Genomic DNA, 143,216 nt, shown 5'->3' with positions numbered 1-143,216 from the left:
ACTTGTCAGCCACCTTCAACAACAAACATTTCTCTCCACTAAAGTGAGTTTGAGCGTGCACATTCATTCACAATCTCCTGCCATGTGATTTTTTTATTTTATTTTTTTTTATTTTCATTGTGCGCATTTGTATGCACAGACTTCACAAACTGCCCTTTTCATGGGGTCACCCTCAAAATGTTCCAACTTCCTCGCCGGCCCTCTGATTGTTTTTGGTTTGCAACGGGTGAGCTGCCAGAGAAAAGTGTGTGTGTGTGCGTGCGTCTGTGCATATCAAGGAAAGACAGTGGAAAAATGAAAATAGATCATTCATCGCTAAAAGCTGAGAAGAGCAAATCAGTCCTCTTGCCAGTTTCCCAGCATGCATGTCTCTGGCTGATGAAGAAGGAAGTGCATGCCAACATATAGCAGAGCCAATCCTCCACTAATTCCCATTCCCACATTCAGACATTGAACTATTGTCTGTCGTGTTCCCCATTATGAGTTTGCAGTGTCGCGCTGGTTAATACTGTCTTTGAAGCCCACTGTACTGGTACATATGGAGAGATACCAGACGAATGGAAACTTTCCCATTGTTCAGCTGCTCTCCTATAAGAGCTCTGCGCAAGTTCACCTTCTCATTTCCCTAAATGAATTGACATATCTGCTTGTGACCATGCTGTGGCGCAGTTCATTGTATCTGCAGTCAAACAATGCCAGTATTCAGGCACACAATGCCCACCGCCTTGGAGCATCAGCCCATTTCAACCACAAGCCAAGGCTGTAGTTGTCTTGTCCAAATCATGGTCTGCTGTCTTCTCCTGTTGGGGTACTTATCGACTGGCAACAGAACATTTGGGACGACAGAAACAATTTAAAGTCCTTATTGTTGAGATTTTTTTCATAACTACATATGAAAATCTCATGTTTGCATATCAAATCAGAAGTACACTTTACAGTGAAAAAAAATACATTTTTAATAGATGCTAGGATTTTATTCATTCATTTTCTGTATACCTTTAACTTTACTAGATATATATGATATAATTGCCTATTTTCAAGTTGGGGTTTCCTTGTAATTCGTGCAATATGGGCTGGATTTTGTATTACTGGTGTTTTTAACTTCAGGAAATGCTTGACATTAGATTTTTTTGGAAACAGCACAGTCGGACTATTGTTGTTAAATGTCCTGTCGAGCCAAAGGCTGAATATGAGAATCCCAAGTTTGCCTTTAAAACCTAAACTCTTGGTAGACAACAGCTTACTCAGCTTTGCACTTGGCATTTAAAGGAGTGTATAAGTGGGATGTTATTATATATTGATATCCAAATTAGCAACACAGTCAGTAAGGTGAGTCAAGGCAAGGCAGATATGAGTGATAGCTGTCTTTTTATCTAAAATATGTTTTTTTATATTCAAGTTTTATCTGATTTACACAATATGGGATACACTCAGTGTTTTTTATAAAGTAGATTCAATAGATTCTTGACATTATTTTAAGAACTTTGTGTAGCAGGTTCTTTATTTAAATGCATGTTCCTCAATTTTTTATATTCTTTGCACGCTTCTCTACAGTGTGGATCTGAGCTTGTTTATCATGTGTCTTCAAACCTGTATTATCCTGATACAACAAATTATCACTGATCCCGATGCGCTCATGTGAACGCCATTTGCTCCAGCACTTCAACCTCACATGTGTATTTTAGCACTGTAAAATAAAAAAAAAGACATGTAATATTCTTATATGTGTTTGTGTCAGTCCCTAAAACTCTCCAGATGAACCAGAACCATATGAGGTGCCTGAAGGCTTCTGCAGTTCAGAGAAAGTTTAATAACAAATACTGAAATAGGAAAGAGAGAGCAGAGCCGAACTATGTGATGCTCACTATGATTAGAGTATTTTTTCCCCCCATAATGATGGAATCTGATTAGCTTTTTGGACAAGAGTAATTCAATTGTGGAATGGGTTAATTTACCAGCATTCCCATAAAAAAAAAAAAATCCTAATTTACTACTTGTTGTTTTAATAGGTTTCTGCTTCATAAAAGAAAGAGAAGTGCATGGTATTTTATTATGGCTTCATGGATCGAACCAAATTCCAAAAAGCATTTATCATTTTGGGATTTTTTTTCAGGTGGTACATTTACAAGGACATTGGTGATTCGAAACACCCTTTTGACCCGCGACTCTCAGAGACGGCAGCGAGGGGACGGACTCAGCTGTTAGCAAAGTGGGTCAGAGCAGCTGGCGTGAACGAATGAATATTTCAAAGGAAACTGCTCCAGACTGAAGCTGCTGCAACGATCACGTCAATGCCATGCAGCGTTAAACAATGACAGCCCCAAACTGAGTAGCTACTAAATATTTCCTCCCACACAGAGAAATCAGGACGGGGTCCTAAGAGGAATAGACAAGATTAGGTTCAAATCTGCGATTTATTTCACATTAATTCTTTAGATTTGAAAAAGATTCATAGCCGTGCACCCGCCGGGCCTCTCGGTGGCTTTATATCTAAGGTCGGTAATACTTTGGACGGACCGACGTGTAAATCGAGGGTTTTGTTTGTAATCCGAAGAGATACCTGAAAACGTAGAGGGGGTGGAACAGAGCAAGAGAGAACAAAAGAAGCACGCGAAAAGCTTCTGTGTGTTATTTGGCGAGCAAAATCTGTGTGTACATAATACACCAAAACTGTCCAGAGAGAAACGCATAAGAGAGAAGGCTGACGGATGACAGATCGATCACGAGAGGCCCGCAGACGAAAAATGGAAACAAACTTTGTAATTAACTCAACACAGAGTGCTGACAGGCAGAGAGCCAGACGGACTGACAGGTTAGAGGGAGGGGGGGGGACAAAAGAAAGAATGAAAGCTGGGGAGGGAGAGACGTGACTGCAGGATGGATAGAAGTAGGTCAGGAGGAGAGATTGAGACTAGAGGCAGAAGTATGGGAAGATGGGTAAAACGGAGGATGGAAAGGAAAGCGACAGCTTTGCTGCTGTTTTGTACCATACTCTCTTCTTTTTTCCTGTGTGCACGTGTCCCTCTTTCCAAACGTGTGCGTGACGTGGTGATTGGCAGCTCCTCGCCAACAGCGTGCTCCAAAGCCAAAGACTTCATAATAAACACAACATGGTTTAATTTACTCCTTGAGGCAGAGTCGTGCTGCTCGCTTTGCCGTCTATTCATAAACGGGGACACGCACGCTAGTGCAACACACTGCAAAAAATATCAGCCTTAACAAGCTGTCTGATATGGAATTCGGACTTAGAATTTAATTATTGTCAAAGCTTGGAATCACATAATGTAGAACTTGTTTTGTTCTCAAGAATTCAATTAAAATAATTGATTTTTCTTTCTTCCTTTCTTTTTCAGCCATTTGTACCACAGCACATAATTAGTCTCATGCTAAGTACCCATTTTCAGTTGATTTAGGATTTAATCAGGATTTTGTTGTCAATACATGTCGGGCTCCTTAAGCATTAAAAAGCAAAATAGGTTTACTAGTTAAAGGCTTTCACTGTGAGTAAACGTACAAAACAAGTGGGTACTTTTTATATATAGATGCATTATTCCATGATTTTAATTTGTTCTTTGTTTACACAATATTCAATTCTGAAAATATGACCCAAATACACACACTCAATCATTTTTTACCACGAAATGGAGGCAGTTTATCTCCGCTGCGTAAAGATTGATGATACTTCAGAGCAAACTGGAAAATACACAACAAACAAATGCACTTTAAGATCAAAGTGCAGCAGAGCTGTTACTTCTTATATGTAGGGAGTGAAACACGTGATTAACTCTAAAGTTATGTCAAACACCATTTACTTCACACCAGGTAGTAAAATTCGGTTGAATTCCTATCATTTCCAAATAAAAAAGGTTGTAAACAACAGATCTATAGGGACACAAATTCCATTTTTTGTCAGATGCTTTTTAGAAGCTTTCACTTCAAATCACATCCAGTCTTCGCCCCACTTTGGTATTTTGGTTTTTCATCTTGTGCCGGGGTTTCATACATACCCACCTGAAGGTCCAGTGTGGCCCATGGGATGACCTAGAATGATATGAAAATTATAAAGACAACAATAACTTGGTCTGAACACCCAGTCCGGTTGATCATTCATGCTCGATGTTAGAAACTCGTTCATTTCATTACTCACATTGCCTGTATTGCTGTCAATCAACTCGAAACGACGGACCAAAATTTAACAATACTATCAGAAACCGCAGTGTTGAGATTTTAATAACAAATAGTGGAAGTGTTCAAAGAGTGGCGGTGTGATGCTTTGAGCTGTTTAATGGCCTCATAGCCATTTTTCAAAATGATCATTGCTACTTCCTGTCATTGCCATCATATTTATTTTTGACTTCCTTTCTTTTCTTGGTGTTTGGCCACTGTTTTGATCTAGAGCGGCGGCTTCTGGCAGACTGAAAGGAAATGCAATGATGTGTGTGCAGCTTGAAGTGTCCATTTCTTTTGTGTGTAGCTAGTGTAGAGCGTACCTTACCCTTGAAGGTGCGTTTGTGAAATCTTACACATTGAAGGCTACAGAAATAGTATGATCAAGGAGGGGCTTTTGTCAAGATTAGTCAGGAGAGAAATACTGCCGCAAACCTGATGTCAGCTTTTGTAAGAAAGAGTTAATCACCTTGAATATATACTTATTCCACAAGATAGTAATAGGTTATTAATAAGTTATTATGCTTCTTATTGCAGGTGGAGCTTAAGCTCAAACTTGGTTTGATGTAAAGTGCCTGCCTTGTGGGTTTCTGGCTCTATTTCTTGTCATATTTATTCTGCTACAACAACAGCGGCTCCTTCATCAGTGCTCTTTGGGTGTTTTGATTGTTTTCTCTCAGCTGATGCTGTCTGATTATTGAAATCTCTCTTTGGCTTGGCCCCAAGTTGTGTTTCAGCCATCAAATGAGCACACACCCGCGGAGTTAATGTGAGGCGGCCCAGTCCACTCAGGTGCCACGTCGGTCTGAAATCTGTCCACGGTGGGACGCTGACTCGAGGAGGCCCGTCGTCACGGCTACACCAATGCCACGGCTTAGATGTGGGCGAGCTTTCTGGGTGGCGGCTCTCATTCAGCCAATCAAGGCAAACAGGCCACGCTCTATTTAATAATTATCCCAGCATCTGTCCCCTATCTCTCATCTCTGTGTGAAAGCCGGCAAAATGCAAGCTCAAATACACTCGCAGGAGCTTGGCGAATCCCCGTCTAGCCTCGCAGCTCCATTCTGGCTCTCCCATCACCGTCGCCTCATCTCAATTTAATCAAATCTGGAATTGTTGGGAGAATGCCTGTGTGCATTATGAACGGCTTGTGTGCCTGTGAAGCATTATGTAGTTAACGAAGAAGTGGCTAATAGAGGACGTGATTACTACAGCTGCAATTAATGCCAGTCCAATAAAATACATGATTACAGCATTTGGAAAAGTAATCTCAGCTGTTATCTCCATGCTGAAGAGAGAGGCAGTCTAAATATAGCTTTTATCTTGTTTCCATTTTGTTTAACTACACTTACAACATCCGCAGTGTTTGGATTGGCTTTTACAATGAGCTGCTCTCTTGCTGCAGCTTGGCAAGGTGCGTTGTATATAGGATCCCTTATTTATTTACTTCTCTATCCTTTCAACGCGGCAGCTGCAGTGTTTGTCAGCAGGATGCTGCTATTGTTGAATCTTTTAAAACACTATTTAACAGATCTCACAGACAGTTATGCTAGGGTGTTTGCAGGCGCTCTCCATCCTCTCTGCATTAGAATGCAGTTGATCGATAAACACGCTGTTTGTTTTTTTTCTTCGGCTGTAAATCACGTGAATGCTGAGAGACTCCCCGCGGGCCCCTGAGTGGAGGGTGAAAGGCAAACAATGCGAAGCTTCTGGGCTGATGAATAAAACGATAAACGGCAGAGAGTGGAGCACGACGTGCAAAATAGGGAGGCTGAAGCTGAAGAGGCACGTTAAGAGAAAAGAAAGGCTAATATTGCTGATTTATCAGTCCGCCGGCCTCTGAGATGAATGAGAAGAAAAAGAGCCGTCTGTGGTCACCTATTGCAGCCCGTGTGAGCTGAATGCTCCACTATTGTCTTGTTTGTCTTTGATTTGGCAGAAAGAAAATAACAAAAGAAATGAAGTACCCCATCAATATAAGTGATAATCAGAAAAAAGAAAGGGGGGAAAAAAAGGAATCATGGTTTTTACTTTCAATTTGACAGAAGAGTGAAAACAATATGGACATCCATCAACAGAATCTATTTCTTTCTTGTTGCGATTCATTTGTAAGTCAAACTATGAATTTCAATTCGCTCAACCTCCCAGATTCAAACGAAAGTGTGCAGGTTTTTCTGTTTCTGTTTTGGTACCATGCGGCCCTTTGTGTGAACTCTCCGACTCAGATGCAGAAAGCTGGAAATTTTTGTTGTTGCCAAGTGATTGGCAGGAAGAAGCAAACACTTCCTCATCATCTCAGTTACTCTGTGTAATGAGACAGTAAAACATCACTGATTGCAAGAGTGAGCACGAGATTCAATTATTTGATAGTATGAATATTGTAATTCACCCAATGTTTACAAGACCTTGTTCGTTGCTCCTCTCTTTTGGCTCCAGGTGAGACCGGCGCAACCCTGTCGCGACCACAGCGCCCCCTTTCGGCCCGGACGGCTCACCACGCCCCGGCGCCTATGAAAGGGTACCATGTCAGCCGTAGCATGTCTCAGCATTCCTCCGGCGGTCCCTGCCACTGCGCGCCGGACAACTGTGACGGTCCGGGCAGGGACTACTACCAAGGGCACAGCGATGGACACTATTACCCTCCGGGTGGTCCAGCGGAGGCTCTGGCACTAGAGAGGCACCATTCCCACTCCCACTCACACTCCCACAGCCACTCCGGAGGGGGCACCTTCCCCCGGTCCCACCCCAGCCAGCACCCACCACTCCAGTCGTTCGACTCCTGTGAGGAGTGCCTGCCGGGCCACGGGGGGAATAGGCAACGCATCCCCCCGAACTTGATGGACCAGTTTGAGAAGCAGGTGCCCTTCCACCCTGACGGCTTCCACACGCTGCAGTACCAACGCACGGCCAGTGGGGGGGCTGAACCACGTAGCGAGAGCCCCTCGCGCATCCGGCACCTGGTCAACTCGGTGCAGCGGCTGTTCGCCAAGTCGCATTCCCTGGAGGCCCCTTCCAAACGGGAGTACAATGGCACAAGGGGAGGAGGGGAGTACCGGGGTGAGAGAGGGGGAGGCCACCGCAGTGGAGGAGAGGACGGGCACTACTCGGGCCACCAGTCTCGCTCCACCAGGAGGAGCAAGTCTCGAGAACGCAGCAAGAGCGGAGACTCCCGGCACGAGTCGGGTCGGCGCCACCGCAGCAGGACGGCGGGTTGGTGGAGCTCCGACGACAACCTGGACAGCGATAGCAGCTTCATGGTCAGCGGCGGGAGACGCGGGTATCCCAGCGGGCACGAGAGCCTGGATGCCGCCATTCAGGAGCTCACCATGAAAAAGCCCAAGGAGCGAGGCGGAGGGCCAGGATCCGGGGAGTGCGTGGCCTGTACCACAATGGCTCTGGCGTCGACTGATGGGGGAGGACACCACGGTCACCACGGTCACTCGCTGAAGAGGAGTACCTGGTCAGCCATGACAGTCAGTCAGGCCAGAGAAGTGTATCCTTCCACCAGGGGAGGAGGAGGTTACGACAAAGCACTGGTGCCAATTGAGAGCAAGCTCAAGGAGAGGACCTTCCACTACCTCCAGGTGTGTGTCTGCATACATATGAATCTGTGCGATCTGAATGAAAGCATAGTCTGCTCTCTGGTGATGAACAATCCCAAATTAGCAACCAAAGAAAACCAACATTATGCCTACAGTTTCTCAATACGAGGACAATAAATATTTATAGTTGAAGAAATCCCACATTGCCATTTTTCATACAGTGTTTAACTCACACATTTGGGATCAAGGATTTCGCAGCTTTTCTCTCAAGTTATATCTCAGTGAATCTTTTGCCTAAACTTTTCGGTCTTAGTGCTTCTGCTTTGTCCTCGAGGCAATCAAAAGACCACATTTATAATCTGTGGAAAAGGATTTTTTTTTCTTTAAAAATTCAATCAAACCACATAATTTTTCATTCATGATTACTGAGTGAATAGAAGCTATTGGCAGGAAATTACTTATAAAAATATAAATAAATAATTCAAACAAACATAAATGGAGAAGTTTAACCACCAGAAAAGGCACCCATCTTAGCTCCTCCATTGGTCATCAATGAGATTCCATTTCAAAGAACTGTAGTTTGTTTTTTTTGTTTTTTTTCAAGATTTGTTAGAACTTCAGGCGACACTTCCACTTTAATCAAAAATGGAGAAAAGATTAAATCAATTCACATTTGTCGCAGCACAAAATGTTGAAGCCTGATGAACATGTTTTTATTGTGGTTTGCCATCTTAAAAAGGCCAAAGAAGTCAAAATCATTAGCTTCATGCTCTCAACACAAATGAAATGGGGTTGTTTGAATTGCAGTTTTTAATGATGTTACATTGTGGTCAAAGAGGTTTTCTTTGCCTTAAATAAATTATGACGCTGTTCAGTGTGATAATGTATATCCATCTGTACTTCAGAAAAGCACCACTTTGGTGTTGTTGGGTGTAACAACCAGAGAAAACATGTGGTTGGAAGCTTATTTAAAGAGAAAAGTAAGCATTGCAAGGTGTAGGTGTAGTCTTTATATGTTTATAAAATCATTGTTGGATTTATAACAGAAGAAAGCCTTTCCCACATTTAAACACAAAAGGCAACAAAAATAAAAGATAGACTGAAGCATGAGGCTTATTCTTGCCTATCCTGTAGAATCCATTAAAATGAGATAACCCAGTGAGGTTATCTTATCTGCCTGGGGCAAGGGTGGGCAATTAATTTTCATCAGGGTGCCACAAGAAAAAACTGAGCCATTGGATTTATTCAATTTTACGCAATATAATCATCTTTAATAATAAGATGTTACATGGTTTTGAAAAGCTGCTATTCCAACTCTGCATTAGTGTTTTTTGTCATTTATTTGTGTGTTTTATCTGATAATGGTGATCTCATAATGAATAATAATTGATATTCATGCATCAGTAACATTCATAGGAATGGCCCAGAGGTTAGTATTGCACGTCGGTAGCTCAAACCCCAGATCAACTGGGTTTTGCTCAAAAACCACAACTTGTTTGCACCTTACTTGCCACCAAAATAGAGTAGGTGCTTGACCAAACCCCCTAAACCCTCAATGCCCGTCAGATGCACTGTTGATGTCCAATACTCCTCAGGGTTAAAAGCAGATCACACATCTCAATTCAAGTGTGTATGTCACAAATAAAAACGTTTTTTTTTTTTAAAATAATCTCAGTATTTAAAGTAGAAATATTTTATGACTACTGTGTCATGAGTCACCTTCTGAAACTGTCTTTATTTTAAGTTAGTTTGCACTATATATCTTCCTAACACCCACAAGCCTTTCAAAATAATGTAAAAAAATAAATAACTATAGTCAATTATACATTGCTGTGGACATTTCGGAGCAAGTTTATTTTGGGGTGAAATGCTGGGAGTATGCAGTGCAATAAACACATAAAAGGATGCATTTATACACTTTTACAAAGTATTCCGCCCCCATGTTACCCCTGCCCTAGCCACACATATGCAGGAGTTTGTTGCATCCTCATGCAATTAAACCCCAAAACAGCATTTCTGAATAGTGTGACATTCAATAGTGTGACGTTTTTTTTTCTTGTTAGAAATATAAAGAAAAGTGAGACGTGAGCAGCTCAATAATCAAAAGTGTTAAAGTATGCAACTAATTACTAATTGCAAGTATTTGCAAGCCACTTTTAACTTAATGTCTTTCACTTGTGCCCAAGAAATTTAGACTTAAGTCAAAGATGCATGAGCATCAATGGAGTACATGTTCAGAATAGGTTTTCTTTCACTAAAACTAAAGGTAAAACTTTGATGTTATCGGTGTGTATAAGTCACTGTGCCATTATTTTACTGGTCCATTGGAGATCTAACTGGGCATGAGAGAATCTAAAATAAGTTTGACACACCTCTCTTGAATATATCATTCGTAGTTATCCCAGTGCGCATTAGCTCATTTTGCGTGCAGAAATCCTCCTAACTCGTGAAGCTAGTACTTGTCCTGCAGTGAGCCTTAAAAGTCAGTTTAGAGAGACAAAACAGACAAACCCAAACCTTCGCTGGGTTGAGGGGAAGCTGTCATGTGGTCTGTGCTTCTGCCGAAACAGCAGGCAGCCACAGGAGTCCCTGGTGTTTTTCCAACTCTCGTCCTTTAGACACAGCTGACGTCTGCTGATAGAAGAGGCAGAAAGAGCAGGGGAGTGTTTTCAAAGGACAAACCCCACTTTTTTTTTTTTTTTTGCCTCTGTGGCTGCATTACATCCACACCTCAGGACACAGAATGGACTCTGCCGCCACAGCTTTTCTGTCGTCTAATGGCATCACTTGCAGTTCTGGGATGAGCAAGGGGACTGTGTTGAGTAAATTTGATTTTGGTGCTTCAGCGAGCTGAAGAGAAGCCAGATTGATCCATGGGAGCAGGTAGCTTCCTGTAGCTGCAGATATGGAGCTTTGAAAGTCTCCTCCACACGACAAGACCCACGACAAAAAGCAGCACAAAAGCAATGTGGTAACAGTAGCTTCACACACTGAAGTAGACACACTTTCAACAGCTGTTTTTTTTAACTTCTCACATGGTTGCTGATTGTGCCACTATAAAAACCAAGCTTTACCTGCCAAACACTGACTGCAGAAACACGAAAATACCCTGCAAACCTATTTAAGAAGTGACTGGCTTGAAGCTAGTAGCTAAAGGGCCAAATATTTTCAACAACACTCAAAGAAAACCTGAAAAGTGAAGAAATACTGGAGTGACACTGCACTACTTGGTTCTGTTGGGTGGATTTGTAAAATGATTTGATAATCAACCACTTTGATTTTAAAGCTCTTGGCTCATGGTGATAATAACACTTCTTGTGTTCCACTCACGTGGCCAAAAATGTGAACTTTTCAGTTAAATTACATTGAAAAAAAATAATCAAAAACATTGCTTTTTGCATTTTAAAATTCAAAAACCAACAGGATGGATGGATGGATGGATGGATGGATGGATGGATGGATGGATGGATGGATGGTCCGTTCATTGGCTCCACATAACAAACAGTGTACGTTTAGCAAGTCCGCAAATTTAAGAAAAGAAAAAGAAAATAATTTTATCTCAAAACAATCAGAAAACATGACAGCGTGAAAGATACACCCTATCTAAAGTGGATATACACTTTGCTCGATCAGCCATCTATGAACTTATCTGGATCAGATCTAGACCTAGATCTAAACACTACAACATGTACAAGCCTGTACACGGTGTTTGTTCACAAACTCTGAACAAAAAGAGGAACAGCCCAAACAAAACAGGAGTGAATCTTCACAGGTCTGAATTGCAGCGAGGTGGCGAAAGGATGTGCAAGATCTTCTCCCATGACGTCGACACCAATCACGATGTGCACAATCGGAACCGAGCGGGCGCTCTATGTTCCCTAAGCTTCTCCCATCCCCTCAGTCTGTGTGTGATAGATAAGAAATGATAATAAAAAAAAAAAAATAAGAGAGAGAAGAGAAAGAATATGGAGCAAGACTCAAATGAAGATGGAAACAGCGAGGGAGGGAGAGGGAGACAGATAGAGAGGATGGGGAAAGAGCAAGGTAGGGATGCAGAGATAGCAAAGCCAGCACAGGGATAGAAAAGAGATAAAGGAGGTGATGGCAGCCAGGGGCCAAACTGAGAAGAGGAGAGAGAAACGCCGGATGAGGAAATGAGAGAGATAGTGAAAGGCCAGGGGGATCGGGAGATTAGGCTGAATCATCTTTTAAGTGATGACCTTAAAAACACACACTCAGCTGGATGCCAAACCCTGGGGCCCCAAAACTGTGTGTGTGTGTGTGTGTGTGTGTGTGTGTGTGTGTGTGTGTGTGTGTGTGTGTGTGTGTGTGTGTGTGTGTGTGTGTGTGTGTGTGTGTGTCACCGCGTGGAGGTGTTTTCATTCAGTTTAATTCGGTCCCATGCTCATGCGAGGCTGCACACCCGGCAACATTCGCAACAACGGAAAGATTGAAGGGTCCTTCAGCGTAAGCAGCTGCTTTTACTCACCAAAGGATGGTGCGAAGCTTTTATCATGCTGGGAACGAAGTGGGATCAGATGGTACACAAACACTTTTACTTGTCTTCCTGAGTGGTCCTCCACAATAATCGAAACCCATGCACAAGGTTGAAAGGTGCACTCGTCTGCTATGATATTAATTAAAGTTTTGATTGTCCCTAATGGAACAGGGTTCACACCAGGTGATTGGCAACACCCCCCCCCCCCCCCCCTTCCGCCACCCCCCCCATCAAATCATCACATAACCTCACATCTCAACAGCTTGACACAGCTTTTAGCTTCTTTTAGTTTGTTGTCTCAGCTTTTTGTCATCTCAAAACAAAATGCATTTCCAGCACTTCATGAATCATCAATCCATACAAATAATTTTTTTCTACTATATTTGAAACATGTTTAGTTACAGCCAATTATAGGGAGATAACACTGACAATGAAAAGAGCACGTGGTTTTCAGATGTTTCACTGTATTTTACATAATTAAAAATGCCATTGCAAATGTACTTATGTGTACTGTTGAACTTTTTTCAGGTTTTGCAAAATGATATTTAAATAAATTCCCAGAATGTATTCATACTCTGTTACAGCAAGACAACACTTTATTAGTAGTTATTTATCGATGATGTGCTCTTATTTCATTTATATCATCTTATTAAATTCAGCTACAATTACTTTGACAATGACATTAGCTCAAATATGTTTATTACTTTATATATTGTGACTTATTTTTATTATTCAGCGAGAACATTACACATTTGCCTACACTTAATAGTGTTCTAATCCATCACATACAGTACATTTCATGCATTAGCATATATAAATTGTTGTTTGAATGGGTTCCCTCATCAGCTTCAGATATTGTATGAATTGTACAGTTTCTCATGATCTTTTTTTTGTTTGTTTGTTTTTTTCTTGCTGCTTAAGTCTCTGGCGTGTTGTTTAATTCAATTGTTGAATCATCGTAGGCCTGCTAAGTCCGGGTATTTGGTCAAATCTGAAAGTAAATCACGGAATACATCATCCCCACATTGAATATGCCAGGAAGCAGAACACACTGCCTAATGTTTTGTCTCATTATTGTCTTGTGAAAAATGGCATCCTGACTCAGGTCTTGACGGCTCATACATTTCACATGAGGGACACAGTTGGAATCTCTCAGTGTGATTCTTCGCTTTGGTTTCATCAATTCTCTATATGTTGTTTACCCCCTTGGTTTTCTTGTCTTGATTGTCCTCCTGTTTGTGTGTGAGTGTTTGCGTTTTCCATCGCTCATCCCCGTGTGCCGGCCCCTCCGCCCGTCCACCTGCCTCTCTGTGCGCTTGTAAAGTCGCTCTAAGTCTGCCGGCTTCTCGCTTATACGCTGCTTCTCCTTCTCCGTGTCAGTGTCTCTCCAGCTGTCAGAGTTTCTCTCTCTCTGTAAGTCCTTTCATCCCATTTCTCTCTCACTCTCTGTCGCTCTCTCTTTCTCTGACATCATCTCCCATGTTCGCATATATAAGCGCATGTGCGTGTGCTTTAACGTGTGCATGAGCATGGCTGAGCGCTCTCTTACGTGCACGTGTGCTGCCAGGATGGTGTGCCTGTGTGTCGCCGCTCTCCTTCTGTTTGAGGTGCGAAATATTTTTCGATGATGAAATATATTTCCCTTTTTGAGAAATGTTTTTGGCCCATTTGAACAGATATTGGGAAGAAGCTGCCACTTGAGCAGTCAAAACGCTTCCAATATCTCAACACTAATGAAGTCATGGTGGTGATATGACTCCTCCTTTAACAGTTGTAGGTGTAGAAGACGAATGCCTGTGACACATATGAACTGTTTAACCCATTAATGCATAACTCAAAGTTTGACCATGTGGCTGTGTTGGTGTTTACAACCTGATCCATAAACATTATCACACGCAGTAGAAAATAGTAATCAACAATTTTTTTTAAAGCAGGGATTAAAAACTGGTTTTCAAAGTGTCGGACACCAGAGAGCTTGAGATTACGGGTCGATTTTGTACCTTGTTTCCATTTTGGAGAATAATTCAGGATTAAATAAACAAAGTGGATGTTGTAAAACTGCTTTGTAGAACAATATTTAAGAGTGATGGAAACAACGTTTTTAAAACTTCAATATAAAGCCAGACGTTTGTCAGTTACAGCAGTTACCAACTGTATGGAAAGATTTTCTTCTCATAAAATCATCTAGCGAACTTGGAACAAGAGCTTAATATTGCCTGTGGATTCCATTAGATGTTGGACATACTGTATTATGCTGTGTAGTATAAGTATTTAGACAAAACTGTACTTGAAATGGGACAAAACATGAAAATCAGGGCCCACAACACAGTACAAGCACTGTTTAATGGGCTCACCCTCCCACACTTTGAAAGCCCCTGATCTAAAACATGCAGAGAAGCCACACTCCGGAACCAGGACTGAGAAACACCAGCCCGAGCCACATGAATGTTTCTCACTCACCACACGTTCAGTTCTCGGTGGTTGCTCCTTGTGGTCATTTCTGTGGACTTGTGGGTCTCAGGTCCCATCGGAAGACTGGGGAGGGGGATACGGCGGCAGTGCGTCCGACAGCGGCGGGGAGATCCCGTGCCGCCGAATGCGGAGTGGCAGCTACATCAAGGCCATGGGTGACGACGACAGCGCCGACTCGGACACGAGCCCGAAAGCCTCGCCCAAGTCCACCCTGATCGCCCAGAGGGACGCCTTCAGACGATCCATCAGCATGGATCAAAGGTTGTATGCCTCAAATGAAGCGTGTCACGTTGAAATGGGGAACTGCGGCTCTCTGGCTTTTGAAAAACCAGACTGTGGGAGTTGCAATAAGGACACGATGTTAAAGAGATTACACAGATGTGGCAAATGGACTCAGCGGTACAATATACTGTACAACGACAGCCAACAAGGACAAGACATAAAACCTAATTGGAACAAGAAAAAGGTTGTTGTTTTTTTTATTTCATGGGGGGAAAAGGTCACTCTATTAGTAAGCTGACATTTCACCATAGAACTGTTTTTGCACAATGCTAATTTGTGTTTCTTGAATATATCAATCCCCCTGTTTTTGATTGCCGCCCAAAGCAGCGCCGCAGTGTTTGATTACGACGTTCAGATCCCAGGCTTCAAACACGGGACGAAAATAGTTTCACAGCATGGAACAATACATCATAACTTCATACGAGTTCATGTTTCGACCATATGCTGACGTAGAAGATGTGTGCACAAATACTGGACCAACTTGTGAATTCCCTGTTTACATCCCGTCTGAATTTGACCGGCTTGTCAGTGTCTTTCGACTATTTTTACTCGCATCATCAAACAAAGGCATAAGCAAACAAAAGCTCTTTATTTAACGTTTAATGAGGAGCGAGTGTGTCAGGGAGCCTGGTGGTGCACTGTGTGGGAGGTCCTACCCAGAAATTTTGACTTTGCAGCAGACATCTCATATTTAATGTCTAAGATCTGTTCGACACCTCTGATGACATAATGAGATTGTGCTTTCAGACTTTAAAGAGGCTCCCTTCATAGCTGCGGATGTGTCCCTGCTCTCACAGTCTTTTGTGGCCCTTTAGGATATCCAGTGACATATATCTGTCGAATTGTAGTCATTTTCTGAAAGATGATAAGTGTTTTGCATTTGTTTGTTGGCGTAAAAACAAGAAAACCTCAGTGTGAGTCCAGGATAGGCCCTTTTTGCCATAAATTTGCACATTTCCCCTGGTTGTTGGTAGGTTTTCTCCAGGTACTTTGGCTTCATTCCATTCATTTGAGGTTAAATAATGAGCTTGAATTGTGTGAATGTGTACCTGACCTAACCCTAACCTTTTATTGTCCAAAGTATTACAGTGAAGTCAAACACTGGGGGTCACAACTACTCTCAACAACAGATTCTTGTTTTGGCCATAACACCAGGGAATGTTGGGACCATAACTAGTCACACTCATTATCACCCAATTCAACTGCAAGCAGATGGAATAAAGGCATTTTCAACAACATTTACAACTCTGTTTCTACCATTTGGAAGGGAAAAAAAGCATACAAGTCACTTTTTTTTGTCATTTTTATAAAAGAGACATCTTCATACACATGTGGTAATTTTCACATTTAGATGTAATTTATTATCACCGGCATGATCAACACTCAAAAATTACTAGTGTAATTTGTTATGCATTTTGCCCCCGTTGGCATAGAAATGCGGCATCCCAACACTGGAAATGACTCCATCTGGCATATTCATCAAGCATGACTCAGTCAATTTTATTTGATAATTGTGGCGAGCCAAATGGCGTACTGAGTGCATTACAAATATGAGTCTTTTGCTAAAAATAGCCACACAAATGGCTGAAGGTTTTACCACAAGAATGTGACATCAAATTAGTGTGAAAAATCTGAAGTTGGGTGCAGTTAATCAGCAATGTTGTCTGTTTTTGTGTTCATTCCAGGTATTCGTGTAAGCAGTGCACAGACTCTTACCCCAACAGCCGCACCACGCCCAAAACCCACACCCGCTCCCGCAGTTACACTCGCTCTTTGACCAGCTCGCAGGTAACGACGGGTTGTGAAATTAACAATCTGGTCATTATGAGAGCTCCTCCTCCCAGCTCTCGTTCAACGTTCCCCATCGCTTTCCGTATCGCCCCTTCAGCTGGGCGACACCCTGAACCGTCAGTTTGAGGCCGTGTGTGAGACCATGTTCGGGGAGGTGGAGTCTCAAGCCGTGGACGCCCTGGACCTCCCCGGCGTGTTTCGCACTCGCAGCCACAGCTACGTCCGCGCCATCCAGGCCGGCTGCTCCCAGGACGACGACTGCCTCTCCGTCTTCTCCATGTCCGGCCCCCAGGGAAGCATCAAGGGCGGGGCCGGTGAGTACGCAAACACCTTGTTGAGCGACGGCGGGATTCCTGCTCGTCTCCTTATGTGGCAGCCACCTGGTGGGAAACTCAGTGGGAGAAGGAGTTTTGTGACAGGCTGTGTCTGTTCACCTTGACAAGACCAAATTTATGCACACAAACCCTGCGCTCTCACTGAAAGCACAGCTGCCACCAAAGTGCGCATCCATTTTTAATCTCTCGCCTTCTTTTTCCACTCATTTCCTTCCATTTCTAACAATCACACTCTGTGTATGCCTGTGTGCGAGCGACAGACACCGACTTGTTGTGCGTTATTGTTCATGCTCTTTGTTCTCTGTCATCTCCCTCTCGCCTTTGGATCTCATCTCTTCCTTCACACTCCCTTGTGTGATCGCAGGTTTCTCAGGCTCAGTAATAGGTAGAGGAACACTCGTGATTATGATGATAGCTCAGTGTCTCCAGCTGCTTCTCTGTCTTCCTGTCGGCGTCTCTTCCTGGTGCCGTCTCATTTCTTTGCCTTCTCCCTCCCCATCACTCTGGCTGATGTTTGTCTCACTCGGAGAATTCTTCCCGAGGATGCACAAGCCTAATATACAGTACATCTGTAGATGACTTGTGTATCTGTGTGTGCACAGAGCCAATTTAGTCCCAGGCAGGACTCCGATTTCTTAGCTTCCAGCAAATCCCCCATCGAGATTTATTAAAGCCTCCATGAAGTGTCATTGACGTCAACCAAGAGGCACCTACACACATGTATAGGCACACACGGGAGGCTGGAGCTTCATAGATAGCATCTCTGCACTCTGAAAATAAACTGCATCTATGCATATGCATTTGAAGAGACTGCCAGGACGGAGGAGACAGGAGCTGTGTGTTTAATATTTCTCTCAGGAAATTGTTTCATCTATTTAAGAAGCCGAGTTAAATTACCTCGAGAGATGAGGTTTTCTTTTGTCACTTCTGTTGTGTCGGTCTTTTTCAACTTTTCAGGCTGCTGTCTCACTGAAACTCATTGCCAATTTTTCATTTATTTATTTATTTATTTTTTTTACAAAAGTTAACAAAGCGTCACATGTTGTCTCATCTTGCATTATTTCTTAATGATTTTGTTGTTTTTCTCTCCCTCCCTCTGTATTGGCGCTCCTCATTTTCCACCAATGTTTTTTTTTTCATTTCTTTCCACTTTCATTCTCTCCTGTCGTATTTTCTCCAGTCTGTCCCCTTTGTAAGTATCCACCTCCCCTGTTCCCTGTTGAAAAATTACCGTTATTCTCGTAACAGCCCGCTATGCCTCTGTCTTCCTTCTCTCCTGCTCCTCTGACACTTCAGTCTTTCCTTATCGTAAAGGTGCTCCTCCCCCACTCCCACCTCGCATGTCTAAGTCTTCGCTCTCGGTGCGAGCCCAGAGCAGCACCGAGTCCACCCAGGACGCGTATTTCCAGAGCAGTGGGCAGATGGCCTCGGGCGCCGGTTCCGGGCGCCCAAAGCAGCACAGCAACTCAGTGGACCTGGGCAGCGCCGACGGACCCTCGGGCCGCTCCTCCAGAGGGGGCTACTACACGGCCAGCGGACCCGGGCGTTCCCGACAGCACAGCAACTCCGCAGAGAGCCTGGATGGGGTCAGGGGGTCAAGGGAGCTGGTGCCCTACAGCGGGGGTCCGGGCATCGGGGTAAGGGCCAAACATAGCAGCTCAGCCGACAGCTTGCTGGAGGGACCTCCGAGACCGGCCAGGGAGAGGGACGGCCGGGTCGGAGGCAGCCTGGGGAAGTCTGCTTCTCTGCCTCAGAACAGCATAATGCTGAGTAAAGCAGGAGGGCAGGACGAGGGCCGCGGGGGCAGGAAGTGGAGGCCATCCATCGCTGTGCAGGTGATAAAAAAAAGACCCACCTCGTATTAATTTTCCACCACTGGACTCCGTTTATTGTTTGTGTGAATGTTTTGTTTGTTGCCAGTTATTACACTTAACCACATTTTGGTCCCAGATTTCACAGTATAGTCCCTGAATGTGTACATTTCACTCACAACACCATGCGAAAACCTCCTAGGGGTGTGTTTAGATATTAAATCAGTTTTGTGCAATTCATAATTCAGATCTGGTACTTGAGGTGTCAGCAACAAAATTCAGGTGAAGGATTAAACAAAAAAAACTGGTTAAGTACCTCTTACCTATAGGTAAATATGTCTGACTTCAGTAGTTTATATCACTGTGTGATCACAGCTTAAGATTCAGTGAACTGTTTTAAAACACTTCTTAATTAAGATGCTTTATTTTATTATTTCATTCAGTTTAGTCTACTATTTTTTTCATTTGGTATTCTCTTTTTACTTTGCTCTTCTCCATTCCTCCTCATGTATTAATTCATTCCGTTTCTCTATTACATTTTCCAGTCTGGTTGCTTCTCGATGTTGCAGCTTTTTGTGAAATTTCTTTTAAAAAGATTTAATTACTACCATGACCCAAAAGGAAATAGGAGAAGAGGAAACTGTAATAGACATGCCTTTAGTCTTACTTTATTGTGACATTTTCAGCTGTAATGAGAACAAACCATTTCAGGAGTTAAAAGAATGAAAAGAATGTGGAGCCGTTAACAATTCCCTAACATGTCTGCTCACTGCTTTTTATTAGATTATTGAAGATCACATGGTTGAAACTGGTCTAAACTTTAACAGCCCATTGTATTTTTAAAGTACTTTGTTATATTGTAAACTCTCCATATTATAGGTCACTGAACAATGTGATTGAATGATTGAATGTATCTGTTAATTCCAACCACGAAAAATGTAAAGTTTTTCCTTTTTCTCAATGAAATAGACTAATCATAAAAATAACCCACTCCACAGTCGAAAATGGAAAAAGGTACCTGCAGCAAAAGCAAGGTAAAGAAATAACAACTTGAACTGAATAAACTTTGTGTATCCATGTAGTCTAAATATTAGTAACGTGGTACCCCCTTCTGCTATAGTCTTTGATTTCAAGAAAAGAAATAGTTACATAAATGTCATAAAGGATGTGATTTCCTAATAAAAAGCAGCCACACAGACACTACTACTGCAGAGGTGCACCAATCTTTTAACTTCAGCAAGAAACCAGACCTTTTTTTTCAAAGATGTCTCAATAATCCCTTGTTTTTCCAGTTGCGTGTGTTAGCTTTAGAGCATGTGGTCCAACTAATACTTGCTTTTTGGTTCTTCTGCTGCAGGTGGACAGCTCAGAGACTCTGTCAGATTCAGACGCAGAGGGCAAAGCTCTCACCGAGGTTCACTCTATAGGAGTCCAAGTGGAAGATGACAAAAGGTAAAGACAGTACAATGCAATGCAACAAACAAATAAAAGAAAAGTAATTACCTCTGAAATCTCTTCCAGACTTGAGCTGTTTACTTTGCCTGGCATTTAAGTTACTTTCATTACAGGCACAAATTTGCAAACTCAGATGTGTATTTGTTTATTTGCTAATTTGTCTTTTCCCCCAAAATATGTGGCTTCATCAAGAACTTTTGATCTTTCCTCTGTGATTTATGTGAATAATTTTGATTCATAATTTGAGAAAGCCTTCATCTTCAGGGCGCCCAGCAGTGCGGCCACCTATTGTTGATTTCTAGCCTAGATCCTATTATTTCATTTAACATTTCATCAGACATCACAGCTTGAACTCAGTCGCACTTTGTTCCAAAAATGTCTTGTTTTTGCACCAGTTGTGTGTGTAACCATGACTACTGCAAATCATACACTCAACATGACTTTCACATGTGACTCAGACCCCTCTCCTAATTATATCCAGCCTTGCTTGCAGGTCAGATATGCACGCAAGCCCTCGGAGCAAAACAAAAACGCTCCTACAAAAGATGCAAACAATCGCACACCAGGTGAAAATGCCCTTCCACCCCTTTGCAGTCATTAAGAATGATAGTGTGAAGAAAACCGGGGTCCAACAATGAAAGGCTGAGTCACAGCTCACACCTCATCAGACAGCAAAGACGGATGAGGGGAGGTGGGGGTAAACTTGTAATAGAGTAAACACTCATCATTGAGTCCACTGACATGACATTTGCACACACTGGTGCGTCATATGCCAAAGGATTTAGCTGGACTTATCGCAACCCATGTGAGCTACAGTGAGTGCATGGACAACACAGGCTCCAAAATGAGTGTGCAATTATTAGGGATGGAAAAAAAAAAGTTAAAAAAATGAGAGAAGCTTTTGCATGCCATTGCCTACGTGACTGATTTGCTCGGGGCCCGCTATGACTCCCTGTCTTGCAGGCGTGCGCGCTTCAAACGCTCAAACAGCGTGACAGCAAGCGTGCAGGCTGACCTGGACCCCGAGGGCTTCCCAGGGCTCAGCATCGCAGTGCCAACGCAGGACAAGAGTCTCCAGTTCGGCTGCTCCTTTCAAAGGCACTCGTCTGAGCCGGAGTCTGCCAGTCAGTACACAGAATGCCACCGCACCGTCCACACACAGGGACAGTGGGCCTATAGAGAGGTAGGTGTGCAAGGACTGTGTGCAATTCATCTGGACCTTGTTGCCTCCTGGAGTTCTTTCCAGCGATTTATCGTTTTCATCAGCAGACCAAATATTTTTGTCAAACCTCAAACATTTATGTTTCAATGAACACCCCAAACCATGTGAGGATAATAACCACAACCATTATAATAATCATAATAATCCTAGGTTATTCGATCCTAATAGACCCTGTTTAGACAACTTTTTCAAGTCAAAATAAAAAACCTTTGGTGGTCGGAGAGGTGAAGTTAGAACAGTGGTTAGTGTGTCTGACTCTGACCCTGTGTCGTGTCCTTGAGCTCGGCTCTTTGCTCCAAACTACTCAGCTATATAGATGGGGACCAACCTGCTATGGACCAGTGTCCCATCCAGGGGGAATTACAAACTTTCACCTTCCCATTGTTAATATTTCTATTCTCTCTGCATGCGTGGGTGTGGTTCAATTACAAACACCACCAATACTACCCACTAGTAGTCCTACATGAAAAGTACATCATTTTCAAAATGCTTCCGTGTAAACGTGAAACATTTCTGAAACAAAACACAAAAATCATGTGTTTTCCTTCGAAACGCTGCCATGTAAACAGGGTCTTGCCCGGTGGTATTTGCTAAAATCGAAATTAATTTGTTTGAGACAAATGTTCCAATAATCAATGATGCTATGTCAGAAATCTTTATCGCATATGCGTTTACGTGTTTATGTGTGCGTGTATTACAAAGAAGCTGTGAAAAGCAGTCATTATTAATCAATTGGCTGGATGGACGGTTAATTAATGAATGAACAGATGACTGATGGATCGACTCGAGATGTGTGAGATGTAAATTAATGGTAGTGTGGACTAATATTCTCATTGGTCATGCCCACCTCGCCTATAGTGGTTCATAGGGAGTCAGACATGTGCAACCTATTCAGTAGTACTGTGTCCTTGACATTACAGGCACATTTCTTGCCACGTTACGGTCACCTACAGTAAATCATTGACATGCCATGCCAACTGTGACGGGAATGCAAATTTCTGTTCATACCCTTTAAGCATCTGCACAAAAGGTCAAAATAGCCAAATATTTAAACCCTTGCTTAGTAGCAGGAAGAGCTTCCACAGGCTTAAAACTCATTTTGGAATAAAACAGAATGTACTTCAATACCGCCTGTTTCATATCCGCATACTTATTCCCTACTACATACTGTGTAATGTACTGTAAAAAAAAAAAAGATTTTGTGTTGTTTGGATTATAATTCTCACTTCATTTGGATGCATTATATCACTTGACATAATGCATCTGTTATAATCAAAGTTTTGGACTACGCAAGTGGGAGATCCCGATGCCAATGAGCAGAACGTTTACAAGACCACAGACCATTTGATGGACTGAAAAAAAATCATGAAAATGTTTTTATTTTTATCATATGTTATCCCAGGACTTTATCCAGAGCGGTTACGCCACTGAGGCCTGCCAAGCGGACCCACGGTCCCACCAGCACCCACACTTGCCTCCACGTTCCCACTCCCCCTTGCCCATTACGTCTGAGCGAGCCTGGGCCGGAACACCGTCCCTGGAGGGCCCCCGTAGCCTGCCCGACTCGGGTCGCGCCTCGCCCTGCATGAGAGACGGAGAGTTCTTCTTACGCCTCCTGCAGACGGAGGTGGAGAGGATGGAGGGATGGTGTCAGAACATGGAAAGAGAGGCAGAAGAGAACGAACTTCCAGAGGAAAGTGAGTTCCATAAGAGTAAACAGTGATGAAGAGTAACAGCGGGGAGTTCTTGTGGGTTTTTTTTTTTTTAAAGGTACTTCTGTGCTGTTTCCTCCCCAGTTCTCGAGCCAATTCGAAATGCTGTTGGCAGTGCGCAGATGCTCATGTCTCAGAAAGTCCAGCAGTTCTTCCGTCTCTGCCAACAAAGCGTGGTGCGTATGCATGACGTCGTGCCAAATTACGACACGACATGTTAGATATGGTGCGTGGTGAATGCGGAGATCCACTGTCGTTGAAAGCACGTCTCTCTCCCCCCACGTAGGACCCGTCAGCCTACCCTCAGCCCACGTCTCAGGACCTGGCAGCCTTCTGGGACCTGCTGCAGCTCAACATAGAGGACGTCAGGGTCAAGTTTCAGGACCTTCAGAGGCTCAAGGACTCTGGCTGGAGGCTCCCGCCTGAAAAGAAGGTGAGAGACCCGGGGATCCAGAGGACCCTGGTTTCCCTGCAGCACTCTCCCCGAGCTAAAATGGCCCTGTGCAGATGACTTGCACAGATTATTGTGCCCTCCAAGCATTTGCAAGCTGTGAGAATACTAAACAAGAGGAACTGAGCTGAGTGGCTCACAGGAACTGTTAAACTTATCTGTTGCCTTTTCCTTTGCAGAAACTAAGCTTTTCACTCATCATTCTCTGAAACTAATAGTTATCTCTCTTTTCTTCCTTTCCTTTGTATGTTACTTCTTCCTTTCTCATTTCATGTTCTCTTCACCAATGCATGCGGATATACTGTTTTGCTGATTTTTTGTTTGTTTGTTTCTGACCTTGATTTTGCCTCATATGAATTGTGCCCTTTCTTTTGGTGGTTTTACCCATTGATTTTACATTATTTTTGTATGTTTCAATATATTTCCTTTCGTATTGCATGCCATCCCTTGTTTCTCCACCATACAAAAACTGCATTCTTTTCAATCACCCAACTCGATCAATCCACTGTCCGCTGAACCATCACCTTGCCAGGAGGACAAGAAGCTTCCTCCCCCGTTACCAAAGAAGCCAGCAGGTGGGGTGAGCGGCAGCCTGCGCGCCGATAGCGTTGGGGATGGGGGTGCTGGAGGTGGAGGAGGAGGAGGAGCAGGTGGGGGTGTGTTGGGGAGCCTGGTGGTGCCCCGTGTGGGAGGTCACACCCTACCCATCAGGGAGAAGTCCCTGGATCTCGGGGACCGTCAGAGGACAGAAGCGAGGAGGAGGCTGCTGCAAACCAAACGCACTGCCTCTTTCAGGCAGAACTCAGCCACCGAGAGCGCCGACAGTATCGAGATTTACATCCCCGAAGCCCAAACTCGACTCTGAACGCAGGATGCTCGAGGGAGTGTCCCTCCCACCTTCTTACTCTCACTCGCCCCCGGCATAGCTGACCCATGCACCAATCTCAGTCTGTGGATCTTATTGCGCGACGCCCCTCAGTATTTCCACTCACTTCAGTGATCATTCTCACTCAACAAGCAATGACAGCCATTTCAGTGTCTTGAAAATTTGGAGATTTTACTGAAACAGAGCCGTAGATCTGATATGGTAGCTAAAAGACGAGATACAGTGGGTTTTTTTTTAAGGTCTCTGAGTGTTTCTTTTTTATTGATATTTTTTGGCTGACAAAAACAAGAACCAGTCCACTTTTCTAACAATAGTCAGCAGAGGTTCACGCAGTAGTAGCATGCCTGTGCGTGTTCATCTTGCACATCACCATCACTGAAATTAAAGGGCTTAACAGGCACAAGACCTCTGACAGAAGCTCCCTTTGTGGAGCCCCGATGCCATTTGCAGCAAAAACATCTCTGTAATATTTATGGGGTTCCCGAATCACAACTTCTTTTCACTGATGCTGGTGTGAATGAGTAGTGACGGATGATTTTCCACAGCATCGGTTTAAATGCCCTTAAAGTCAGATGGTTGGCAAAACCCCCAAAGAGCACCCACCCCACACCCCCCAGCATTATCAGCAGCCAGGGTCCACCTGTCCATAGAAAGAGCGTACTCACACAGTTCGAACCAATTTCTATCCCTGTTCTCGCACTTTTCATTCTTCACCAAACACGTCTCCATCCACTCCCATCAGCATTCAGCTGAGAGGCTGTTTGAATGTGCAAGTGCTATTTGTATATAGAGTGCACAGCCATGTTTGCCAAAAGGAGCTTTTGCAGTGTAGCATCACAGCCTTGACTGCTCGAGCGCATCACAGACAAACACAGAATAAGACAAAACAACAACAACACAAACAAAAAGGAAAAGCCGTTTGCTTCTCACGTAGTCTTTTTGAAGTTTCAAGTGTTCAGGGGTGGGGTTTTTCTGGGAGTTTTTAGGGTTTTTCAGGACTTTACTGAGGAAGCCACTTTTTCACTGTGAGACTATAGCACCACCAAGTGGTTTACAGCCACCGAAACTGACAACAGTGGTATGTAGAGTGTTTCTGTCCCACTTCTGTCAGGAATTAACAGACACCCTGAAACAGCCATGAAAGCTCACTTCCTTTATCACTGTTTTCAGTTCCCTCCTTCTGTCACACAGTGAGTTTTCTCCTCTTTCCATTATGGTTCAAAAGGAGTTTTCCCTGTGATGGTTTTTATTTTTGCTTAAAATAAGAGGGCAGTAGCTCACAAAGTACAAACACAGAGAGCTGACAGGGTCTTCAGCTGAATCCGCGACTCTAAGATGAAGCATTGCCTATTTAATTGCACATGGCACTAACGAAAGCAGGGAGGATTTTTATTTGATCAGTATAAAAGAACAGTAGCTCCCTCCAAAACCTTTCCAAAGACAGAAAAACATCCGTTGTGGAAATTCACAAACAACTTGTTTGAGTTGAGTAACAATGAATTATGTATGTGTCTTACACTTTGATTTCCCTCTTCCCTTAGTTATGAAATCACATTATCTGGTGTTTCTACAAAGTGTAGCATGATTTTAAACATTTTTAAAGGAGAATCGTTCAGATCAAATATTTCTAGATTTTTGTATGGGTGTCACATGAAGGCTTGGATTTACTGGACTACGAAATGCTTTGTCGTAAGGGACATGTGAAGCTTGGCGAATACTAAAAAGTCCCACAAAATCTGCCATTTTGAAGAAGAAAGAAAGAAAGAAAGAGAAAATATGAGAATCTTTTAGCATGACACATTTTTTTAATCCCTTAACATTTAGATGGTGTTGGCAAAATGGGATATTTTATTGGGAGATGTATATTTTATAGTATAATCTACATTTCTAGATTAGTATAGATTATTGAAAAACAATATATGTACAAAAAAAGGCATATATCAAATGTGAACTACTCAGTATTATTATGATAGATTATAGTATTGTGTGATACTACAGCTGTGTGGCATATCCAGACTCAGTACATGTGAAAAAGAATTTCAAATGATTATGAATATCTTCAGTTTGTGAGTCAGGTTCACAGGGTATAACTGGCAAAAGTGTTAATTGCCAAGTATGATCCTCCTTAGGCCTACTATATATCTGTCCGTGGTTCTGACAACATATACTGCTGTATCCCCTTCCTGTATTTCCTCTTTAGAACCAACTACATGTGCCTAACCAGCTATATGTGGAGGTTTCCTTTGAACACAGTTTACAGTATAAATATATATAAATATATAAATATATAGAGAGAAATGTAAATAGAAACGTATGAGATCTGCAGAGAATATTGTTAAGAAAATGTTTTTATTGTATTGACACGCCATCTTTTATCTCCCTCACTTTCACTTGCAATACACACACACACACACACACACACACACACACACACACACACACACACGACTGGTGATTTTTTTGTTGATGTTAATACTGCATGTTTATTGACAACCTCCTTTGAGAAGAGAAAAAAAAAGCCAAAATGTCACTTTTGACGATAAAACGTCATCAAATTTGATAGCCTATCAACTTTTTTTTCTGTTTGTTTTTTTTTTTGTGATTGAGATTTCAAAAAAGAAATGCTAGGATTTTACAACACAGCTATGACAGTGAGTCACTTCTTTGAACAAAGATTACATCTGTGGAGGACAATGATTCTGGCTTCGTCTGGAGCAGCAATCAATGCTTTGATTTAAATCTTAGCAGATAAATTCTCTCAGCCTCCGTGTAAAACGTGCTGCCTTGGCGACTGAAAGAGTGATGGACATCATGTTTAATTCATCCACAGTTGAGTGGGACGCAAAGCAACTTTTTTTTTTTTTTTTAAATCCATCATCCTCTTTTTCCTCTGTTACCCTAAAAACTTGACAACATCTCTGCGGCAGTTTGACACAGCCCTCATCGAACAAAGCACAAAGACCTGCTTTAATACTGTTACTCCACTGTGAAGGACTCTTGACTCCACCCTCACGATCCTCAAACCTTACTTGCGGAGGGATGGCAAGGTCTTTCCATTATGACTTGGCCTTGAAGGACACCAGGAATCAAAGACGCTTTGTTGGATATTTATCCACAGTAGCATCTTCTTCTTCTTCTTCTTCTTCTACTTCTACTTCAACTCTTGCTGACTTTCTCCTCTGTACTTTTTATCACAAGTTGAGGTGTGAGCCAGCCACCTTGCCTTGAAACAGGTCCATTGCAAACACACTCTTTGGTGGTAGAGATTTCCATTTTCTTTCCTTTTTTTTTTTGTTTGTTTTGTTTGTGTTTTACCTAACCATTGTCCTGTATCTGCACAGTGTAAACACACCCAGCACTATGGGAGTGTATTTGTAAAAACATGATGTGAGCACTCACCAACACACACACACACACACACACACACACACACGGACGTCTCTACGAACCCTTTCACCTCTTTCTAGAAGTGCAAAAACCCCTCGTGGACATCCAGACGGACAAGTCAACTCCGAGTACCTCAGTTTCTAGCAGCAGCGTCTCCACCTGACCCAGGCCTCTGTCCTCAGGGGATTCTCCAACACCACACAACCAACAGACCCGGAAATTACCGGGGCCAACATCAATCCTACAGGAATGTTTCTGAATGGAGAGGAAAGTCCCTCGTCACTTAAGCCCAGATTCTCTTTTTGCCATTATTTTCAACTCTGGAGAGCATCGGCATGCAAGAGGCGGTGGCTGAACTCAACTGTAGCCTGTGTGTATGTGTGTGTGTGTGTGTGTGTGTGTGTGTGCGTGCGTGCGTGCGTGCGTGCGTGCGTGCGTGCGTGCGTGCGTGCGTGCGTGCGTGCGTGCGTGCTGTATGCTGTGCATCTGCAACTTACCGGAGCCGGAGGGATGTCATAGCAGCAGATTTGAGTTTTAATTTGACATTTGTGTGAGGCAGAGCTGCTCTGGGGTTGGGTGTGTAAAGAAATGCAAAGTCACTGAATTGAAACTCATTAGAAGAAGTTAAGAAATGTGGGGGGGTTTTTCCCCCCAGGCTGAGTAAAATGAAGCCTTCGCTGCTCCCGCTCTAGGATTCCCAGCAATATTATGAAAACACATCCTTAAGTCAAATAGGAGCTGATTTTTAGTGCGCAATCACACACTCAAGCCAGCTTTAGACATCAATATTATCCCACAAGGATAACACATCGATTAAAAACAATTTTTGATGACAACAATTACAGGTGGTGTTTTCAAAATATTTTCAATGTGGTTTGTTGCATATCCATTTGTCAAGTTGGAGTCGCATCAGCAGCAACTCTATATGGTGATATTAGTAGAGTTTTAGGTGGGCGGATGATAAACACGCAGAAATCTGCAAGAAGTCCTTGCTTGAATATTTTAAACATAAATTGCATATTTCTATTCCTTCTTCGACATTGCTCTCCATAATTTGAAGTATGACTCAAATTCAGAGTCAGACCCCCTTCTCCCCCAGTTTAATGGCCCCCAACTGTATAATTATGGCCAGAAATCCATTTAGCATTTGCATTATACACTCACCAACCACCTCATTAGGTACACTTGTGCAGTCTAATGCATTTCAGCGCAACAACGGCTGTACTCTGTTTTGGCCATTTACATGCATAAGAGGGACTGAAGACTGGAAGCATCTCTCATTATATTTCAGTCCAAGTAGCATGTGGAGAATAACACTGTATAAAGTAGGATTTTTACTTTTACAACACTTTCTCTGGCAGAAATGCACAAGTATCTGATCGCCAGTTGTCACTCTTGTGTTCATGAAATTACAATCAGTTGGGTTAGCTTTGTAATAATACATGTTTCTTGTTTATTTAAGCCGTTTCATTGCTGCTTCTATGTCATTGATACGATGAGAGACTAACTCCACATTTCTTTCCAGTAATCGGTAAATTAACTACTTTTTGAAGCAACTGTGCACAATAGATGACGACAATCCGTAGACACACTTAAAGGCCTATTGCTCAAAGCATTTTCAGCCATGTAATTACTTTGAAACTTAAAGGATTGCCTCTTTAAGACTTTGATTCAGACTTAAACCCCCCCTCCCAGGACCTGTTAGCCCGCCCCTTCTGCCTTCCAGAGCAGCTCAAACCCGAGCAGATGTTTAACTGAAACTCCAATGTGCCTTTTTAGCACTGAGGTGTGACCCTGTGTGTGTGTGTGCATGTGTGTGTGCATGCGTGCCCGCGCTGAGACACACACATACACACACAACCGTGTGGATCAGAGACAACAGAGCAATTACTGTGTAATTAATGAGGAAACAATTCTACCCTGCCACCAACACGTTTACAAAAACTGTAAATACCTGTCACCCGTGGACATTGCTCTTCTCAATATTACCTATATTGTTATTACAATATGATTATTATTAGTATGATTAATTATTGCCATCACTTTCATAAATGGTGTTGTCGATTATAGCGATGGGTGAACATTGTCCTGCTTTCCATGGCGAGTCTTGTGTACGATGACTGGAGAGGGTATAGAGAAGTGAAACACATTGCTGCTACTATACAGTCATGGAAGGAAACTGACAATAACTCTGGGAAGATATTTTGCTCTGGGATCAAGGATGAACACTCCTGCGAGGAATGAGAGATCAACAAGAGAGTAATGAAGAGATGGAGTGAATGGGAGATCCAAACACAAGACTTTTCTCTCTCTCTCTCTCGTGCTTTTATTCCTTTTTCTGAACTCTTATGCTGCCAGAGGAGGAAACCATGGACCATACTGTCAGACGCTCAATCCTCTGTATTCTACTCTCTAAATGTAGCAAAAACAGTTCTGTATCCTCTCCTCCTCGTTCGCCTCTCGTACTTCAACATGATTTCTAATCAGACGGGTTTTGATGCAGCAAGCTTTTCTGTCTTGAAGCTCAGCTTTACTCTTCAGTTCACTTGTTTTCTACAGTGCCAAGACAGCATACTGTACATACAGACATTAAAAAGCATTTGTTCTATTCTTTTCTTTTTCTCCCTCCGATTTAAAAAAAAAAAGAAAGAAAAAAGATTTGACTTGATCATATAGCAATAGAGATGCCATAATATATGAACTGTCATAATGCCACCACTGGATACACAAGATGCATGAGGACACACAGCAGAGGCCGCGAGAACGCAGTCCGAGTGTGATTCACTCTCCGGACGGCGGCGGAGAGACGTTGCACAGTGTAAATCATGGTTTCCGTTCGTTGTGTTGTGGTTCTTATTTTGTACATGCAAATTTATTTATCGACCGCGTACGTTTCACGGATCTAGAGGTGTGGAAAGGAGCACGTCCGATAGCGCTGAAGCCCAGAGAGATGGCACACTGTGACGTGGTTTTACCCCCCCCCCCCCGCCCCCAACACAGAATGTAACACTGTCGACGTTGTCTAAACATTTTCTAATGGCTAATATTATTACTATTATTATGATTATTATAAAGCTATTTTAGCGAGTTAAATGAGGGAGTGTGGTGTCTCTTGTCTCTCTTTTGTGTTGATTCTTTGACTCCACTGAAAAGCACTGAAGCCCTTTAGCCGCACTCAATTAGACACTAAACTGAAGCACAGTTAAAATGCTTTCTTGTAACTATAACATTTAATCTGCAGTCGTAATACAAGCAAACCACACTGAGTCGCTTCACTCAGTGTAAACCAGCTGGAAAAGACGTCACATATAATCCAAAAATGCTTTATTATGATTGTCCAGTGTATCCTGCCTTCACTGATAAACTAGTGTAACAACCAATAATATAATAATTTGGGCCTTTTTCAGTTTACAAAGCCACTTATGTAATAATATACCAATAATCTTAGTTATTATATGATTGAAGTCACATTAAAATTATTTAAAATGTAATAAAGGATTTATGTATTCTCTGCCCATGTTGTTAGAATACATAAATAATGCTGCGTTCCATCAAAATAAGTTTTCTGCAGAGCTTTTGCAATTTTCTTATGGAAAATATGTACAGTGGATGGGATATACGGTGCAGCACTCTCCCAGAGTAGTGTTTGCAAAAATAACTTCATTATTGCACAGATATTACATGATTGGCTTTATTAAATAAAGAATGGCCAAAGTATTTATGTTTTTGGCCAGTTATTATGCGCATAACTGATACTTTTAATCCTCCCGTGTCTATTCTTTTCTTCACATGCTTATTTAATCATATAGTGAATTTGCATTGGCCATACATTTAAAAGTCTAATTTTAAGTCCACAGTTTGACCTGTCTTTTGTCCAGAATCAGAAGGGTTCGTTTCTCTAAGCTTTAAGCAACTTGGGATCACAGTGTTCAATCTAATAGCGAGGCTTTAGCCGTTATATTCTACGTTCAAAAATACACAGAAATCAATGGTGCAGAGGTATGAGGCCAGTGTTTCAAGCCAAACAAGCCAAAATACTTTTTCACAGCTGTTGGAGCATGTGCTAATCTCATTAAACTATTTTCAGCTTCTGCCAATTCCTTTTTTATTTTTTTATTTTTTGCAATGCGCCTTTGAATGAGGCAACAAATTAGGCCACAGACAATAAAAGCTAAACTCTCGGGTAAAATCACCTCATGGAGGGATTTAATTTTTTCGCGGTGCACATGCATTAACCCTGATAGCACAGCAGCACAAATGCAGAGTAGAGGTCAGGGAATAATATTTTCCAAAGAGAATTTCCATTTCCTTTTTTGTGCCTCTCTCTGCCTGTCGGAATTTACAATGCAAATTCTAAGCAGATCACATAAACCTATTAAGAGAGGTTAAAAGAGAGGACAGAGAACAATTTAGCGCAGGCATTCTGAGCCAAATGCACAATTCCCGGGGGTGTTTTTCCAGCCCGGTTTAAACTCTTGACACAGTGAGAGGATATTTTCATCCATTAACAACGGAAACGGCTCGGGAAAGGCTTCGGAATATGCAGCATGAAGAGTGAGAGACGCAGGCTGCAAAGGTCAGCTTTTACTAAAGATGGGGGATAAGAAATGACCTCCTCGAGTACTCCAGGGAACCCCTGACAATACATGAGTGCAAACATTAGAGTCTATATTATACTTGTGTGCAGTAAAGGCTCTCCAGGTAGATGTTAACTGAGACTTTCAACTTTGTTTCAGTTGTCAAGAGACGTGTAACTGCACTAAACTGCAGCAGGGAACTTTTGAAGGAGGCTTAAAGATCCACCAAATAAATGTGATTGTTAACCTTGTTTTGTAGCTTCACAAATTTTTCACACTCAGGACTCTGCTGCCGAGAGTCAAGTGTGCTTTTCCTTTCGACAGTGGCGGCAGTTGCTTATTATGACTTTATTTAGTCATTCCAGTAGAAAAATACATATGTGAATGGTCTTCTTAACAATTAATAAAAACATTTCCGTGACTGTGAATACAAACGGTTTTCACCAGCAGAAGGGCACAATACACTTTTCATTCAAAAGAAGGTGAACGAATAATAATTATAACAATGGAAAATTCTGGGGCAGAGAAATGTCAAACCTGCATTTCCATTTTTGTCAAATTAAGACATCAGATCGCTTCATCTACATGGAACACTGAACCAAATGATTGGCGTGCAAGTCTAATTGCACCAAGCATATCGTCCTATTCGGGAAGTCGAACATTCCCATAACGCTTTTCACTGAGACGTTGACCATGCCTGACACATTTTCCTTGTTACAGTAAGGCAAGGAAGCAACAATAATGTTCATTATACGTGAGTTGGTACGTTTCCAGGATGCTTATGGATGCGTATCATTTGCGTAATACCACTGATGACATGTGGGGGCAGTGTTGAGCGATATAACTTGTGCACGACCAGTGAAAGTAACAAAGACAAGACGAGACTGTGTGTGATGATACAAACATACATCTGATGTTCCCTCGGTTGGGCACCGAGACTAGAAAGTCATACAAAATCTTTCCGGGGACCTTCAAGATAAAACTACTGTAAATTGCACTGGCCTCTACTGGATATATTAGAGAATAGCTAATCCTTCACCAACTCTTCCAATCTCATCATCATTTTATTCAGAATTGGGTCAATCTAATCAGAAGTGTTCACATGACGTGTTTACATCTGATCTACAGCTCCTGAGTTCCACAAGGAAATAAAGGAGTCATTGATGACTGTCTTGTTCTTTCCCTTTGGCAAAATTATGAAGTTATAACACAAAGCTGTGTCCCTTCTGTCGATAGTGCAAACATTACTCCTTTCATTGAGAACCTGAGTTTATGAACTCATGTCGAGGTTAAAGGCTCACTGGACACCTTCCAGTTTCAGTGTCCAGGCTTGACCGGGAATAAAAGGTAGATTGGGCAGGAGGATAGCGAGGCCACCGCTGGGCTGGAGCGGAGACCAGGACAGGGGCAGAGAAAACCCCAATAATGTCACCTGCACAAGAGGCAAAAGGAGAAATACAACATGATGTCCATTAGGTAAATATATTATCAGGACTTTACACACCAGGGGTGTTTTATGCTAAATCACTTTTACACAAACAACAACAAACAGAAGATAATCATTTCAATCTCTATAATAAACATCTGTGACAAATTCCTATTAGCTCACACCGACAGCATTGTCCGAGTCACTTTACCTTAGTGCCTGCTGATGTTTTCGGCTCCAACAGCTGTAGAGAGGGCCTTGGGGGATCAGTGGTCAAGATTGCATAGACACTGCTCCCTTTTGAAGTATACCTGCAAAGATTTGAAATTTAAAAAAAATGATTCTACATTTAACTAATTAAGCTTTCACCTGAAGTGAAGTGCTCTCCCCTCCATCTTACCAGACTGGTATGGTGCTGTTTTCTGTCTGGATCCTCCAGGGTTTGGAGGCGTAGATGGCCTCCCCATTGACCTGTAGCCAGGCTCCGAGACCTCGCAGTCTCTCCTCAAACACAGCAGGGATCGTCCCATCAGGTGTGGGTCCCACATTCAGCAGGTAGTTACCCCCGAGGGCCACGGTGGAGACCAGATCCTGTCACACAGACACAGTCAAACACTTAATATCGCTCACAGTCCTAAAGCCTGGTGAGCAAAAATAACTGGCTCGCATACTGAGTTCCGTTTTGGACGGTATTCCCAAGTCTTTACCTTGACAATGGTGGTCAAGTCCATGAGTTCGTGGAGCTTCATGTTGCGACGGTAACCCCAGGACCGAGTGTCCACGGAGGTGCATTTCTCCCACTTGTGGTCCGGCAGCTGGCCTGGTGTGTACTTGTCTTCGCAGTTGTAGTATCCGCCATGTTTACATGCGCAGCCGGCTCCCCAGCGGTCGTTGGTCACGATGACATCCTGAAACAGGGAAGATGAAGTCGGCACAGAAACGACTGAAACAACAAAGCTTTAATAAAACAGGCTGCATTTGTTCTTGTGTAGATTTTATGGCAATAGAAATGTTAAATTAAAAAAATTTATAATAAATGAGTAGTAGTAAAAAGTAACAGCAACTTTCAATATGTGGTAGTTACTCATGGTTATAGGAAGTGTTTGGTGGTGCAGTTTTCTGAAAAGCTGAATTATTTTACTTTCACGTTTTTGCCTCAAAGGTCAAACTTTCCCCTCATAATTAAGACTTTTTTTCTTAAAACTCAGTTTTTTCCCCTCACAATTCTCTAAGGTACCCTAACCCTCAATACACGGGCAAAACATTATTTTTCTTTATATTTTCTGGTGATTTTTTCTTCTTTTTTTTTAATCTTATAGACATCGTGAAGGATCAAGCAGTCACTAGTAGGCATTTTAAATCCTGTTAACTGCAACATAACACATAGTTACAAAGGTTCAAGATAATTACTTTAACAGGGCTGTCATTGTAGAGCCAGGACAGGAACTCGGTGGAGTGCCAATAGGTGTCGGGTGCTTCCCAGTCCCCATCAGACCAAAGAAGCTCAGGTCGGTACCTGCAGAGCAGCAAGTAGGTCAAAGTGTAAAGATGGCAAGCTTTCGTAACATTAAAAAAGTGCCGTCACAATAATATAACACAATAACTTATATTTTACACACCTTACAACCATGTTGTATAGCTCTGGGAGGAGTTTATTTGTCACAAATTCCTGGGTTTTGAATCCGTTCTTCTTGTCAGTCAAGTACAACGGGTTGAACCACTCATATAAAGAATTGTAGAGCCCATAGTGCAATGACCTAATTCAAGAAATCCCAAAAGACATATCACAATTGAAGCCATCAAGCAAGAAATGTGAAGAAGCAAACAAATGGACAGCTGAAAATAATGAAAGCACTTCACAGGGCACCAGTAACCATCCCGGCTTCCTCTCTGAGTCCTATCGTTTTGAGGGCTCACCTGTTGCGCACGGCTTCGCCAAGTTCTCCCACCAAGTCCCTGTGAGGACCAACATTCATTGAATTCCAGTTCCAGGAGTTTGGAGATCCCCAGTTGGTAAATCCTTCATGGTGTTTAGCCGTCAGGACAACATATCTATTGAAAAAAAATGTATGAATAATAGCCTACTTAAACAATTATCCAATCGATACTATGAGCTGTACGAATCAAGGTTATCACAATTCACGTAAAAGCCTTGAGTGAGATTTGTGTAATATTCCCACATTATAAAAAAATATATATTTCTCACATGGAATATGATTAATGAAACCTGCAACGTTGACAAGTTGTTGTCCCACCCCAATGCACTGTGTATTTAAAGAGTAAATCAGTTTATTATTCATGATTTACATGAAGTCCTTTGCGCACCCCGCAATGCATTCTATATTAATTCTGTTGCACATTAAAACGCAACCATTAAAGCATTCTACTTTGATGTTTGAACATATTGGTGGTAAATAAACAATACGAGAGCTCACGTAAGCGTACGGTTGATTAGACTGCTCTATGAATCAATATTATGATGGTTTTTACTCGCTCTCGGATCAGAAACGCGATCACTGCGCGCTTCCTGTCCGCGTCTGTGGATCGGACTCACTTTGCCCCAGATGCTTGGAAGATCTCTGCCCACTCTTCTGGATTGAAGAACTGTGCGTGAAACTCCGGGGCGAACTCCGGGTAGCTGAACCCCGGGCGGTAGTTCTCAGACATGAACTTTACGCAGACGGGGTCCGGGGGGTCCTCGCCCTGCCAGTGCCACCAGAACCACTCGCTCTGGAACCCGGGGACGGAAAACACGCCCCAGTGGATGAAGATGCCCACTTTTGCCTCATCGTACCATGCAGGTAGCGGCCTGGCGTCCAGACTGGTCCAGTCCGGGGTGTACCGAGCCGCAGCTTCGGAAAGTAAAGCGGCGAACAGAAGGGAAGCAGCGCGCATGGTGAGCGCGCCCCGTCCGTCCGATCGAGCTCCGCTGGGCTCAAACTGCGGATCAACCGCGGTCTGCACTCAGAAATCCTCCCGCAATCAAGCGTACATTAAATAAACAACCCCAGTTCAACACGTATTATTAACACACAACTGTGCCCACACAGAGAGTCACATGAGCGCAGTCACGTGAACGATCACGTGGTCGTGGTCAGGTTTTTTTTTTTTTTTTTTTTTTAATACAACTTTATCCAACTCAGAAACAAAAAAGGGCTGGGGAACTTTCTCACATTGAGTTTTTATCACTGTAGTCTAGTGAAAACATTAAACATGTAAAACTACACGTTTCAAAACATCTGTCAATATTTTTTTTAAAAGAGTATGAAATAACAATCGACATCATACATTTGAAAGCAGTAGGTAATAACGTTTGAAGATTACAACTCAAGGCCTCCATACAATCGAGAATCAGTTGAGAAGCATAGACTCCCAGGTTTCTTCATAAAACGGACCTTCGCTTGTTTGCAATGTCATTAAAAATAAATAATAATAACATGATATATGATCTGCATTTCAAAAGTACTGGAAGCAAGCTGACTTCAGTCTCCTCAGTAGGAGGCACAGTTGGATTACAAATTGGTTGTTGCTTTTTTTAAATTTATCAATTCATGTATATATCATCATATTTATGTATATGCATAAATTATCATAAATCATGCAAAGCACCATTCCCTTTCCTCACTAATTAGTTTTGGCTCCGTGGAAAGAAAAGAAAAAGGGCTATGACTCATAAAAGAGCTGATTGCAGCAAAAGTTAAGCTATAGATTTGAAAAATGTTGATTCAGGTGTCCTTAAATGGAGAAGAGTTTGTACTTCTTAACCAAGCAGACTCCAAAGGCACAATTAAGTTGGCTCCTCCAACCACTCACTCTCACACTGCATTCACCCAGGGACTTTGGAGTTCAGCTTTTTGCCTATGGACACTTTGGCATATGGTAGAGATGGGAATTGAACCTGCAACCTTTTGATTGGGAGACGACCGCTCTACCAACCAATACAATACATACACGGAGACAAATACATCACCTTCTCATCCAAACTTTCAATACTTGTATCCATGTTGCAGTACAGTGGAGGCAGCATGATGTTAAGTCAACTACAATTTGTTTTGCTTTTTTACTCCTAAATTATTATATTTTAGCCGGTATATTTTTTACGTGCGTAATTTCTATTTTTAAAATGTTGCGTGAGAAGGAAACGTTAGTTCGGTTCTCTATTTGTAAAAAAATGTTCAGTAAAACTAACATATAAAGCGACTTTGACATTATTTTGTTGCATATGCAATTTTTCAGGTTTGTTCCTTGAAAAGGTAAACTTTTGAGGTTCACTGCTTAGAATTGAACTTTTATTCACTATCAGAGTTAGTCATTAGTCGACTGGTTGGTACAAATAGTCATCTATTAGTCGTTGCACACTAACTCCAAGGCGCAACTCAATAAAATCCACAATGCAACTTCCATTTCTAATTTATCAAGGCAACTAAATTGGCAAAGACTTCCTTGTCCTGTTACAAAAATAAACAAACGAGATTGTCCCACTCTGAAACGCTTGTCAGGCTAATAGATTAAAACAACAGTGGGATGCCATAATGGAGTAGTTTTTTTTGTTGAATACAGTCACGTGTGAGGTTTTTCCTCCTGACTGCACACAGGCTGTGTGGAGCACTGGCTCTTTGGCTCGGTCTCATGATGCTGTCCTGGACGGGGCGTGTAGGCGGCCAGAGCCTCCAGTCCGGCCGCGATGAGCGCGTCCTGCTGCGGCGTGGTGCGGCTGTAGCCCAGCCTCTTCAGCGTCCTCCTGGTGGTGGTCAGGGAGATCGGCCTCTCCGGCTTGCTGCTGTTGTACAGCGCCTGGATCTGCGTGCACGTCGCCTGGTTGTTCTCCTCCACCATCCTCTCCAGACGCTTCTCGCCGCTCTCGTCCACCAGCCGCTTCCTCCCGCAGCCCCTCCTCTGGCTGGAGGTCTTCTGCTTGTCGCACCACTCCCGGTACACCCGCGACACGGCGGTGCGGGAGAACTCCAGCAGGTTCACCGTCTGCGTGATGCTGCAGCCGGCGCGGCGCGCTCCCACGATCGTACCCCGCTCGAACTCGCTGAGGTCCCGCGACTTCCCCATGTGTCACCGCGGGAGGGCCGGATCTCTCTTTCTCTCACCTCCTCCTGGTGAAAACATCCAAGGCTGCCATAGATCGTCACTCTTCTTCTTTGTGCTGCACACACACACACACACACGAGATAGGGCTTATTGTCGCCCTCCTCAGTTGGTTCCAGTGACTTCCTGGACATCTTTCTTACAGAAAATCTCAATGCATCAATAACATCCGACTGTTCAAACATGCACTGAATAATAGTGGGAAGCAGGGGTGTTTCTTCATAATCTAGGGACCCCAGTCAAGAGCCTTGAGGGGGAACCCGAAAACCCCAACCCTATAATCTTCTCAGTATGATTGTATAAACATATGACTAAATGCAATATTTTGAATGAAAGTATGTCTTTATGTGATGCAATTCAACATATTTTCCCAGGTCAATTAAAAAAAACTAAAACATTTTGTACTTTGTAAAAAAGAATAATCCTAAGATTGTGGCGAATGACAACAGTTTATCATAAAACACATTGAGCGACTTATTAACAATCCAGATTTTAATGACAGTATTAATAATAAAAGATGTGATTAATTTTATTGTAGTTTACGTGAGGTTGTTTCACAAATCTGCATATTGCAAACAGTAAACAGGACTTTAAAAGTCACCGACTCACAGAGAACCTGGGGCAGTGTGAACCCTTTACATGCCACAACATATGCCTTTAACAACACCCACATGTGCAGGACAATGACACAAACACAGACTATAAGTGTTTTTATCATTGTATTTCATACACAATAGACATAAAAACATGATTTGACAGGATAAGAGAAGAACACAAACAAATGGCACACATTAAACAATAATCTGACAGAGAAAGCACGGCTAAGAAACTCTCAGCACCAGTGGTGGGACAAAATTCACTATTCATTAAAGGAAAGTGTTGGAAGTTGATTGCAAGAAAAGTTGGGTTTTTTTGACCCCACACCCAGATCTTAGCAAAGAAAGTAAACATTTTTCCCTCGTTGTTGATTTTAAGCAACAGACAAATGGAAAAACAGAGGGGTGGTCATGATGTTGTACAGAACAAATGTGCAAATGTGGACTTCAGGTTGGGAAAAATAAATATTCTTTGGAAGACTAAAGCCACGATTCACCTGCATTCCCATTAGACTCTATGGAGCTTGAAGAATACCTATTCCCAGTTCGGAGGAGTGTTTTCATATTTGCTGTCATCATACAGGCAAGTTTGCGGCCAGATTCTTAAACCTTTCAGCAACATGAATATACACCTGATTTAAATCCAGATTATTAAGAAGCTGCCACTTTCATTTCACTAAAAACATGACTCTAAATCCTAATTGATCACAGAAAATCTGCATGTCATTTCAGAGGCTGTTGTCTCAAATCTGAAGTGAATAAAAAGTGCCAGAAGCTGCTTCTGTAACCAATGTGGATCTACTTCATGCTGCATACAAATTAATTCATATCCAGATGAAGAAATACATGATATAGACAAGAAGGCATGTTGAAGCACGGGTCAGTTTATCTAGTTACATTTATTGCAACGATGACCTCAATGGTACTGTCACAACCACAAAGCTTTTTTTTTTTTTTTAGTTTACAAACAGTTCTTTCTGGAGAAACCAAAATAGAAACACAAGCTACCACCAAGCTCAGGTCGCATTTACACGTACCCAGGTTATTACAAACACTGATATTTCCCCCCTCGACATTCACTAAAAAGATCTTCATTTACACAGACTGCACATACACCTGGTTCCGAGCCACTATGATATATAGAGAAGCACGAAGCCATGATCGCAAATCAGAATCCTATAAAAAGCAGAACATCACAGTAAATATCCACCAACCCCTCTTTAAAATCAAACAGACACAGATGAATTTAGAAATCTGGCCGGAGTTTTCAGGGATCATCATTTGTGGGTGTTGGTGACTCGGAGCTGCTGTTACGTGTTTTTTTATTTGCAAGGCCAAAACGCAAAGAAATATCACTGTTTTGTCAATACCCCGGTACGTGTAAACATGGCCTCAGATAGACACGATTCTCTTTATGTACAAACAAGTCATACAGAGACATTTGGTTTTCATTAGCTGTGCAAAAACATTGTTTAAAAAAAAAAAGAAAAGAAAATAAAGCCAAGTACTTGGTCCTCTTTTCTGAAAAAAATCAATGGAGAAATCTGTGACAATCAGACTAAATAAATTTTTTTTTAAAACGTCAATAAATTAGAATTACAATAATCAGTTCATAACAGTGTGGCAGCAGCTTATCAAACAGTGGAACAACTGTTTCAGGAAAGGGTTTTATTCTCCCGAGGATGACGGGCAAGAAATTCACAGTGTGTGACTCACATCAGGACAGCCAGCCAGCTGTCTGTCCAGCATCTGTTTCTCCACCAAGTCCTCCACTCTGCCCACCTCCACCTCGTCCACGTCGTCCATAAAACTGGACCAATCGGTGCCCCCGTCCGTGCGCTCCATGGCCTCTGGCTGGCTGGACGGGTGCCCGGGGGCGGAGTCGTCGTGAGTCGTGGTTACGCAGTTGCAGCTGTCGCAGATGCCGAAGCGCCTGAGGCCGGGCGAAACGCTCGACCCGGTGAAGGTTCGCCTGCAGCTCTTGCACGACACTGGCCAGAAGTGCCTGTGGACCTGCAGATGGTTAATACAAGAAGAATGTCAGTCATTTAGGGTAGGACAATACACGTATATACTGTACACTTTTAACATTTTTCTGCAAGAATCTGTCCTAAAGTGTGATTCAAATCCTATAAAACTCTCGTATCTGCAAATAAAATGTACTTTATTATGCTATAGTATATACTATACTTATTTTGAGCAAACAGCCTTTTTTCCCCCACCGACATGCACTGGTATGAGTAAACACTGGAGCAGGAATTTATCACAAAGCATCTCAAAACAAATCTTTCCAGACAGAAGTACTGAGATGGTGTAATATACTATTCATCCATCATGTAATACCAACAGCAAAGTATCTTGTTTGTCTCCCAACCCCTTCTCCAACAGAAAACAACCCTAAACTTCTGCAGATTCTTACCAAGAACTAAGTTCAGTTTAATGATCAATGCACTTAAAAGTTAGTCAGTTACAGTCATATTGTCAAAAGTGCAACGTTAATGCTGTAATTGTTCTCAGAGTTAAAATGCATATAAACAATCCCAAAATAAAAAGTAAATGAGGCTCTGTCAATAAATAAACTCAAGCTTTAACCCAGGGTTAAGCAAAAGTGTAACAAAAACTACAGAAACCCACGTGGGGAGAAAACAAAAACTTGAATATGCAAAATAAATATCTGTTTCAGCTAAAAACTTGATTCGTGGATTAAATAGATTTTTTTTGCCCAGCAAGTAGGGGTCCTGGAAGTGATGGTGTGACCCCCACAAAGCCCTACACTAGCAAGGAACTGGTTCAAAACAACTAATGCAAATATTTTACTCATAAAGTGTTCACAAAATCCTGAGATAATATTATTTTACATCCTCAGCCAATCAATGCTGAGGTTACAACCACAGAGGTCTTACACTGAGCGCGTGACTGCGCAGGTGCTCCTGTCGGGTGAACCTCTTGCCACACATGGGGCAGGGGAAGGGCCTTTCTCCTGTGTGGCAGCGTATGTGTCTCTTCATGATTCCCTTCTGTTTGGCTGTATACGGGCAAAAAGGACACTTGTGGAGTTTCACCGGCACTACCAAGCCATCACCTGCAGGGGGAGAGAGAGGCCATCAATTCTCATCTACCTCAGCCCAACAAAGCCAGAATCGATTTGAATGTTGGATTTGCATGATATTTGACTACCTGTTTCCTCTCCAAGCCAATCAGTCTGGATCTCCATGATAGAAGAACCCCCAAACCCCAGACCCTCATCCATTCTGCTTCCTCCAGCGCTGTTACCTAGTCCTTGGGTAAACCGCTGACCCGCTCTGTCCCCCAGGGGACTGGGACCGTCACCTCTGGACAGCATCTCCATCAGCTGCCTGGCATTAAAGGAAGGACTGTATCCCAAAGGAGAGCGCTCACGGGAAGGAGATGGACTTGGGGGGAGTAGTCTGCTGTGATGGCTATTATGCAGCGATGTCCCAGAATACGATGTAAGGTCTTTATTGTCAGGGGACTCCATAAGTTCCTCATCAGGGTCATATTCTATCTTAGGGTTCACTAACTCTGGTGTCAGAGCAGAAGGTGAGGAGGATGACAGATTATTCTGCTCTATATGTCCCTTCTGTTCTTCACTCCCAGATGTAAACTCCTCCCTGGAATTGTAAGTGCGGTCCATGTCCCTGCTGGAGCCCGGTGCCGAGGTCTCCGACTCCGTACCTCCGGCAGAGCCTCTGTCAGCCTCTGTGACCTCTGAACAGGGCTCGGCATCTTCTTCCCCACCAGAGATCGCTGCGGCGGGAGTGCCACTGTCTGCAGGGCCCATCGCTCTTTCCTCAGGCTGGTTTTCCTTCTCTGTGTACCTCTCCTTCTCCTTACTGCAAATCTCCAAAGACGAGCGAATGTACGATTTACAGAAATTCACCAAGTCGGTCATCTGCAGGTAGCTGGCGGCGGACATCACTTCAATGACGTTACTCCTGTTCAGGGCCAACCGGCCGGAGTAGAGGAAGTCCAGGATAATAGAAAAGGCATCTGCAGTTACAATGTCCAATGATGCTGTGCTGTACCGCTGCCCATTGTCCTGAAAGACATGCATTTAAACTTTCAATATAATCTGATAACCACTTCATCTCAGCCAAATTTAAAACGGGAAAGAAAAAGTGATGTGCTGACCTGCAGATAATGAACCAGAAGGGCCCTAAAGTATCCACTCCCAGCAAACAGCACATTGCGGTGAGCTTTGAAGACACGACCCTCGACCAGGATGCTGCAGTCACAGAAGAAGTCACGTTTCCTCTGCTCGTTGAGCTCAAACAGCAGTTTGGGCAGGTAACAAGGCACTTCCATGTTTGTACCTCAGGTGACTCTGATGAAGTAAAACAAAGTTCACGTTAGAGCTTCTATAGATGGAGGGAATCTCACTGCATTCCAAATGGAGATTAGAAAGGAGGAAACTGCCTCATAAAAGTAGATTTCTAATTGATCACTACTAAAGTACACCAAATGAGGTTAGACAACCTGTAAGTCTTCGCATGTGTCGGTGTTGATCGACTAAACAAATACAAAAGCAAACAGGTTTAATAAATGGGAATTGTAAACAGCTTTGCTTTGTTTTCTTGCTGACGAGCGTGTGTTGCTAGCGTTGACAAGCTAACTGGGCTCGCTGTATTCCACCGGGAAAGGGGACCAGAACGACTTCGTTTGACTAAACAAACCAACGCTGTGACATTTTAAGATACACAACAAAGCCTCTATACCTGTATTATTATGCTGGGGGTTATAAATCCTTCAAATTTGCAGGAAAGTCGCGTTTAGCGCTGCTCATTGTCCCACAGTGTCCACAAGAAGCCAACCAGTTCCGCATTCGGCGATTAGTGACGTACTACTCTCATCCAATCATAGATCGGGAGGCGTGGTCTGACGATTCCATAGAATGTCATGGAGCAGCCACTCACACAGGCAGGTTTATTAAATCATACACAAATAGCTGGATTATATAACAACACCAACAGATTTTCACAGCACACTAAAAAAAAACAAATAATTTCACACCTGGAACTCGACACCAGTTTGGACTTTTTAGAAAGCAGTGATACTGGGGCTTTTAGGGGTTTGCACCACTGCTTTAGTTCAATTGCACAATATACAACCAGGGCTTATAATTATCGGAATTATATTTTTACAAGAACTTATTTTCTGGGGCTGTTTGTTTCACATCTCCTGCTGGTTCCTCTACTGTGTTCAATTTGTGGTTCAGGGTTTTCCATGCTTGCTCGGTGCAGCTTGGATCATCCCCCTGGGTGGCTTTATTTAGTTGCATTTTATTTTGTTTTGTCGCTTTTGGTCTGTTTGGTTTACTGTTGTTATCGTGACTGAGCGATAGTCACAATACTGTACCTCCTTCTTGCCCAATGTCAGCAAAAATTCAGCTCCATCACTCTGCTCAGAATGAAGTCGGCACAAATAATGACTTGTTGGACGAATACAAGTCTCATTTGCATTGATTTAATCATTTGAAATCACAATAATTTCTTTGCTTTAAAAACTGCAAATTAAGTTGATAATTTATTAATTATGCAAAGAAAACATACCCCCCCACCTCTCCCTTCCCTAACCAGGGTCTGTTTGTTTCCCCCTACCTAAACCAAGATCTACATCCCTACCCCAATCTATCTGTCTATCTGTCCTATTCTTTCCTCTCCTCTATTCCCTCACCCAAACCATCCAGCATAAAGCCATCACTTCTGAGTCTGGTTTCTGCAAATGTTTCTTCCTGTTAGAGGGAATTTTTCCTTTCCACAATCGCAAAAAAAAAAAAAAAAAAATCTGTTGCTCATGTGACTGTTTGTTGGGTTTTTCCTCTGTTAAAAGCACCTAGAAATGATTGTGTTGTATTTGGTGCGATATAAATAAAGTTGAATTGAATTGAATATCTATTGGGACTTTGTTAGGCAATAGGCAGACACAATCTACAGTATATTCAAATGGGTTTCATGACTTGGAGAATAGATCTTAAAATCTTTGCATCAATTGTTTCAACTGAAACAATTAAGGAAATTAGATTTTATTTTATGTTTTTTTTTTTTTTTTTGGGGGGGGGGGGTTAATCACAAAAAGGGACACTTATAAATTCCAGTTCGCAAAATCAAATCTGGCACATGAAGCAAACAAGCACAACAACCTTTGTGTAGCCACAGTCTGTAACAACTGACAAGTCTGACTGTCATCACTTTTCACCTCAGACTCAAACATGTTTTGTTAGTTTGCAGTTAAACAGTCCGACGTTACTCACCCTCTGAGAAGAATCTTTTTTTTTTAAACAAACACGTCTCCATTTTAGTAACTAAGAAAGCCACACGACTGAGTGGAGGTTTTGACTCTTGCTTCACACCAAGGAGACTCTGGTTCAGATTGAGTCTCAAGGGGTTTCTGTGCAGAACTGCATGTTATTCCTGTGCGTGTTCAGCTCTGGCTTCTTCCCACAATCCAAATACATGTCCACCATTCTGTGATTGACTTACAACCTGTCCAAATATTTGTCCAGTTAAGTAGGATTAGCTAAAGCTTCCCTTATCCTTAGGTTGGATAAAGAGAAAAGATGTCCCTATTTATTTTTAAGGGATTCTTCCCAACATTTAACCACAGTTATAATGACTTTTTTACTCCTTGTCTTTGCTTCTTCATTGTATTATATATTGATGTCTTAACATCAATCAAAATGAGAAAGATCTCTTAGATGAGACACTCTATTTGTGTGTTTCATGCATAGCAGATAAAGTACGACATTACAACGATGCAACTGAAACAAACGAGAGAGGGAGTCTTGACGGCAGAATAAAAAGGCTGACTTGTCAGACAGAGAGAATTCAAATGCACGTGACTGAAAATGACCAGATTTCAGTGAGGGATTCATCTGCCTTTATGTCCCAGAGAAGTTGAGTGACACTGACGTTGGCAAGGATCATGATGGCAATCATGTTTAAGTGGTCAAAACCTTCAAGCGTCGCCCTCCTCCTCAAACTGAGTCCAGCATGCCAACGCATGACCACAGGCCGCTCGCGTCTGCCCACATTGTCTGCTCAAAAATACGTGTTTATTTGCCTTTCATTTCAGAGAGAAAATAGTTCCTTTTTTTTATTTTTGGACACAGAAAGAGTAAACAAGTAGTTCCTTTTGCACGGAGCCACACCCTCTCAGCGCAATCCACAGCTCTTAGAAGTGTATGTGTTTTTTGTTTTTTTACATTGATGGGTGCCGACCAGGCAACTTATTTGTTTCAGATATTTTCCCATGGCAAACAGGGCGCATACAAAGGCTTCGTGGTGGCCTCGGGGAAACCACAGGGTAGGCGTCCATGATCTTCCACACTCGCCGCCTTTTTTTTTTTTTTTTGCGACCGAAATTTATGGCACCTCATAAAAACTCTATTCATCCTTATAAGCACTAAATATAAAGTAGTATAAACTGGCAGGGTTTCAATGAGCCCCCGTAAACTTGACCTGAGGGAGTGTAGTGTCCAGCTCAAGGCCAGACCAACTGTCCGTTGACCCAGCTGGCCCGGCCCTCGCACGAGCCTGCCCCCCAACACAGAGCTGAATTAATTTGAACTGGGAGGCTGCTTGCTGACCTTCCTCAGGGTGTGACTCCAGGAAACTCAAAACCTTTGTTTTGGACATTTGTTGACTCCAAGACAGGAAACCCCCCCCCCCCACTTTTTAGGCTGTCACACTGGAGTTTCGACAAATCTGTGGCAGTCTCTCTCCGATTTATACCCAGCAACTTCTGCGGAGTGTAAATCGCTGATTTATGATTGGGTTTTGGCTCATGCCTGTGAATATGATTGGGTATGATTTACTCATCGACACTCAGACGGGGAAAACCAGATAGATGTAGTGATGGTTGTGTGCGTGCGTGTGTGAGTGTGTTAGCCACTCTGAGACCCACGGCTGGCACAGCGGGCTCCAGCAGCACCCCTCTGGGTCCCTGTGGTCTGCGCCTCAGCACATAACAGCCACTTAGGCCGGCATTTTCCCAGGCTGAGACAACACACCACGGTGGCAGCGCGAGCCACAGAGAGGGCCTGATTAAAGAGTAGGGACAATGGAGGGAGAGAGAGCCGGGGACCGTGGTGGCATTTTCCATCTCCGCCGCTGTCTCCTGGGGGGGACCAAGTATGTGCCGTGAAACGTTTGAATTATCCCAGAATCTCTGGAATTCAGACAGAGGCACCGCGGAGAGGACCCTCGACCGGGGATCAAAGAGCTTTGAAAGGAGTGCGGTGGACTGGTGGTGAAGTTGAGCACATAGGGGAGTATGAGAGAGAGAGAGAGAGAGAGAGAGAGTGTGTGTGTATGTGTGTGTGTGTGTGTGTGTGTGTGTGTGTGTGTGTGTGTGCGTGCGTGCGTGCGTGCGTGCGTGCGTGCGTGCGTGCGTGCGTGCGTGCGTGCGTGCGTGTGTGTGTTTTGAGAGAAACTAACATGAAAAAGATAAAGACAATGTTTGAATCATTCCTTCTCTTTCATGGCTGCATGTCTAACAAAGGGAGTTAAAAAAAAAAAAGAAGTCATGTTTGACTTCTGAGGAGGCAGCGATCGTTGAGCAATGAGATACAGGCATGTGGCGGTTGTGTGTGTGTGTGTCGCCGTCCTTTTATCCCTCATGGGATCAGATAATGCAATCATAGCCAATCATTGAGAGTCTAATACAGTGGGCGCCTCTCTTTAGTTTAGAGACGCCACTCTCTGCGGTGACAGAGGAAGAGGAAAAGAAAAGGGGGAAACCTCATCTCTCTCTTTCTGTCTATCTCTCTCTGTAATTATCACTTAATGTTCTTTGGTAATCTGCAGACGTCTGTCTCTCGCTCAGTCCTTTTATTCCCTGAGAGGAAATGTATGTGTCTGAAATAAATCTGCCAGCCTTTTTATTATTGTATATTTAGCACCAGAACAGAGGAGTGAATGGAGCCGTCCCAGACCACGAGCTTCCGGTAACGTTGGGGCCTCAACGCTGGCTGGCTGACTTTGCCACAGCCAAGTCCGAACATCAAAGCCTCCCGCACTATATACAGTTCGCCTGCCGTCCCCAAGCGTTGACCTCAAGCAAGTTTCCCTGTCTGACAAAGACACAGGGTGTTTGTGCACAAGCCACACGTAGAGCGGAGTAGAATTAGTTCACTGCGCAAAAATGCCTTTCAGCAAACAAGTTTTGCATCTGCAAGTGTCTGCGTCCGTAGATCTCTGCGGTGACATTGCCTTGTCTTGTGTTTGTTTGATGTAACAGAAAGTTCCAATTAAGCTAGAACAATATCTAACCCTAATGATACACGGAAACTACCTCATGACATTTGAAGAGCACAGATAGCATCATATTAGACTTTTACACTCCATTAACAGCTGGAACTTCTACTCTCAGGGGTACATATTGAGTTGACACTATAAGGAAAATCCATCCCCATTTAATAGATATATGCATTAAAAAAAGGTGCAAAGAAAAGTGAAATATAAACGGGAGCTTTGGAAATATTTTGGAAATTGTCAGCTATGAGTGAGCTATCCCTTAAAACTTGTTAAAAGTTAAATACATGTTGGCATTGTGTTTGCCACGATTACTTGTAGATCAGCCCAAAATTGACCAAACCTGAGGTTAACAATTATCAAGCTTTATTTTCTGTTTATGATTTTCAGCTTTTATTGGGCACTCATTGAAACCCTTTTCAAATTAATGCTTTGGATCATTTCTCTGACTGTTTTTTGCTTTTTGTAACACTTTAAATAACCAATCAATGTCATTTTTAGAAATTATTTTAAAAAGTGACATCATACTTCACAATTTACAGTTAAGAAAAAGCCTAAATGGGATATGAGTCTTATTGGATGTCTTCGCAAACTTTCACCATCCCATTGTCTCATTGTATATACATAGATGGTACTAATATCATGGAAAATATTGTGTTAAATATAATAAATATTGTGTAACCTGAAATGTAAGATGTGTTGTATCTGTTCTTCCAAACTTTAATGAACTATAATGGTTGCTTTTGTATCACAAACAGTGTAAACAAATATTGACTTTGTGATTATCATGATGTGGAGGTACTTATTGTGCCGAATGTGTCTGATAAGAAAGGTGAGGAACAATTGTGACATCTGTTCAAGAAAAGGTCAGTTTACAACAAAAAAAATTTTCTCTTTCAAGCAACCATCTGATCTAATTTTTTTGGTTTTATTGAATGACTTAATGTGGCGTCAGTGATTTAAAAAAAAAAAAGCAGAGACAGAAATCTAGCGTCACTATTCAATGCATCCTTTATTTCAATCCTTAATAATAAAAGCTTCTAGTAAGACCAATAAAACTGGTACTTGCTCCCTCAAGAGATGAAATTGATGCTCGTCATTACCCACATCCTTCCTCCATCAAAGCCTCCCTTTCTTTCCCTGCACACTCACCGTAATCCCCTTCCAGGAACGCTAAAAATTGCCCTAGCAGCACAGTGGCGGCAAGTTTTTATGCCAGTTTTTAAGGGCTTACGGCTGCTCTTCCGAGCTGCCGTCGGAGCGAGGTGTCGGCAGGATGCCTCCCTGATAAGGCCGTAATCTGAGGTGTAAAGTTATAGGAGGGATTTGGAGAAGTGAGAGGCTGTCAGGGAGCAGCAGCCACGGGTGTCTGGGGCAGAATCAAGCAGGGATGGAGCACCATCTCCTGGGTTTATGACCTGTGGGACTTTTGCTCAATCAAACTCGAGTGCAAATTTCTCCCAGACTTCTGAATTTGAAGCAGCTTTGGAGCAACTGCACACATTTTATTCTCCAAACCATATCGTGCTGTTTGGAACTTTGGAGAAACAAAAAAAACAGGAATCACATGAGTCCGCGCAATAAAAATTAGTCTCCTCCATAAACTTGAATGATAGTCAGCGTCTAAGTCAAAAATGCTTGGGTGAAACTAGTTTTACAGTGGCTAATATTAGCTGAGCCCAGTCATCAAATCAGGCGCAGTCGCATGCATGGTTGAGGGGGCAGAGCGGCTTAGCCCTGAACGCTTTCATTTTTCACTTTCCCCCTTTTTCTTCTCCTCCTCTTTCCCCGCGGCTCATAAAATATTGCCTCCCGAGTGTGATGTGGCTGGGGGAGCGCAGTCAGAATGAACTGATTACGGACGAGGGCCAACATGCCTTTGAGTCATGGCACCAAACGGCATTCTTGGAACGCTTAAAAATAGTAACAGTCGGCTTTTTTTTTTTTTTTTCCAGGTTTGTTTTTCTCATCGTAGGACTTTGGGGCATCCTCTTTCAACTTTTTTCAGAGAGTCAAAATCATAACCAGATTCCCATTTTCTTCACCCGGCCCCCAACCCCTCCAATTTTCTTTCATTTTGTTGTTGGTTAGTTTGTTTAATCTTGTGAAGATAATTGGCTTAGCGTGGGAAAGGGGAAATTCTTTTGGGGATAGGTTTTGTTGTTTTAGAGTTGTGCATGTTTGTTTGTTTGTTTTTTTGTTTTGTTTTTTATTATTATTTAGCACAGAAAGAAAAAGTGCCAGCTTGTGCCAAAACCTCATGAAGTACAGATAAAAAGGAGCTGAGTGAGAGGGAGGCCACAACACCACGACAAAGATATGGGCCGTCTAAGCAAAGAGCTTTACAAATGACGATCTCCAGGGGGAAACGGGAGGGGGGCACTACACGGGGGGAGGAAGGGAGGCGAAGAGGAGAAACAAATGTGGATGAATTGGTGGGAGGAGAAGGATGATGGGTATTGAGTGGGGGGGGGGGAGGGGTGAAGAGGAGGGGTGAGATGAGAGGGGGGAAACATTCCCCCTTGCCCACATTAGAGACATAAAAAAGAAAACAAACAGAAAAACATGTCTGACATAAAGAGGCTGGTTTCCGCGGCGACAGCACAATAGCTGCCTGTGGCTCTCGGGGCCCTCGCCGTCCCGTCTGGGGCCCGGCACCAGCGAAAGTCACCACAGTCACAGGGGCCATTAGTGTGTGTGTGTGTGTGTGTGTGTGTGTGTGTGTGTGTGTGTGTGTGTGTGTGTGTGTGTGTGTGTGTGTGTGTGTGTGTGTGTGTGTGTGTGTGTGTGTGTGTGTGTGTGTGTGTGTGTGTGAAACACGGTGAATGTCATCACAGGACCAATGCTGTGGGAACCGCCATGAAAGGGACCCCACTTGGACGCCACAAAAGCTCCTTTCTGCTTCTTCTCCTCGGCTTTTGGCCTCCTTATTTATCTTTGCAGAGGGGGAGCCGGATGAGGAGGGAGGACTCACACTCTCTCTCTCTCTCCCTGTTGTCTCTCTATGTCTCTTACTCTCCGACAGACAGTGTGACCCATCGCTACATCCTCCCGGCGCTCTCAGCACCACACATCACCAGTCATGAGAATAAGGTGTTATAATGTGATGCTTTACTGTCCGACCACTTCAGGCAGTCACAAGCTTGCAACTGATTATTGCCAGGAAAAAAAATGACATAGTCATAGTTGCAGCTATTGATGTTTCTGTGAGCTTGTTACCGTTTTTATTATCATCCATTAAAACTGTTGAAGAGCTGTAGAGCCGCTGTCTCTCTGGCCTACTCACTGTATGAACTCTGATCTCCCAACTAACTCAAAGTCACACTCTAAATTGCAGTTTTTAACTCACTTCCTGTTGACTAAGGCGAATAAACATGTACTCATTCTGTTTATCATTGTTTTTATTTGGTCTATTTTAATCTCCTTGTAACATGTATAATATTATATTACTTACAACATCCAGATCACATGAGTTGCAGTGCAATCCTTGGTTGTGAGCAGGCAAAATATAATTTCACACACACACTACATCTACCTTATTTACCATGATTTCTTTCTTTCTTTCTTTCCAAAAAAAAAACAAAAAATCAAAGGAAAAAGCAAGCAGGGTATCGCTTGTTTGTCTTTTCGACAATCACTCACTCCTTTCTAGCACCAAATCCTCCACACACCCAAAATTAATGTTTCCTCCTCTATAGATCATTCCAGTAGGAAGTTTTCTTATTGATAAACTAGAACTCTTTAAGCACACAGTTCACTGATCTGGATTGAGATAATCACAATATATGTGTACATGCTCAGAGAAATGGTAGTAGCTTTAACATTTTTTTTTTTTTTAATATGAGGGACCCTTCATATGTGAAACCTATCTGACCTGTTTGAAGCTCCTTAACCTCAATCTTCCTGGTGCTTTTTTGACTGTTTAACAAGGAATTAATACACAATCAGCTCAATCTGAACCCAGTACAACTGTTCGGAGCATTTATGAGTAAATTCCTGTGATTCTCTCAAAATAACCCTCATATAATAACTCGGAATTACCCTCTGGTTATTCCGAGCGAATCATGAAGAACGACCAGGCGGCCAGTGCTGCAGGTCCCAGGCATTCCTTAAGTGTCTGAAAAGCAGACAAATCCCTCATGGCTTCAGTCAGAACAGTGCCAAAGGAGTTCAGTGCCAGTTCCCATGCCAATCCAGTCTAGATCCCAGTGACTGAGCAACCAGCTACAGGCTGCATGGTACAATGGCCTCATACCAAAAAGGAATCAACCCATTTTGAGGGAGTGTGTCAGTAGCACTTGCATGCAGCAGGGCACCATGCAGGGGCTGTATTGACCACATTTGGCCGTTCATAAATTCTCCACAGGGTCTCCAGACGGAGAGCAAACATTATTATACACTCAAATGCATTCAATGGCAATTCCTTGGATATTGAAAATTCTTCCTTTCCAGCAAGATTACAGTGTGAGCCCATATATATCAGTGAGTTTTAACTGTTAATCGGATGTGTCCATTTTTGGATCTACTCCAATATCTAATTCTCATTCCAAATATTCAACATTATTGAAATACATTTATTTTGAATGCTTTAATTGTTGTTAAATATGCAATGTCTTATGTGAATAATTTCCAGTCATCTTGTACATTATTGTTTAAAATAAAACGCATCAAGTAAAAATGCACGGGAACGTTTTTCCAAGCTTTAATTGTATTGATGTTTTTTATACTTCTCTTTCAAAGAGTTTAAAACTTTTAGAGTCTCTTCATAATTGAGTATTGATGTTTTAGGGAGTAGGAGAAAATAAAAGCTGTTTTTCTGTTGTAGAAACCCAAGAACACATAATCAAAGTAAAACCGCGCAGTGAGACATAGCTGATCAGTTATTCCATTTGACATCAACGCAGAGAGAAAAGGGGGGGGGGTCACAAACAAACTATCCCGCTGAGCTGGTTCCATCTCACAGAATTTTAAACAATAGCAATAGTCATGCATCAGAAACAATAATTGCCGCTGAGTGTTTGTGTCCACATTCGTGTGAGGGAGCTGCGTGTGTGTGTGTGTGTGTGTGTGTGTGTGTGTGTGTGTGTGTGTGTGTGTGTGTGTGTGTGTGTGTGTGTGTGTGTGTGTGTGTGTGTGTGTGTGTGTGTGTGTGTGTGTGTGTGTGTGTGTGTGTGTGTCCGTGGAGCAGTTCATGGCCCTGCGTGTGTATGCATGTGTGTGTAAATTGTAAAAGTATGAGCTTGTTAATTTCAATAAGGGACTTTGCCTTGTTGTGGTTTGGTGGGATGGGAGGGAGAAGACTTGAAGTGGCCGACCAAGATTGCCAGAAATCTCCCAGAATTCCACCCCACCATCAAGTGCCAGCTCTCTCTCTTTCTCTCTCTCTCTCTCTCTCTCTCGCTCTCTCTCTCTCTCTCTCTCTCTCTCTCTCTCTCTCTCTCTCTCTCTGTCACTCCACCCTCATGAAACCATTCTGATAATTAATGTATTTATTTATTCATTCGTGTACTTAATGACGTTCCACTTCGTGCATGTTTTTCATGCAACTTGCCTCATCCTGCAGCATCTGGGAGGTGTGGCCAGGCGACTGAGTACAACCCAAAACCCAGTGATTTCATTAAATAAGAAGAAGAAGAAGAAGAAAAAAAAAAGAAGAAAATGGCACTGAGAAGAAAGTTCATCTTTAAAGAAAAGGATGATAAAAATAACAACAGAGAGGACTGAGGCCTTACTTCATAGATGTCTCTTTTCTTCTCCTTCCCCTTAGTGTTTCTGATGCTGAAATGAGATCCAGATCTGAATTAAGGAATGATTGGTAATGAAAGGATTTGTGGATGGGGAGCGGGGTGGGGGTTGTTTGGAGGGAGAGAAAGGGGGATTTCTCTCTTCTCTTTGTCCTGACTCATTTTTGCCTTACTGTTAGCCCCCCTGGCGATGGCCGTATTGATTACTGACACTTGGGTATTACAAACACACACACATGCACATGCTTTAAATTAGTTTCCTACTTTACATGGGCATCCAGCGCACGACAAAAAAACAAACAAAAAAAAACAAACAAGAGAAGCATCTATCGGATTAGACGTATAGCAAAAGAATGAAGTACACCTGCTTTTTAGGGGTTCATTAAAGCCTACATGGAAGAATTGCGTTAAGAAGAAGACAGTCGGTCAACAAGTACACACCGAGATCTTGCATTCAAGCATTGTAGTGTGTTTAAACTAACACACCCTTCCAGTCTGCCAGGCAGGAAGAGCCACACTCTGCTGGGCATTGTGTGGAATGGGGCATGCCATTTGGCCTCTTGCCGTCTTTCACATACAAACACACACACCCACACACACACACACACATATGTGCACACACTGCCGGGCCGGTCAGGCATCGCTCCTAACAGCCGGCGCCTGGGTCTCATGTTTCCATGGCAATCTGCACCAGCAATCTTCCCACGGTGGCAGCGGAAAGTGTTGTGAGGACTCGTGTGTGTGTGTGTGTGTGTGTGTGTGTGTGTGTGTGTGTGTGTGTGTGTGTGTGTGTGTGTGTGTGTGTGTGTGTGTGTGTGTGTGTGTGTGTGTGTGTGTGTCTCGTCTTAGAAGAAGATTGCGCTATCTTGTCTCGTGAAGAGCTCAGATGTTCAGACACTCACTGGGATGATTCTACTCTTGACCCCTTGGTTCCTGCACTCGCCTCTGCACACACTGGCAAAAATTTTAGGAAACAAAAATACAAAACAAAACAGAGAGCGAGAGAGAGAGTTATGTTAATGTATGAATGCCAATCAGGCTTTCTCAAGAATTTCGTGATGTCATGATTGTAAAAAAAACAAAAATGATATTAAAACTCAATATTTACAATAAGATGTCCAATAGAGTGATCAGAATGTCAAAAGACATTTTTAGAAAGGGGAAAAAACTGTATTTCTATAATATTTTAGCTATATAAGTTAATATAACCATTGTCGCTTCAAGAAGTTAGGATTCGTGTGATTTGAACATTTGTCACCAGTTACATGCATCATCAGTGTCGTATGCTGGTTCGACTGACTGCACAATGAGTACCAATATAAATATACAATATAATACAAATATAAGGGAATTCTACATTTGTTGAGTAAATTTCAGGCTATCTGATAAGATGATATTAAAGTTATTTGAATGCCAGGCCTCTAAAAGTGCTCAAGATACAGCTTAACTTTTCTTAAGAATAAATTCCATGTAAAAATAAGTTATACAAAAACTCTTAAAATCTTGTTTAAAATCTTTTAACCTGTTCTCTTTGTGATTGAGCGATGACCCTGTCTTAACCCACTGTTAACTAGCTTGAGAAATGGACCTACACTATAGACACTCAAATAAGTTTAAGTGGCATTTTTGCACACTACCTTCCTCCAAAGCTGAAGCTGCAAAACATTTACTCTGCATTCACTAAAACTACTATTTCTCTCTTTAAGTAACTCACCAATAGTGGTGCTTTTTAAAGTTAATAATTGCATGCAGTGAAAAGAAATTATCAGGAAAAGCATGTCCTAGTTGAAGAATGATTGTGCAACAAAATGAAAATAGCATTTGTTTTGAAAGCAATAGTGGGGCCACTAGAAAAAGGCTGCACACATCTAAATGGCCGGGGAAGCGATAATTTCAGACACTACCCAGAGCTGTCGGTGGTTTTATCACTCCAGCAGCTTATTCCCTCTCACCTGTTTCTGTCTCACACTCAAAAAGGAGCTCAGCGCCTCAGAGTGACCGGTGTGAGTGTGTGATGCTCCCGCACTGAAACTGCTGAAAGTGACAGAGTCTATAATTCCTACATTCTTCACCTCCCTCTCTCCTCCTCCCACTGCCACTGTTCTACAGAGCAGGGTGATTAAATGGAGCAGAGAAAGAGAAAGACAGAAGGAAGGAAGGAAGGAGAGTGGGATGAGACTGAAGGCTAATTGACTGAGGATGGCTGAGCAAAGGGCTGCAGAGATGAGGCTGGTGGAGGGAAGGAGGGAGGGATGGTGAGGGGTAGATTAAAGAGAGGGAGGAGGGACATGAAGAGGAGGCGGGGGAGCCAAAACTGGCAACCCTGCCCCAACTGCCAAAGTCCTATTTTGTCATTGGGTGGCTGTGACAGAGAGAGCAAGCCAAGAGAGAAATAACAGAGAGAGAGAAACTATGATTGGATGCCAGTGATAGAGTAAAAGACTCAGGCAGCCTGTGAATTTTCTTAGTTGTCATGGGCCCTTGGGGGTTGAGCAAGTGGCACCACTGACTCACAGAGGAGAGGATAGATGAAGAAACAACAACAGCAAACAAACACAAGTGACAAGAAGTAACTAAGGACAACACGGCTCTTATAAGTAAGAGCTCGAAAAGCAGCAGAGACCAAGGGAGCGAGCCTGTTCGCCTGGGAGACAGAGAGAGAGAAAGAGAGAGAGAGAGAGAGAGAGAGAGAGGGAGAGAGAGGGAGAGAGAGGGAGAGAGCGACCAACGGGATTCATCATCAAACTACCCATCCATCCATCTACCCATCATCCATCCATCGTCAACCATCCAGCAAACGAGGACGGGGCAGAGAAATGAAGCGACCGCACGACTACAGCTCCCCGGACTCGGACACAGATGAGTTTATTGACGTGGGACAAGAAGACGGCTACTGGTGAGCGTCCGTCACCTGGCTTTGTAAGCCATGTCCTCAAATCACACTTCAAAAAGGGGAATGATGGGTGAGTGTAGTGGCCAGAGATGGATTAGCTCCAAACATAATTGGCGTGCACAGAAATTCCCCTAAAAGTCCACAGACTTTGGGAAAATGTCAGTTTTACAATTCCCAGAGGCCGGTGTATTTATACAGCATTAGTGATAAATTAGTGAGTCAAATTCCTTAAAGGCTTTTTGGTTGTAGGTCAAAGTTGATCTTGGATAGTTGTATTTTCTCCTTAAACAGAAATCATTTTGGCAAATATAAAATGGATTCAATGAAACCAAACTGTCAGTTTTGAAGTTCAATTTTATTATTTATCAATCTCTCTTAGTTTTGTATTGAAAAATATTTAGTTATCGTGCTGATTGCACACAAACCCGTCAGTCAGCGTAGAAGCTGACTGCTAAAATTCAGAATATGACATGCATTATAATCCACACAGCTCAGACATGATCTTATTCCTGTCACAGCTGATGCATGGAGGCAAGGGCAGAATCCTTCTCACTCTGTATTGTGTCGAGGACGTATCTTTAGATGAGGTTTTGTGAGTCAAAACGATTTATTAGAGTCTTTTGAGAAATGTTTTTGGTTAATTTCAGATGCTATTATTGCCATGAAGCAATATCCTGTTTTTAAGCCGCTGCTGTCTTTGATGTCACATCTGATGGAGAACAAAAAGGAAGCTGTCAGTTTAACTAAAGCAACAGAAAGTGACGATTCCCACATCAAATATGTTTTGTAGGAAAATCTGACACATGGAATGTGAGTCGATTCAGAGAGATGATTTATTACATGCCCTCGCTTCGATGTATGTTACAAACATTTCTACACTGTTCAACAGTCAGAAATACTTACAACTTAAGAAATCTTTTTTTTTTTTTTTTTTTTTTTTTCAAGGACTACCATTTTCAGATTAGGATCCTTTGGATTTTGTGTTTTTTTAAATTAATCATATATTTAAACGAAAATATAACGGGAAATGCATACATCAAGGTTTTGGTCAATTCAAACAGATTTTAATCCTCATATATAAAAGTTTGCAAGGTTACTTCACTTCACTTACTTCTGTGTGAGTTGTTTCACTAGTATAGAAAATGTCAGTAAAATGATTGTTAACAGGCAGGACTCTTAATGCCATTTTCAGTTTTGAGATATATTAGTCCCTGGCTGACATTGCAAACATCTGGATTAAAGGGAGTATTCATGAGAAAATATTTGTAACAGCACACAAAAACTCATTCGCACAAGCCCCGGTTACGTCACACAACACTGAGCGAGCCAGTGACACTAAAGACAATTTGGATAAATCAAATTGCCATGTGACATGCAAGCAGGAGACAGCCCTGTTTTTTTCAAGGCAGCCCCATCAAACGTAAACCTAAACAAAAAACACACAGCTGAACTGGCAGCGTTCATGTTAAAATCTAATAGAGGCTGCCTCAGTCTCTGGTGGGGCATTTTGAAGGGATCTCCGAGCTGTCAGCCCTCTCTCGGGCCCTGTAAGACGAGAGTTCACAAACAAACACAATCCACATTGAGAGCGACTCGACTCGGAGGAGCTGGGATCCTCGTGCCGCACGCTGGAGCCCCATGCGAGCGAAAGCATCGCCCCGAGGCTATATAATCATCTTTCTAAAAGTGCTTTCGCTCAGATGGAAAGGAGAACAGCATGTCATTTCACTGAGACTAATGTCCAGAAACGCATTAAACCAAAAACAATCTCATCTTCCCTCCTCTCCCGGGAACTTCTCTGCCTTTCCATGCCCCCAAAAAAACCCAAATTCGATTGAAGGGGCCTGATGTGCCATCCTGCTTCTGTGTCATATTAAGGAGGGTAACAATAACAATATGCAAGAGAATCAAAGTTACCATATTTGCTCTCTGTGCCAGTGCAGTCTTCTCATCTCCCTCATCTCTGTTTCCTCTCATCTCCACGCTGCAGTCCAGTCACCGGGTCCATGTCTCCGGGCAGCGCCTCGCAGATTCTGGCCAGGAAGAAGAGAAGAGGGGTGAGTGGATCATAGCCGTGCATCTTAATCTTTTTAGTGCCGTCGCTGGGCTTGGTTCTTGGTGTCTCTTTGCTCGTTTTATTTATGCATTTATTTATTTATTTATTTTTTGCTACTTGCAGATCATAGAGAAGAGGCGCAGAGACCGGATCAACCACAGCTTGTCAGAGCTCCGGCGACTGGTGCCCAGCGCCTTTGAGAAGCAGGTAACTGCTTATGAGTGCAGAAATACGTCTGCATGGACACGAAGTGTTACAATGGCACCACAAACCAAGACAATCTCCCCTGCAGGGTTCGTCTAAGCTGGAGAAAGCAGAGATTCTGCAGATGACAGTGGATCATCTCAAATTGTTGCATGCCATGGGAGGAAAAGGTATTGCTTCTGGCTAAATGTTTAAATTGTTTTATAATTGTCTTCTGCTTTCATGTTACTGATGCAAATCTATGTTTGATTACGACAAATAATTTACTGACGTTTATTTTTGAGAATTATCAAGACAAAAAACATTGACTGTACACTTATAAGTTCATGATTAAATGCTTCTTTTCTCTCTCAGGATACTTTGACGCCCGGGCCCTGGCAGTAGACTACAGGACCCTGGGCTTCAGGGAGTGTGTTGGAGAGGTGGTACGGTACCTCAGCTCACTGGAGGGCGAGTCCCCGGACCCCATCGGAGCCCGTCTGGTCTCCCACCTCTCCCACTGTGCCAGCGAGCTCGACCCTCTTCTCCTGCAATCCCCACCAGCCTCCTCATTGCCCTTTGCTCCTTGGCCGTGGGCGTCCTTTCCCCAGATCTCGCCCGCCTCGCAGGCCTCCTCCTCACCTCCATTCCCCAGCGGGCGAAGGGATCTGGCCCTGCTGGGGAGCTATCCTTCGCCCGCCTCTCTCCGCCTGGCGCCCCTGGCCGGGTGCCAGCAGGGTGTGCCGCAACTCCTTGCACCCACAGCTCTGGCCACCGTTCACAGGCTATCCTCCCTCACTGCCCCTTCGGCCCTGGGCCCCTCCAGACTGACCCAGCCTTCACCTCACAGCACCACCCGGGCCTCACCTCTACCTCTCCCCACCCCTTCCTCTTCCTCCTCTCCTAACACCTCTTCTTCCTCTTCTACTTCGTCATCTTCTACCCCTCCTCAAGTCTCTTTCAGGCCTTTTGCACCTCTGGTGTCTCCTGCAGCTCAGCGCAGGGGCCTGAGCGGGTCAGCCAAGGCAGGCCAGGGATGGGGGACTGAGATCGGAGCTTTCTGATTGTTTGATTTCCAAAAGAACTCTGTGGACATGGACCTCCAATGTGCACCATGTAGCGAATCTGATACCTACGGAGAGAGAAATATTGAACCTTTGATGACTGTCTCTGCTTTTGAAGGATTCTAAAAGCCATATCAGACTGCTGTTCAATGCAATCATATGTAATGGGATGATGAAGGAATGTGAAGGTGTAGAATTCCATAAACCTGCGTTTACTATCTTTCCTGACAATAACAGAGCCATATATGCGGTATAATGCTCAACAGAGTGAGGTTGGGTTTTTACTGATCTGTGAACTGTGATATTTTATCTTTTTTTTTTCCCAAAACATTTATACGTTTGATGACATTTTCCATTTTCTGAAGAATGTTTGACAAAATCTCTATAAAAAAACTAAGTGCCTTCACCTCGCTTTTTGTTTCTTTTGTGTGACGTATCTTCCTGTAAACAAACGCCAACATGTAATTGCAGCAATATCACATGTTGTCAATGCAGACGGCGACAGAATGACACAAAACAAAACCCCCCCAAAAAAGTTATGACTTGTTCACCAAGTCTACAAACACTGCTGGCATGTTTTCCAACCATTACCCCCCTGCACACATCCAAACTGTCGCCGATGGCTGATGGGAGCTGTGGTCTTGTGGCTGCAGAGGATAAACATGGTGGGAGATGGTGATGTTTTTGGGATGCCGCGGCGAGGCAAACAGACCCATCACTTTGCCCTCTAATTGCCAGTCCCCTGTAATTAACTTTACCCTCATATCACTCCATGTATCTTCCTCTCCTTTACGTCCCTCCGCCATTCCTTCTCTCCAATCTTGCGGTACACCAGCGGATATCTTCTCTCCCCGTTCGTCTGCACCACTGTCTCCTCAACAATGGACAGACGGTGAAGAGGAGGCCAAGAGGGAGGGATGGAGCGAGAACGAGTGGGGAGAAAACAAAGGGAAAGATCTGAGCGGCTGCGGTCGAGTGACTGATTCAGTGTAGACGTTCAATAACAGGATGGGAGGGAGGTAGGAGACAGGGGTTACGGGGAAGATGAGAGAGGCCGTGGAAGTTTAAAAGGACAGCGAGTGAAACCGTGTGAATCACCAAGAGTCTGCCAGCATGTTCGGCGTACACCACAAACGCCGTCTGAAAGAATGATGAATGACAGTTGCAACGGGTTGTTTCTCGAAAAGATCAACAGAATTGTGCCATGCATCACCAAAAACTGCGCCGTGGGGATGGGAGAGCAGCGAAGGCTCTTGTGTTTACTGCCGGGGAAACACTTTGATCTACTTCAGGATGCAATGTCTGTGGTCTGCGGCCTGAAAATGTGTGTGTTCCGCAAAGTGCATATTGTTTATTTGAGTGAGTGTGCTGGTGTCTGCTTGAGCCGGTTTCATGTACTTTTCCCTCTGTGTACGTGCATGCATGCGCGCTCTGGCCAGTGTTTTTGTTTACGTGGTGTGCACACTTGTGTGTGTGTGTGTCTGTGTGTAGTGTGAGTATTCGGGGCTGGCGTCAGGACTGAACCGCGGTGACGGCGTGGCTCTCGTGCGAGGCCGGACGGCGGTCGGACGGACGGTATGGTGGAGGAATGTTTGTGGAGGGTATACACACACACACACACACACACACACATACACACACTGATACACACTGAGATGACACACAAACATAGACACACACAGGCCGCATTGGCTGGCTGGCACTATTCTAGCCTCGGAGCGGAGGAGCCAGAGCCTCCACCACAACATCCAGGAAGGACGACCACAGTCACACTGCACTGGGTTTCCCACGGGGGAGGGGAGCGCTGGAGGAGCACCAAGGAAAGAGGGAAGGGAACATCGGAGGAGGAAGGACGGAAGTGTTGTGGGCTAGGCTGTGTGTGTGTGTGTGTGTGTGTGTGTGTGTGTGTGTGTGTGTGTGTGTGTGTGTGTGTGTGTGTGTGTGTGTGTGTGTGTGTGTGTGTGTGTGTGTGTGTGTGTGTGTGTGTGTGTGTGTGTGTGTGTGTGTGTGTGTGTGTGTGTGTGTAAGAGGAAAGATCGCCACGTCAGGAAACGAGAAGGGCTTCGTGAGGAGCAATAACATGCGAATTGAGTGAAAATCCTCCATCTTGCATCATTAATAAACTGCCTTTAGTATATATGAAGACAAACCTCTGGTCAGGATTAGATAAGTGTGACACAGCATGACAGTGTACAGTGCTGTTACTCCACAGGTCTGCTGTGCGTGCGTGCGTGTGTGATTGTCTGTCTCTTTGTGTTAGCCCTGTGATGGACCAGTGGTCTGTTGAGGGTTCCTCCTGGTTAACATCAGCTGAGATTGGCTCCAGCCTGCAACATTAAAGCATGTATTAAAGACAGATAGCTAAATGAAAATAACATAGTTGCATGATGAGAAAGCAACTATACCAGAGACTTCTGCTTTATTTCAACCAAGTGTATTTCCACTTCATGTGTAAATTGTTGCTCGAATGAAAGGGATTCAAACTCGCCGAAGTGGCCCCCACCCATCATCCTCCTTGCCCTGAATGTGATACCAAAATATTTAATGCACATTTGTTACTATCTACACATGCATGCATGCATGTTGAATAAGAATGACGCACATAATTTCATAGATTTGAAATAATATTTATATTAAGTGCCCTCCATTAAGTACAGTACATTGATATATTTGAGTTTTGGGAATTTGAGTCCATGGAGCAGGACAGGTGTGAACATGACACTCTGTTGTGCATCAGAACAACTTCTTGAGATGGACTTAATGAGGTTTTGTGTGTATTCTTGTTTAAGAGGCATCACGAAGCAACTGTATCAAGTCAATTGGACTTGGCTATTTGGAGGGAACAGCATGAACTGCTGAAGCCCTTTGAACAACAAATGGATCATTTTGTAGTAACAAGTCCAGGTGACCTGATTCATTTTACTGGTGTATTTTCATATAAAACACTTGTTTTTGGACTCTGGGAGAAAAAACCCATGCATGCAGGCAGAACATGCAAACTCCACATAGAAACATTTCATACTGCAGGAAAATACCATCAACTACTAAAATATCACACTCAAACTGCACTAACTTGTGTCACTTTTACATTATGGTGGACAACAAACGCAGCCCCTCTGCACCCCACAAACAAGGTGAGAAAGCAGTTTACCTGTTGCTTATTAATTAACACATTAAGCTTCAATGTAATGAATCAGTATTGGAGAACTTGCTGCAATTTTTACACACCGACTGGAGAGAAGTAAACATTAAACACTAAATAGTTGATTTGGTGGAGGAGGATATCAGAGATATTGCCAGAGGGGCTCCCATCATATGTCAACAAATAGATTTGCTCACATCTTGCAAATATGTGTGGTCAGTTTTTTATCGAATCAATTATCAACAAAGCATTAAGGACGGACACTGCACAGATCTACTGTGCCACTTGAGACTTTCAATTCTCCCTCTGTCTCTGTACTTCTTCATTTGTCAATTAATTCAACATCCTTTCCTGAAATTACTTCCAATTGCCTTCTTGGGGGTCCACCAGCGAATCGACCCTAATACTTAGCTGGTTAGAGAGAAATCTTAAACATTTAGCTGACTGGGCCTTCAAATCACTTAGCATTAGCTTTCCTCCAATGTTTTTTTTTCTTTTTTCCCATACATTTTCCCACACACACGGAACATTTTCAAGTACGTACTATTATTAACAATAGCAGAGCCACAATAGCCTTTCTTTATGAAGTCAACATGTTCTTCTTTGTGCTTTTTCCTGGTATTACGTTTCCTCCCATAATCCCCCCAAAAAAGCTCTTACTACATCGAGATGTCTGCTGATTCCAGGTTGTTTTTACTTTCCTTGTCATCATTAGTTTGACATGATATACATAAGAGAATTGAAAGTACTTCACTTGAAACATAAAGCATCAAGGGTAATGTGAGCAGCTCTGAGGGTTTAGCGACCTCTGCAGTCTGAAGGACAGAGATGCAGGACTTAAGGAAGAACTCCAGGAAACAGCCGCTTCACTTCTACTAAAATCATGTGACTGAGGATTGGCAACATTGTGAATAATAGTAGTCTGAGGGAGAGGCTACTTTAAAAAATAGCTATATGAGAGAGTATTACAATAGGAAGTAATTCAAAAGGATTCAAATATACAACAAATATGAGCAAAACCATTCCAAACTTTAATGAAGGTGCAAAAAAGTGTGTTTCTCATAAGTATTCTATTCATAATTTTATGTCAGTGTGAAGATTTAAATGGCAACTTTGTGTTTTGTTTATATTGGATGTAAGAGACCACCAAAGGTCATTGGTCCAAAATGTTTCAAAGCTTTTTGCAGATATCAAATCATCAAAATGTCACCAATAAAGAAGAAAATCTTCTGAAGAGAGAAAGTGTGTAATTTTGGGAGGAAGAAAAAAGAAAGAGGGGGGAAACAAGATGACAGTGAAGGTAAAGACATGTTTTGCTCCTGATCTCAGTGGCTTCATCAACATGAAGTGGAAAATTTGAAAAGGGGTGAAAGTCCAAAACATGTCACCTAGACCAGTTGACCTTATTATGGACTGATAAAAAAAAAAAAAGGAAAACTCAACAACACAAAGTCTATATTTATCTTTTACTCAGTTCTGGTTCTCCTTTTCGACCTTGCAGAAAATGTTTCTTTTTTTTTGTTTGTTTATTTGTGAGAGTGGATCACACCACACCATAATCCTTCTGGGAGAAGCCGGACACAACGTTTTGCAGCTTGGTGACTTTAGGAGGAGCCGGCATGGTGATGTCACGCTTCAGGTAGCAGCGGCGCCTAAAGCACAACAGCATTTAGAAAAATCGATCAAATCACAAACACAATCTGATTGCTGAATGTTAAATATGACGTCACTTGAATCGCTGTGACAATCTTGAAAACTAAAAAGAAATACTGCACCAGTGATTGCTGCCCCGGAAGTTTTGTGTTACGTAGGTGTAGAACTGGCAGTGTGGGTCTGCATTGCAGGTCCGTTGACATGTGTCGGCGTCGTCCATCATCTCGAAACGGATGTCAAGACCTCGGAAATCCATACCTTCAAACGGCACCTTAACCCAGCCTGTTAGGAATACATTTCCACTTTAGAAAACACATGTTTTATTCCCGTAAAAGGGGAATCACAGTTCATGATATCAATCATAGTTTATCGTCACAGTATTTGGTCATAGTGATACCTACTATAGTCAGGCTGACAAAAGCGCGTGGGTAATCCTGAAGAGACTCCATTTTTCGCCACAGTTGTCAAGTCATCGCCATTCTTCTTCAGATGACACTTGAAAGTTTGGCTGCAAAAAATAAGTTATTCAGTGTTTGACAAACAAAAACAACATCAGGCTCATTTTTGTGAAACTATTTTCTTTTCAGCATACCATCGTGAGTTATTGTATCACTGTGTGCAAATCCTGGTTAAATAGACATTCATGTAGAAGTGTATGGATGTTGGACAAAGTAGCCAAAAAATTTATTGATTAACTAAAGAGCTTTGTTTTGTTTAACAATTGTAATGTAGCTTTAACTAAAGTAATGTCTGAGTAATTAGCACCAGTGGTTAGAATCCTTAAGTCTTTGTAATGATCTTGCATATGTATTTCATAAGTATCCCCCCCATACCTCCACACAATGTGAGGAATCAATAAAGCAAATAAAACAAAGAACTGAAACTCTAGGGCATCTGAATTGCAAAATAATTCAAAGAAGGTGATTGACATTGGGGATACACCGTGTTTCCCTTTCTGAATTCAAGATAAGTGTCCACACACAAATTCCTGTGAGTCAAACCCCACAGTGTGCAGGGAGATAGAAAACAAACACTTTACCTGACAAATGTGAAGGAGGTGCAGGATGGATGTGCAGAGCACAGAGCCAGACAATGTTCTGTTGAGACGGCGTCCACCTGCCCGATGTCAGATCCTGGGATGTCAGCATTCGGAAAGATCTTGGTCTGACAGCCTGTACGAAACAAATAACATAAAACAAAATATGCTCATCCGCCCGCCGGGACCCTGGTATGGAGACGTGATGGGCGCCTGTGAGAGCCGGTGTACCTGGGGTTGCTGGTGGGGTCACGTGTGAGAATCCAGACACTAAACCATTTTGTCTTTCTAGATTTGAAGGCCTTGGTATAGTCCAGCTGAATTTAAGGTGGCACTTATACCTTGAGCAAAACAAGAAGAGAATCACTGTTTGATTGAGCAGCTTTCAACATCACAGGGTTGCTACTGTAGATAATACCGGTAGATATACTGTCGACATTTCACCTGTTAACCTGTATTTCCTCCAATTTGGCAGGAAAACAGGGCATGAGGTTAAGGACATGTTCTATAACTCGTCAAATGTGGTCCAATTAACAAACCAAAGCTGCTGAAGTATGAACACAGCAGTCTGAACCCTGGTGCCAACTAAACAAATACGCCGTTTCAAAATCACTTTTCCATTGATCTTTAAACAAACTCTGGTGCAATTTAGGTTTGAATGAGTGCATAGTATAATCTCTGGGTGGAACAAGCAAACTCAGAAGTGGCTGCAACATTTTTGAAGCTGCCATCAGGATACATGAGCGTAGTGAAAGATCATGTTGCACAGAAAGCTTGCATTTTCATTTATTTTCAATAACTTAGTTCTGTCATTTAAATGTCAACATATGTCGTGGCGTGTTTGTTTGGTTCTGTTATGATCTTATAGTTGCTACTTAATGATGTACCTGATATTATGTCATTGTGTTGTATCATATATCTCATATAAACTTTAAATGGCTGAGCGCTTCATGCTTTTTAATTCTCGGCACCCTTATTGCTGTTTGTTTTCCACTGAATACATGACGTTGTTTCTCTGCAGCACCTTTGTCTTCTTTACCTGGACTAACATCCATATTGTCTCTAAATATTTTTACCTTATATTTGCTGGTGTTGTGAATGAATCATTCACAAAAGTGAAGAAGTGACAGCCGGGATCATGAGTGCATGCTCTCTGACACTCCTCATAGTCGGCTGTGAAAAGAGATTTGTAATCCGCCCCTGGGAAGTCGACGTTCTGATACACCTTTGGCAGATAAGAAGCTGATCCAGACGTTGGAAACAGACAGAGAGCATGTGAGGAAAAAAATATGTGCAGTCATGGTCGACTTAAAGGTGTTTGAGATGGTTTGGGTGGAAGAGCCTACGCTGGTGTATGCTACAGGATTTGAGGGCGTAGCCGGAGGTGACACCCATCAGTTGGGTCTGCTTGTTGGGTGTTCCTGTGGGGGTGGACTTCAGGTAGCAGTAGAAATGCCTGCAGAAAGGGCCAAACAGTTTGGTTCCCAGTTTAAATGATGTAATTCTCTATTTGCAGTCAAAAGGAGTGAGCGTCGTCATAGTTACAGTAAAATCAGACAGACACGGCAAAAGGTTAGTCATTTCATAACCCACAAATATGGTTTGGTAAAGTGTCCCATATACAGTATGCTATGATTTCTTTTTTTTTTTTTCTTCCTGAAAGCACTCTGAATTGAAGCCATGTACAGGAACATCTCAAGAAATTAGAATATCAATTGGTAGAGGGGCTGCAATCTGTCTAGATAAATCCTCACTGTTTGTCTTATTTAGGCTGAGAATAAAACAACATTGACATGAATTAAGATAAGAAATATATAGATATATATATTCTGTGTGATTGGCAATGATAAATATGTAAAGGGGTAGGATTAAAAAAGTTATACTGCTTCCTAACCACTTTTCGAGCATGTAATGCACATATTGTGAAATTGAAGTGCGTGTCAAGTAATCTCGGGATTACTCATTTGGATGAGTGTCTCTTTTTTTCTCGTTTGTATATAATAACTATATAAATAAATACTCAATATTTTTTGTCATTTCAGAAAGTGAAACAAACTCCTATATTATAATATATTTGTATTATATAAAATAGGAGTTCCAAGCTTTTATTTCTTGTGATTTTGATGATTATGGCTTACAGATCATGAAAATTAGAACATCACATATGTGATGTTCTAATTTTCTGCTGTTCTAATTCTTATATAAGACCTATCAAAAAAAAAGTGTTTTAAACTGAAATGTCAGGCTTTTTTTCTGAGATATTGAATTTTAGGTTTTCATTATCTTTACGCTATAATCATCAAAATTACAAGAAATATAGGTTTGCAATATTTCTATCTATGTGTAGTGATTCTATATAATATATGAGTTTCACTTTCTGAAATGAGAGACAAAAAATATTAAACTTTTTCACGATATTCAATTTTTTTGAGATGTACCCATATATCCACATGCACTAGGTCAGTATTTGCCTCTCGCCTACCGGTTGTCTCTGATCCAATCAGCTCGAACGAAAGTAAAAAACAGGCAGGCAGAGTGTTGTGTGCACATCATCTGACAGTGGTCCACGTCGGGCGAGTAGACAAATTTAATGTCTGTTCCCGGGAAATCAATGTTCTCCAGAAGCTGTTGATTACATTCTGCAGAGGTGGGGGAGACAGAAATGGGTTTCGGGGTGTTTTGAAAGTAGATGTTCATGTCACATGATGATATATCTTATATATATCTTTATATATCTTTATATATATATATATATATATATATATAAATTGCAGAATCCTACCTTGACTGGAGGAAAGGCTGCAGAGGGAGAGCAGACCCAACAAAACCCAGTGGCTGATCATCTTCGGTGTTGTGCTGAAGGTCCACAGAGAACTCCAGAGTCCTGAAGCACAATTTCAGTTTAAGTAGAGCCTCTGCAAATGCACTTTGATCAATGGATTGAACGTCTGCTCTATTTGTACAATTCATTGTTGATTCAACGACAGTCTTCTAATCTAATCTAATCTAACCTTAAAAAAATGCAGTTTATTTTGCACTTCTTTTTTTTTTAGGTTTCTATCAAAGAATTTTAAGATGCTTTGAAAGATGCATTGACGTGAGATTTGAAAATATACCTGATGTAACTTCTGTTTTCACAAAACTCAGACTAACTGTTATTTCAAGTAAACCAGCATCTGCTTGTGTTTGTTTACAAGTTGATAAATAAAAGAGTAACCCTAACAGTTTGTGTCCGGTTTCAACTGCACGAGCTGACAGCTGTCTGCGCAGACAGGGGGCGCAGTCACGAGGCGTGTCTGAGTCGGTGCACGGCTGTGCAGTCTGCGCCCTGGGCAGCTGCCCACTTAGCCCATAGTAAAATCCTCCACTGTGCTGTAATGTCAGTCCAGTAATCTGAATTTTTAAACTTGTATACAAGAATGTATTCTGCTTTTTATATCTGTTGAGGTTTTGAGTTTGTGCTTTTTGTGGCATGGTGCAATGAGAAAAAATAGAACATGTGTGGTGGTTATGACGTTTGAAGATCCAAATAGAACTTCACCAGGCAGCCGGATCTGAGGACACTTTCTTTAGCCTTTCGGTTAGGAGGCTTACCCGTTGCGGAAGAGGTAAGAAATCATGGGAAAGATGGTCACATCAGACAGTGAGAAGGTCTTTCCTGTCAGAAAACCTGAACTTGGCTAAAAGAACGGAGAAGAAAATAGTGAAACCTCATCTTGTTTGACACTATAGATTTATAGACACATTTTAAATGCGTGCAACCTCCTGAACTCGCATTCCTATTTATATTAGTTCCTGAGAATATTCTCATGCAACTTCTCACAACCAACCATAAACTTTGACCTATTTTACAGTTCTTTCATGTTTGCATCAGTTTGGTGTTAATAAAAAAAAAAAAAAAAAGTCATCCAGTCTTTTAGTCTTACCATGTATCCCTCCCAAAACTTGAGCTCAGTGGTCAGAGCCTCTTCGTTTCTCTTCACAGCAGAGTCGTGTCTCTCGTCCTCTGGGACCTTCCAGGTGTAGTAGAGGACATCACCTGGAGAACAACAACAACAATGCAGCTTTCAATGTTCATGTATGAAACAGTGTGTAAATTACATTACATCCACTTTTTTAGGTTGAAGGCTTTCCTTTTCCTGTATAGTAGAGCTGATAAGTGGAAAAATACTTCAGTTTGTGATATAAACATGAAAATTGGCACAAGTGCTCACTATAACCCACTCTTTTGAAAAGTTTGGGTGTCCACGCAAAATTTCAAGATGGCCGCCATTTTTCAAGATGGCCCCCAATTGCACCGATTTCTGACCATTTTAGACACTTTCAGTGCCCATTTTTTTATGATATGTGGTTACGATGTTGACACTGACATTAAAAACTAACTAAATAATAAACAAATAATACATAATAAATAATAAAATAAAGAAAAAGCTCCAGAAGCTACTTACACCTCACATTTGCAGCTGCATAAAGCTGTACATGCCACCCAAGCCTGTAGCATGATGTTGACACTGACATTAAAAACTAAAAACTAAATAAATAATAAATTAAAAAAAAATAATAATAATAACAAGCGGCCATTCCAGAGGCTACTTACACCTCACATTTGCAGCTGCATAAAGCTGTACATGCCAGCCCAAGCCTGTAGCATTTGCATCTGCCGTGGCAGGCAGACTTGCAGCCACATTTAGTGAGTTGTTCACAACTCTTTGCAATGGGAGAGATTGCTGTCCAGAAGACTTTCCATTCCTCACCAACTTTTTCCCAACCCCAGTCAGCAGGACTCTCTGGTTCTGGCTGGCGCAGAATTGCCTGAGCCCACACGCCTGCCTGATATGCTGAGCGTTAGGTGTGTTAGAGCAGAGCTGCTCTGGTTGGAGGAATGGCTTCATAAGGTCTCTGCTTTCTGGCAAATAGGTCAAGTCTGGCCTCATCGACACTGTCTAGAGTGCTTGACCTGTCATACATGAGTACCACAAACCTCTCCAGAATCTTCATGTCACCATCCTCGATGGTTGCTGGGTACTTGCTCAGTTTAGAAAAGACTGAGGTGGCTTCAGGAAATATGTTCCATGTTTGCCAGGCTGTTTTCTTTCCTTTGTTTCTGAAGGCTGAGACAACATCACAACCTGTAAATGCATGGAAGAATAGCATGCCTTTAGCCATCTCTGCACCAACACTGTTGTACAGGTTGTGAATACCGATCCACCGAAGGCTCTGACTTTGGCCAAATGCGAGCCACAGCTTCTCCAGACCTATGGCTTGCAGAATTGGGAACATACTTAGGCCAATTACAAGGACATCTGTGTCATTGGCTTTGACCATGATAGATTTGCTCTCCTGTGATGCAGCATATCTGGCATGGACAAAGATGTGGCTGTCTGCCTCCTCGTGAGAACAGTTGTTAAGTTCAAGCAGACTCACTTTGTGATTGCTGAGCGCTTTGGTTCCTTTGGTCACAATAGCCAAATTTGGCACAGACATCTCAGCAATCTTGTCTGCCAGGAAGTCAAACAGCTCTAACTTGTTGCTGTTGTATCAGAGGAAGTTGTGCCAGTTCGAAGGAATGGAGTTATTTTCTGTCACCTTGCGTCTTCCACCTAGTCCTCTTTTGGACCTGGTTTCTTGCTTTAGGCTTGATGCATTATACACATCAAAGACACAGATACACATCAAAGACCAATTTCCTTGAACAATGGCACGTTGATTGCAATCATTACGTACCCATCATGTTCTGGATTATGATGTACTGGGGCTGAGGGAGAAGTTAGACCTTAATTTCTCTTGTCTTCCTGGCAAAGACAACATTTGTTCCAGTCAGTCTTCCTCCTGCTTGTGATTGTACTTGCCATTATGAGTTCTTAAATAAGGCCGAGGGGTTATCCTTTTACCACCTTAGTCTGATACGCACATTGATGTATGGGATACAACTAGGTTCGGTCACCCTACACCTAGCCCGATCATTCATCCAGTGCCATTTAAGTCCTGTGTGATCTGTACACCATCCGGGTAAGTACATGAAAAAGCCATGTATAGCCCCACTTACCCTTGGCTCGGCTCTCCCGCGCTGGCACACCCTGTCAATTCAGGCACGGCTGTCTAACAAATCTACCAATTACTTCCTAAGAGCTAATTGATATGGGGCTATTAGACAGCATTTGGGACACTAAACTAAACTAAACTACACTACACTACAACTAGTCCTAGTCTACCATTTTCGAGTTAGTAAAGCTAGGTACAGCATTAGTAAAGCAAGATTAGCTGACACTGAACCCCATGCTGAGTTACACAGCAGTGAAGTCACCAGTGTGCCCTGGTTGTGCACTGACATTCACTCTTTTAAACTAAAACTAACTAAAGCACCACCACCTAAATTGAACTTAGACATGCAAAACTGAACTTAGGCATGCAGATTTATTGTAAAAATATTTGTGGTGTGGTGTGATAAAAGAGCATTTTTCTATGCCAAACATATTTTTGGACAATATAATTTCATGATTTTAGCTGCCATATTGGACGCCATCTTTGTTTTTACATGTGAGAAACCCTCAAACATGCGTTGGTACATCTTGGCCAGCTCATCGGGGCAGTCAGGGGTCAGATTGTTCCCCTGGGACTTGTACTGGCTCTGTTGTCACAGGCATGAAAAGAACATGGGTTATGAAGAGCAGCGTCAGGTCTCTCTTTTCTTTTTTACCCACCCTCCTCTATGGTGTCATGTTTCTCGGCATTGTTAACAAGAGAAGTTGACTTATTAACGCCTTGGTGCAGACTGGCTGCACAAGTTCCTCACCTCCAGGAACAGGCAGGCAGCGTAGGACTCATTCAGGACCTTTTGTCCAACCTTGAAGGTAGGAAGCTTCAAGAAAAGGTTGAGAATCAATAATAATGTCAACAAACGTTTAAATTTTTGTACTTGTAAAAATGCATTTCAGGAAAAGGTTTGGAGGCAATGCACACGGGCTGCGCGGTGATTTTAAGTGTATGCATGGAACCTACCTGACCCCTGGGGTTGATGGCCATGACCTTCAGGGATTTGTGCTCCATTTTATCAAAGGCGAGCAATTCCTGCTTGTACCCCTGCAGGTTCTTCTCCTCCAGGGTGATCTGCACCCTCCAGCAGGGCGGCCATGGCTTTTGTTTGGTTGTTAGTTGGTGAAGAGCGGAGGTGTAACGCCAGAGACGCCTGCTCTTATATAACCAGTCCCCACCCACCACATCCGGGTTTGGTGGAGGGAAGTCTCATCCTACTTTTTTTTTTTAATCAACAAAAATGCACGACATAAGAAACTTGAGACTTAACTCTTTTATTACCTACCTGTGAAATGAAACGATACTGAAAGCTTATAAAATTCAATAAACGTAAAACGTGAATTTATTGTTTGTTTGGGGGTTTTTTTGTGTGCAGATTATGCATCAAACCCGAAGTCATGCATGTGGGAGAGTGATTCATCTCGCTGTGTTGAAAATCTTTGGTTATAGTTCGTGATGCAACTATGTGCAATAATCAAAAAGGGAAACACTAAGAAAACAGACGATTTTATGCAGGAAAGGAAACCAAATACACTACTGTCTACACATTTGAATTGCTATTCATGCACAGATTTACTAAATTCAAGCTTTTGCATGTTTTAAAAAAAACGTGCGTAAAAAGCGTGCAGCAAACTGGAAAAAGTCGTATTAGTGTTAAAGTGTAGTTTTCCTGTGCTTCTGGAAAAAATGATTGTTACTACATAGTTTACACAGGTAACCTCATTTATTCGGTTATTTCATGCAAACGTCAATATTTGTTTTGCGATATTTTGAGAAACAGCATACGAATTAAAAAAAAACAAACAAACAAACAACAATAACTTTAATCCAGCAATTGCAATACGTGCCACCAGTCGTTAACTTGCTCCCACTGCATCTGCATCTGGAAAATCATCATGACTCAGCACTTCTCGTTCACCTCTGAACACACACAGGAGACGATAGGAGTTGAGGCGCAGGAGTTGTTCAAGAACAATCAGAATGTCAGTTGAGTGTAACTGACACCGCCTGTTAATTTGTTTTATCACATTGGATCTGCACAGTTAAAGAAAAAGAAGTTGTCATTCCTGAACTGGAAGCTTTTCTTTTTTTTTTATTATCAGTGAGCCTCTCCCTGATTTCTGGGCAATGTGTCCCAGAGCAGCAGCCAGTATCAACAGGATACTGAAGAAAACTGCACGTGGAAATAAAATGCAGCTCTGGCTAATGTGTAATGCTTCTTTTTTTCTATCTTTGCCTCTCTCTCTTGTTGTTGCATTTAAAGAGAACCTTGGTGAGTGTAAGAATAAAAGAGATATATGAAAACCCCATGTCTTTCTTTCTTTTTCTTTTTTTATGAAGCCCAGTCTTTATTCCAACACTATCACACCACACCACAATTCTTCCGGGAGAAGCCGGACACAACGTTTTGCAGCTTGGTGACTTTAGGAGGAGCCGGCATGGTGATGTCACGCTTCACGTAGCAGCGGCGCCTAGAGCACAACAGCATTTAGAAAAATCGATCAAATTAAACAAAATCTGATTACTGAATGTTAAATATGACGTCACTTGAATCGCTGTGACAATCTTGAAAACTAAAAAGAAATACTGCACCAGTGATCGCTGCCCCGGAAGTTTTGTGTTACGTAGGTGTAGAACTGGCAGTGTGGGTCTGCAGTGCAGGTCCGTTGACATGTGTCGGCGTCGTCCATCATCTCGAAACGGATGTCAAGACCTCGGAAATCCATACCTTCAAACGGCACCTTAACCCAGCCTGTTAGGAATACATTTCCACTTTAGAAAACACATGTTTTATTCCCGTAAAAGGGGAATCATAGTTCATGATATCAATCATAGTTTATCGTCACAGTATTTGGTCATAGTGATACCTACTATAGTCAGGCTGACAAAAGCGCGTGGGTAATCCTGAAGAGACTCCATTTTTCGACACAGTTGACAAGTCATCGCCATTCTTCTTCAGCTGACACTTGAAAGTTTGGCTGCAAAAAATAAGTTATTCAGTGTTTGACAAACAAAAGCAACGTCAGGCTCATTTTTATGAAGCTGTTTTCTTTTCAGCATACCATCGTGAGTTATTGTATCACTGTGTGCAAATCCTGGTTAAATAGACGTTCATGTAGAAGTGAACGGATGTTGGACAAAGTAGCCGAAAAAGTATTAATTAACTAAAGAGCTTTGTTTTGTTTAACAATTGTAATGTAGCTTTAACTAAAGTAATGTCTGAGTAATTAGCACCAGTGGTTAGAATCCTTAATGAATGTACATTTCAACATGTGGAGACGAAAGAGAATAAGTCAAATTGGGGATAAAATAGTGTGTTTTTTTTCTTAATTTGGGGGAGAAGAATCTGTTTTCACTCTTCAATTCTGTTTTCAAGTGTAAATTAGGATTTTGTTGAGCTATACTTTTTTTTTGTATTATGAATCAATTATAGTAAAAATGGAGTCAAATAATTTCATCAACAAAATTCATATAGTTTGCAAAGGTTTCCTTTTAGGTATTTTGTAAGTTCTGTTTGTGAAATCTGTCAACTTGAGCAAGAAAAGTCAACATTGCCGGTGTTAATCAACAACTAGCCTGTATTTAAATGGTTCAATAATGGACGTTTTCCATGGGGATTTGATCTACTTCAGGTCAGTGGAGGGCAAGAGGCTCAAGAGATGGACTTTGGATCTCAAATCTATAGGTGAAGTTTGACCTTTGACCCTCTCCACCTCTCCTGTGTGTGTTTAAATAATAAAGGAGCAGGAAGACATAAAACCTCATTTACTCCTGGAGTACTTTTTTTTTAAATCTTTCTCAATAACTTCATTTATTAATGAAACAATAACATTTTCTTTTATTTACTATACATAATGATGAAATGATTGAATTATGCCCAACAGTGTTTTCATGTCAGTACATTCATAGAAACAGACATAAAAGGTTCTACAATTTTCTACAACAGTTACAGTATTTTTATCAATTCAACTTTATCCACAAAACAAAACAAAATCCTCATAGTAAGTATTAAATACTTTACCTAGCAAGAATAAATTCTTTATATGTCTTTATAAACTTTATTATGTTCGATATTTGTTTCAACTCCGCACACAATTTGTTCCACAGATTTACTCTGAGCAACACAAAAACTTTATAAAGTTAATGGCACTTTATGAATCTTTAAATGCAACTTTCTCCTTTAATCATAACCTTCCTCTCTTTCACAAAACATTTTCTGAATATTACCCATATAGCCAGGACTTAATTTCTGGCGATATATGTTATTTGAATAGTTTTGAACAATATAATTTAAAAGTTTTAGATTGTAAAAATAGTGGATTGGTGTGTTTACTAAAACCAACCAAGTGAATGACTCTCATTGCTCTTGTTTCACAGAATAAAATTTTGTAATGATCTTGCATATGTATTGCATAAGTATCCCCCCCATACCTCCACACAATGTGAGGTATCAATAAAGCATATTAAACAAAGAACTGAAACTTTAGGGCATCTGAATTGCAAAATAATTCAAAGAAGGTGATTGACATTGGGGATACACCGTGTTTCCCTTTCTGAATTCAAGATAAGTGTCCACACACAAATTCCTGTGAGTCAAACCCCACAGTGTGCAGGGAGATCGAAAACAAACACTTTACCTGACAAATGTGAAGGAGGTGCAGGATGGATGTGCAGAGCACAGAGCCAGACAATGTTCTGTTGAGACGGCGTCCACCTGCCCGATGTCAGATCCTGGGATGTCAGTATTCGGAAAGATCTTGGTCTGACAGTCTGTACAAAGCAAATAACATAAAATTAAATATGCTCATCCGCCCGCCGGGACCCTTGTATGGAGATGTGATGGGCGCCTGTGAGAGCCGGTGTACCTGGGGTTGCTGGTGGGGTCACGTGTGAGAATCCAGACACTAAACCATTTTGCCTTTCTAGATTTGAAGGCCTTGGTATAGTCCAGCTGAATTTAAGGTGGCACTTATACCTTGAGCAAAACAAGAAGAGAATCACTGTTTGATTGAGCAGCTTTCAACATCATAGGGTTGCTACTGTAGATAATAGATATACTGTCGACATTTCACCTGTTAACCTGTATTTCCTCCAATTTGGCAGGAAAACAGGGCATGAGGTTAAGGACATGTTCTATAACTCGTCAAATGTGGTCCAATTAACAAACCAAAGCTGCTGAAGTATGAACACAGCAGTCTGAACCCTGGTGCCAACTAAACAAATGCGCCGTTTCAAAATCACTTTTCCATTGATCTTTAAACAAACTCTGGTGCAATTTAGGTTTGAATGAGTGCATAGTATAATCTCTGGGTGGAACAAGCAAACTCAGAAGTGGCTGCAACATTTTTGAAGCTGCCATCAGGATACATGAGCGTAGTGAAAGATCATGTTGCACAGAAAGCTTGCACTTTCATTTATTTTCAATAACTTAGTTCTGTCATTTAAATGTCAACATATGTCGTGGCATGTTTGTTTGGTTCTGTTATGGTCTTATAGTAGCTACTTAATGATGTACCTGATATTATGTCATTGTGTTGTATCATATATCTTATATAAACTAATGTTAAATGGTTGACAGCTTCATGCTTTTTAATTCTCGGCACCCTTATTGCTGTTTGTTTTCCACTGAATACATGACGTTGTTTCTCTGCAGCACCCTTGTCTTCTTAACCTGGACTAACAGTGTGACATCCATATTGTCTCTAAATATTTTTACCTTATATTTGCTGGTGTTGTGAATAAATCATTCACAAAAGTGAAGAAGTGACAGCCGGGATCATGAGTGCATGCTCTCTGACACTCCTCATAGTCGGCTGTGAAAAAAGATTTGTAATCTGCCCCTGGGAAGTCGACGTTCTGATACACCTTTGGCAGACAAGGCCCTGATCCAGACGTTGGAAACAGACAGAGAGCATGTGAGGAAAAAAATATGTGCAGTCATGGTCGACTTAAAGGTGTTTGAGATGGTTTGGGTGGAAGAGCCTACGCTGGGTTATGTCACAGGATTTGAGGGCGTAGCCGGAGGTGACACCCATCAGTTGGGTCTGCTTGTTGGGTGTTCCTGTGGGGGTGGACTTCAGGTAGCAGTAGAAATGCCTGCAGAAAGGGCCAAACAGTTTGGTTCCCAGTTTAAATGACGTAATTCTCTATTTGCAGTCAAAAGGAGTGAGCGTCGTCATAGTTACAGTAAAATCAGACAGACACGGCAAAAGGTTAGTCATTTCATAACCCACAAACATGGTTTGGTAAAGTGTCCCATATACAGTATGCTGTGATTTCTTTTTTTTTTTTTCTTCCTGAAAGCACTCTGAATTGAAGCCATGTACAGGAACATCTCAAGAAATTAGAATATCAATTGGTAGAGGGGCTGCAATCTGTCTAGATAAATCCTCACTGTTTGTCTTATTTAGGCTGAGAATAAAACAACATTGACATGAATTAAGATAAGAAATATATATATATATATATATTCTGTGTGATTGGCAACGATAAATATGTAAAGGGGTAGGATTAAAAAAGTTATACTGCTTCCTAACCACTTTTCGAGCATGTAATGCACATATTGTGAAATTGAAGTGCATGTCCAGTAATCTCGGGATTACTCATTTGGATGAGTGTCTCTTTTTTTCTCGTTTGTATATAATAACTATATAAATAAATACTCAATATTTTTTGTCATTTCAGAAAGTGAAACAAACTCCTATATTATAATATATTTGTATTATATAAAATAGGAGTTCCAAGCTTTTATTTCTTGTGATTTTGATGATTATGGCTTACAGATCATGAAAATTAGAACATCACAGATGTGATGTTCTAATTCTTATATAAGACCTATCAAAAAAAAGTGTTTTAAACTGAAATGTCAGGCTTTTTTTCTGAGACATTGAATTTTAGGTTTTCATTATCTTTACGCTATAATCATCAAAATTACAAGAAATATAGGTTTGCAATATTTCTATCTATGTGTAGTGATTCTATATAATATATGAGTTTCACTTTCTGAAATGAGAGACAAAAAATATTAAACTTTTTCACGATATTCAATTTTTTTGAGATGTACCCGTATATCCACATGCACTTGGTCAGTATTTGCCTCTCGCCTACCGGTTGTCTCTGATCCAATCAGCTCGAACGAAAGTAAAAAACAGGCAGGCAGAGTGTTGTGTGCACATCATCTGACAGTGGTCCACGTCGGGCGAGTAGACAAATTTAATGTCTGTTCCCGGGAAATCAATGTTCTCCAGAAGCTGTTGATTACATTCTGCAGAGGTGGGGGAGACAGAAATGGGTTTCAGGGTGTTTTGAAAGTAGATGTTCATGTCACATGATGATATATCTTATATATATATATATTGCAGAATCCTACCTTGACTGGAGGAAAGGCTGCAGAGGGAGAGCAGACCCAACAAAACCCAGTGGCTGATCATCTTCGGTGTTGTGCTGAAGGTCCACAGAGAACTCCAGAGTCCTGAAGCACAATTTCAGTTTAAGTAGAGCCTCTGCAAATGCACTTTGATCAATGGATTGAACGTCTGCTCTAGTTGTACATTCATTGTTGATTCAACGACAGTCTTCTAATCTAATCTAATCTAACCTTGAAAAATAGCAGTTTATTTTGCACTTCTTTTTTTTTTTTAGGTTTCTATCAAAGAATTTTAAGATGCTTTGAAAGATGCATTGACGTGAGATTTGAAAATATACCTGATATAACTTCTGTTTTCACTAAACTCAGACTAACTGTTATTTCAAGTAAACCAGCATCTGCTTGTGTTTGTTTACAAGTCGATAAATAAAAGAGTAACCCTAACAGTTTGTGTCCGGTTTCAACTGCATGAGCTGACAGCTGTCTGCGCAGACAGGGGGCGCAGTCACGAGGCGTGTCTGAGTCGGTGCACGGCTGTGCAGTCTGCGCCCTGGGCAGCTGCCCACTTAGCCCATAGTAAAATCCTCCACTGTGCTGTAATGTCAGTCCAGTAATCTGAATTTTTTAAATTGTATACAAGAATGTATGCAGCTTTTTATATCTGTTTGAGGTTTTGAGTTTGTGCTTTTTGTGGCATGGTGCAATGAGAAAAAAATAGAACATGTGTGGTGGTTATGACGTTTGAAGATCCAAATAGAACTTCACCAGGCAGCCGGATCTGAGGACACTTTCTTTAGCCTTTCGGTTAGGAGGCTGTGAGGAGCAAGTAGGAGTTCACTTGTTTGATTCCCCCTGCTCTGGGCCCAGAAGCAAAGCCCTTCACTCCCCATTTGTCCACGTTGCACCAGAAAGGTCGAGTGTAAAACGTCACACGTGCATTTGTTATTTTCACTGAATTGTAGCATATTCACATAGCTGATCTTGTACATTTTCAGGAGTTGAATCATGTTACTGAAATCAGAGCAAGTGTAGAGGCTACCGAGTCTCGTGACATCTGCTGTTCAAACTGTGAAGGTGCAGGGAGGACAACAATAACGGGAATGCTGATGGATATGATTTTAGGCTCGAATGTTTTATTTTAACCACCTCTGATATCTAGTTTGTTATATTCAAATCATATTTCTCATGAGGCTTGAATAAACATTTGAAAAAGTTTTCCAAAAACATTTGATTAATTTATAAAGAGAATAATCATCAGAATGGTCATTTTATTAAATTAATTGCATGGTAAATTATCCTTACTGAAATAGAACCAGATAACCATTCAAGCCCATCAAGAGTCTGAACTATTAAAAAAAAAGGCCAGTACTTTGTAGAAATGCATGCAATGATTAAACATTATACTTATGGTGTAATGTAATGGAATATACTCAAAAGTTTGTGTGCACTCCATTTATTGGCCTGTAGTCTCTGCACTGTGCTTTTAAACTGACCGGAGACTCATGATGCATCACTAAAATAAGAGAACGGATATATATCCTAAAGAAACGCCGTCTGGGCATCGACCCATAAATCAACACAGTAAAACACCAGTGAAATTCACCGCTTTATTGTATTTTATGCCGTAGAAAATTAGTCATCTTTGGTTGAGTAACAAATGTTTCCATCACAGCAGAGACTTCAGCTTTGTAAATGGGAGGGGGGGAATCACCGATGAGTCTTTGCACATCTCAGATGTGTTTCAGCCCCGTCTGACAATCGCAGTTCTCCAGCCAGGTCGGAGGCCAGGAGGCTTTGATGCTGGGTCTGTCCTTCAGGTCATTGTGGTACTTGGCCATTTTAGGGTAGCGCATCGGGCATAACCTGCAAAAAAACCAAACAAACACACACAAGATAATGAGACGCATTTGTCAAATAATCTTTGAGTCTTTTCAAGCCACAGGAATCATTCAAATCGACTTACCCGTTGCGGAAGAGGTAAGCAATCATGGGAAAGATGGTCACATCAGACAGTGAGAAGGTCTTTCCTGTCAGGAAACCTGAACTTGGCTAAAAGAACGGAGAAGAAAATAGTGAAACCTCATCTTGTTTGACACTATAGATTTATAGACACATTTTAAATGCGTGCAACCTCCTGAACTCGCATTCCTATTTATATTAGTTCCTGAGAATATTCTCATGCAACTTCTCACAACCAACCATAAACTTTGACCTATTTTACAGTTCTTTCATGTTTGCATCAGTTTGGTGTTAATAAAAAAAAAAAAAAAAAGTCATCCAGTCTTTTAGTCTTACCATGTATCCCTCCCAAAACTTGAGCTCAGTGGTCAGAGCCTCTTCGTTTCTCTTCACAGCAGAGTCGTGTCTCTCGTCCTCTGGGACCTTCCAGGTGTAGTAGAGGACATCACCTGGAGAACAACAACAACAATGCAGCTTTCAATGTTCATGTATGAAACTGTGTAAATTACATTACATCCACTTTTTTAGGTTGAAGGCTCTCCTTTTCCTGTAAATCAGTGTGTTGTCTCAATCAGGATGAGGTTATGTAATCAGTTTTAACAGGAATTTGGCTTTGTTTTGGGTTTTTCCCCCGCCCCACCTCAAACAAATGAAGGGCCATACATCGTACGACTTTCAACTTCTTCGGCTGGAGCATGTGACCCTTTGTGGGATTAACACACGGCCCCTCGACGCCGAGGCCTGTACCGCAGTGAGTCATTGTATGAATGCACTGCTCATTAGTGCACCGTTGTGTGTTTTCAACCGATAAGGTCTCACAGGAAGAGATCACATGGTGGCACGAAGGAGGACGATTAAAGACGATATCAGGCTGTTGCCATATGCAATTCCCCAAACGGGCTGCAAATGATGCAACATAAAAAGGGTGTTTATTGAGGAAAAAGCAGCTCCTGCGTGGACTTCAAACAGTTCCCTAAAGTTAAAAGTGCCATTACAGAAAAGAAAAAAAGAAAAAGGAAAGTCCCATCATCTGATAAAGATACAGGATGAACAGGTTTTGCAAATCTGAATAAATCATCTGGGCATGTCAGAGGTGAATTACCCAATTTCTGGCCGAGTGAGAAACCCTCAAACATGCGTTGGTACATCTTGGCCAGCTCATCGGGGCAGTCAGGGGTCAGATTGTTCCCCTGGGACTTGTACTGGCTCTGTTGTCACAGGCATGAAAAGAACATGGGTTATGAAGAGCAGCATCAGGTCTCTCTTTTCTTTTTTTTCCCCACCCTCCTCTATGGTGTCATGTTTCTCGGCATTGTTAACAAGAGAAGTTGACTTATTAACGCCTTGGTGCAGACTGGCTGCACAAGTTTCTCACCTCCAGGAACAGGCAGGCAGCGTAGGACTCATTCAGGACCTTTTGTCCAACCTTGAAGGTAGGAAGCTTCAAGAAAAGGTTGAGAATCAATAATAATGTCAACAAACAAACGTTTAAATTCTTGTACTTGTAAAAGTGCATTCCAGGAGCGGGTTTGGAGGCAATGCACACGGGCTGCGCGGTGATTTTAAGTGTGTGCATGGAACCTACCTGACCCCTGGGATTGATGGCCATGACCTTCGGGGATTTGTGCTCCATTTTATCAAAGGCGAGCAATTCCTGCTTGTACCCCTGCAGGTTCTTCTCCTCCAGGGTGATCTGCACCCTCCAGCAGGGCGGGGAGCCGGAGCCCCACAGCAGAGTCATATCCTTGGCGGCCATGGCTTTTGTTTGGTTTGGTTTCCTTGCGCGCGTTGCCTACCTGCTGAGCCTGGGAGAGGAGTTGGTGAAGAGCGGAGGTGTAACGCCAGAGACGCCTGCTCTTATATAACCAGTCCCCACCCACCACATCCGGGTTTGGTGGAGGGAAGTCTCATCCTACTTTTTTTTTTTAATCAACAAAAATGCACGACATAAGAAACTTGTGACTTAACTCTTTTATTACCTACCTGTGAAAATGAAACGATACTGTATGCTTATAAAATTCAATAAACGTAAAACGTGAATTTATTGTTTGTTTGGGGGGTTTTTGTGTGCAGATTATGCATCAAACCTGAAGTCATGCATGTGGGAGAGTGATTCATCTCGCTGTGTTGAAAATCTTTGGTTATAGTTCGTTACGCAACTATGTGCGACAATCAAAAAGGGAAACACTAAAAAACAGACAATTTTATGCAGGAAAGGAAACCAAATACACTACTGTCTACACATTTGAATTGCTATTCATGCACAGATTTACTAAATTCAAGCTTTTGCATGTTTAAAAAAAAACGTGCGTAAAAAGCGTGCAGCAAACTGGAAAAAGTCGTATTAGTGTTAAAGTGTACTTTTCCTGTGCTTCTGGAAAAAATGATTACACAGGTAACCTCATTTATTCGGTTATTTCATGAAAACGTCAATTATTTATTTTTTTTGCGATATTTTGAGAAACAGCATACAAATTTAAAAAACAAACAAACAAACAACAATAAGTTTAATCCAGCAATTGCAATACGTGCCACCAGTCGTTAACTTGCTCCCACTGCATCTGCATCTGGAAAATCATCATGACTCAGCACTTCTCGTTCACCTCTGAACACACACAGGAGACGATAGGAGTTGAGGCGCAGGAGTTGTTCAAGAACAATCACAATGTCAGTTGAGTGTAACTGACACCGCCTGTTAATTTGTTTTATCACATTGGATCTGTACAGTTAAAGAAAAAGAAGTTGTCATTCCTGAACTGGAAGCTTTTTTATTATTATCAGTGAGCCTCTCCCTGATTTCTGGGCAATGTGTCCCTGAGCAGCAGCCAGTATCAACAGGATACTGAAAATAACTGCACGTGGAAATAAAATGCAGCTCTGGCTAATGTGTAATGCTTCTTTTTTTCTATCTTTGCCTCTCTCCCTTGTTGTTGCATTTAAAGAGAACCTTGGTGAGTGTAAGAATAAAAGAGATATATGAAAACCCCATGTCTTTCTTTCTTTTTCTTTTTTATGAGGCCCAGTCTTTATTCCAACACTCCCACCTCCTTGCCAGAGGGTGTGTCTGTGTAAAAGAGGTCATTTCAATTTTGCCTCATGAGCATGACTTGAACATGTTTTCATTGATGCAATGAAGACCAAATAAAATGCTGTTTACACTCTCAACCTTCTGGTTGGTGCCCGACATACATCCCTTGAAGCGTTTCGATAAATATTTGATGTCCTCCTCCCTTTTCTTTTCATTTGTTTCATCATGATTCAGCACATTTTGTATAGATGCTCGCTCATTTTAGGATTCCTGGCCTCATTCTTTTGTTTAGCAGAAACTGGACACCCTTTAAAACCTTTTTAACTATGCAATATCAATACAACTACAATTAACAGGCGACAACTGAGCACAAAAAGCACGGCCGGGTAAAGAGAAGGATTTGTAGGTTCAATATATTAGACACTAAGCAAACATTTTTGTTTGCCCTTATAGTAGATGGCTCAAGAGGCAGGAGAAATGGACCAGTGTTAAGATCTGATGCAGTTTGACAAGAGCTCATTGTGTTGGTTGGAAAACTGGGTCATATTTCCAAAACTGCAGCTCTTGCGAGGTGTCGCCGGTCTCTAAGCATTCAAGCGAGGAGCTGTGACCTGGTGGTGGTGGTGGCTTCACAACAAAGGCAAACTGATGTACATACGTAGTTAGTGAGGGCTCATGTAATCCAATCCAACAGATGAGCCGTATAAATTATTGACGAGACTGACAAAGAGGTGTCCGTGCAACACAGCTTACTGTACACGAACCCTGCCCATCTGCCTAAACGCACCATGTAATCATCAGAACCATTTCCTGCTATGATCGTTAATCTTTTTATTGGCATCACTCCGATGTGTGTGTTGCTTTACCGGTGGAACAAGCCTCAAAGCAAAGAGAATGGTGCTTTGGACGATGCTATACTGCAAAAACCAGTGGTCCTGCCATTAATGTCGCCTTTGAAACATGCCTTCTACCCAACAATTCAGACATTGTAAAACTTTGTAATTAAAAGCAGTGGCCTCTGTTCATAGGTCAATATTCCCTGCCACGATGTAAAAATGGTTTGAGGAATGCAAGTTTGACCTGACCTCCACGTTCCACCAAATGCCAATGGAGAACGGTTGTTTTGCTTTTGTTTGCAAACTGTCACAGCAGGAATTACCTGTTTAGTTTAAAGTCTCAGTCCTGTTTTATGTCTGCTAATTCACTAAAACAGGACATCGAATAGAAAAGAGCAGCTTTTTTTATTCAGGGAAAAAAAAAAAAAAAAGATATTGGTCTGTTGGACAAGATGTTTGTCACCATTGCTACTGAACATTTGTGGGATGTGCTTGACAAACGAGTCCAGTACCTCAAGGCCACACCTTGTCACTTGCAGGACCTGAAGAATGTGTTGATAACGTCTTGGTGTCGGAAACAACAGCAGCCCTCCAAGAGATAGACGCTACATCTTGATCCCTCAAAAGAGCTAACAAATATTAGGCAGGAGGTCATAATGTCATGGCTGATGTAGGTACGGTAAGTTGCCGTTTTAGCTCACATGGAGGGAAAAGTCTGAAATCTACTTTATTATTCATCATATAACACTATTGAAGGGGTGGGCAGGGAAGGTTCAAAGCATGCAATTGTCTTTATCCGACACGTAAATGCCAATCACATGACCATTTGTGCATAATCAAGACAATACCATTCGTTCTGGATGCGATTTGGATTTAACCGACGTCTACTGAGTGAATCGGCAAATTTCTCCTTCAAAACTGACTGAAGTTGGGTGAGTAATGACGAAAATGCATGAGGTTAAAAAGAAACCACACGCATGAATCTGCTACACGCGTTTTGTTTAATTGAAGTGACATGGATGAACACAGCGCCATGAAATGCAAAGGAGACGATATTGAACACTCTGATTTATGCAGTGTCATTTGAAAACATTTCAAATGACAAACCAGGGGGGTCGCCAGGGCCAGGCCGACTTCCTCCTCCACCACGACAAAGGAGACACGAGTTATTAGTCTTGAGCAGCAGGGAAGGGTTACTGTGACAACGTAGTGATAATATTAATTGAGGAATGAAATGTAGAGACGGACGTGTCCTGCTACGAGTCAGCAGGTCGCTGTGGGATAAACAAAGGAGACACGTGGTGTTTCGCCTCCTGTCAAAGCCTGTAACTACAACTACAACTGAACAAAGCTGGTCGATCGCCTACTTTTGACAGATTTGGCAGTGAGCAACGATGAACTGCAAGAAATCCAGCTACTGCACTTGTGTCATTAGCAAAGCTGCATTTCAGACGAACAGACGTCGAGAGACGCATCAGATGTCTTTGAGCGTGTCGTGGCCCTGCGGGTCCTCGTGCCACAGTGGAGGCCAGCTGGCCTTGACGCTGGGCCTCTCCTTCACCAGGGCGTGATACTCCCCCAGTTTGGGATACCGTTTTGCACACATCCTACAACACAGAGAATTGCACAAACTTAAACCGCAAACAAACTTCCTCTCTGTGCGGGTTTTGCCATCGGCCTCGCGTCTCCTCACCCATATCTGAACAGATAAGCCACCGTCGGGAAAACGGTCACGTCGGCCAGCGAGAAAGACGGTCCAGCCAGGTGGGAGTTTGGAGGGAGCTTGAAAAGAGAAAGGGGGGGGGGGGGGGGGGGGTGAGTATGCATTCCAAAACAGTGTGTTTGTAAGTTTCACGCAGGCACCTTGCTCAGGTAACCCTCCCAAAGCGCGATCTCAGTCGTCAGAGCCTCTTTGTTCCTCTTCAGAGCCGACTCGTGCCTCTCCCCTTCGGGGACGAACCAGTCGTAGTAGATGACCGCATCTGAGACGAGAGGAATTTGAACATCACAGAAGTGCGTGACCGTCTCGTCTTGGAGGCTTTTTGGTGCATGCAGCCAGTCCATCCTGCGATCATGTGGCATGAATAAGAAGGTCGACATTGAATTGAGTCGGAGTCAGAATAGTGAAGGGAAACTTTAAATGATTGGACGTTGGACAACCCTGCAGATTGGTGTGCTTGGTTTGAAGAAGCAGAGGTCACAAATGATCTACTTTGTGTTCGCACCGAATGTCTTAATGATTAATTCAGCTTTATTGGCCAAGATCACTTCTCTTTCATCACAGTTGTTGACATTATACTGACAATGCTGCTAAAAATTAACTTGAAGACGTCTTCATGGAAGTAAATACGGGTGTAAACAACCATCAAAACAATTTATTGGCAATCATTAATGTAGTAAAGCCAATAATGTATTAATTTGTCAATAAATCATAAAATTCAAAGGAAATACTGCATTGTATGAATGAGTATGATCCCATCCACCATATTAGTTGAATTGAATTGGATTAAATTGGGGTATTTTTAAGTTGCGTATTTTTGTATTATGGGTTTAGTCCATTGAAGAAGGACAAATGTATTACATTAACAACTGTTGCTATTGATTCTATAGTTGTGCAGTCAGAACTGACAAAGTTATGGTCAAGTGTAAAACTTAAAATATTCCAACAATAATCTAATGATCTATTGTGACGTGAGTGGCTTTAAAAGACACTAAAAAGGAGAGGAATATCAACCACGACTGTTTTAGCGTTTAGAAAATGTTTTCTTTTGACACCGCCTGCAGCCATGTTTGTCTGTCCCAAAGTGTTCAAAACGCAATTGCAGTACGACTTGATTCCAATGTGAATTCTCAATTAACCTAAATACTAATGCAGGACGGAAAACTAATTCAAATACGAGTCACATATGGGCAAAAACGGTCCAGCGCTTTTCACACTTTGTGCAAATTATAGGGTTAAATTGTGCAACCAACTGCCAGTAAAATATGAAGGCGTGTCCCCCCCCCCCCCCCCCCCCCCCCCACACCTCAATTTTCATAATATGTAACGTAAATTATTTCTTTACTCATCCTCCGCTGGCAGTTGGCTGAAACTGTGCTGCCAATAGAAATGCTTATGCAACTCAAAGTGTGTCTCTTCCTGCACCGACTTCAAAGTCACCTTGAGATGACGTGTCAAACTGTCATAAACGTGGAGTTTGATTAAAGTGAAAGCTGAAGCCGACGCTCCGGCCTTATCGTCACTCGTCTTACTGAGTTTGTCGTAGAAGGTGAGACCCTCGAACATGCGCTGGTACATCAACGCTTGTTCTGTTGCAGTCTCCGGGATCAGTTTGGTTCCCTGGGCCTGGAACTGACTCTGCAATGAAGAAGAGAAACAGTGAATACAGTTAAAGTGTCGGTGTGAGTCGAACTACAGGGATTCAGTGATTCCTCACCTCCAAGTAGAAACAGGCGGCATAGGACTCGTTCACGACGGTGTCTCCATGTTTGAAGGTGGGAAGCTGAAAGGGTATCAATTATTCACGGAATACTGGATGGTTTTATTTTCAACATTAACATAATGAAAATTACACAACCTACTCAGACTTGATGGCCTTCAAACTATGGAATTGTCTACTATTTGAAAAAAAAACTTTTATCAACACATCATGTATGTTTAGAAAGCTGGGTTCTTTTTTTCAAATCAAGTTATTCAGAACTTTATTTCACATTTCTTTTATTTGTCCCACCACTCATATTTTACTGCAGTATTTGTATTTATTTATTTTTGATCTATATATTTTGTATTTTGATTTTCCACAGTAGATACATTATTTATCAGTGTCTCACTCCAAACGTATTTAAGTGATTGATAATATTTTTGAAATAATTTTAGACATGATAATGCATGCTGAGTAATCTCTGAGAGGAGCTTTCAAGAGATATTTACTGATATAACTTAATTTTCCATTCATACAAGGGAAGGCACAGACTGATCTCTGATAGACCACAATTTAAGGTAAACAAGTGTTTTTGTTGCAGGGTTTGCTTTATTTTTTTAAGGAATTCAAAGACACCCGAGTAAGGTTGCAGCATTGTGACTCTACTGAGGATCAAGTTTAATCTGACTGTTCAGGTGGATAAAATACCAACTCTACTTAGATGTATCAACTAAATACAGGATTCACAACGAAAAACTACAATGCATAAGGTTTGTAGAAACATTATCAACACTACTTTATCTAGTTATGAGAGTTAAAACACAGGAATTCAGAGGAATGAAATTTAATCCATGATCATTTAAAAATGTTTTGGAATTACAGCCGAATTGCACGCGTCCAGTCCGTGATTACATGGAATTAAGAATTAATATTCTAAGTGTAAGCATGCATGTTTAAATGATGACAATGTTTAAACGTGACAAGTGTCAACTGGGGTTTGGCCTGCTGACGGAGTGGACCGCCCACCTGTCCTCGCGGGTTCAGAGCCAACACTTCCTCGGACTTGTGCTCCATTTCATCGAAGGAGAGCAGCTTCTGGTTGTATCCCTGCAGGTTCTTCTCCTCCAGGGCGATCATCACCCTCCAGCAGGGCGGGGAGCCGGAGCCCCACAACAGAGTCATGCTCTTGGCCATGGTTTATTCGCTGTACTCTGTAGTGAGTTCACGCGTTCACCTCTGGACAGTCTGCAGTCAACACGTATTAACGGGCCGGTGTTTCGGATCAAGTGGTTTCCCTGTTAACTGGTGACCGACTTCCTCTCGCGTCCCGCGTACTGCTCGACTCACAACAGGAAGTTGGTCACCATTTAGCAGGGAAACTACTCGATCCGAAACACTGTCTGCTTCTCTCCTCACGGATTTATCAAGCTTTATAAGCTTTGATGCCAATGCATAGTGACGACTACTGGATGGAAGTTGAAACTGCAATATCAAAAAGTATTTTATTTTTTAAACTTTTATTTTGAAAAGTGTGGCACCCCAACAGAATAAAACAGAGTAACACAGAAACAGTAACAAATAGACATAGTTATCTTTTAAATAGTGTTCCCTTAAAATAATACAATGAACTGAGATAAATTAACAACAATGTGCAGTAAGGCAACTAAATAGAAGCAACAAACTGATTAAATAGTCTCAATACTTTAATCTCATTCTGCCAAAGACAAAAGCTGGCTTTGCTCCACAAATACCTGCATTTACCCATCCAACCATCTTCTATACTGCTAATATCCTTATATTATGGTGCACTGGAGCCAATACCAGGTCAATAAGGGCGAAGACAGGAAACACCTGGACAGGTCAGACATACACTCATGCTGACGCCACTTAACCTCACATATATATTTTGAACTGTTTTGGGACTCATCATAGGCAATTTTCCCAGTAGTATGCAGGAGGACTGAAGATGTCATATTCAGTTACAGTTTGATTTCAGTTTTTCAGCTAAACTGTGTGGACTGTCTTTCATACATGTGCACATGTTAGTACAGAAGAAAAATGCTTTCTTTGCAATGGGTTTCATGAGCATTGCTGCCATGTGCAGTTGCGTTTAAGGTGCCAAATATTTTTTTAAACTGTGCAAGAAATTAGTAACACACACAATAACCTCCATTCATTATCACTTTATGAAGAAATACAAAAATAACAGATTGAATCAATCAAAGTTTTTATTGATTTCAGACAATAGGCCTGTGTTCAATATGTTGATTTGAACAACGGTTTTGTTTAGGTTCTTTCAAAGGTCCTTCAGGACCTCAAATCCCTGCTGGCTTTCCATCCAGTGTGGAGGCCAGCTGGTTTTGATGCTGGGTCTGTCCTTCAGCAGGCTGTAGTATTTGGCCAGTTTGGGGTAACGTTCAACAGACAGCCTAAAGGGAAGACACAAGGCCGTCCATCACATCGGTGGAAAAACAAACAAACAAAAACCAAACTCTTCAAGCAAAGACGGAGCAATCACCCACCCGAATCGAAATGCACATGCGATGTTTGGAAATCCGACCGCGTCGGCTAAAGAGAAGGCCCCTGCGAGGTAGGAGCCTGCAGCCACCTGCAAGCAGAACACACATGAATATGGGTGTTTCTGTACGTGTGTGTTGGTGTTTGTGTGTGTGCGCATGTGTGTATGTTTACATTTTGCAGGTATCCCTCCCATAGTTTGAGTTCAATGCTCAGAGATTCCTTGTTTCTCTTCATGGCGGAGTCGTGTCTCTCCCCCTCAGGGACCAACCAGTCGTAGTAGATTACCAAATCTAAGAATTTCAACATCACAGATCTCTTATTTTGAAAAGTCAGGTCAACATGGCTTCTGATGTCCAAGATGGCAGCAGGTTTTTCCTCAAGTTTTTTTTTTTTTATCCACAGATTTGTGCTTTGAGAGCTTATTTCAATTAAATTATTATTGAGTTCAACATTATGTGCAATGGGTATATTAACTCAACCCTTTGTAAACTTCTTGTGACACTAAACGAAAGAGACAGAAAACAACAAATAAAGAGAAACGGGCATAAACAGCTGACATAAACAAAAGCTAACAGAAATCAGACACAATTAGAAATGTCAAATAACATTAATGTGAAGTTCATTTTGTGAAGATTCACTTTGAAATAAAGACGGAGATCGTGTTTGATGGCCTTTCTGGGAAAATGGCGTCGTCCCTGACCTGCTTTATCTCAACGGGAGCGGAAACGCTTGGACAACGATCTGGAAGCTCCTCTATGACGTTTTCTTCTGCATCATAGTCTTCAGGATTGTTCGTATTCATGGGAGCGACTCACCAAGTTTCTCGGTGAGGACCAGGCCCTCCATCATGCGTTGGTACATCATTGCTTGCTCTGCAGGACTGTCAGGAATCAACTTGTTTCCCTGAGATTTAAATTGATTCTGACACAGGAGAGAAATAGGAATTGTTTCTTTTATTTGTATCTTCAAAGACTGAGAGAGAAACTGATTGACAGTCAACATCCGTGTCTTTTACCTCAAGGTACAAACACGCTCCCAACGACTGGTTCACTATGTTGTCTCCATGTTTGAAGGCAGGAACCTGAAAGAAAGAAAATGTGATGATTCCAAATAATAAGACGTGATTAGAAGACTGAAATATCTGATCACAAGTATTATTTAAGTCTTGCACCTGTAATATCAAACATCATCACGGCCGAATAAGTAATAAAAAATACTTTTTTATATTTATAGACTGTAAAAGTGAAAGATGAATATTAATGTGCATTATCATGATTATTTAATACAAATGTATGCAATGTTTTTCATGATTTGTTTATTAGTCAAGAATATTCTGTGTAATTAAACTGCATCGAAGCAGGAGAAGATTAGTTACTTTAAGCATGATTATCCCCTCCGGGCATAATTTTAAATGATAAATGATTAATTGATCAGCATGAATTAAAAAAAAAAAAAAGCAGCTGTCCAGTGAATAAGACGACTTGTTGTGTCTTTATTTCTTCAACGGTTTAAATGTAGATTGTTCTTCTCGTCTCTCACCTGTCCTCTGGGGTTGATCTCCATGACTTCCTGAGATTTGTGCTCTAATTTCTCAAAGGAGAGAAGCTTGCGTTTGTAGCCCTGCAGCTTCTTTTCCTCCAGGGTGATCATCAGGCGCCAGCAGGGACAGGATCCAGCTCCCCACAACAGACTCATCGACTTGGCCATGGATACAGAACCACACACACACACACACACACGCACACAATCCTCAGAGCAAAGTGAGGCGAACACTCGAGTTGCAGTTTTTCTAGTTTACAACATCTCATTAATCCAATGGTTCCGAAGTCCATGGCTTCAGTTCACTTTTTATTATTTTTATTGTGGCCGGAGCCAAACTTGACTGAGCTTCATGAGACAAGAAGCTTTTAAACCTGTAGAGTCTGTAAAATCTAAAGAACAAAAGACATAACCATCCATAAACAGACAATTTTCGGATTTTTTTTTACATTTTATTTCATTTTATTGCAGAAAGTGTACACACAGCATTTCAAGTGATCCGACGTGTTTCCCAGTTGTTTTTTCTAATAGCAAAAACTCTTAGATTGCCACAAGAAAGATTTTTTATTTTATTTATTTTTATTTATTTTAAATTACAATTCACAGAAAAAACCTCTTTCGATTCGTTCTATGATACAAATTTCTACAGAAATTACAAAAATAATACAGAGCAGGACTGGCACTAAACATGCACACTGTAGAACTAGAGGAGTCTCTACTTGGCAGCTGACGAGGGCATTTACACGTTTGTCTTTTTTTTTGCAGAATTATCCACAAGTCCTTCAAAATAGGTTCATAATCTTTCTTTAAAAAAAAGCTTAAATCCTTTTTTTTTTCTTCTCTTTTTACAATTTACAGACAGTTCCTCATTTCAGCACGAGGGACTACTGACGTTCTTTAAGGTGCGAGATGTCAGAGCGTTGCAAATAAATACTGAAAGTTAATACTTGACCTGGAAACGAGACATTTGTGACTCATCGGGGACGCAGGGGGTGTGTATATATGAGAGGGATGATTAAAAAACAACAACAACAACAAAAACGCAGGTACAGCGTTGTCCCTTTGAAATGAAAGGCACTCGATAGAAAACCTTTCTACAAAAATCAGCCATGCTTGTCATTGCAGAGAACTTGCTCTCTCACCCTCTGTGTGTGTGGGTGTGTGTTTATGTGTGTGTGTGTGGGTGTGTGTGTGTGTGTGTGTGTGTGTGTGTGTGTGTGTGTGTGTGTGTGTGTGTGTGTGTGTGTGTGTGTGTGTGTGTGTGTGTGTGTGTGTGTGTGTGTGATTTCTCCTCAGCTTTACAGCTTAAATAAGTGGAAGAATGTGACGTAACAGCTGCGTAAAACTCACAAGCAAAACAACAACAACAACAGCAAAACTTTTTGGACTGATTCAAAGTTGCAGTTCCCGTTTTCCATTCCAAATTTATACCACCAGTCCTCTTTTCTTTCTCCTGGAATTCTATTTGTTGTTGCTGTACCGAATAGGACAGAAACAACAGCAGCTCCTTCGTTCAGAAACAGGCGGTCATAGCAGCTGGCAGCAGCCTGGAGGGGCTCGTGGAAAACGACTCCAGGGAGCGCCGAATGTCGGCGGGTTGTGTCTCAGTGGCCGGGGGCGGGAGGAAAAATCACATTTGTCCGTCCGGAGAATCGGTCAGCCCTAAAGCCAGCGCCTCCTCCGCGGTGAGCCCGTTTTTCAGAGTCCGTCTCACTGCGTGCAGGAGAGACGAGACAGTCAATGAATGTGTCGCTGTGTATTTTCTTTTCTAACATTTAACCACCACTTACAACCATTGCATCTCTAATTCTAATGCCTTGAGTTTACAATAGTTGGTAGCTGCCTGCTGCCCCCCAGTGGAAAGAAAATTAAACTACAGTCGCAAACATTCAAATGAGAAGTTGCAGCAAATGAGCAAGATAGGATCATTTCTAATTAAAATAATTTTTTTAGACTCATAGCAACAGTTTTAAATCTAATAAAAGATAATCGTTTTGAATTTCACTCACTTTTCATCCCAAAATAAGAGGATCAGATTCAAAGAGTTACAACTGGAGCAAGCTGAATGAAATCCTCGAAACTGTCACAGCCATTAAAAGAAAGCCTTTCTTGCATAATGAGTCGTTGATGAAAGAAAGAAAAGTCTTACATGACTTGCGGTTGGCCCGGGATCTCCTCCTCTCTCTGGGCTGGGCTCTGGTTCCTGGACCCTGAGTGGCTGACCTCACTATACGCTCCATGATTTCGTCGGCCGCGTCGTCCCCACAGACCTGAGTGTCCTCCACGGCCGGCGTCCACGCCTGCATGGTGCGACCTGTCGACAAAGCTTTGAATCTCAGCAAAGAGACGCCCTCTCAAGTCGCCCTCCAACAAGCTTTGGCGGGATCCTCACCTCCCCGCCCAGGTCGTGATCTGGTCCTCGTGCGGAGGCCCGGCACCGCGCCGCCCTCCTTGTCGCCGCCGCCGAGGCTGGTCCTCAGCACCGCCTTCATGTTCTCGTGCTCTGCGGCGTCCTCGGCGTGGCCCAGGCCCTGAGGCTCCTCGCTCTCCTGGCTGTCGCAGGGGGCGCCGCCGCCGCCGCTGCCGGAGCCGTACCGAGCACACTGCTGAGGGGAGACGGGATTCAAGAGGGTCAGCTTGTGTTGCCGCTCGTTTTAGTCACTCGTCTGTTTCACTCCTCGAGTTCAGGCAAAGTGGCATCAGTTAGTTGGCACATTTCTTTCAGGTTCATTCCAGCAGCCATGCAAAACACCTCGCAACACCTGTTCAATAATAAACAGAATGAAAGCTAAAGAGAAAGCGAATACTTATAGCCTCTCCTGCACTGTAGAGAAAAGCAAACATAACTAGTAAAAGTAGTGGTGTTGCAGTAATAAAGCATTACTCCTAATAATGATGTCCGTCGTGAACTATCCAACCTGTTTATTGTGTATGCTAAATTCTATTAGTTTCAGGTTCAATCAGTAGTTAAGGAAGAAAAAACCCCACGTTCAAATAAATTGATTTAATTGCAGTTAGTGCAGGGGTCTGCAGCATTCATGTCAAGAACAACATCCACTTTGTATTGGATCCATGCAACTTTCACAAAATTAAATGTGAAGAAATAGAGACCACATTTCAAATAGACTGTCATTGTGCAATTTAAGGTGACAAATAAACACTGAAAATAAAAGGATTTAACTCTATTTTCTTGATTGTCCCCTACTAGGTCACTACAAAAAATGAGCAAACAACAAAATACAAGCAGTTACTATTTAAGTGTTTGGAATAGAACAAAAACATACAGTATAGGCAAAAATGTAAATACAAAAAAAAGAGATTTGGCTGCGTTATTTTAAAATTAATGATCCCATAAGTTTTATAGCAACTCCAGGCAGATAAGCTTTTATAAGAGGAGGACTAAAATGACCTTTTTGATTGTAATAGTTGCATACCCCTGAGTTAGTGAATTCATGCACACACACAAACACACTCACACACAAACACACACACGCGCAATCACACACATACAGATAGGCTGATACACGCTGCTATCTCACGCTCCTCTTCGTCGTCAGACTACAGGAGGAAGAAAGAGTGGTCATAGAACAGGTCAGGAACAAAATGTGTGTGTGTGTGTGTGTGTGTGTGTGTGTGTGTGTGTGTGTGTGTGTGTGTGTGTGTGTGTGTGTGTGTGTGTGTGTGTGTGTGTGTGTGTGTGTGTGTGCGTGTGTGTGTGTGTGTCTGTGTGTGTGTGTGTGTGTGAGGCACTCACAGGTGAGTTGACGTCCATGATCATCTTTCCTCGGGTCTTGTTGCGTTCGCGGTGATCGGCCCGTTTCTGCTTCTGCTGCAGGACGCGGTCTCGAGTGGTCCGGTACTCGAGCGCGAACTCGCTGAGGATTTTACTGAACCTGTGCACGCTGATCTCTCTCACACTGTAGGCCGGGTGGCCGAGGAACAACAGGAACGAATGGAATCTGTAAACGACAGGAGGTGGAGAAGAGGGTGAACGGCAGCGTTCCTCGGTCGACGTCGTAAAGCCCCTTGTAAAGCCGACGAGGTCAAACTACCTGTTGATGATCCTGCGGTGAACAATCTTGAGGATGATGATCCTCTCAGCGCAGTCTTTGAGGAAGTCGGACATCTTCTGCTTCAGCTGGGGCTTCATCTCATGCTTGGCGATCACCTTCAGGTGGTCCCACGAGGCTTTGCAGCGCCGCTCCATCTGACACAAGTTCTCCTGCAGCTGGTCGAAGTCCACCTGATGGAACGTTGAAGGAGTTCAACCGACAAACAAACACTATTTCAGAATATTAACGAAGGATATTTATCGCAACTAGGGATTTTTGGGAATAATTGCTGGAAACAAAATATAAACATCTCAATTTCCTCAGAGAAACATAATCTTTATTTATTCTGTATATTAAAAAAAAAAAAAAAAATATATATATATATATATATATATATATATATATATATATATATATATATATATATATATATATATATATATATATATATATATATATATTCCACTGGATAACAGCACCCTGAGCTGGCATATAAATATACATACTTATTGGAGCTCTATATATTGAGCATTTAACAACACCAGGCATTTCCAACAGAAATTAAAATATTTTAGTTATAAAGTATTGAAATAAAAAAAAGGATTATGTTTGAGATATAATTCAAACTTTGAGCAAAAATACAAAAATTACATTTTGCACCATGGTCTTTGTGTGTATAACCAGTCAGGAGCAAGCAAGGTTGTGTTCATATGTGAAATGGAACTGTCTCCAAAAATAAAATAGAATGTATAAAAGAGTTAAATTGACAGGTTTATGTTGAGAAGGGGCGGGACAAATCAAGTTTGTGTTCTATTATTCAATCCCGAGGGGAAATCGCAGCACATCCTGAACAAGGTCTAACTAAATGTTGAAGCGTGTCTCGTCGCCTTTATTAAACTTGTTTCTTTACGTGAAATCACCTTCAGTTTTACAATAACTGCTTTTCTGAACGGGCTGAGCAGCTCAAGGGCACGCTCAGTTTTTCCAACGTTCGTCACAGTCTCGTCATACCTTTGCAGAACGTGTGATGGCTCCGATCTCGGAGTACAGGTCGGTGCTCTGCGGGAAGTTTTCAACGACTATCGAGCAGGCGTGATGGAGAAGCGACTGCTTGTGGACCGTGTCCTTCACCTCGGGCACCTTCTCCAAATACGTCATCTCGAATCCCTTCGCCTGCAACGTACAAGCACCATAATTATTGAATCAAAGCAGACGTCTGCAGGACCGTCTCGAGGTTCATCTCAAGCTAAATTACAGTTGTAAATATGTGATGTAATTTTTAATCAACACCTCACGAGCTTGGAAAAGTCACACTTCGTTAAATCCCCACCCCTGACGGTGTATATAATTTCCACAACAGGCAGAGCGCAAAGTGTGACTCACGCTGGTGCCGTTGAGGAAGTTTCCGATGGAGAGCAGCGTGGAGAGGATGTAGCGAAGTGTTTTGTTCTTCTCCAGCTGTTCCATCCCTTCCTTCAGATCCTGCAGAGGCTCTGCCACTTCCTGTAATTAGAGGATTTCATTAAGACGCACGTGTTTCTTCCGCGGCGAGCAGGTGCACCTCCACTGCCATCACACTGGAGTGTTTGAGGGTCATGTGAGGACGTCTCGAGGGTCAGCCTTCACTGCTTGCGTGTTTGTGTGTCTGCACGGTATGCTGCCCTCCATTAAACATCCAATTGACCAAACCGCGACACAGAGGCGGGGCGGGAGCGCCGCCGCCCGGCAGAACGCGCCTCGCATGGGGAGATTAAAGACAAACGCATCCTGCTGGAAGCCGTAAAATTCACAGGACAGCAACAGAGGGACGGCATGTTTCTTATTCTCCGGGTTCCCACTTTGAACTTCTCCTGCTGGATGTAAAAAAAAAAACCCAACAAAAAAACATGGTGTGCGAGAAGGAGGGGAAGACGAGGCGCTGCTAATAAGCGTGCATATTTTGTTATGATGTTACGTCGTAACTATGTTGATGTTTTGCGGATGTTGCCTGCACTGAAGGGATGTTGATACTTATTGACGCGGGTAGAGGACGTACACAACAAAGCACACATGCGTTGCACATTTACCCAAAGCCTCTATGGCGGAGGGTTCACTTGCATATATCTGTTTCTGATTTCGCGAAACCACTTTTACTAACTAAGCAATCCCCATAAACGTGTATAGGGGTAATGGCTTCGGTTTGAACGTCCCTCCGATTCATTCTTCTTTCAACCATGTCTTCTTTCGTGTCGAGGACTAGCTGCATGCTATTTCATTCTGGGTAAGGTTCCTACACTGTGCCAACGTCGTTGGAATTGACGGTTTCTGCCGCTCTGAACAAACCTTCTCCGTTGCTTCGTAGTCCATCTTGAAGGCCCAGAGCTGGAGCCTGGCGGAGAGCTCGCTGATGGAGGACAGGGTGAGGAGGAACTGCTCGGCGGAGCCCAGCGGCACGTCGGGGTTGGCTAACTGGGCCTCCTGGATCTTCTGCTTCTCCTCCTCGGTCGGGATCATCGTCAGGATTTTCTGCGCGGGAAGACGCAGAGGTACAGTCGACGGTGTCGGTCTGCTGGTGGCGGGTTTTAGGGGAAAGACTCGTGTGGCCCGCTCACCTCGATGCCCTCCTTGTTCAGCGCGTACTCGTCGAAGTTAAGGATGGCCGTCTTGATGGTGCGGGGCGGCGGCAGGACCGTCAGCCCGATGTTGATGGCGTTGCTTCTTTTAGAATCCAAGACGATGATCTCCTGACGTTTGCCGTCGGCCGCTGTTTTCTGCAACATTTCAAGAAACGGGACTCAAGTTGATCCTGCCTCTGTTTATCTTCTCGCTGCTTGTATTTTTTTTTCTTTATGAGCTTGTGAAGATTAGAGCGATCATCCCTCAGGTTTACACAGCAGCTACAGCCTGAAATACCAGACCACGATAGCGGCATTGTCGACACTCGAATAATTCATGGAAACATGTCACCAGTGTATATGTGCAGATGATAGAGCTATAAGCCATGATAGGAAGGACGCAATAATATGTGAGCGCATAACTGTGTAACAGAGTAGGTGCTAAGACCTCGTTACTGTCACTTGGAAATCAAACACTCACCATATGGAGAGAAGGAGGTCTATATTGTGACATAATTCAACTGAGCTGGTTTATGTTGCAGTGTGTCAGATTGTACAGATTTTACACACTTTTTAACTCGACTAAACCTTGATGTGAGACAATAACTCGAGCCACAGAAAAGACCAATCAGCCTGCAGTAATATTTAACATTTTGTAACATCCATGTGTCTTTCAAACTTACCATGCAGCCTATTTTGAGCACTGTTTTGTGGTTTTTATGACGTTAAATGACTTTTGATTGATGATTATTTATTGGCATATTGTGTCGCACTGAGATTTCTGAGTTTACAGTGCACTACAAATAGCATTTATTATTACTTTTATTTTCCAATTATGTAACTTTCGATACAGTTCAGGATATAAAACAGTACGATAGCGGGATTCAGTATAGTAAATATAGTAAGAAATCCACTCCTAGAAGCTTTTTAAAGCTATAAATTATGAAAAATGTGTGATTTTTGCCAGTTTGGCACTTTGACAGATTTGATTGTTTTGAAATATCACGCAGATCCATACTGTCAGGGTGTTTGTAGAAAACAAAAAAAGCACAATGCAACAGCTGTAGGAGAAGTTTCTGAACCAGCAGGATTCATTAATATTGTCTACAAGTTGAGATCGTAATAATTTTCAGCAGTATTTATTTGGTTTTGTGAAAATATGAGCTTTATCATCACGTATACTCTATACTAAAAAACTAAGCTTTAAAGTTTAAATTCAAAAATTATCATGGCAACTATTTTAGCGGTCCGGCCCACTCGAGGTGAAGATGCCTCAAGAACTGAAAGAATGTAAAGAAATAAACAAACATAATAATAATAATAGACATTCACATCAGTGGACGCCATTAAATTCAAGTACTTATGGTTGTATTTTAAGGTACTTGAATTTACACAAGTATTACTTCCAAACTCATACATGCATGTAGGCCATGAAACAGTATTTACAATTTTCCAGAGCTATCTGCTGATCTCCGAAGGCTTCTGTTGTGCTGGTGGTCCTTCAAATCTCGGCTTCGGCCCTGAACCGAAAGCTTTGGCTTGATCTTTTTAATTCTCCAGCTGACAGACCACCTTTCACACTTCACGGTTCATCTGAAACCAGGTGAGCTGCTAACTGGTTTCAGCTCTGATCAGTAACTTCTGTTTTAAAACTTTGACTGAGGGGGGTTCAAAGTGTGAGAGGGCTCCTCCAGTGTTTGGAAACCGCGCTGCTCTTAATCGGAGGCTTTTGGAGGATAAGAAAAGATTTGAATCTCGGGATCGAATGGCGCGTGACCTGTCGTAAACCTCGAGAGAAATGTAGAAAATGTACGAAGAAACAAGGTTTTTGAGAGAAAGCATCCGTCACGAAATGTCAAGTGAAACTTTGGGAGTTTACATGATGAGTGAATTGGAAATATTTAACATATAATGGAGCGAGAAAGCATCGTGTGAAAAATGTGGTTGTCTGGGTATTTTGAGTCGCCAGCACGTGTTTAAGTTCATCTGTGAGAGACAGTTGAAAAGGGCAAATAAATAAATAAACACCAAAGTTCTTAGAGGTGTGTTGTTTTCTGACCTGAAACACTAAAATGTGGTGTCTCAAAGCTCTCTGAACTCTTTTCACATGCCGCTTGTTTACCTTGGTGACGGGTATTTCCTTTGACTTAGTCTCAAACAGGTGTTCCAGTTTGGCCGTGTCCAACTTCACTGGTTCCAGTTTAGACCACAATGAGTCGCCGCTCCGCTTGTAGTCCTTGTACTGAGAGTCCGTGGGACGGACCTGAGAATCAAACAGGAGAAGAATGGGCTGCGTTAGCTGGAAGCATGTGTGGAGACTCCCATTTCTCGCCATAAAAGAGGTAAATGAGAAGCTAAAAACAAACATAAAAAAACAGCAGCGGGGGAAACACATAAGGTGAGTCATTTCTGGAGACTCCTTCATCTTAATTGGCGAATGAAGACACGCAACTATTTTAGAAATAAATCATTGAACCACAGCGATGAAAAATCAAGGTAAATGATCACGCTTCATCTCACCTCACTCCAGAAGAGTCTGATGGTCTTTTTCTTCTTGTTGAAGAGGGGCGGCTCCGGAGGCGGGGGCACAGGGGTCGGGGCGCTAAAGCACGGAGGGGGCGGCGGCCTCATCATGCCACCTAATGGAGGGGGTGGCGGGCAGCAGCCGAGCACTGGCGGCGGCGGAGGGAGGCGCGGAATGCAAGTCGGAGGGGGCGGCGGGGGCGGAAGGTCGCCACACCCTCCCATGAAAACCGCATCCAGGATGTCCTTGTCGTCGTCCTCCGTCAGGTCGGTGAAGTTGATGTCCCCGATGCGCAGCTCTCGGGGGCTGGCCAGGAGCTGGTCCCAGATGGTGTCCGACTCTTTCTTGGGCGGGGGCGGAGGGGGCTCGTTCGCCAGGTCCTCCAGGTGAGGGTGGGCCGAACCGAAGTCCTTGATCAAGTTGCCGAATCGCTCCGCAAACGGACGGATGCTTCCACGATTGTCGGACTTGTCGTCCGGGTCGTCGGCCAGTTGTCTGTCAGCATCGTCCTGTGCCTCCCCGTTCTCCCCCTCTCCTGTCTCTTTCTCTTTGTCGGCATCCTCCTCCTCCTCTTCCTCTTCATCGCTGGGCTTCTTGTTTTGAGCGTACAACATGTCCAGCATGAAGAGTTTGCTGTTGAGGAGTTTGTTGCAGTTCTCGTTCACTTCTGCTTCCTTAAAGCCTGAAGATGACAGATAAGAAGAGTAAGTATATTTCTGTAGGTTACCTGAAATACGCAAAAACAATATAAAGACAGGGCTAATCCAGTCTGATCAAACCATTTTACACCACATGGTGGTGTAGTGAGTCACTGTAGTGGAGCTATTAATGACCACAAATAGACCAAATTGTAAATAACACAACAATGCATGAAGCTACCATTTAATAGCAGCCATTATCACATCCCCATCTGCTCTCATTAAAAGTAAGAACGTTTGACTGTAGACAAAGAACTAATGATTGTATACTCATGTGAAGAGTTTTTGAAATTAAAATAATTAAATGTCAAACTCTAAACTAGTTAACAAACTTGTGCATGCCTTGTGGCAACACAAACCTGCTCACACATGCTAAAAGAGGCAGAAAATATGAAATTTGACGATTATGACAACAACTTACAGTGCGTACTTCAACAAGATAGAAATATAGAATAGCAGTGTCACAAATACAACGCGTGATTGCCAGCTGAAGAAAAGCCTCTATGCTTAGCAGACTTCTCCTGCATTACAGATCTTTAGTCTTTAGAAATGTCCAGGGAGAAAGAGTTTACTTTTATTTATTTATTTATTTATTCTTTAAGTTCAGGTCTGCTATGTCTCTTGAACAACTCAGGTGGAGATGCACTGTGGTGCATTGCTATGAGGCAGGTCTGTCAAGCAATAGTGACAGTGACAGCTAAAGATGAACCAAAGTGTGAGACAGTACCCACCATTCTCCGTGCTCCCCCTCTCCTCCCTCTCCAAGGTGCTGCTGGCCGAGGAGATGCTGGAGGCCGAGCAGTTGTCCTTCTCGTTCACCTCCTCGTTCTGTCTCTCCTTGTCACTCAGAATGCCGCTGTCCTCCTCCGCCTCCCCCTTCTCCTTCTCCGGCTCCTCCTCGTGTTCCTTCTCCGCTCCTTCCTCCTTCTCCACTGCCACTTCCTCCTCCTCCTCCTCCTCCTCCTCTTGCACTTCCTCTTCCTTCTCCTCCTCCTTCTCCTCCTTCTCCTTCTTCTCTTCCTCCTCCTCCTCCTCTTCTTCAGCAGTGGCTTGTGCCTCTTTTTCCTCTGCTTCTACACTGGCACTGGAGTCATCAGCGTCTCCTGTCACAGATGAGGAAACCACATTTATTCTCTCACGTCTTCACTCAGTTTTATTTCCGTCTAGGATTTTTAAAGGCCTGTCTGTTTAGGTTGCCCATGGGAAATCCCTCTAAAAACACACGCTCAACGACACACGCTGGGAAGAAACCCCCCCCACCGCGCACGCTAATGTCAACAATGTGGCAGGTACACAAAGTCAGGTTGTCGCAGGGCCGGGATGTGAACAGGAAATGAAGAATTAAGTTCCTGTTTACGTCAAAACACAGCCACGTACGAAGCTACACATGTGGACCTCTGTAGTACAGTCCGCGCAGTGATGCAGGCGGCGTTAGAATAACACGGCACTGTGAGGCCTCTTACACACGCGCTCCAAAACAAGGCCGTTTTCTTGCACAAGATGTTTTGGCGCTGCACTTTCAAAAAGGCCTTTCAAAAACCTATGTGACCCTTTCACCCACATCCACAGAGAGCGGTGTCCCTCTCTCTCCTCGCGACTTTCAAGAATCTCTCTCTGCATGCTAATTTAAGTAGATGGATGCAAAGTGAAACTGTTGGGAATTAGACTGGCGACCTTCTGGTTCTAATTATACTACTCTGGAGCTTGAACTCTGAGACTTTACACACACAACTTTAAATATAAATGCTCAGCCTTTTTCTCAATAAACCTAATATCTGATTCTTTTAATGGCTAACCATTTGTAATGTATTTGAAATAATAACATTTCATCCCTCTGTGGTGAAGTTAATAAGTAAAAAAAAACAATTAAAAAACTAAAATTACATCACAGTAGCATGGAAAAGCAAATCTAACAAAAAACAAACACATAAAAACAACAAATATAAAAACGGGCTGCATGATATCCTGAGCATTAGATATGCAGTAATCTCGATTACAATAACAATATGATTTGAGAGAAATGCATGTATGATATGATTAATTGTGCTCTGTCTCTTGACTGAACCAATGTATATTTTTTTGGTTTTGTTTGGTCAGATTTTGTGACAGATGCTGACATCTATCTAGTGGGTGAACATCTAAACCCATAAGGCTCCATCTGATTGGTCAAATATGTTGACATGCATGATTGCACAGTCCATAGAAACATAATTTAATCTTTTAGTCTTTTGCAATATATGTCTTTCATGTTGATGTCATGATAACAAATAATTTGTGATATATTATGCAGCACTGATGGATAAATACTGGTTTTATGATGTGTTTTTAATTGTATTATTCCGACACTAAAATGTGTGAATAATCTGTTACGTTACATTATTTTTCCTTTAAAATCTTTGTTTCCCTGCGAACAATGTCAATGAAAGTTGTCTATTTTATTCTATTCTTGCCTATCGTGATCTTCACAGTACAAAATATGAGTGTCAGAACAATAGAAATATTTGATCAAATATTAAATTTCAATTGTATATCAACAATCCGCAATGTCAGAGAGGTCAGCAGGTTATCAAAGTCCATCAAAGGGGTGATTTAAGTCGTCCTACCGGTCTCAGAAGGCGTGTGGGGAGCGGCGGACGTCTCTGTTTCGAGGTCGGCCTCTGCGTCTTCCTGGGAGGCGAAGGATGACGGGGTGCTGCTGCGTGACGACGAAGGCCAGGCCTCCGCGGGTTCAAAGGTTAAGTCGAGGTCAGGGCGAGTCCTTGACACCCGTACGCGATCCCTCTCGTACTCCTCTGCTGCCAGTCGCTCCACGTTCTTATACCTGCAGGAGAAGGAGGGAGAAGAGCTGATGAACGGGGCTGAGAAGCGAGTTGGAGACAATGCACCTCCTGTCTTGCCGGTACTTCAGTTCTCGGTGATGGCCTTTGTCAAATTGCCCAAAAACTAAACCACTTGTCAGTGCTCTTTGACAAAGTCCCTGAGTTCATTAAACATTCCCAGCTGACAATGTTTACTCTACTCATTTTCTCTTCGAAAGCTGCCAAGGTGTTTTACAATTGCACCCCAATGCTCCGCCCCTCTCCATTAATCATCTGCAAGGCATTCCATGCATTCATCTCTAATTTCCCCGCGATAATCGGCATCGCCATCTCCGCGCCATCACCTTCACTGCTTAGCCAAATGTTCAGCTTGAAGAAGAGTGCAGGGCTGGAGAGGAGGAGGAGGAGGAGGAGGAGGAGGAGGAGGAAGACGTGAGAGACGAGCGGAAGAAGGAAGAGACGAAGTTAAAGTGAGTTTGGCTGCTGGTCGGACGAACATCAGATGCAAATCAGAGTAAACCTGTTCAAGATGTGCCTCCATCAGCTCTCCGCCCTCGCCCACTTCCCCCGCCGTGCTTCTTCTTCTCCTTCTATCAAACTTAACCATCCAACCTACTGGCCAGAAGAGAGATTCGGGGCACTGAGTTAACCCTCTCTCTCTCTCTCTTTCTTTCTTTCACAAACCCCTCCTTCTTCCAACCGTGCGGTGAATGTGTAGAGCTTCTGTTCAGAGTTCATTAGCATCAAGCCACTTCAGAGGTCCTTAGAAACCAGATCCTAATATAAGAGTGTATGTGTGTGTTTGTACGCAATTAGGAGAAAAAGCAAGTGATGGAGCCAGCTGTGTATTGTGTGATTGCAACTGAATCTTTCAGTAAGTAGTGTGGTAGGAAACACAAGGTGGTAAAAAAAAAAAAAAATTTAAATTTCATGTGCCAGTTTCTGATAGCGAGCATGATTTAAGCTTCATAAACTACACTTGGAAAAAAGCTGGATCCTGGTGATAGCATCATCAAATACTGGTCTGATAACTAATACCAGGTGAGCTTAAGGACAAATCCTTACATCCTTACTGTCTTACAGTTTGACAAGAAAACCGTTAAGTAAAGCAGTTAAGTTTTGCTTACCGGGTATATAAGTGGGATAAAGCAGTGGCTTGGATGTTCTGAAGTTGTGAAAATTTAGAGTTGCACGTGCAAAAAAATCCAATTCAGAGGATACAGTAAAAAAAAAAAAATTTTCATGTTGGTGACAGTGGATGTGTCCAGCAGTGTTTGGCTTCACTGCAACATGCAAATCAAAGATTATAGAAGAAGTCCACAGGTTTTTTTTAGAGGCAGCCTGGGTGTGCTCCACAAAGAGCAAAAAGGTCAGGAACAATTGGTGTAAAGGGCTTGGAAGAGGTCCTCTGATGCATGAAGAGTGCATTTATTACTGTAATTAGGCATTTTTGATGCAAGTGTTTCTTGGGTTTGCCTGTATCACAATCACATATCAAAGCCTCCACCATGTGCAACGCCTCGCTGCCTCCAGCCTTTTCTTCCCGCTGTCTCTCTTTTTTTTTAATCCCACTTTTCATTCATGTTCCCTTTTTCTCTGTCGTCTTTTCTTTCAACTTTTTGACACCGTGTGGTTTCGGATCAACTGTGGTTTGAACAAGTCTGAGCCGAAAGGAACAGGAACAACACTTGACGCAGTGCACAAAGAGCAGCCTTTTAGAGTTTAAAGAGCCGGGATTATCGGCACAATGGAGTCTGGCTTCGGTACGGTTATCATCAATCCTCACTCACAACCGCGGCCGCATCGACTCTGATCACTTCTAAATGTGATCGTGACCTCACATCACCTGGTGAGTAAATCTCTCGCTTCCTGTGATTCCCATCTGCACACACAAACAAAGATTTATTGGCCTCATGAAAATTCTTCCTTGCGTGCGCGCGGGTGCGCGGCCCGAAGAGCTTGACAAATTCGGGAATCTGGTTTTCTCACAGCGTCCCGGCCAAAACAATCAGGCCCTTGGCAGCGTGCGGTGGTTAAAATACAGCTCCTTATGGAAGGAGGAAACAGGCAGGGAGAATCAGCTCAGTATCCCCCAGCCTCTGGCATCAAAGGGGAACCTTTTTAACCTGAAAACAATTACGCCATTACCAAGCTTCCCAAACCACCGGCTCAAACCCATTCCCAGCGGGCCCCGGCCCTTCTGCGATGTTTTGATTTAACACACACACACACTCACCTCTCCTCCCGCGCAAGCCTGGCCTCTTCCATTTTATCCACATAGTCACGGCTGTGAGACACACAAATAAAGAGCATTTGAAAAGATAAACAATCATACACTACGCTGGTATGGCCGTCTGTAGGCCTGCTGGTGTGAATACTCAATGTTTTAACTGCTTACTAATTTATTATAAGATGCACAGTGTTGAGATTTCAATTTGCATGTTCTCCCTGTATAGGTGTGGGTTTTCTGCATATACAAATGAAGTTTTGTAGGTGTAAATGTGAGAATGTGAGATTGTCAGTGTATGGAAGATGGATGGCTGGATTTTTAAAAAGTGGTCGGTAATTACTATTTAAAAGCTTCCATTTTTTTCTTCTAAATTAAATAATTCTGAACACAGTGACAATTCTGAAGACAAACACAGTGCCTCATACAGAGTTATGTGTCATTATTTAAATTTAACTCAGAAAACCCTTAAAGCGTCTTTATAGTAGTTTGTGTGTTGGGTTGTTTTTAACCATTGAACACCATCTTTGTAGTTTGTCAATTCATTTTTAAATGGATTGTTTTCATGGAACAACTACAGGAAATTATTTGGGGTTTTTTCTTTGCTTTTCTGTCAAGTTATCTGCTTCTTTTTTAATGCTTTGCAGTGCCTCACCTGTGCTTGTTCCTCTCCTCTCTTTCGATCTTCTGCAGTCTCTCCTCTCTCTCCACACGGCGGCGCTCCCGCTCGGCCGCCAGCGATTCCTGATGCTGGCGATATGAGGATGATAAAAGACCTCCCAATGCAGGCCTGAAGGATAGCGAGAGAACATTCATCAATCTATCTTTTTTTTTTTTTTTTATATGATATTTCTTCTTTCTAGTGTTTGTTAATTGTTACTGATAATTCCACTCACTCAGCAAAATCACAGTGAAATCCAGCAATACGTTTAAACTTTGCTTCTTGCATATAAATCACATCCATATGTTTCTGGACATGTGCTATTTATTCATTTAGAGAAAATAGAAAGAGCTGAGTCACCGAAGAACCTGAGAGGTGAGATCGCTTTCACTCCAGCCTGCACACAGCTCATATTTGTTCCACATGTGTTTGTGCAACTGCTGTCGGTGTGACCGCATGCCAATATGTACATGTGAATGGTACTCAGGACCTCCTGTGCACGAGTGGGAGTAAATTCCACGTGTCGAGGGCTCTCACCTGGAGCTGGTAGGTGTGTTTGGGGTGCTTAGCGAGGAGTACGACATGAGACCTCCATTCCTGGGGGGAGGAAAAGAGGGTGAGAAACCGGGTGACAGCGAGGGACCTCCGCGGTGTCACGCAACACCACATCACCTAACTGGTCCTTGCAAAAAGGATCTTGGCAGGACACGAGTTTGACACCTTGTTTTGTAACAGGAATGCTGTTAGTGCAATACTTAGGTGACCCTAATTAGTAACTGTGCTGGGGGGGGGTTCTAATATTTTATTTCCAAGCAAGGGGTCTGCTCTCACTTCTGTGATTCTGAAGAAAGAATTTTCAATAATATATATGCCTTGACAAGTGATTGAGCGTTTTTATATTATATAATGTAAAACTAATAAAGTGCATTATTTTTTGCATACACTCGCTATGTGTTAACAAGGAAAACATGATGAAACTCATTTTGTGTCTCATTCGGCTTCAGTGTGCACAGGAAACTTCCACATAACAACATTAATTGCATAATATCAACAGAGACAATGAGGAGGAAAGACTAAAAAAAAAAAAAAAGGAACATTTCAAGACTCCATTGAAATGATTGTGCTAAGAAGCAAAGAGAAACTACAAAGATGCACGGAAAGGAAAGGAAAGAAAATGTGGAGCTGGAAGGAAAAGTGGAAATTGCAAACAAGTGTGAACTACAGACACAGTGGTGGAAGTAAAAAAAAAAGAAGACGTGTGAAGGAAAGAGAGGTGATACGTAGATAATAAAGTGCGTTGACAGAATCGAGGTGAGAAGCTGTGAAGTCGAAGGACTTAAAAGAACTTGTGAAAAAGGGGAAGATGGTGATTGAAAAAGTGTTGCAAAGACAGCCGAGCTGGTGCCGAGACAGAAGCCAGAAACAGAAGTTGGAAGCTTGGAAAAAAGAAAACGTGGAGCGCCGAAGTGACGGAAAGAAAAGTTTCCGGAGATGTGAACTCTGTCATCCGTCTGACCTGGGAGGCGTCGTTTTGGGCGGCTCCTCGCTGGGCTTAGCTGGAGCCGGTGGCGAGGACGACGGCTCCTCGTCCAGATCGTACGAGAAGAGGTGGAAGGGCGAGTGGGGCAGGTAGGGCAGGCGGTCGGGGGAGGGCCGGGAAATGCCTCGAATGGGTGGGCTGACCTCCTTGGTGGCCGGGACGGTAACGATCGAACGCTTCCTGGCCAGCAGCGTGGCCAGGAGGGAGGGCTGGGCAGGCGGGCTGATGGGGCAGGGGGCTGAAGGCGTGCTGGTTGGCGTGTTAGAAGGAGAGGAAGAGGATGAGGGTGGCTCTGTCCGATTCCTCTGATCATCCTCTTTTATGCAACCCTTTCTGGAGGTGATGGTGATGGACTGGAGTGTTGTTCTGTGAACCGTGGGAGGGAGATGTCTAGCTGGGCTACGAACAGAGGAATGGATTGAGAGCGATAAGTTGAGGACAGCGGATGAGTACTGGGAGAAGGTACGCCCTTAAGAAGTCACAGAGTATTGCAATGAAAGCAAGAGTCAACAGATTCACACAGGACCACAAGAATAAAACTTCATTGAAAACGATCACCATGTCCTGTCCTAAAATACCTGGAGGTGGTCTGATTAGCCCCCTCCTGCTCATCCGATTCAGACTCAGGAGTCTCTTCTTGTTTCTCCTCCTCCTCCTCCTCCTCCTCCTCCTCCTTCTCCTCCTCCTCCTCCTCCTCTTCCTCCTCCTCCTCCAACTCCTCCTCCTCAATGCCATCCTCATATTCCTCCTCTCTATGGAGGTGGCGTGGTATGGTGGTGGGGGGTAGGGGTTATGGGCAAACATACATACGGGTGGAACATTTAGGGGAGGGATGGAAGGAGGGAGAAATGATGTGACACATAAGAACAACATGCATGAAAACAACCAGAGAAAAGAAGGAATGAGACAGAGGGTTGGATGAGATGCACAGAGTTCGACGAGAAACCAACACAACAAACATTCATGACACTCAAAGAGGGCAAACAAGGACAGGACATCTTATCAGACTGAGACAGATGGAAAAACAAAAGGATGAAGTCGACAAAGGGCAGAAATAAAATAGTAGAAATTGTGGATGAATGTTTGTGATTACACTCCATGCCTCCAGTTAGGCGGCTTCACATGCACACAGACACTTAACGTGATGACAAAGAGGAGGGAGAGTAAACGCTGAAAGGAGAAGTTTGCCACAGCTAAAGAACCGACTCGAGACAGTCACCAAAACTGCTTTTGCCCGTGTTGCCGAGTGAAACCAGATGAGCCCTGTTGCATTTCGAGTGGGTGTGCGCTGCCAGGTGTTGTTCCACAAGACCGGAGACACGTGTGTGTGTGTGTGTGTGTGTGTGGGTGTGTGTGTGTGTGTGTGTGTGTGTGTGTGTGTGTGTGCGTGTGTGTGTGTGTTTTTTGACTCATAGATTTGATTGAAAAACTGAACTACTGCTTGAATAGGAAATAGGTATTAACCCACATATAAGAGCTTTTAATTCCAAAATATGCACAGGAAGTTTTAAGAAAGTAAAGACTAATAAGTCCTAAAGCCATCAAATGGCAGCTGATATATTAGGAAGCTGATCATATTCAGTGAGTGCTGCTTCTTCTATTAGAATTAGGAGCAAACTCTGGAAGTCTTGTGCTGCTGCTGGGAGATGTTTCATTCATTTAGTTGGGTATGAGTCTGCGGTGGTGTTTCTCACGCTGTGAGCGGTGGGGATTAACTGGTAGTTGTTACAACATGTGAGCGGGGAGCAGACGCCAGCAGCTGCTGACATTTCTCTGGTGATGTTTGGACTTACATGGATGGAAGGTAACCTGACAATGCGCTGGAGCAGAAAGGGGCATCAGAGTCAGGTAAGGTATTTTAATCTTAATCCATAAACCCATCTCTAATTAGTCTTTTTTTTTTTTTTTTTTTTTTTTTTGCTGTGTTATGACACCCTGTCCGTCACCACTCTCACCTCTCGCTCACGTCCTCAGCTCTGTGTCCGTTGAAAGGCTGGAAGCTGGCTCTCTGCGGGGAGGCGGGGCTGCAGGGGGAGGCGTGACCGGAACGCCCAAGAGAGGCCCTGCGGCTCCGCCTCCTCTCCAGGCCTCGCTTTTTGTCCCCGCCCCCAAGGCTGGCTCGTCGGCGGTCCCGGCGTCCCATCGGTGGAGGCTTGCTGTCGTCATCGCCGTCTTCGTGCCGTAGAGTCATCTGGGAAAAATGCATCAGGGTACTAATGAGACGGACATCTATAAATTATTAATTACATGGAAAGTAACTTTAAACACATTTGCATGAGATTTGAAATGTAACTACTCTGAAAATACATAATCCTACAAAAATTTCAATTTTAATTGGTCATAATTTGGCCCGCTAGTAGTGGAAGTCGTCCATGTTCCCCTGAGAATGATCAAAGTTGCCCATCCGCGCTTCCAATAGAATGTTCTGTAATATAAAAGCTGTTATCTGCAAACACAGACCTCGTAGAGGTTGAGCTGCTCAACCAAGTCCAGGTCGGTGCCTTTCCGTCCCAGGTGTCTCTGCGAAACCGTCTCCATGCCTTGTTCCTCCAATCCGTCCACCATGTCATAAAACGAGTCCTGGTCAGGCAGCGCTGCAAGTGTCTGCAAACCAGCAGGAGGTTAGTAATGAAAGTGCAACTCAGGCTTGAGAGCTTTTGATTTTTTCAAATTATCTCTGAAGAAAATGGGCAAAGCAAAGCAAAGAATATCGGTATTCACTACATGAAAGACCTTATTGATGAGGGTCATGGCATAGACCAGCAGCTCTGTGTCCACTCCATCCTTCTCATGCAGGATCTCCATAGCGTTGGACCATGGCTTGCAACCTAACAAATTAACACCAAAGATGAAAATATGATTTGATGTTATTTGGCCTCTCGGCCATCGTTTTCACCCGAGGTCTGCTGTACCTCTCTTGGTATCCACAGAAGCGATGGCTCCTATCAGCAGCGGGGCGTTGGACTCTGAGTATTCCACAAAAACCAGCAGCAGCTTCAAAGCGGTTTTCACCACCAGACGGAACTGAAGAAGGAAAATAAGCAATCTTACACAGAGAAAAAAAAAAGTGTTCTGGGTTATAAATGCACAACTCTATAAATAGGCCATAGGTCCCCCCTCGTGTGTTTCTTTCCCAGAATTGACACGTGTACTCATGTCTCCATTATACACATTTCATATCACACTGTCAGGGAATCGCCGCTTTTTTGGGGGACCGAACAGTTCTAAAATGTAAATCAGAGATTTTCACAGCGAAGACTTGGTTTAAAGTTAGTGAGATTCGGCTTAGGTTAATTTTAGGGCGAGAGTTACCCTCGGGGAAGTAGTGATTATGGTTATGGTACAGTAAGTCTTCAAGAAGGGAATCTAAGTCGCTACTCTTCTCAGGGAAACGCGACTGTATGAGCGTAGAAACAGTGGTTCCCCCAAGAAGACCCTTTACCTTACATGCGATCTTGAAAAAGTTCTATAAAACTGAATGACGTGTCCATATTTAAAACAGATCTAAAAACACATCCCTCAGATCTGGACACACAATATAATCAGTGGTCTCTTGATGAGAGCTAAAAATAGTGTTCTCCAACAATGGTTGGTTAGCACAGAAACACACAGTGTGTGTGTGTGTGTGTGTGTGCTGGGGTTGTTGCGTTTTGATACGTGTGCTTGGCACTACCTTTGAGCCGACGAGAGTGTAGAGCCACTGGATGGTCTCATGGTGTCCGATGACACCGTTCATCCCGTCCACGTAGAGCATAATCTGTCCCAGAGCTGAGAGCAAAACAAAAAAGCATAGAGTCGGTTAGAAATCCTGCTGAATAACCCTCCAAATTCAATATTTGTTTGCTGAATCTGCTGATTTTCATTCATTATTTTTATTTCATGCTTGTGTCTTTGTGGGCTTTAAACACCTACTAAACACCTCTTTCATGTTCAAGCTCACAAAACGTGTTCAGAACCAGAATCAGAAAGATTTTATAGCCAGGTGCTATAAAAACAAGCAGTCTGACTGCTGCATGTTAGGCATCATAACAAAAGTAAAAGTAACAGTGAGTTTTAAAACATATTGCAACACATTCAAATTTTAATAAAAAGCCTGTGTGAGCACAATAGAAGAGGAGAAACTATACTTTTAGAATAGAAACACTGGATTGAGCTCGGGAAGAGTTAATTATATGAAGTTTGTATTAAGTTTATACTTTCTGTTAACTGATAGGGAGTCAAGGACAAACATGCTGTGTGCGTTCCTCTCACTGACTTAGTTTAGGGTAACTCCCACACCCTCAAAATGAAAGTGAAAGAATGTTCATGTCTTTGAGCTGCATATTAGCCTGAGCGACTGCTGCACACAGGCTACTCATCTCAAGCAAGAAGAGGGACACAGCAGCTCTAATCCTGTTCAACCATGGATATGGACATAAACTTGAAAGCTGAAGTCGTTTCTTTACTCTATGGACAGGCCGTAACATGTTTTGACAGCAAAGGCTTTCGTGGGAGACGATCTCTTGACAAGCTGTCGGTGGATGAATTTCATCTTGGCACCCTCATCGGGAATAAAACTCCCTATCGGAAGCTTGCCTTCGACGAACATGACTTTTTCGACCCAGAATACGACTACGACTTCACTCATTTCTCGGACTCCAAGGCATGTTTGAGAGGCAATGAACTTTACAAGCGTCCAGAGGGTTGGTACCGCATGGCCTTAAAGGTCAGAGGTAAATATCCAGACGGAGACGCGTGGCTGGGCACCAATGAATGGAGGAGACACTCTGTGCCCGGAGAATGGCCTGTTTCTTACCACGGAACGAGCTTACATGGAGCCAAAGGCATCATCAAGGAGTGCTACAAAGCAGGAGAGAGATCTATGTATGGCAGGGGAATCTACTCCACACCCGACATACGCGTCGCAGAGAGGGAGGAGTACGCCTCCAACTTCAAGTCGCGGACGACGGGGAAACGCTACAAGGTGATCCTGCAGAATCGAATCAACCCCGAAGAGAGGGAGATCTGCAGGCGTAAAGACTACTGGCTGATTCCTGTCAAGAACGGAACGTCGCCTGCCAAGGAGAGAGCCATAGTGGATCGCTCAATTCGACCCTATGGCATTTTGATAAAGGAGATACGAGAAGATGAGGATGAATGGGAGGGGGTGAGGGGGGAAGAGGAGGTGGAGGAAGAAGAGGAGGTGGAGGAAGAAGAGGAGGAGGAGGAGGAGGAGGAAGAGCACGAGGAGGAGGAGGAGGAGGAGGAGGAGGAGGAGGAGGAGGACCACAGTGAGTGGCGCTGCATCATCAGCTGACATTCTTCACACTTCAGCAGCACAACATGTCCATCTCCATCTCTTTTCAATCACAAAACAATCCTGACAAAGACTCTGAAACTCGTATCTCTTCTACATTGGTGTTTGTGTGACGTTTGCTTGTGTCTTTGCGTGACTCTTTGCCTCGCCCACATACAGCGGCTGGCTCAGACAGACAGGCAGGAGCAGCGCATGTGACACCGAGGTACATTGATTCCACAGTACTTCCTGTTATTCAACTCAAGTTTCGTTTCGAGAGAAATTATAGTTCAGCTGCAGGCATCAGGTCGAGATGTGTTGCACAGTGAAAAGACACGAGCTGAACTCACAGTAAACATTTACAATAATTCATACATATTGAATTTTTTTTAAGGCATATTTGAACCTTTTTGGGTAGTGATGTATTTGGTGTTTGTAATATGTTTGATAGCACAGATTATATGTTTATCAACAATGACAGAGATCAGAATCCAATTTGTGTTTTAGATTTTATTCAGAAACCTGTTTTGTAAAAATTTTGTGATAATAACCTGATTTTACCTTTGGAACTATTTGGTATTGATTTGTCAATTTCTGCACCTTCAGAGTGGATAATTGTTTACTATCATGATTATTCGGCTGTAAAACTTGAACAATCCACTTTTAAGATGAAAGAATAGAGAATGTACAGATATTTGAGTTCAGATGTTCATTTAAGTTTTGTTTTTGACAGTGTGAGCATATGTCAGCATTTAAAATTGAGACACTAAGATCATGTTGTGCTTGTTTTTTTTAATATAAGAGGTGGACTGATAGATTAAAGTTAAGCTTGTATTGAAACCAACTGTGTTATTTTGACTCTTTAATTTGCCACCATGACTAATAAACAGGTCAGATGATCCAGCTTAACTTCCTTTGATACTTTACTTTTAAATAATTCATATGAAGTCTCAATTGCGTAATCTCAACAACAACAAAAAGAAAACAATTTAAAAAAAAAAAATATATATATATATATATATAAAAAAATAAAAAATAAAATAATAATAATAATAATAATAATAATAATAATAATAATAATAATAATAATAATAATAATACTAATACTAATCATAATATAATAACAATAATAATAATAATAACACATCCTGATTTGGACAATATGAGCCTTTCATGTGATAAAATGCTGCATGTAATTAAATAGGTTTTGTCCTTGGGTTTTCATTGATTTTTATTTATTTAGTTTTCTCCCCTCAAAGAAACAAAAAGTCATCACCTGAGTATTCTGACAATATGTTTTAGTTCTGAGATACAACAAATTACCATTTCTGCAACACATTTGGCACCTTTAATTGTGAGCAACTGCACACATAAACATATGATATAAATTTTTCTGTTTTTATTTTAATGACATATCAAGAACTTAACACCTTTCTGATGTAACAGGTTGTTTTTGAAATTAGTTTTATGAACTTTTTTCTCATTAGCATAATGTGTGTTTTCCTAATCATATATCTTAGACTGCTTCAAGACTCAGTACAACTAGATATAAATTAAAATATTAAAGTCTTACAAGCAACTGACAAATATAGCAAGATTTAAATTAAAAGGCTGGAAAATCAACAACATGAGGTCAGTCCTCAATCATTCGGTCTAGTTTTCAGAGAATTGACTCCACAATATGACTAACAGCCTCAAAAAAACGGAATAGTTCACGCCGAATACACATTTCTGATTATTTACACTGACTTCTTTCTGTTCCCAGAACCAGAAAAAACACTAATATTAGTTTCTATGCACTGAATATTTAGAACAAGCATCATAAAAAAAACCATGGTGATGTTAAAAGATCACATTTAACAGGAGATTGTGAGATATCGTACCTCTTAAAATGTAATTCTGGTAGTTCTGGTCAGCTTCTGCTCCCACCTTGATGAGACATGTCAGACCTTCGGCCATCACGAACTCGTGGACCAGGTCTTTGTCATCCTGAGAGGAAAATGAACAGGATGAACCCAGTGGTCAATAACTTCCTGCCCATGACACCCAAATCCCTCTGAAAGATAATCATACATAGATAATAAAGCTGCGTGGTCATAGGTTGCCACAAGATGTCAGTGATGAGTGAGAATCGGATTAAACTTGGGAAGGCCACAAGTTTTGAACAGCAACAGCTGAGGGGAGGTAATAGTGAGGTGTTTCACAACGTGTTGCTCTAGACGTGTCAACAAAACCTTAAAAATAATGACGAGCACATTCAAAGCCTCAAGTTCACGCATCTATTTTTGGAAAATTAATGGAACTATAGCCCGGTAAAACTCAGATCATCTAGTTTAACTAATACAGAGAAAACTCTGCGTGTGTATGTGTGTGAAAGTCGCTGACTCCACTCTTCTTGAAATATAATATTCACACACACAAACAGGCAGACTCACAGACCCACAGAGAGAGAGAGAGAGAGAGAGAGAGAGAGAGAGAGAGAGGGAGAGAGAAATGCCACGTTGATGGAGATCCCTGTCATCACAGTGGCCACAAACTCTGCGGCAACAAACTGACAGTAATCCTTGCGCAAACGCACGTGTGTGCGTGCACGAGTGTGTGTTTCACCTGAAAGATCTGCTTCAGAGAGAACAATGCCCTCCTCAAGTCACGTCCATTGGAGTTGTACAGCCTCTCTGTGGAACAAGGAACAAAAAACAAAATCAACATACAAATGGTTATTTGGTCGGAGACTCCCAACAAGGAGAGGAAACACATGAGAAAACATGAGGAAAACTCTCTGGACGCATTCTTGATGTCTCGTATACTCCCCTGGACACCTTTCATCTCTCACCAGGCTTCATCATGTTTTTCACTCTGATGAGCGGATCAATAAAAAAAACTTGAAAGCAAAATGAGTCTCAGCTGTGCAAAGACAAAAGAAAAGTTACACAACAGCCTGAGAAGTGAGAGGGATGATGAAACCAATCACCTGAGGAAAGCACCCCGCCGCACGCTTTCTCGGCATCCTCACACGCACACACACACACACACACACACACACACACACACACACACACACACACACACACACACACACACACACACACACACACACACGTTGCAGTGCTGATTAGAGCTGTATTGGAATGTTAATGAGCCGCTGGCCGGGATTCAACGTTGAGGTATTCAGGTCACGACACGGAAACCACTCAGAACTAACGATGACAGCTCATATACCATGTCACTGATATTTATCTTATTATTTCTATCCAACACAAGGACAGTGTTGATATACTTCCATAATAGCTCTAGTTCAGGATGTCTTATTATAGCTGTCAGAGTTCTTGATGGCTTTTCAGGCTACCCGCTTAAATGAGGCTTTTCAACACCAAACGACAAAATCGAGAGAATTTTACGACTTTAAAAACTTTATTCATGTAAATACCTTGATACAATGTGCAGTTTGTATAATAATGACATAAAACAGACGCTGATCCTACTTTACAACATTTCCAAAGCTGTAATTCATTTGCTCGATGGACGACAGTGCCATTATACTGCTCGATGTAAAGTACTTGTGAATTATAAAGTCGTCTTTATCATGGTGAGACAGAAGAAATCATTTCTCTGAGTGCTTTCCATTAAGCTTAAAGTCTGTTTGTGTCCATTTGAGTGTCACCGGGGGGGGGTCTCTAAACTGTAAATACAGAGTTTGCGTGTTGGTGGCATATCCTTTCGTGCCCGAGGAGGAATGGGGGAGGGGTCGGTTTAAAAGGGCAGGGAAGGACAGAGTGGGCACAGACCAGGTCTACAGACCACGGAGCCATCCGGTCTGTCTGGCACTGTAATCGTCGCTAGGCTAAGCGAGGCTAACCCAAGGCCAGGGTCAAAATCATTATCATTCCGCAAACAGATGAAGGATTGCATTGCCGTCTCCATCTGCAGGAGCATTTCTACAGATAATCAACCCCCCCCCCCCCCCCCCACATCAAGATGACGGTGATGAGAGGCGGGTGGCATGTGTGGAGAGCGCCAACTCACACAACGAATATTTTTGCTTATTCCGTTGTCGGATTCATGTCGATCTAACTTTCCCTGGAAATCAAGTGTCCCCTTCACGACGCACGGCACAATAATAGATTCGCAGTTGGGTCAGACGTTCATTCGCGCGCGATGTTTGTGTGCTTCGTCAGGGCCACGAGCGAGCCTGTCAGGGCGACCTTTCAACCAAACGTCTGCTGTGCATCAGGGGCACGTCAGCGCCACGGATAAGGCCTCGGCTCGGCCTCATTCGTGAGCGGCGCGGGCGAAACGCACGGGCGCCTGTGAGGCGATTCGACGCCGAGTCTCGCCGTGCGCACAGGTGAAACAACAGCCTCCCGACTGCGACGGTTGTCATGGCAATCGCCCGCAATCGCCACAACCAAGAGACGTCCTGTCAGAATAATTGAGAGTAAATACAGTTCGACGTGCTGAAAACGCGGGATCGTTTTTTTTCACCCCCCAAAAGCCACAAATTGCTCCAGCTGTCCTAACAAGGAGCCGAGACATTAATCACTCACTTTCAAGCTGCTTGGCCAAACAACACTCCTCCAGCACCTGCACAGTTTCACATCGAGTTTGAAATAACATCAAAACACAAGTACGGACACATCCTAAAGAAGACGACCGGGAGGTTGTAAAAATAGTCAAAATAAGCAAAACGATCGCTTCTTGAAAGGACGGTTTGTCCTTCTGCACATCCTTTATTGGCCACTCAAAGTTAAAATGCTCATTGGGATGTGTCATTGTGGCCTGGGCTCATGAGAAAGTCAGTGCTCAGTGTCTGCAGTGTGCGGGACAGACAGGCGAAGGAAAGAGTTTCATTTAATGGTTCTCTTTCAGTTTTACTGTTTTGTTTTGGAGGACAGTTTGCAGTTGAAGTCCGTCCCATTCCACCATGACCTCACACACGCGCTGCAACGTATCAGCCTTGATGAGTCATTTAGCCTGGTATTAGCAGGGAAAATCTGCCAGTACAGGGAGTTATTTCCATTTGTGTCTGATGTAGATGACTGTTATTCATTTTTGGAATATGACGCAGTAATGATGCCAATATTGATGCTGAGCGACACAGAAAAAGAAACACATAACACAAATTTGCTCAATCACTGTATTCAGTGTTGTGAAAATCAATTAAATATAGTATTTGTTAGAATCAAATTAGAAATGGAGCTTGGAAGTGACACTCATGACATCCTAAAAATAGAGGTGTGTCATGGCGAACCGGATTACAGCAATATGGTATGATGTGTGAATAAATGTACTTTTTGTTTCAGTTGCAAACCTGAGTCATTGTCCAAGACATACTCAAAAGGAAAAGTACCTGAAAGGCACAAAAAAAACTAACATTAATGGCTAAAATTGACTAAAATAACCAAAATAAAATTGGAAAAAATAGAAAAGAATAGAAAAAAATTTAAAATCAAAATGTTTTCAATAGAAGCATTGTAAATACAACAACTAATACAATTAACTACAATGGTTAAGATTGCCAAATACCGCTAAAGATAGTTAAATAGTTAGAGGGGAAAACTGTTTAAAAAAAAGGCTAAGAATAACAAGAACAGATACAATTTCTCCAAAAGGTAAAATAACTAACAACTCACAATTAAAAAAACTGACAAACTTCCCAATCTGCTAAAAATACATTTAGGAAGAGAAAAGATGAAGCAAATAAAGGATAAAAAGAACAGCTTAAAATTGAATAAAATGGCTGCCTTTTTAAATTGCTGTCATGACAATCAGACTGCATTCCTTTTTCTATTAACAGGCAAAACCACCCACAATTCGAAGAGCTGTCTTATCTTTGTTTTAAAGGTTGAATATTTATTGAAGTGCTACAGAAATTATATTTAGAGAAAAGTAAAATAAACACTTCTTTTGGTCATAAAGGCTGCAGAACTACATCTTGTAAATGTACAACAAATGTGACTCTAAACCTTCTGCTCAAGTGACTTTGTGACATTAAAAAAAAACTAAAACATTTGTGTTTGTTTTATTAGTGGTGTGTGTGTGTGCGTGTGTGTGGGAACGTCGTCTATAGTGAAAGAGGGATTCCCCCCCAGTGCCAAGGCTGTCTGCTAAGTCCTTCACGAGTAGTCAGATCCCTCCCTCCCTTCCTGCCATAATGAGATTAATGCTGTGACCCTTCAGCTTTGACTAATCCTTCAACATTTACCGCACCATCTACACATCTCCAAAGAGAAAAAACACACACAGGCCAGCTCAGGCTACAGCAGGCCTAATCCACCTGCAGCCACAACGCAGCAGAGCCGCCGTCTCTCTGCAACAAGTAAGTTGCAAGAAATACAATAAATTACATGAGCTAGATATAAACACAGTAACCCCCCCCCCCCCCCCCCCCAATAATGAGACTGCTCCCGCAAAAGACCTGGATGTATTATAGGCGTGATGGTGTCAAATCAACATTTTCCACACCATATAAAAAGCATTTGACTAAAGCAGTAAATAAATAAATACAATTATTAGTGAATTTAACTTAGTTGAATCCGTGAAATCCACAATAAAAATCCAAGTTGGTATCTTAATGCAATTATGTCTTGTATTCAAATCCAAAATATTTGTTCAACATACAAAACCCCCTCATTTTCTTTCAGATCATGAATAATGTGAGTGACGTGAGTCAAAATCGTCCACACAACAAACAAACTTGTATCTTTGCTGTGTTTTATTCAGTATTTCAAATCACCAAATACCACAATATCCATAAGCCATCGGTGTTCCTGAGCGCCACAGACAGAAAGAGTAGTTGTAGTAGTTTGAACATAAAAATAATCTTGCTTCAGCAACATAATTAAATTGTGCAAAAAGTTGCCTTATTTTTTTCAAGCTGATTTTGTAGAATGTTTTTTGTTTTTTTAATCAGAGTAACATGTTTTTCTTTTGGACAAGGGAAAACAAAATTGACACTAACAATATGCTGGGAATTTAAACCACTATTTCACCATGCACCACAAACAAACTGATAATAAAGTGAATTACTTACATCGAGTTGACTGATTCACTGACTCGTAATCAATCCATGCACCTTATTGTCTTCCCGCCTCACAGCGGCCTCTCTCGTCTGCATGCTTGGGTTCTGTGGTCACCTCCCACAGTCCAAAAACATGCATTTGAGATAAACTATTGAGTCTAAATTGCCCAAAGATGTAAAACCGTAGGTGTGTGAACGTCTGGATGGCTCTGAGGCTGGACAGTATGTACAGGATGGCCTTCGCCCACACTTCACCTCCTGCAACCCGCGACCACAAACAAACACAGAATCCAAAGATAAGAACATGGAAGCTTCCTCATCGAGAGCACCGATGAGACGTAAACATATCCGTGCACTTTGTGCAAAGGGGGCGGCGGGATTATTTTAACATTTCTAGGCCGCATATACACCGAGGTCAACCAAGGTCAATGTTTTTAAGGATGGTGCAGCGGTCTCTGGGTCAAGCAAGAGAGGGGCTTATCACAGCTGTTAGTAACACGTTTAAGTCCCGTTATAACTGGAGGATTTCAATGCGCCAGAAAAAGAAAGCAAAAAAAAAAAAGAAAAGAAAAGTCCCCCCATGCGGCTGTCTGGACCGATCAGTCAGTCTGTTCGATCTAAAATAAAGAAGTGACACAAGGGTGAGGAATAATGGTACTCTGGATGGCTTGGTTTTAATCCCAGGGAAGTCTTTCCTTCTCTGCTGGTGTCACGCTAAATATAGGCGCGCTGGGTATCAAGCGTACTGTGGGTTCAATCTTTGCCCGGGTCATGAAGGGCACCGTGCAGCGCTTCATTCAGTCTAACTCAAATAAATCACACATCTTCAATTCCAGGGTTCAATGGTATGATTAATTTCTCTAGAAGTGTGAAATCCAGTATAAAAAAAAGCTACATTTTGCTTAATTGAGAAAGTTCGATGACTGATTGTAAAAAAAACAAACTAATGTGACTTAACAGAAAAAAAAATTTTAAATTTAAAGGAAAAGAGGACTTTTGTGCACAGCTTTTCAGTTCTCGCAAGCATTTTGAGTGAGCACACATGTGCTAAAGCATAAAGTGGGTGGTATGTCCCGGTGTACGCACACATCTGTGCTGTAGCATGAAGGAATAAACAACCCATCAATCTGCTATGAGCTGATATTTGGGTAATAATGCATGATTTCAGTCTCCTGTCGAGTGGAGTGAGCGGGAAAAGTTGGCAGGCAGCAAAGGTCAGACTTGCTGAGGACAACTCGGTTATTTTGTGACTGTCTATTTTCTGTCTGTTGGTTTTGGCTTTCCAGTGCGAGCGCTGGAGGCCGTGGACGGTACAGATGACGGCCGAGGCCTTGTGAGCACCGCGTTATGTGTGGCTGCGAAGGGAAGAAAAGAAAAACTGTGAGAATGAAAATTTGAGAAGGCGCTGTGTTACGGTTTAGCTTCAGAAAAGGCCTAATTGCAAATTCACATTTTTGTGCATATTAAAAAAAAAAAAGGTTATATATGATCCCCATAAATCGTGTCCCAAGAGAAAACAAACTGCTGCTGCATTTTAGAGCTAGCACACTGAAATATGCTGTAAACACACACTATAAAAGATCTCAGACCTCGACCTTGAACCGACATGAAGGACAGGAGCTGTGAAAGAATCTTAAAAGCAGATGTCTTCAGGACGTAAACTCACTACCACATGAACACACACACACGCACACTAATACATCGCATCCTCACTTAATGCAAAACTGGCATGAGAAAATGAGAAATAGGTGCTCTTTTTGAAGGAATATTTGCGTACATAAAGGCAAAAATGGTCACTTCTCCTTTAAATGTCTGGTAAACTTGATGTAGACATTGATGTGTTTCGCCCTTCTGCCTCAAATAAGAAACTTTTAATCTCAGTTGGTGCACAGAGTCACCTGACTGATGCTATTATTTCAAAGATCTAATAAAATGTGAAAGATAATGACACCAAATGTAATCACCATGAAACATGTGAGAGGCAATATGTTAGGGAATGTTTAGTTGGAACCTTTGTAGCCAGTAACACATCAAATTGTAGGACAGGAGCACAACCCTTGATGTGTCAACAACATTTTAGAAAAATCCAAAGAAAACTAAATCATTTTGACACATTTTAAACTATAAATGTTGATTCTAACCCGTGATGCTGGAGCCACACATGTTACAGCCTCTGTAAATGATTGAAACAGCTCAAATAACTTCAATAACAGTTAAAATTACAAAAAAAAGAATAAGAAAAAAGAAAATACTTAAAGGAACCAAAATAGCAAAAGACAGAAAGAAAAACTGCTCAAAGTTTAAAAACAGCTTAAACAACCAAAATGTCCAAAACAGCAGGTTCCACTAAAAATAAGATAAAACTGCTAAAACCACCAAAAACTGCTAAAGAAAATGGCTTGAAGTAAATGTTTTCAATGCAAACCAAGATGCAATGTTTGAGCATATTATTTTTGTGCATATTATAAAAAAATTACTATGTTTGCAAATTAATAAGCTGTATTCTCCTCGTTTTACAAATAAACCAAGAAAGGCAATAAAAAAGCTGTGGAAAAACTGCTATGAGGGATATAAATATTGCAAACCCCTTGTAGATATCATAATATATACCCTATAATTTGAAGTAAATAGGCTTCGTGGATAATACTTGTCACAATGTGATTGTAACTGCAAGTGTTTCTCCTAATTAACCACATATTTTCCAATAAACTGAGTCGCAGAAAGCATCTGAACTCTGGTCTTTTCAACTCCTGCCAGACAGTTGCACGCAACTGCCATGATTCACTTTATCTGTATTCACTCTTATAAAGTGACAATGTTTTCTCTCCAGACACACACACACACACACACACACACACACACACACACACACACACACACACACACACACACACACACACACACACACACACACACACACACACACAAAAAGCTGACGGTGGGAAATATTGCGGTGTTCAATCCCACATATAAATGTGCACGTGTGAAACAAGTGGCCAGTGTTTTCCCTCACTCTCCCCCCATCCCTTTCTTATTCAGTCTCATTCTCTGTCTCTCTCTCTCTCTCTTCTCACGCTGGTGTCATTGTTAATTGACTGAACGCACCGAGCATGCGCGCCTATGGTCAAAAATACGACTGAATAAACTGGCAGAAAAGCAAAGTGGTAAAATAAAATGAGGGCTTTGTATGGCTGTATGTTGTTATTTTTATTATTATTTTTTTTTTTGGAGATGTTTGTTGCTCACAATGGACAGAAAAGTGCCACATTTTGTGTTTAAATGTGGCACTAAAATGTTTATTTTTGATTAAACTGGCCTGGCCAATAGGAGCGGGGATGACATATGAGAGAGAAAAAAGAAACAGAGACATTGAGAGAGTGAGAAATGCAAACACAGAGTGAAGGGATGGTGAAACCGGAGCAGTGAGAGTGAGTAAACAGAGAGGACAGTGGAGGATATGTGCAGCTTGCAGAGTGGATTAACCAAGTGAAATTTTACTCTGACTCATACCGCACTTGTCTGTTATTATCCTCCCCCCTTGTGCATGTGTGCGTATGTTGTTTGTTCCCGATGCAGCCGACACAGTGATATATGACATGAGCCACGGCGTATTTAGGTATATTCTCAGACAGAGAAAACGATCGTACTTGTTGAAACCACTTTCTCGGTGTTTGACTTGGCCAAAAGGTTTTGTTTGAGAAACCGCCGGCCAGGCGCGGATGTGTGAGAATGCTGCACGGCACGAGAAGGCAAAACTGGACAATTTAAGAGCATGAAATCCGACAGTCAACTTATTTCTATTTGGTTTAGTGACATTTTCCTCCTGTTCAAATTGCATAGAAAAATATGCATCAAATGATACCATTGGATTCCATTAATGGACGGATGGCTGGATGGCTGGATGGATGGATAGATGGATAGATGGATGGATGGATGGTAAAGGGAGGATGGATCAAAGTGTGAAACAGTGCAAACACTGAAACATGAGCTAAGCCCACACATTCACAATGCCATCCATTAAAAGAGTTAAGAACAGCCGTAAAAAGTCAGATTCCTCCTCCTCCTCCTGTCGCCTCACCTGTCAGCCCGCCGCCTCCTGAGCTGTGAGGTAAACGCTCAGGCCGGCTGGCTCGCCGCGTCAGCTCTGTCTGGCAGGTGCATTTCCTCCCCGCTTTGTTTTTCCCCCGTGTTTCCTCCTTTAAGTGATCTACCATTCCCCTGGAAACCGTCCCTCTCCCCCTCTCTTTCCACACATCCCCTAAACCCATCATCCACCGAAAACTCCACGGCCGGACGGGACGCCAAACCCGTAGATTCTCCAGTGTGTGTACGGGATGTTTAGCCTGTGGTAATTGTAATGTTTTATTGCATTATGTAACCATTTCAAAATGATTAAAACAGACCAGCCAGACTTTTTTTTTTCTTTTTTTTTGCACAGGCACACACGGGTGCATATGTAAACAAGCCCAGACATAACACTCAGACGCACACACACACACACACACACACACACACACACACACACACACACACACACACACACACACACACACACACACGTCATGGTATATTTCTTGCTTTCTTCCAGTAAGCCCCGCTGCAGCCTGGGAGAGCAAAAAAAACCCCAAACAGCAGCGTGCAGAGAGCCACAGTGCAACAGCAGGGCTTCTCTTGTTTGTCCGCACGAAGCAGCAGAGCTCAGGGAAAACCCTGCCACATCCACAGAAAGCTCAGCACTGTGACACACGGAGCCGGACCCACCACACACAGATCAATAGAGGGGGTGAAAACCAACACGGGAACAGTCAAGAGATTGAGAGGTTTCTCGTATGTTGGGGAATGCGCAGTGTGTGGGGCTTTGATGGCACTGAAAAAGAAGGATGATGTTTGTATTACAGTTGCCTTTCAGTTAAAGCGGTAGCATTGCTAAAAAAAAAAAAAAAAAAAAAGATCGACGACTGGCTTGTTATTCGTACAGACGCAAGTTGGTGGCTCTTTCCGCACCTCCATCTTTAAGGCTTCGCCGGCCCCGCCTCAGTATCTCTCACAGCCGTCACTGAAGCATGACTCATGCGGGCACTCCACTGGGACTTAGCCGCTGGTGAGGGCTGAAGGGAAACTATTTGGGTGCTATTTTTTCTTCCCCCTATGAAAACCAAGATAGAGAAGAGTGTTTTTTCGTGATCGGTGACATCGGTGCGACGGCGAGATGGCGAATGCAAAATTGAACTGCGGCTGCACACAGATAGAACTTAGCTGAGTGGCAGGTCTAAACTCGCCAAACGCCATGCAAACAATTCATAAGCATGGCAAAATACCCCTGCTGACTCACCGGATCATGAGGTACCGGATCCTTGAGCCAAAGCCACAGGTGTCGATCAGAACAAAGAGTCATTGGGAGTATGTGAAGCCGAGCTGAGTAAATATAGATGCCCAGAGAAGAGCACCCAGACTGAAAGCTGTTCTTTAAACCAGTTTCATATTTGAAAACATTAATCGGGACAAATGTAGAGTAAAGCATGAAAAAAAAAAAAAAAAGATGTCAGATTAAAAAGTAGTTAAGAGCATGTTTGCTAAGATCAGATATAAGCACTGCCAGCCAAACCAGAAAGCATTTCCTGACACTGACGAGCATCATGGCTGCAGATGTCTCGGTGTACGTGCCCCCTCGCAAGCTGACCCATTACCATGCATTATCTCCTTGTCATACCATGCCATTACCAGGCCTTATCTCCCACAGCAGGGGGGGGACGGCGACACAGTAAATCGCTGCTCGAACCAGCTGCGGTCGACTCTTTCTGCAGCATCTTAAAGGCCAGACTGCTGCCAACGCGGGCCCCATGAGTAACCCCACACTGAGTGGAGCCGAGCACTCCCTCAGACCACCCTGTCAGTAAGCTCATATTTAGAACGATTTTGATTTGTTTGACTCGCTCTCCGATGCCATCAAATCCTCAAAATATCTCTTTACCGTGTTTAAATACAGTCACTATAAAGCCTTGGACGGGGGCCTATTATCGCCGGATGAAAACATGCAATTCTAGCCGGAGCGAGGAGGAACGGTAGTGGTGCGATGACAGAGAGGAGCAGAGGCGCACATGCTGACGCAACACGACGTTTGACTCCAGGCGTTGGAGGGGCTGCTAATTTGTTATGTAACAGCACAACCGGGGAAATCAAAGCCAGTCAGACTTCACTTCTTCTCCACCTCGTCTTCACGATACTTGCAGGGGGTGATTAGAGATGGATAATTGGGGCGCAGAAACCCAACATTATAGAAGTCTTTTTTTTTTTTTTTTTTGTAAAGAGGGGTAAATTCCTGAGCTCAGGGTCGGGGGGGATTGAATGAGTTCCAAAAACACATGCAAGGTCTTTTGTTCTCTTTTGTTTCACCTGCTGTACCGCTCATTACAGGGAGCTTTACCTGTCAGATGGCATCACCCCCCCTATTAGTTGATCACTTGAATTACCGCCTGTTCTCTTCACTTCAGGAGCGGCTGGGAAATGAGGCTGCATGGGAAACGAAAGCTCTGGGATTTGAAAAACATCCTGTTAAGTAAAGCGCAGTTTAATCACTGTACAAATGACAAAATTACTGTTTAGACTCAGCCGGTGCAGCTTTACTGAGCGCATTCATCCTCCCGACAGGATAAAGAATTTCCGTTTTGAACTCTCTGGATACAGATACCTACTTTGCACACACAGAAGAGAGAGTACTATCACCATTTAGGGACCACAATAATAAAGCAGTCACACAAAACGACTGTTGTTTTGTTGTCTTGCATTTCAGTGTTTACTCAATCAGTTACATCTGTGCTGATGCGCCACTCATCGATCATTTGTTTTCATCTCTGTCACCACCATTAAACCACAAAGTCACGAATTCTAAACAACTACAATTTTCTTCATAATGTTTTTTTTTTGCATGCTGCTCCTTTGAATCACCCGTATGTGTTTGTACATTTCTATTCAAAGTGTAATTAGTGTTCTGCTAGTCAATAACAGTTTGACATAACAATTTGAGTCGGAGTGTCTCAGGACCAATATAATGTCTCGTCTGCAATCCAATTATTCTGTCCTGACTAACTGAAGCAGGATAATAAACACAAAAAGATAAACAAATACATCGTAGAACCTTATTCTGGAAAAGGATTGCACACACGCTTCGTGGTGAAATTCCAAAAGTCGATTGTGCCACATAACACAATGACAATACTGCTGTTGCATGTAACGTTTTCATATGAAAACGGAAAGATTGTGTTGTGTTTTGCGGGTCCGTTAACACGCCAACGAGGCTTGGAGCCAAGGAAAATGCAACTTTTTCAAACTTTTCCTCAACCCCTTTCCTCGCTTCCGTGAAGCAACACGCTTAATGAGCGGAGGTTCAGCACCATCCTGCCCTCCGCGCATGTTTCTGCGCTGTCAACACTCTCTAAATATAACGCCTTAACCTCACCCCCACCCCTGGACCACCTCTCTGCACTCGTCGGCCACGATCCACAACAACCCCGCCGCTGCCACTGAAGCTAAAATTAACCCTTAAACAAGAGGTTCTGGTTGGCTCTCCGAGGGGACGGCAGTCGTTGGGATCAGCTGGGAGAAACGGGGAGAAAGTATAAGGGAGGAAGGCGGGAAGGGCACACGTGCAAGTACCGAAGGACAAAAGTACAAATAAAAGTGATATGTCGAAGGAGATAAGGAAAATGTTGTGGTTTAAATGGGGCATTATCTTAACAATCAAGACATCTATGTTGCATTAATAAAGAGAAAACAATCTAATCTCCTTTTCTTGCTTCAGCAGTCAAAGTCACTGCATGGCTGGCACGCTGCCAATGTGTCCTACTTTCATGTACAACAGAAAAACTCATTAACTCACAAATATTGTCACACTCTCACTCACACATTGCACGGCTTCCTTAATCCCAAACTGGGCAAGCCCGTGTGTAATTTGATCATTGCGGGTGGCAGTGCCAAGAAATGCCAAGAGGAGCTACATTTCTCATGCTGGTGCTCCGGTTTGTCGCCCTTACATCCCTTGAAAGACCAATGAACAGAAGAGGGTTGCAAACCCCTGAGATCTCCCTGACTTTTGACCTTAATACAACGAGATCCCGATCTTTGTCCATCAAACATGAAAGCTGATGAAACCAGTAAGATTAGATCTCTGAGGAATTGATTATTTCCTGTGTCTCAGCACACAAAAAACAAGCACAGTCACGGATCCATACACTTAATTCAGCCTCATCACACACACTCACACGCAGTCAGCATACACACAGATGCCGCCATGTGTGAACTTCCAGACTTTTAATTCTGCAAGCAATCTGCATACTTGTGTGCGGCCGACTTTGCATTTAGGAGCCGGGCTGCTGACCACGACTCAGGCGATTTGAAGGTCAAGGCCCAGGAGGATTAGAGAACGCTAAACGAGCAGATGAGTGGACAGCTGAAGCCGCGCCGAGGGGGGGCGGCCCTCCAAAGTGAATGTACACTCTGACTCGCTTAAAAGCTATCTGAGTGTACGAATGTTTGTTTAATGCAGCAGAATTACTCATTTCCACTGAAAACCAAGGCTGCGTTTATTGTAGAGAGCAAACTGGTCCAAAATGATTCACATTTTCACCAGAGGGTTCCTTCAAGCTACTTCCTGGTGAGCGCTTGAGAGTGGATGTGCATGAATGTTTGCTTGCTCCATGCTCCATTCCCTCAGTCCCAATAAAGGATGACAGGAAAACAAAGCTCGCTCACGTGCACATAGTATGTCTGTAGCAGGTGGCTGCAGACCAGGGTCACTCCTCGTCTCTCTCAGAGCTGCGCATGTCGGTCAAACATGCCCCGACTTAAAGAGAGTCCTCATTCTTAACACAGTGTGAGCCATATGTTCCTACAGGGATTGGTAAATATGAAGCAAGTCCACAGGTCCCTGTGTCTCTGAGGTCTGATGCGGAAATCATTTTATTATTTCTTCAAATTATCAGCCGTAGCAAAGTCTACAATTGTCATTAACTTCACCTCATGTGCACGTCTTCTCTCTTAAACACCCTGAGCCCCCGCTCAGACTGACCTTTCACCTCGGCACCTTCTCAGCCAATCACAGGCTCCAATTCGACGATCCAGAATTAGCGCCGCTATCACTGGCACCGAGAACGCTGACCATGGAGACGAGCCACGATGGAACGAGAAACGAAACACCCCGAAGAAAGAAAGTGAGAAAGAGTGGCGTGATTTCAGTAGATATATATTTCTCTGATTATCAGGCCTGGATGCACCATTAAAGTGTCTAAATGAAACCTTTACTCAGAGGAAAGAAGTCAGTGACTAGACAACTGCATGTTCATTTTTATTTATTTTTTTATTGAACCAAACTTCTGCAGCGAAACGTGGCCTTGCGGGTTGTTTGTAGCTTTAAAGTTGCTAGTGACTGTTTTCAACCCCTCCTAAAAGAGCGTGGTTAGCCCACTTTAATTTGCAGGAGCTTATGAAGGCTCCTGTACCATGTTGTGCTGCCACATAGGAAAGTTTCTTTACAGCGAGGATTAGGAACAGAGAGAGAGAGAGAGAGAGAGAGAGAGAGAGAGAGAGAGAGAGAGAGAGAGAGAGAGAGAGAGAGCGAGAGAGAGAGAATGAAACAAAGCAGCCAAGAATTACAGCGGTCACAGATGAAAAAGCTCGAAAAAGACAGTCTGGAAAATTGGGACTCCCTGTGAGAACGTCGTCAGAAAGTGACCTGCCGACATGCATTTAACTTGAAAGGTGTTGCACTGTCAGATCGGAGGATAAGGGCCTGAGTTCAAATGGAAGTCAGAGAAGATAGAAGTTTGGAAAATGACCAAAATAACTTTTGAATTTAAACTTCTTGGTTGTGGTGCGGAGTATACGCGATGAAAATTTGAAATATTTTCACAAAACCAAACAATTACTATGGAAAATGACAACAATCTCAACATAATGGCAGTTTTAATTAAATGTTCTCGTTCTCAGTGAAATGTCTAAAAAAAAACCTTCCACCATATACTTGGTGTTGCTGGATTGCCGCCTCTTCCCTCTGGGTTTGACCTGCAGGCCTTATATTTGACACCCCTGTTCGAGAATCTGTATCAGTTACATTTTTATTCAGTGGAGTCTTCTACTTCTTGCTCCTATCCTTGTCTCCCTTAATTGTTATATTCAACTGTTCTTCCTTGTTTGTATCGTGGCCTTTTGTTCATGCCGTTAACATCTTTTCACCTTACCCTCTAACATCCAGTCACTTTCACACCTCTCACCTCACTCCTCCTCTTCCTCCTCCTTCTCCTCCTTCTCCTCCCCCCCCAGTCCAGGGCATCACACGTTAAAGACTCCACCAGAAGGTAAAGCTGTACTGTGATAACAACACCTAAATCACTTCGCAGCCACTTTCCTCCCAACAAGCACAAGTTTCCACCGTGCACTAAACTCGCCTATTGACACGGTGAAATCACGCCGTTAAATTTAGAAGAATTTCACACACACCAATCAGAACGTGCCACCGAGAGAGACGCCCGTCTGCACGTGCGGTACGGTGTGTTCTCGGCGCTGCTGATGTGTTTGACGGTGGAGGCATCTCCGTGGAGAGGCGAGCGCATGTGTGTGTGTGTATGTGTGTGTGTGTGGGTGTGTGTGTGTGTGTGCGCGTGTGTGTGTGTTTGTGTGCGTGCTAAGCACATAAGTAAACATGTCACACAACACTCACCGATGCAGGCGTGTACACGGACAGTCAGCTGGGTGCGCAAAACAACACTGTGCTTCTTCCCTCTGGACCTGAAACAAACAAACAAACAGCACAAGGAAACCTGATTATTGTTGATCTGAAAACACTTTCACACTGATTAGCTGAAGCTGATTGGAGTCCAGTGTGATTTTCTTGATATTATTTGTCCTTTTTTTTAGAGCCAGGAGACAAAACATGAAGTAAAAACAGCAGGCATGATGGGAATGATGCTGAAAAACAGTGGCCTGCATGAAATGTGTACCCCTATGCTGATACACATCTGAGCCTGCAACAGACACAACACACATACACACATACTCACACATACACACCTCTGCATACCATTGTCCCAGCGAGGACACATATTGTACATGCGTGCTGCAACTGCAATGGGAAAACACCGAACTCGTAAACATCAGGGGGGAAAACTGATGGCATCCTGACTCATCTCAAACTCTCTCCCCTGAGTTTTTATCGTCCTGTCTGTGTGGACTAATCACCAACTTTAATCTGTAAACATCCAGGCAGAGAAAGGAAAACAGGACCCTGGTAACCTGTTGTGCATAACCTGCATTAAGGTAAGCAAACAAGAGAGCCAAATGGTGGCTTATCATTCTATTACGCTGCGTTATCAGCTTTGCTGGGAAATAGAGCAAAATGGTAACACAATCTGCCGAGTTGCTGACAGAACAAATTCTCCTTTTTTCTTGCCTTTCTGATAATATACTGTGTGAGAATGCCAGTCAAAGCAGTGAGTCTTGTTTTGTCAGGGTACCAAAAGAAGAAAATGAGGCTGAAATAGCAAACATATACAGAGCGTGATGTGGGCAAAAACCTTGATTAGGATTACATAAGTCAAGGCGATAGGGACAAAATCCAACAAGTTTCTCTACTCAGTTGATCCACGTTTCATTGAGAAATATAAATCACCAATTAAAGGTACAGATTCCACTTAAATTGATATATTATATCGTAAAATGATAAGCCTTGCAATACAAGTGTGAACTACAGGGTAGTGCATTGAGTCACTTAAGGAATCTGCCAGAGAAACAGTTAAAAATGCACCACTATAACTGGATGTAGCCTATGTGATAAACGTGTATATACACCATCTACCCTACCTGCACCACTGCCACAACAACCAGAAATAAAGGGTCAGAGTGCAAACTATCAAACCACGGTGCTGCTTTAGGAAAAAGACTGCATTGACACTTTAACAACACTTTTTATTTGGGATAACATTTTATACTGGCTAAGTAAGGATCAGACAAGTTAAGTCTGTAAAGATAAAATAATTCCATGTTGTTGTTGTTTTTTTATAGTAATGTAGCTTTTATAATTAGAATAACAACACGTCATGCATTGAAATAATAATAAATAATTAACCGTTTATAAGGCAAGTAACCATATATGGTCACGTCCCACTATTTATTGGTTATTTTTCTTTAAAGCGAACTATTTCTGATATAAATAATATCCCCAATCTTTTTTTCCCTCGAGTGTGAACGCTTTAGAAATCCTGCTCAGTGTATTTCAGACGATTCTCTCAAAGTGTTTCTCTCGGGGGCAAATAGAAGTGATTGGGAGCTGACATTAATCTGCATCACAATCTACAGCTGTTCCCGTTTCCTCTTCACTTTCTCTCAGAGTAAGCTGAGCTTTCCTTATCGCCAGAGAGCTTTGTTTACTGTCAGCTGTGGCGAGCAGTGTCCTGCCACAGCTGGGATCGCAACACATTCTTCCAACGGGGAAGTATGTGTTCTTCTGGCTGCAGATCACTTTATACCAATGTGCCCAATTTAAACCTCGGGTAAAGAAAAGTTTCACTTTTGAGGTTTTGTGTAAGCGCTGAAAAAAACCAAAAAAAAAACCTGGACGCAATAAAAGAAAAGCCACAGATGTGAAAGTAAGACCGTAGAGTCGGATGAAAACTACATGATGAGGATGGTATCTTCTCAATTTCGGACACAAAACAAATAGTGTTCATCCACCCGAAGCGTTTTTTTTTAACATTACTGCTGAGAAGTGGCCCAACTGAAACTAAAGTTGTCACTCATTTCATCCTGAAAGGTCACTCTGACCTCAGTGGAAGATGAAGTAAAGGCCCCTCTAACCCAACCAGTTCCTCAGGATCTCAGTTACTTCATTCACCTGTCCATCATCTGTCACCAGGCAGAGATGCACACATACACACACACACACACACTCGCACACGCACACACACACACACACACATATACACACACACACACACACACACACACACACACACACACACACACACACACACACACACACACACACACACACACACACACACACACACACACACACACGAGCAAACAAATAAACGTTCACATGGAAACCGGCATCCAAACGCAAACAGACGGAGGGGAACATTTGAACTCGGCGGGCCGGCCGTCACTTATCATGCTGCCGCCCTCCCGTCCCAGACGGATCAACACAGCCCTCCAGAAATACTCAGTGTTACACATGTGCAGCCGGTTAGCAGCTGCCTCTCCTGTCTCTGAGCTCCATGTGATTATGCTTTGTGTATATATGCCTAAAAGCTCTCAGCTGACATCAAAGAGCATCTCTGAAGTTAAGATGTTTACCTCTTAGAGAATCAGCTGAACATCAGTTAGCGACCGAGCATGGTGAGTAGTGCAACGACATGTTATCAACAGTGTGGAAACACTGCAGATTGTATAGTTTATGTTCCTCCAAAATTGTGACAGTTCATTCATGAAAACGTTTTTTGCCAAGAAGTTAAATTTTCCATTTGCAACTTTCGAAATCTGATTAAGATTATTAGTAAACTTCATGGTCAAATTATCAAAGGGGTTAGTTTTTTACAGCTTTTCACATGGGGCTTGTTTGTCGAAAAATGTATTTATTGCCCCAAATCCAGCCTTCCCTTGATTCTCCTCCATTAGAATCTGCTGTGTCTGTGTGAGCTGGACTGGCTCCGCCCACACATGCCCATCTTGGGAAGTACTTCTTCTCGTGGTGCCATGTGCCAGAGCAGAGCTGCCTAATAGTGGGAGGGTCAAAGGGAGGGTCTGCCTTGATTGTGATTGGCTAACCCCCCCCCATGACATAACATAGGGTATGATACTGAGGATAAACATCTAAAAGTCCCTCGAGTTTCCCCAGAAGATGTAAAATCTGATCTTAAAAAAACGTTTTTCTTTGTATTGTTTTACACTCAGGGTTTCTGACCTTCTGTGGCGCAGAGATTTTATTTCTTACCGACATCATAAACCCTTCACCTGCTGCTCATGAGTACGACACCAATGCTGCTGGAGGACTTGACAGAACAAATCAGTTTCACAAAAGTGTTTTCCTTAGATCGAAAACAACCTGTTGATGAATTGGTCACAAAGAACATCAATAATAATAATAATAATTCTTTTAATTATAATAATACAGCAAGAGAGAGGATGTTGATGTGGAAGCGAGGGCAAATCTGTCCCGCTTTCCAGAGTGCTTCATACTTTCCACGAACTTGTACTTCCAAGAAATTTGTGTCCAGAAGCTTGTGATTCTCCCCATTTTATATAAATGAAGACAGTCCGAAAATATGTACAAGAGAGAGAAAGAGGGAGGAAAGAGGGGCGTCACCTCGTCTTAGTGAGTATATTCCGATTGGTCAATATTTAGAATGTGTTTATCATGACTGATATGAATGTGAGTCACTCTCACCCTGTGTCGTCCTGCTGAAAGCCCTCCAGCTCGTCCCTCTGCTCCGCCAGCGAGGACTCCAGATCCAGATAGGTTCCATTGTGGGAGAGCTGAAGAGTGCAGTCATCAAGCTATGGAAAGAAAGAGAGAAGGGACCCGTTTGAGGACAAAAGTTACAAATATGAAACGGATTCTTGAATTGTGTCAAAACCAAGCAAGAGAAATAACCACAGCAAGCCGACGTTAACTAAAATCTTATCTTTAACACTTGGAAATTGAAACTGAAGTATTTTTGGAGGCGATCTTAAGACCTAAAAACGCTTCTTAAACATACTTTGGATGGTATTTGTTTTTGTTGTTGTTGTTGAGCAATAATGTCACACCTGGTATGATGGAGAAGTGTCATATCTGGTCATAATTTAACAAATTCCTACAACAAGTGCTTTATTGCTTATTTAGTGATATGCTCTGAGAGTCGCACCAACTTATAATGGACTGTGAGCAACAGGAAGAGAAGCTGAGCACAATAAAGCAGCATGTGAAATTTCCTTGCACAAAACGCCCAATTGAATGATACAGCATGTCTCCGGACCAATTTCCTCTAATGCCCTTTTTACTGTCCATGTTTCACAGCCCATTTTCAAACAATATGAGCCTGCAAAATAAAGCCACTTTATGGGAGCACATGCGAGCGCACAGCGGTCTGCGGAAAGAAACATATGCAGTGTCGTTTTGCTTTTGACGTTACGAAGCTGCTAAGAGAATTAACTGCTAATAAAGGCTGCAGAACATGAAACCAAACACCAGAGTGGAAGAAAAGGGTGGCGAAAGAAAGATTTTAGCACATTTAACTACCAGCCGTGAGAAATCGGACTCTTAAATATTGGCCGAATTGTGTACGATGGTGAAACTTCAGCACTTTTGAGCCTCTGCATGTTGATGGTGGGATCATTCTCACGTGTGAAATGGACACGTGTAAAAATAAAGCGGGTGGCGAACTGTGCCGTTTCTGTTATTTACATCTTAAAAGCTGAGCAATCTTGCACACACACCTTGCGCAGCTGCATGATCAGAGGTAACTGAAGAGCGGCCCACGTCAGAAATGACCCACTGAGCAACGTGTAACGGGAGACCCTGCTGCGTTTGAGACCAGGTGCTCAGTAATATATCTGCACACCACTGGCATTGATGTTTATGAGTACAGTCACAAGCTGACGGCAGGTGCAGGCAAACAGGCATCCCGGAGACAACTTATTAAAAGCAACTGACATCACTTCGCTGCGACGGTTCTGCAACTTCTGGTCAAAGCCACTGCTGTGTGAAGGCGTGAAGGCCATCATCAGAATTGGCATTCTGTAGCAGCAGCAGAGTGGTCTTTCTCTGGTTTTAATCTTTGGAGCGCTGCCAATCAAGTGCCCACCCCTGCCCCTCTTTGTCTGTCCATTCAAGCCGTCTGGTGACAATTTCAAACCAGCACAGGCCGACAGATCACAAGACCCGCTGCTGCTCTCCGTCTGTCCCTCCCTTTCAGTTGGAAACACAGAGACGGACTGTCGGATGGACTCACGGCATAAATATAACCTCCCTATATTTACTCTGCTGTGAGGCAGCGTGCACAGAGGAGCTCAAACGGGTGGGCGTGTCCACCGGGGCTCAAAATATTGCAAAGGTGAATCTGAGAGTTCAGCGTCAATGAACTTTGCAGAGTTGCTCTCGTCTGTCATTCGCTCCTGAAGTAGTTCTAGAAGTAGCAGTGAACCATTAACAAACAAAACTGACATTTGGGTCTGGCTCAAAGTTGTTTTTTTAAAGTACTCGGCAACATCAGTCGACTGACGACGACAAAAAGCGAAATCCTCAAAACAAACAAGAAGCTTTTGGAGTGCACCCTCACGTTCCAAAACAAAGTGTAGTAGCTTCATTGTCTCTGGTACAGTTGTAGTGGAAACAAAGTTGACAAAAAGAAGTTCTACCAAAGGCTAGAGAAAACTGTGAGAAAAAAAAAGAAAGTAGTGAGAAGTCATGCCATCCAGAAGCTGTCAAGACTTTTCACTTAGAACCAGCTGAGATGGGAGAAATGTCAGAATGGTAAGCCGAGTCAAAGGGAGTCATTGTCTTTGAAACAAACACATTAGAACTTTCTAGAACCCATCATGGCTGCTATATGTACATATGGTACAAATACTTTGTGGACTGTCCCAGTTTCACAAGCTTTACACCGGAGCTCAACGCTGTTTTTCACACACTTCGTGCTTGTAAAGATTTGTTAAATCTCAGACCGAGGCAGCGGGGGAGGAGACGGCAGGTGGAGGGGTTAATCACACCCTGCCCTACTGACCCCGTTTCTTTTGTTTTGTCAGCTTTTTGTATGTAATAAAGAGACAAAAGCAGTTCGTGAAATTTAATCTCAAAGCATTACTCGGCATTTCTAGCAAAGGGTCCTGTGAAAACCTCAACGTAAAACTATTAATTACGTCCCTTTTTCCGTAGGATTTCCTCTTTCAATCCCTCATTCTGTGCAACACACTTGCTAGGACAGAGAACTGTCACCTTTAGTCGACATGTGCGGTTCAAGATCTTCCAAATACTGCTTGGACGGGCAGAAAGTGAATCCCAGACCACTTTGTTGGACAACGAGTGAGCAGCTCACCCTCCAAAAGAGGGTGTCACTTTTCCTAAAACACTTGGTTAGGGTAATAGGAGTAATAACATATGACAACCCCTCATGCGAGAAGAACCTCTGGGAGAGGAGGTTCCCAAAAAAGAACGACAAACCCTTCGGAGAGCCTGGTATACTTCTGTTGAGTAACTTTATAAAAAGAGTAAATGGGATGAGGTGGGAGGGTGTTGGGTAACGACTTTCATGTTAAAGTAACTTTAAAGCTGCTGGTGATTGAAGTTTACAACCGAGTTATGTAACACAGACGAGGTTTTGGGGAACCTTTTCTGTGTCAAAATCGATGAGATGGGAATCTTTGAGGATCACAGAAGTGGGCCCATGTTACTTTAACGGAAAGCCCTCGGCAATGAAATAAAAGCTGTGAAAGTCTGGAGCTGATTTTTTGTTGTTTTTTTCCTTCGAGGAATGAGGCTTTTTTCCGTCACACGATCGAGAGAGAGAAGTTTTTCTGATGCCCGATAAGTTGTCCCACTGCCTCGGTTCACCGACCGAGCTCGAGAGTGTAGACTAAATTAACTTTGCAGAGTCTTTTATTATGATTTGAAGTCGACTGGAATACGGCAAGAAGAGGAAAAGTGTCTGTCGCTCCTGTGGGAATCAAATGAAAGAAAAAAAACAAAAAACATCTTTGCTTTATAGCAGCTTTGGACGGAATGACACATCCCATACACACAGACCAGTCGCACACCAATTTTAGACTTGGAAACCCGTTTTGACCTTTGTTTATATGCGTGTGTCTTTGTTCTTCTACACTCATGGGGAACATGATCAACTGGCGTCACAGTGGGGACAAAACTGCAGCGTCCCTTGAGGGAAGTCAGCCGTTTTTCTGGCGAAGCAACAAATTTTAGGATTAAACTCTGGATGGGGTTAAGTTAAGGTTGTGTGTGTGTGTGTGTGTGTGTGTGTGTGTGTGTGTGTGTGTGTGTGTGTGTGTGTGTGTGTGTGTGTGTGTGTGTGTGTGTGTGTGTGTGTGTGTGTGTGTGTGTGTGTGTGTGTGTGTGTGCGTGCTGGTGCACGGTCACAGAGGTGGACGAGGAGATGGAGGAAGAGGTCAGGAAAACCGCAGCAACCCAAAGTGAGGAGAACAAAGTGTCGCAGGGATCCAGGCCCCCGGCCACAGGAATTCTGGGACAAGTGACCTATACTTTACATGCAGCCCCGGCCAGCCGGACACAGAGCTCCACCATCACAGCATAATAACACGGCAGGGTTTTTTTGTTTTGTTTTTTCTCAACAGTGAAATAAAATAAGAAGGGGGGAAAAAATTGTTTCAAAAAGCAAAAAAAGTTAGAGTGAGAAACTAAGCAGTTTTCCAATATTGGAATAACACCCCAGCCTCATAAGCACCAGCTTTCAGATCTGAACCGTCTGGTGTACAAATTTGCAGCCATTTGGTTCCATCCCTATAATCTAAGTGCAATATCCAGTTGCTACTGTGCACAGTCGTCCTCCTGATGTGAACAAAATTGCAAACACGAAGCCAGGCAGTGCCATCTGTCCTTGTATAGGTTGTAATCATAAGCTTTCCTGTGCTGTGGGCCATTTTTCATTTGTTTTGTGGTTTTTAAGGATGGGGCAGCAAAATATCTGCTGGTTTGGAAAGAAACACTCAGCTGTTGAATTCTGTTTTTTGGGGGTTTTTTTCTCACTTGCTTGATATTTGTTGTCAAATGTATTCAATCTATGCTCAAGGTGAACAATGAAGCATCTACCTTCACATCAATCCCAGACAGAAGGTCACATCAAGCCTCTGTGGGTGTGTTTGCATGTTTGAGTCAACATTGTCAGGAAGGAATGTGTTGCTATCTTTTTCCCCCCCTGCTTTAAACACTGAAAATTGGATTTTCTCTCATCCATCACTCTCGCCACATTCCAACACTTTCCACTAATTTTAGACACAGGCATCTGTGTATCTTGGCGTTGTGGCTGTCACTACGAGGCAGCTCAGGACAGAGCTATCCAGTTGCACTAATGCTTTTGCAACCACCTGTCACTGTGACATGCGAAGCAGTGTGCACAAATACAGCAGTGTGCTTTATCCACTGCGAATCAGGACACACGAATACACGATTTTCTTTAGCAATAAATATATATATATGTATGTATATATACATATGTGTATATTTTGAAAATGAAGCAGAAAAGTTCAGTCTGCTCAGAGATTACGTGATGCAGCCTCTTGCTCGGTGGCACTACAGCTGAGCAAAAGTCTGCCCATGTGGGATTAAATCGGGATATTCAATCTAAATCAAGCCCATGTTTTCATGTTGCTGTGGGCTTTGAGGCAAACATTTGCAACCTTGTTTCATTCCTCCGGGTAGGAAAGCCAATCAGTTGTGCCTGCTTGTGTTCTCAAAATAGCCCCTGGATGGTGGTTATGGGAAGTGTATTTGTAGGAGTTTAAATTGGGGAAAATAAAAGAGTGCCAATAATCCAAACAAACACAATCCAAAACATTCCTGGTGGATCGGACAGCGTGATGTGGTGATCGTACCTTGTGTGGGGCTTTGAGGAGTCGATGGATGCCTGCAAGCTGGTTGATGAGCGGGATATCCTCTCTGAACGTGTACAGCGGGGGTCTCGTCGGCTCCGGGAAGTTGGTGCTGTTGAACGGATCGGTGTCGTCTAAAAACTGAACTCTGTAGACGAACGTGGCCATGGTGCATCCATGCAAGTGGCTCCTCCGAGGCTGAACAGGAGCTGTGCCGGCTGATGTGCGCTGTGCGTAACGACAACAAACCGCGCCGGTCGCCAAGTTGCGCTCCTGCTGCGCGCCGCCGCCGCCGCCGCTCGGTCCTCCCACTGCTGGGGGGGGGAGTCCCGGAGGAGAGAGGACACCGGGTCGAGAGGCGGGGGTGGGATAATGGGTCCAGACGCGGGTCGGAGTCCTGTCAGACCTCCTGAGTTTGGGGGTGACTCGCGGAGAGGAGGGCAGGTGGCAGCAGGCGCAACTCCAGCTCGGTGCCTGAGAGAGTGGAGGAAGGATCTGCGCAGCGCAGCGCAGCTTGGGACAGCAGCCGGTCTGCTGTCTGTCTGAGTCTGAGTCCCAGTAAATCCCCCCCCCCGGCATATATTTCCCCCTCTGCCTCATCTTCCCCTCCTCCTCCCCCATTCTGTGGATAACTGTCTCCGGCTTAGCAGTGGCTCTCTATATGAAAATGAACTGCACTAATCCAGAGATAAATTTAGTCAGGAGGATCTCTGTGTTTATTATGAAACGATGACATAAGACTGTGACATTAGATAAAAAGGAAAAACA

At 42.6% G+C, this 143,216-nt stretch overlaps 8 protein-coding genes across 14 annotated transcripts; 2 read left to right on the top strand and 6 right to left on the bottom strand.

Moving 5' to 3' along the window:
* Window positions 1–6,677: 6,677 nt before the first annotated feature.
* Window positions 6,678–24,603, top strand: dlgap3 (discs, large homolog-associated protein 3; the record flags this gene model as incomplete). Its single annotated transcript, XM_080516511.1, has 12 exons — window positions 6,678–7,751; window positions 13,588–13,620; window positions 14,729–14,940; window positions 16,647–16,749; window positions 16,850–17,066; window positions 18,384–18,922; window positions 20,256–20,350; window positions 21,317–21,536; window positions 22,978–23,272; window positions 23,372–23,463; window positions 23,574–23,720; window positions 24,271–24,603. 12 exons carry the CDS (start codon window positions 6,678–6,680, stop codon window positions 24,601–24,603), a joined length of 3,360 nt encoding a protein of 1,119 aa, XP_080372637.1.
* An 8,313-nt stretch (window positions 24,604–32,916) lies between these two features.
* On the bottom strand, window positions 32,917–37,065 carry LOC308144585 (tissue alpha-L-fucosidase-like). Its single transcript, XM_080515731.1, has 8 exons — window positions 36,569–37,065; window positions 35,932–36,066; window positions 35,634–35,771; window positions 35,425–35,530; window positions 34,722–34,922; window positions 34,415–34,605; window positions 34,226–34,325; window positions 32,917–34,020 (listed from the first exon to the last, which is right to left on the bottom strand). The coding sequence occupies exons 1-8, from the start codon at window positions 36,907–36,909 to the stop codon at window positions 33,886–33,888; spliced, it is 1,347 nt and encodes a 448-aa protein (XP_080371857.1). The 5' UTR covers window positions 36,910–37,065; the 3' UTR covers window positions 32,917–33,885.
* A 4,340-nt stretch (window positions 37,066–41,405) lies between these two features.
* zbtb8b (zinc finger and BTB domain containing 8B) lies at window positions 41,406–44,528 on the bottom strand (the record flags this gene model as incomplete). The annotated part of the gene is made up of 5 exons (XM_080515594.1): window positions 44,444–44,528; window positions 43,860–44,052; window positions 42,885–43,767; window positions 42,611–42,789; window positions 41,406–41,720 (listed from the first exon to the last, which is right to left on the bottom strand). The coding sequence occupies exons 2-5, from the start codon at window positions 44,031–44,033 to the stop codon at window positions 41,406–41,408; spliced, it is 1,551 nt and encodes a 516-aa protein (XP_080371720.1). The 5' UTR covers window positions 44,034–44,052; window positions 44,444–44,528.
* Window positions 44,529–57,126: 12,598 nt separating this feature from the next.
* On the top strand, window positions 57,127–61,325 carry heyl (hes related family bHLH transcription factor with YRPW motif like). The gene is made up of 5 exons (XM_080516585.1): window positions 57,127–57,619; window positions 59,607–59,673; window positions 59,796–59,879; window positions 59,965–60,046; window positions 60,231–61,325. The coding sequence occupies exons 1-5, from the start codon at window positions 57,540–57,542 to the stop codon at window positions 60,917–60,919; spliced, it is 1,002 nt and encodes a 333-aa protein (XP_080372711.1). The 5' UTR covers window positions 57,127–57,539; the 3' UTR covers window positions 60,920–61,325.
* Window positions 61,326–65,550: 4,225 nt separating this feature from the next.
* On the bottom strand, window positions 65,551–73,821 carry LOC308144537 (coagulation factor XI-like). 3 transcript variants are annotated; one of them, XM_080515669.1, is made up of 12 exons: window positions 73,750–73,821; window positions 73,544–73,609; window positions 70,677–70,789; window positions 70,345–70,430; window positions 69,533–69,634; window positions 68,097–68,206; window positions 67,827–67,992; window positions 66,982–67,091; window positions 66,754–66,886; window positions 66,116–66,222; window positions 65,837–65,996; window positions 65,551–65,713 (listed from the first exon to the last, which is right to left on the bottom strand). In XM_080515669.1, the coding sequence occupies exons 3-12, from the start codon at window positions 70,677–70,679 to the stop codon at window positions 65,605–65,607; spliced, it is 1,086 nt and encodes a 361-aa protein (XP_080371795.1). In that variant the 5' UTR covers window positions 70,680–70,789; window positions 73,544–73,609; window positions 73,750–73,821; the 3' UTR covers window positions 65,551–65,604. The 3 variants fall into 3 exon arrangements, with proteins under 3 accessions (XP_080371795.1, XP_080371793.1, XP_080371794.1); XM_080515667.1 differs by lacking the exon at window positions 70,345–70,430 and adding an exon at window positions 69,233–69,389; XM_080515668.1 differs by lacking the exons at window positions 70,677–70,789; window positions 73,544–73,609; window positions 73,750–73,821 and adding an exon at window positions 69,233–69,389 and having other exon boundaries at window positions 70,345–70,429.
* A 7,921-nt stretch (window positions 73,822–81,742) lies between these two features.
* On the bottom strand, window positions 81,743–90,667 carry LOC308144400 (uncharacterized protein). Its single transcript, XM_080515510.1, has 12 exons — window positions 90,421–90,667; window positions 89,410–89,475; window positions 89,225–89,330; window positions 87,836–87,954; window positions 87,666–87,754; window positions 87,450–87,579; window positions 83,694–83,900; window positions 83,484–83,549; window positions 83,211–83,316; window positions 82,445–82,557; window positions 82,113–82,198; window positions 81,743–82,012 (listed from the first exon to the last, which is right to left on the bottom strand). The coding sequence occupies exons 1-12, from the start codon at window positions 90,586–90,588 to the stop codon at window positions 81,880–81,882; spliced, it is 1,389 nt and encodes a 462-aa protein (XP_080371636.1). The 5' UTR covers window positions 90,589–90,667; the 3' UTR covers window positions 81,743–81,879.
* A 1,023-nt stretch (window positions 90,668–91,690) lies between these two features.
* On the bottom strand, window positions 91,691–93,621 carry gstr (glutathione S-transferase rho; the record flags this gene model as incomplete). Its single annotated transcript, XM_080515796.1, has 6 exons — window positions 91,691–91,823; window positions 91,917–92,002; window positions 92,086–92,204; window positions 92,730–92,835; window positions 92,930–92,995; window positions 93,454–93,621. 6 exons carry the CDS (start codon window positions 93,619–93,621, stop codon window positions 91,691–91,693), a joined length of 678 nt encoding a protein of 225 aa, XP_080371922.1.
* A 390-nt stretch (window positions 93,622–94,011) lies between these two features.
* Window positions 94,012–142,976, bottom strand: fhod3a (formin homology 2 domain containing 3a). 5 transcript variants are annotated; one of them, XM_080516061.1, is made up of 27 exons: window positions 142,452–142,976; window positions 137,296–137,405; window positions 133,573–133,640; window positions 118,451–118,518; window positions 117,727–117,832; window positions 114,242–114,336; window positions 113,481–113,592; window positions 113,302–113,396; window positions 113,029–113,172; window positions 112,524–112,759; window positions 109,566–109,625; window positions 109,023–109,157; window positions 108,377–108,427; window positions 105,925–106,142; window positions 104,053–104,424; window positions 102,620–103,305; window positions 102,222–102,362; window positions 100,097–100,255; window positions 99,828–100,010; window positions 98,889–99,008; window positions 98,517–98,678; window positions 97,506–97,696; window positions 97,208–97,412; window positions 96,964–97,011; window positions 95,846–96,059; window positions 95,603–95,767; window positions 94,012–95,166 (listed from the first exon to the last, which is right to left on the bottom strand). In XM_080516061.1, exons 1-27 carry the CDS (start codon window positions 142,614–142,616, stop codon window positions 95,084–95,086), a joined length of 4,392 nt encoding a protein of 1,463 aa, XP_080372187.1. In that variant the 5' UTR covers window positions 142,617–142,976; the 3' UTR covers window positions 94,012–95,083. The 5 variants fall into 5 exon arrangements, with proteins under 5 accessions (XP_080372187.1, XP_080372188.1, XP_080372189.1 ...); XM_080516062.1 differs by having other exon boundaries at window positions 95,846–96,056; XM_080516063.1 differs by lacking the exon at window positions 96,964–97,011.
* Window positions 142,977–143,216: the final 240 nt, after the last annotated feature.

The sequence above is a fragment of the Blennius ocellaris genome, assembly GCF_963422515.1.
Source record: "Blennius ocellaris genome assembly, chromosome: 20".
NCBI classification, from domain to species: Eukaryota; Metazoa; Chordata; class Actinopteri; order Blenniiformes; family Blenniidae; genus Blennius; species Blennius ocellaris.
This window is presented reverse-complemented; position numbering and strand designations above follow the sequence as displayed.

Bases quoted from the DNA above. Each gene is read 5' to 3' on its own strand.
- LOC308144585 (XM_080515731.1), bottom strand. From the start codon at position 36,909: ATGCGCGCTGCTTCCCTTCTGTTCGCCGCTTTACTTTCCGAAGCTGCG. The intron at 34,326-34,414 runs GTAAGATGGAGG...AAATCTTTGCAG, and splicing joins AACAGCACCATACCAGTCTG to GTATACTTCAAAAGGGAGCA. The intron at 34,021-34,225 runs GTAAAGTGACTC...CCTCTTGTGCAG, and splicing joins AAACATCAGCAGGCACTAAG to GTGACATTATTGGGGTTTTC.
- heyl (XM_080516585.1), top strand. From the start codon at position 57,540: ATGAAGCGACCGCACGACTACAGCTCCCCGGACTCGGACACAGATGAG. The intron at 57,620-59,606 runs GTGAGCGTCCGT...TCCACGCTGCAG, and splicing joins GGACAAGAAGACGGCTACTG to TCCAGTCACCGGGTCCATGT. The intron at 59,674-59,795 runs GTGAGTGGATCA...TGCTACTTGCAG, and splicing joins CCAGGAAGAAGAGAAGAGGG to ATCATAGAGAAGAGGCGCAG.
- LOC308144537 (XM_080515667.1), bottom strand. From the start codon at position 69,593: ATGATCAGCCACTGGGTTTTGTTGGGTCTGCTCTCCCTCTGCAGCCTT. The intron at 67,092-67,826 runs GTAAAAATATTT...GTTTTGCTCAAG, and splicing joins ACAACACCAGCAAATATAAG to GTATAAGTGCCACCTTAAAT. The intron at 66,887-66,981 runs GTACACCGGCTC...TGTTTCGTACAG, and splicing joins GACCCCACCAGCAACCCCAG to GCTGTCAGACCAAGATCTTT.
- LOC308144400 (XM_080515510.1), bottom strand. From the start codon at position 90,588: ATGGCCAAGAGCATGACTCTGTTGTGGGGCTCCGGCTCCCCGCCCTGC. The intron at 87,755-87,835 runs GTGCCTGCGTGA...TCTCTTTTCAAG, and splicing joins GGGAGGGTTACCTGAGCAAG to CTCCCTCCAAACTCCCACCT. The intron at 82,558-83,210 runs GTAATTCACCTC...GTTGTTCTCCAG, and splicing joins CTCACTCGGCCAGAAATTGG to GTGATGTCCTCTACTACACC.
- fhod3a (XM_080516061.1), bottom strand. From the start codon at position 142,616: ATGGCCACGTTCGTCTACAGAGTTCAGTTTTTAGACGACACCGATCCG. The intron at 103,306-104,052 runs GTGGGTACTGTC...TGTCATCTTCAG, and splicing joins GAGGGGGAGCACGGAGAATG to GCTTTAAGGAAGCAGAAGTG. The intron at 97,697-98,516 runs GTATGACGAGAC...ACGTTCCATCAG, and splicing joins CCATCACACGTTCTGCAAAG to GTGGACTTCGACCAGCTGCA.